The following is a 117,369-nucleotide window of genomic DNA, read 5'->3' on the forward strand; positions in this document are numbered from 1 at the left end:
CCACGTGTCATAAAAGGAGGGGAATGTCCATTTAAGTCATCACCATCGAATTCAATAGCTCGCGAGTTACGGAATCATTATCTCTATGATCCATGTGAGGTGGATAACATGACAACCACATCTTACTGCAATCATTACGGTTGGAAAATTTTGAGGGCAAATAAGTCATAGTACCTGGAAGAATCGTTTCACCTATTGAAGCGTAGGAGCCACCACTACCAAATTTATTAGTAAGTGGAATCAGAAAAAGAAAAGGTGTGGGCCCTCCTTCCTCCACAGCCGTCTGATTATCATTCGATGATGGTAAGAGGGTTGACCTTTGGTCCCTAAACAGTAATTGTAAAAGTAAAAAATAAAAATAAAAATAAAGACCAAGACAATGCTTCCATGACCCAAAATATCATAAATGTTAGGTCGTCTGTCTTACTGGACCCACACAAAGACCTTATTAATGAATTTAAACCTGATTAATTTTGAACCTAATTTTGAAAAACATAATGATGTTGAATTTTTTTTTGATTTTTTGATTTTAGTTGATCAAGAAATATTGGGTCAGAAAACTCATGAGACGAGTGGGCCCAATGGAATATGCCACGTGGCATCTTTTGGGATGTGGGTCATTTGAGACAGCATTGTCTTAAAAGGGTGATTCATTTTAATGTACAAGGAAACATGGAACATTGTGAACTTTTGATCTTAGGGTTTGAAGGGTAAAAGCTTTAAGGTATCTAATTAGCTTAATTTGTAGTCTCACTTTTGCCATCCAATTATATTGGGCCTTGTTTTTGTAGAAAAAGGAAAGAAAAAAAAAAAAAAACCCACTTATTTCAAGGAGGGGAAGAGAAAGTGGAGCCAAAAAAAAGCTGTAACTTTCTCAGGGTCAAATATAAAGCAATTGTTGGGCATGGTGGGTTAATGGGGTTGATTTCCTAAACTTAAAAAGGTAAAGAGAACTACCATTTTGTCTTGTTTTTTATTAGCAAAACAAAACTCTATATAGCTTTCTCAAGACCCTAAGTTTCTCTCTCTTAATCAACATAGCAACAATCATCTCATGTTCCACATCTATTATCATTTTGTATGGGTCCATGTTGGACCATAGTTAGCAATTTTGGATTCTCTCACTAAATCAACATAATATAATCTTCTCATGGTCACATTTATTATCATTCAATATGGGTCAATATATGACCGTATTTAGTTAGCAATTTTGTGTCTTCCTCTCTAAATCAAAATAAATACAACCATCTCATTTTTCACATTTATTATCATTTGGCATGGGTCAATAGAGAATAGTGCAGTCATGGATTATATTCAAACATTAGAAAATGGACAAAAAATAGGTCATTATCATGATCTTGATCAACGCCTAATAACAAGGAATTGGGGCCGACTAAACGAATCTTGTTCCTTCATTCGCATTTATCCACACCACACAAAAACAGATAATGACAACAACGTTGTATGAGAATAATTCATGATAATTTGGATTCACATTCAAAATGATTGCTCAAAAATTTAGATAATATTAAAAATGAAGAATTTTCTTTTGTAGAATTTGTTCCATAGGAATTTATGTTGTGTAAGATGTCTTGTATTTTTGTTTGGGCTTGAGCTTCAAGAGGCAAAATCAAAGAAGACATTTTCCGAAGTGGAGTGGGCTCAATCAAAGGGCTGAGAGGTTTTTTTCTTTGGAGTCATGATAATATGACTCACCAGGTGGCATACTCAATTGACTCCCTGACGTGGACAAGTTTGGGATCTATAGATCTGTATGCCTCAAGATACACTATTCCTTCAGGATACACTTTTTTATGAGGAAGTGCAATTGTGTATCCCAAGGCATACAGATCTACGGTTCTCGAACTTGTCCACGTCAGGGAGTTGATTGAGTATGCCACCTGGCGGGTCATATTATCACGGTTCTTCTTTTTTTCTTTTTGAGAGGGGGGGGGGGGGTTATTCTTTTGGGAAAGTCGTCTTAAGTTTCTTTTTTTGGAAATAAAGAAAAATTTTCTTTGTTCTCGTTTTGTTAGATCTCTAGGGCTATAATTTTGAAGGATATAATGTGATTAGGTTTTGATCTAATCTGTGGACATAGGCACATTTTCATACCACAAATAAATCCTTGAGTTTGTGCATGGCTTTGTTGCTTCATTTTTTTCACAGTTGGATATATTTTTTTTAAAGAATAAGTACATTTACTGAAACAATGAAGGGGAGGGAAGAATAGAGGATTCAAGTTCCTCCATTGAAGGACATTCTTTTGACTACTTGAGAATACTACCTGTAAATCATGACCTTTTAATAGTCTAATTTTGCTATACAAAAAATGGTGGTCTAATTTTATCAAGAATATATGACAATGCCAAAGAATATATAGACATGGATGAAAAGCAAAGCAAACGAAAGTGGCTTATCATTTTTTTTTTATATCTTGGTTGATAGATGAGAACTATACATAGTACTAGATTGTTAGATAATTAAGAAATATGATCAACAAATGAAAAGATGAGTCACAAGTCGAGGACTAGCATATCGATTTTAAAATTTAGGTGACAGACGAAGGATTGGTGTTAGATGGAAAAGAAAGAATGATACAAAGAAACAAAAACAAAGATATATCATTTTTTTTCTTTTTTGTTTGAGTCGTATTTTTTGACGCTCCCTGGACACATGCCCCCTAATGTGGTATGGGTTAGAATTATAGATTTTTTCCCTTCAGGATACACAATTGTACATTCTCATTATTCGGGGAGTTGTGTATCCCAAGGAAAATTATCTATGGTTCTAACACAAGCCACGTTAGGGGGGGGGGGGTTAGAAAATCATTATTCTTTTTGTGTAAATGCATTTTTTATAATAATTCAAAACTTAATATTTAATATTTGGATAAATAAATTTTAGAAATTGTGGAATTGATGGGTAAAATCGAATATTTTTCTTTTCATTTCTTATTTGGGGGGTTCGAGAAGCAAATTATTGGTGAATTTACCAACTCAACTATGGTTTTGTACAAAGGATATTCTTAGATGGGACCCATGTGTCCAAAGTCCAAGATGTGTGTACTCATCCATTCATTCAATCGTCTCTTGTAATTGTACTGCATATATGATATATCACATCTCATTTGAGAAAAAAAACTCTAGTGGTAAGATCTATTAACGTTTTGTCTCCTTTTTCTATTAAGAAAAGCTTTTGCACTTAAGTCGATATACCCATAGGCCATAAAGCTCTTTCCCAAACCCTACTCTTTACCACTGCCTATGTCTTTAACTCAACCCAAGAAAGCTTCCTCTCTCTCTCTCTCTCTCTTACTTGGACACATACTGACTTTTCTAATAAGAAATTCGTTTTCTTGGGGGCAGGTGCACGAAAAAGATAGTGTCATGGGTTTCATGATAATTCTCTCCATGTGGTGAGACATCAATACAGAGAGAGGGCACACATTACCTTGGATTTTCTACCTTCTTTCAACGCCAACACCCAAACAGCAATCATGTCTTCACACACCCTCTCATCATCCTCTCCATCGCCATCATTACGCCCTCAGAATCACCTCCTTTATCATTCCACACTGACCCCAACTTCAACAACAAAGATATCAAAGAGAAGAAGAAAAAAAAAGAAAAAAAAGGAGAGAAGATAATATGAAGATGGGTTCACTCAAGAAGAAAGACTACCTATCCATGATCTCTTTTGAGTGAAAGGGTGATCTTCTCCTTCAACACTTCTTTCTCTCTCTTGGGGAATCAAGCATCTCGGTCCGATTGTTTGCTAGATCAAGCAAACTACAGTATTTTACTAGCATATGAGTTTATCTAATATATTTTCACTAATAATACATAAGAGTTTGTGTTATTAAGTGTTTATGGTATTTGGGTTTTGGTCAGATTATGGAACAAGACATGATTATATGGTGTGATGTTTGTGTTTGAAGAGAACATGATCATGAACTTTCTCTCTATCTATGTTATGTTGAATAATATTAAATGATTGATGTTGATTCTCTTTGTTTCTGCCTTCAAAATTGTGTTAGTTGTCCTACAAGTTTATCTTAATATTTGGAGTTGGAAATCTAATCTAAAACTCTATGATCTTCTGATCTTTTGAATTAATCTATGAGAAGATAATAAAGGTATTCTTGGGAACCAGAAGAATTATATATAGTGGAAAGAAGTTTCTATTTGAATAGCTTAAGAGATTTTTAGTATCTTTCCATCATATTCACAACAAGGCCCTTCTCTTGAATTAGGGTTAGGGTTTTTTTTTTTGGAACTTAAGAAACATGTCTTATTTACATTTTATGGTTGTTCACGTAAGTTAATGTTCATGATGTATTCGATCTATTGAGTAGATCTCTATCAAATGATCTTAGGCTACAATAATTTCAGACTGATACCCCAACCCTAGCTATGAATAATACTTCAAGAGATTATCCTTCTCTCAACCACAACCAACAATACCCCATCCGCAAAATTCACATAATCTACATCACTACATGTACCATATAGGTTTGCTGTAGTGTGCATGTAGGTAGGAAAAAATATACATGAGGAGATGTATGCATGTGTGGAGGCATATATGTATGTGTATGTGTATATATGTAATTATGTATTGAAAATATGTCATCGGCCTATGGATTATTTATACATGTATGAAACATTGTACATGGACATGTATATAAAGCATATATGTATACCTACATGAGAAGAACATCTGTGGTGACTTACTGTATTAATTGTGGTACTGTACACCATTATTGGATTCTTCTCAATAGACCCAAACATAATTATGAAAGAATTACAATATTCGTTTTATGTCTGTCTCTTATGCCAAGTGCATAAGCAGATATAGCACCATGGTTTAAAGCTTTTTACTGTTTTGGAATGTTTCGTTTCGGCCAAGGACAGAATAATTATGACAGGTTTCAGTGAGACTATTTTGATTATTCTCCTGACTAAAACATTGTCTAGAGAGAGATTTTAAACCTTGGGTAGCACAATATTTTTTGTGGTATTATGCATTTGTTTGTTTGTAGTTCGATATTTATATGCGTATACATATATACGTTCATAACGACATATATGGTATATTCAGTCACACAAGGTACTTGTGCATTCGTTGCATGCTACATATTACATTTAGAAAATTGAACTATATGATATCTAACAAGGTGAGGGGAAGATTAAAAATTAGGTGAATTGAGGTAATAAGAGATGATATGGAGGCTCATAACTTGGGAGACGGTATAGCTCTTGATAGAGGTGAATGGGAATTTTATTTCTTCGAGAAAGTAGGGTAAATGAATTTTTTACCATGATGATGAAGTGAAATAGTAGGTACAAAATTAAGTACATACTTAGGATAAATGAGATAGAGAATGAACACAATCAATAGTTGGATGCATGTATTACATGAAACCTAATCAGGGGGTTTAATTATAGGGTAAATTACCATTTCGTGAGCTGAATATGATGAAATTTTGATTCTGGCTCACTGTTTGTTTAAATTCCCAAACCATGAAGTGTGAGATCGCAGGTTTTTCAAAGTGACTATCTCGCTGATGTAAAGCAGCGAGATCACTGATATATATGTATTTATCAAAGTGACAATCTCATTGGTTTATATAGTAGCGAACCTGTGAGATCGTCACCTTTTATAACCAGCAAGATTGTCACTTAGAAATATATATATCAGCAAGCTCGCTACTTTAGATAAGCAAGATCGTCACTTTGAAAAACCTGTGATCTCTCACTTCATGTTTTGGGAATTAAAATGAACAGTGAGCTGGAATGGGAATTTTGTCAAAATTTGATCACGTTTTGGGAGAATTCTCTTAATTATATGACTCCCACTCTAAAATAGGGTCTGGATAAACAGTCAAACTCGGCTCTTATCACCCGATGTGTCTCATATTTCAAGGTTACATGTATTGTTATCTTAGGGTAGCATTCATAAATGTAGATTTTCTGCTATAGTAGGTGACAAATTTGGTGAGATTCAAATCTTAGTGATGATCATGAACTTGATACCTTGGATAAGTTCATTGCCTAATTAAATTTCACTCTATTGTTTTGTTGTTTTAGCCATATTTTACATGTTGATGTTCTATTGCTTATGCTCATGATATTTCTGCTTAATTATTAAAGATTGTTTTGTGTGTATGCATTTGAAATAAGAATGTGATTATAGAAATGAATAAGGATAAGAGTTCTTCAAAATCAAGAAGCTTATCATGGCTTGAGAATTAGCTGGATGAACCATCTAAAATAATCCATATGCCTATAATATAGAAAACAGTGTGTAGAAGGGTACAATTATTCTTCCTTATTACTTGAATAAGTGGAAGGATGCAAGATTATACAAGCCAAGCAGTTTAAATGAAAAAAAAGAAAAAAAAACACGAGCAAATTATTTATCCTTCACGGTCGAATAAAGGTGGGGTTTGATGCAAGTTAAAATTTCTTAGAAAATAAGAAAATTACTAAAAATGACGTGGATGGAGATAGTAAGAAAATATCTTAATCAGCAAAGTTTGCTTAAAGATATGGATCTTGATAAGAGTACTTGATTGGTCAGTTTCATACCTCAATCATTTATATTTACAACATTCTAGGTGATAAATTGATAGAAAGTTTTTTTATTTGGTTGATGGTAATCAGGTGTTAGGCTAACCCCAAAACCAGAAGGATTGCATTAATTCTTAGATACATTCTACCTTCCATATCTTCCCTAACGACTCTTACAAGCCCAAAACTTGTCTCATTATATGCTATATACATGACCCTTCTATGCCTATTATGGCTTGCTAAAGCATAAAAGAAACTTGGCTGAGATGGTTTTAGGATATTTTTTTTAGTGAAGGTTGATTACAAAGCTAGTTACAAAAAAAATATTCTAGTAGAAAATCCTAAAAGATGAGAAGAAGATCCAATAGACTGTTGATATAAAACCCAGGGAAACAGATATGAATTCACTCTCAATAATGGGTTTGGAGAGAATGGAATGAAGGAATATGATACAATTAGCCTACCCTAAATCTCTAAGACGAGGCTTTGTAATTATTATTGTTGTTGTACAGTCTTTCCAATTATGATTTGATTTTGTGGAAGTAGAGCTAGTTTATCTAACGCCATTGCTTTTTCTAGTTGGATCATCGTTCTATTTATGAATTTTACCACCATTTTTTTTTATCAACTTCAACAAACTACGTTATGTTGAATTTGTTTTCCTACACAATGCTTCTACCATCTTGTAAAATTGTTGTCTTTGACTTTTGAGGCTCTCCATCAAACAGGCAGTTGAGATAAGAGAGAAAAAAAAAAGATTTTCTACAGATCAAATCAAATCTTTCAAAGATACATCTTTGTTGGACATCCGTAGCATCTCAACTGTCAGTTTATGGTATTTTTCTTACAAAAATAACTTGGCACCAGTGTCGTAAATAGTTTACTCTATATGAGATCTATAGAAATGAGGGACAAATTCAAGTGCTTAGAAATGACCACAATTTAGTCAACCCCAATTGGTGGACCTAATCATCATCTATGAAGATTCTCATTACTATGAACTAGATGGTGGCATGTGCAAATGCACATGTATCAGAAGAGCTTATTTGTAATTTAAAATGTTAATTAAAGATATTTTTGAAAATTACATAGTAAAAAATATAAATATTTTTGGAATTTTGAAAACTAATCAACATGGTGTCGGATTGCAATTTTCTTGATTTTTGATCAAAATGACCTAGATTATATTACGTTTAAATTTAAAAGGTGGGGGCATTTGTAAGATCCAAATTTTGGTGTCCAACCATTTCTACTATGCCTTCTCTCATTATAATAGTAAAAATAAGTGACCCGGTTCAATAACAATGGATCGGGTTTGGGCAATGTAAATTGACCCAAGTTAATTTGGGCTTGGGTCAAAAAATTTCTGTTTATTTAGAGGGGTGGATTGAGCTTGGGCTTGTGTTTAGACCTTCAAAGGATTGACTTGCACCACATGAAGACATTATTAATTCATGACTAAGATCATTAAATAAAATATAAATATAATTATTAGTGGAAATTACAATTTCTTGCTAAATTTACAAACTGCTTAATTTTGTTCACATTCATTTCTACATAATTAGCTTTATACACTCTTACAAAATTGAGATCCCAAAATCAATCCGCTTTCCCCTCTGATGCCTTAGCTTCAAAACCTTTTAAGAAGATATGAATGCTTGCATTGCAATCACCTTCAATACACATGGATGTTTGTACCCAGCCTTGGCAGCAAGCATGTCAACCCAATTAAGGTTCTCGACTTGAAGCACATAAGACTCTTGCCCTTCCTTCGCTGTCGTTGGGGGCACGAAGTCGATGTCTATCTCATGAACCACATCTGGAAGAAACTATGTATCAAACATTACGAAAAAGAAAAATTATGGGTGTACAAGTTTGTAAATATGCATCTTGTTTGAGGTGATTTGATATTGCTATTATTGCAAGGAGTCCTGATTCCATACGGTGTCCTGTTTCTATGGATACAAATGGTGTCTACGTGGCAAAATTTGATTAGGAAATAAACACATTGTGCTGCGTGAACTGCTTGATTAGGAGCCCAAAGTGTTTTAAACACCAAGGTTTGACACGTACACATCTAATCTATTTTATAGGAACGGAACACCGTATTGGATCATGAGTCTATTTCAAGTCCCTACGATTAGCCAAAAAAAATAAAAAATTAGGGGTGTAAATCACTGTAAATTTTTATTGGGTGCTCGGTTTCCCCATTGACCACAATTCTAGAAAAAGCTTGCAAAATGTTGCAATCCTAACTTCGTGATTTACAATCCCAAGCCTAATGGCAAGCCGAGTTTTGATAAGCTCCTCAAGAAGGGTAGGTCAAGTGTTGGAAACCCCACAAAGCAATGAATTCCTTGAAGCCACCCATTGAGGTCCAGTCGACCCTCGACTCAACCAGTTGCACGTAGGACTTTCCCAGGGGGCGGTGCGTTTCATTGTGGGATTAGTCTCACCCAAAATTTTGCAAAAAATTAGGGTTAATATTTAATTAGACATATTGGATGTACTAAAATGCCATGGAAACTTAGGACTGCATTGGACAAGGTATGGGTCAGGGCAAGGCCAGATCGATCCAAGATTTTGCTTAATTAAAACTTGCAAACCAGAACCCGAATTCAAACTGACCCAATCGACCATCTAGATAACATAAGAGTAGATTCATCATCAGGACAATAATCAAACTGAATGCAACTTAAGAGCTTAGTACCGCATTTACAATATCGTTTTCACCCGGATTATATGGTGCTTGGATGGCAAAGAAAAATAATTAAAAAAAAAAAAATTCATGAAATTGTCTATAATTGTCATTATAAACTAGTAAGAGTAAGTCTGAACATGAAAATACTTATAATAACAAATAAATATGGTTTTGTATAAATTATAATGGAAGAACAAGTTTCATCAGACCTTAATATTAATGCGGAGTAATATATTTTAGAGTTGTGATAATATGAGTCGCTAGGAGGCATACTCAATTGACTCCTTGACGTGACAAGTTTGGGAATCGTGGAAATGTATCCTAAGGGAGCTGTGTCTCCCGAGATGTACAAGTCTACGATTTCTGAACTTGTCCACATCAGGGATTCGATTTAGTATGCCACCTAACGAGTCATATTATTAGGACTCTATATTTTATTGACTCCAACTTTAGTCAATGGACAACCGAGTCAAATCCAATAATAAATCTTTGATATTGGTATAGAGAGTGGGGAGAGACTAGGGTAAGAGAGCCAACCTCTTGGATCATATGACTGTGAAATGCCAGGACCAATGATCTGTTGAGTGATCTACAACCACAACAACTTATACATTCTATGACTAAAATAACACCAAAGAAATAATAGGAGCAAGGATGTTCCATTTTCTAAGAAAGAAGAACAAAATTGTTTCATGATCCAATTTTGTTCTAGGTTTATATAGCTAACTTGATCAAGAAATTTTGTTAAATTTAGGGACGTGGCAAAGATTTGATAATTAATTTTAAAAGATTTTGTATTAATTTATAAGAGGAAATTTTGTAAAACTTAGATATGGCAAAGATTTAGTAATGAATGCCAAAAGATTTGTTTACCTGTCAAATCTATCCAAAGTCAACCTTTTTTTTAGCACATACTGCAATGAGGGGTAAATTTAGAGGTGGCAAAGATTTGATAATTCATGATTAAAGATTCTAATATAATAGTGACAACCTACCTACCTCACTTGCACAATGTGAAATGACCCAAATTTGACCGTCTTGGGCTGTCAAATTTCATAAAATTTGACGGACCAAAAGGTCAAATTGAAATCGAATTTTTCATTGTCAAATTTTTTTTTTTTCGATGGGTCAAATCTATCAAATTAATGAAAGATGAGAGAAATTCGACAGCTCTAAACCATCAAATCTGGGAACATAAAAAATTTCAATGGTCTTAGACCGTCAAAATTAGGTTTCTAAAATTCGTGGGCCTTGGCCCGTCAATTTTTTCTGTGAAAATTTCATTTTTCACATAGTGGTGGTACGCTCAATCGGCTCTCATACATGAAGACTTTGGGAAGCGTAGCATTTCCTCATAAAAAGTATATCCCGAAGGAATTTTGTACCCCAAAACATACAAATCTGCTATTCTTGAACTTGTCAAATCGAAAGAGTCGATTGAGTGTGCCACGTGGGCTAGTCAGATTATCACAACTCATTCTAATAAGATTTTGTAACTTGTCAAATCTCTCTGAAAGTCATCAATTTTTAAGTACATATTGTAGAAGAAATTAATTTTACAACATAACTTAATAAGCTCGACGATACAATGATATGAAATCGACATAATCAACTCAAATAATATGTTTACAATCACATAAAAAAAATCCAAGATATGAAATCAATATAATCAAACTCAAATAATATGTTTACAATCACATAAAAAAAATCCAATTCCTGGTACATATTTAGAAATCACATTACATGCAACAAATAGTCCCCACCTTAAGCCCAAGCTTCAATGTCAGGCTGAAAAGAATAAGCCAACACTAACCTCTTCACACGCTCATCGCAGCCTTCAAAACACTTGGGAAGCTCGACCCAACTGGCTACAGTGATGTTGTACATCACAACTTGATTCAAGTCAATTGTTTCAGAGGTCATACACACAAGGATATAATTCCGATAGCCAGCACAATTTATATTAACCTCTCCCATGGTAGTTTTGAGACATGTTAGGGGGGCATCATTGCAACAATCTTCCACTGAAAAACATCCTGATCGAATTCTTGTATTGTGAGTGTTGCCATCTCAGATTCTTCCACAAGGATTATCGCTAGAATACACCCGCCACACTCGACCAAGTCAATGGTATATTCCTTTTCCCAGGGCAAGACATGTGGGTACAACAATATTGTACCTTGGCTGATGTCACAGCACCCTAATCGTCCGGTATGACTATGATAGTACACTAATATCCGCCCATCATTATGGATTGTAGTCACTCCGGCCTTCTTCTTCATCGATACCCACCGGATAGGAATTTCATGCGATCCCCTTTCCTCTGGGATATAGTCTAAATCAGGATTGTTTTCAACATGAGCTGGGATATCTAATTTGGATTTCCCCCTCACTGGAAATTCTATCCAAGAATTATCCGGACTAAAATACCTTAATCCAAAGACTATATAATTTTTTTAAAAATCACAAAATTTTTATAAGATGATTCAAATGCCGACCCAGTTAATGGGTTGCACACAACCAACTTATCTTTTCTTGACTTGAAACACATAACACCCCCAGAAGATGCATGTCACTGGAAGTCTTGCCTTTCCTTTGTGGTCTTTAGGGATTGGGAGGCGGACATGTTGCCAACCTTGTACTTCCGTGTTGTAAACCACATGGGCTGGGGACTTTGTATCAAACATCAAGAACCATGGGCCGCGTTTGTTGAAGACTTTGTGAGAGGTGATTGGGAAGGTAGGAGAATGAACGAGTGTCCATCTTCGAGCGAGTTGGCCTTGGTCCCAAGGGTTGGAGGAATTGTCATTATTTGTGTCAATTTTCCTTCTTCTTGAGAGCTTTCTCCATTGTGCATACTTTTGGACATAGCTTGAGTGGCATCCATTGATGAATGGGAGAGAAGAAATAGCTATGGGGACTTTGTATTTGGAGATTTAATTAGCACTGCAGATTAAATTGTTTAACCAAGTTAGATGTCATAATGAAATAAAGGGTTCTCACTAAACTTTCAAAATCTAAGAGGTAACACTAATTGGACTTATATCTCAGGGACCACACTAAAATACCTGATCTAATTACAATCGGATTGGGTATGGATCTGACCAACCCGATTCGATGCACAAAATCTAAATAAACTTCGCATTTCAATAAATATATAATATAATTTATAAAATTTTAACATTTTATTGGATTGGGTCTTCATCGTATTAGGGTATGGTCAATCCAGATCCGATCCATTAAGATATTAGGTTGAAACCTTATCAGAATCTAAATCATCGATCTTGACATGAAGTTATCGGAGTAGAATAGATTGGATTTCGGGTCTGATCCGATCCAATGACAACTCTAACCTCCATCATAAAAAATAAAAAAATCCCAAACCTTTTTACAATAGTTCAAACAATGGAAAGGTGGATCTCAAGTCCTACCAAAATGCCCAAATCAAAACATATTGTACTCAAACGAATTTGATTTGTAGCGATTCCAATTTTGATACTAATTAAAGTAATTAGTCATACAATCAAGATAATCGATTTTGCTTCTAAACAGGTAAAGGTTGATCAAAGTAGGTAAATATGACTTTGAATCAGAATATATATAGAATGCTTAAAACCATTAAACATACATAAAAACTAGTTCACGACCATTAATGATTTATAGTAAAATTAAAAATACAATAGTATCCTTAAGGAATAATCCCCTAAGGAATAATCCTTTATGGAACAATAGAGTTGTAACTCACATATATTTACACGAGAATTGCAATTCATGAGAGTTTGAAACTAACCCTATATCATTATTAATAACAATTGAGTGACGAAAGTTGCAACTAAATCTTGGCCTTCCAAACTAACCCTATGTATCTTTTTAAAATTACCCTATATATAAACTAACACATTCCTGACTAACATAGTGAAGAAAAAGGCTTTACAAAGTCTCATCCATTGTTAAAAAGACCTTGAGATGCGTAAAACAAGACTTGATTTATTACAAATCTTGAGGACTTATTTTATGAATCTCAAGGTCTTATTGATGATGGATGAGGCTTAAGAAAGCCTTTTTTTGCCTCCCTACGTAGTAAGAATAGTCGGACTCATATATATATATATATATATATATATATATATATATATATATATATATATATATGGGGCAATGTTCAAGAGCCAACTATTAGGCCAATATGTTTTCCACCATGGGTTAGAAGTTTGCCCATTGAACATGTTATTGGTGGGAATGATCTGTATAAAGAGGATATCATCCTCACAAAAAATCAGCCCATTCCAAAACTTTTAACACCACGTTTACAAGTTGAAGAATCGTGGACCGTCCATTTTTGCAAACAATTTTTGATGGGGTTAAAAGTTTTAGAATGAGCTGAGTTTTAGTGAGCATGATCTCCTCACCATAGTGATTTTCCTCACCAAAACATTAGCCCATTCCAAAATTTCCAACTCATGTAGGACAAAACTCATTGGCCAAAATGTTGGAGGGGTGTTATTAAAAATTTGAAGGGACAGAGATAAGGGATGAAAAATAATAAAATGGGTTAAATAAGAAATATGAAAAAGTTAGAAGAGGTGAAGAAGAAATGAAATACAATGGGTCTCATACAACTATATCAAGTGGGCCCTATCATTGTATTTTATTTTATACTAGAGTTTGCCCTTGCCTACAACATGGACATCAAAAAAATAAATTTGAAAGGATATTATTAAAAAAATTTGAGGTTAAGAGGTAAAGAATGAAAAATAATAAAGTAGGTTAAAAATGATATATAATAAAATTAAGTTAAAGAATTAAAGAAGAAAGACAAAAAAAATGTGGTGTAGGTAAATAAAACATTTGTTCAATCACACAATCTATAGCTAAGGAGACATTTATCCTCGCATCAAAAAATACAAAATTATAGTTACTCATATGTGTTTTATAATATTTCTAGAATTCACCCATGCCTACAGCATGGACATCCTCTTTTGGTGGTTAAGGATGATATATATAATAAAGTAAGGGAGTGAAGAGGAAAAACAAAAAAGTGTGGTGTAGATAAATGGGACATTTGTTCAACCATAAAACTATAGTTGATGGGACATTTATCCTCACCTCAAAAAATACAAAATTGTAGTAATTCAACTATATTTTATAATATATTAAAGTTCATCCATACTTATGGCACAAGCATTCTCTCTGAGGGTTAAAAGGATAAAAGAGAAAATATAATAAAATAAAACTTTTTGGGATCATCCTCACCAAAAATCAGCCCATTCCAAAACCTCTAACCTATGTTTTGAAAAATGTTTTGCCAAAGAGTTTGCCCTTGAACACTACCCATATATATATATATATATATATATATATGTATGATTCATATTAATTATTTTTTTTCCTTGGGTAAAATATAGATTAGCTACTTTAAAATAAAAATAGATAAGGATGGTATGATTCCGTTTTTGTGCCACATCAGCTTAGTATGGATTGAGTGAAAACTTTCTAGTTAGAAAATCATTATTAAGTCTTGTTGATGTATCAAAAGATGAGAGAGAGATAGAGTGATCAACATGGATATTCACACTTACAAGTTATGACAATTGTCCCGGTGTTTGTATAACAAAATCCCTCAGCATTCCCCCCACATTCATCGGCACATTTAACATTGCACCATGCATCAATCTCTCAGCCATCCCAGGATTTTTTGCAACCATTCACCATCTTCATCGTTGTCATCTCATCTGTAATTACAATCATATTAACAAATAAATAAATATCGAAACCAATCAAATTAATTTAATAACAAAAGGAGTGACTCTAGACATATAAGAATAAATGTATCTTAGAATATGATTCGTTTAGTTGACTCCAAATCTTTGAAATAAGACTAACAATAAGTCAATAATGATATACATCTAATTTTCTTAATTAAAATTCAACATAATATATTCTCATATAGGTTTTGATGATTATTATTTGAAATACCCATGTTTTTAGATGAAATACCCCCTAGATTTTGGTTTTCTATGGGAGACTAATAAAAATATCTGAAATACCCTTGTTTTCAACCTTTGACAAAAATACTTCTAAAAAAAAAAGGAAAAAGAAAATTCCGTCTTAAACCTTGTGCTTTGGTGACAAGATCGCCTCCATTCTCTTGACGATTTGATAAATTTGATCAATTGTCTCTACTATTTAATTATATTTCATTTAAATCATTGCAAATAAATTAAATAAATTTTTTACCCTAGATAACTTTGCCAAATACATCAAGTATATAATTTGAAGGTGGAGACGATCTAATAAATTGCTCAATTACCTCCGCTATTTCTTCATTCAAATATATAAAAATGAAGTTTCTACCCTAGTTAACTTTGCCAAATTAATCACGGATTAAATTGGAGGGGCTATTGGTGAAAAAAAAAAAAAAGAAGAAGAGATTTTTGGAGGAACAAAAAAAAAAAAACATATGTTTTTTTGGTAAGAGATCTAAGATGGTATGTTGGTCATTTTCTTTGAATCTCTCATAGAAGACCATGGTAAGGGGTGTCATCAGTTAGAAGATGCAGGTGGTATCTGAAAATAATGACCAAAACCTGAAATCTTATACCTAAAATGCCCTTTCATTTAATTAACACTACATATATATATAATCTAAAGCAAGAAATTAATAGAGAAAATATGTATTAGTAACTAAAGAGGACAAAAATGGGTAGCAAAGAAGACCTGAGAAAAGAACAAGGTGGGCTAGGAAGAAACAGAAGATTTAGTAGTTCATAGCCATCTTTGTCAAGAGAACTCTTACTATTGATTTTAATTGATACATCTCTTGGTAGCTGTCAATGGATGCTTATCGGTTCGAATAAAATAATATTCAAATCTGAATCCAAAATTTTTATCTGATATCCAAATTCAAGTTCGAATCTGACGGATATTTTAAAATTCTATCCAAATTCGAATCCGATTATCTTATCAGATAATGGATAATATCCGATTCCAAGTTTGAACTTCAAAATTTTGGAGGAATCCTCTTCTTGACATGACACGTAGCCTTTGTGAATATTTCACGTCCTCTATTAAACGAGTTTTGAATCTTTTCGTCAAAAATTCTAGTTATATTTGATTTTGGATTACAAAAATCCGGTTAAAATTTTGATAAATGAAAAATATGCGGCATATGCTTCATACGTGTATTATCCATCTCAATTCAAAAAAAAAAAAAAAAAATCGATAATATGATAGTGATGGTGATGATAAAATTGGTGAAGGTAAAAATGAGGGTATTGAGGTTATTATTACATCAATTTATTAAAAAAAAAAATCAAAGTCAAGGGATAAATCATCAATTTAAAAAATTAAGGTGCAATCTCAAATGAATGTCGAGGGCTGTCATTATTTTTTTTGCCACATGCCGAAGATTATCACGACTCTTGTCTTTATAAACCAGTGATAGTGTAAGAGTGAACATGAAAATATTTTTAATAACAAATATATATATGGTTTTGTATGGATTATAAAGGAAGAACAAGTTTCATCGGACCTTAATATTAATGTCTGAGTAAAGTATTTTATTGACTCGAAGTCAAGTCAATGGACAACCAAGTCAAACACAGTAATAATGCATTGATACGGGTAGAGAGAGAGAGAGAGAGACAACCTCTTGGATCTTGCGACCATGACATGAAACGCACATGAAATGCCAGGACCAATGATCCGTTGAGTGATCTACAACCACAACAATTAATACATTCTACGACTAAAATAACACCAAAGAAATAATAGGAGCAAGGATGTACCATTTTCTAAGAAAAAAGATAAAATGCGTAAAAAATCCAATTTTGTTCTAGGTTTATATAGCTATCTTGATCATGAAAATTTGTTAAATTTAGGGACGTGGCAAAGATTTGGTAATTAATTTTAAAATATTTTTATTAATTTATAAAAGGATATTTTGTAAAACTTAGAGATATGGCAAAGATTTAGTAATGAATACCAAAAGATTTGGTTACTTGTCAAGTCTATCCAAAAGTCAACCTTTTTTTAGCACATATTGCAATGAGGGTTAAATTTAGAGGTGGCAAAGATTTGATAATTCATGAGTAAAGATTCTAATATAATCGTGATAATCTAACTACCTCACGTGTGACACTCAATTGACTCTCTTGACGTGATGACTTCGGAAAACTTATATTTGTATGCCTTGGGATACACAACTGTAATTTCTCATAAAAATTGTATCCCGAAAGAATTTTGTATCTCGAGACATATAGATCTAAGATTCTCAAACTTGTCAAATCAAGAGAGTCGATTGAGTGTGCCACGTGGTGTAATCAGATTATCAGGAATCATTATAATAAGGTTTTGTAACTTGTTAAATCTCTCTGAAAGTCATCCTTTTTTAAGTACATATTGTAAAAGAGATTAATTTTACAACATGATAAGCTTAACGCTACAATGATAAGAAATCGACATAATCAAACTCAAATGATACGTTTACAATCACATAAAAAAAATCCAAATTCTGGTACATATTAAGAGACCACATTACATGCAACAAATAGTCCCCACTTTAAGTATGGGCTTCAATGTCAGGCTGACAGAATAAACCAACGCTAACCTCTTCACATGCTCATCGCGGCCTTCAAAACACTTGGGAAGCTCAACCCAACTGGCTTCAGTGATGTTGTACATCACAACTTGGTTCAAGTCAATTGTTTCAGAGGTCATACACAATAGGATATAATTCCCATAGCCAGCACAATTTATATCAACCTCTCTCCCATAGTAGTTTCGAGACATGTTAGGGAGCATCATTGCAACAATCTTCCACTGAAAAACACCGTGATTGAATTCTTATATTGTGAGTGTTGCCATCTTAGACTCTTCCACAAGGATTACTGCTAGAATATGCCCGCCACACTTGACCAAGTCAATGGCATATTCCTTTTTCCGGGGCAAGACATGGAGGAACAACAATATTGTACCTTGGTTGATGTCACAACACGCTAATCGTCTGGTATGACTACGATAGTACACTAATATCTGCCCATCATTACGGGTTGTAGTCAATCCGGCCTTCTTCTTCATCGATACCCACCATATAGGAATGTCATGCGATCCCCTTTCCTCTGTAATATAGTCTAAATTAGGATTGTTTTCAACATGAGCTGGGACAGCTAATTTGGATTTCTCCCTCACTGGAAGTGCTATCCAAGAATTATCCTTGGACGAAAATACCTTATTCCAAAGACTATATAATTTCTTAAAAATCACAAAAATTTTATAAGATGATTCGAATGCTTGCATTGCAATCACCTTAATACGACAATCCTTATCTAACCTTGGCAAGGAGCGTGGACCCAGTTAATGGGTTGCACACAACCAACTTATCTTTTTTTGACTTAATACACATACGACCCCCAGAAGATGCCATTGGAAGTCTTGCCTTTGTTATCCGGTAGATACTCGAGAATCGAACAAAATTAGAATTGATCGAGGCTTGTGTTGAACACAATGTTCTTAAGACAATTTTGTTCCCGCAACTTGGTGCCCACAGATCAATGAACAATTGTCTCCCAGGATACAACGATTACACGTGTAGAGGCAGCACTTCAATCTACATGTCTAGCGAACCAAACGCTAATGTTTTACTCTTAAAGAATGCAGACGAGAAATCAGAATGCAAAAAATTTAAAACAGTAGAGAAGAAAAGAAAATTTTTTAATTAGAAAAACTAAGGTCGAAATGACCTATTTAGAGAATTTTAAGAGACAAGTTGTCTCTTGGGAAAAGGGAGGTTTAAGAGACATAATGTCTCTTGGAAAAGGAAATGTGTATCTCTTAAGAGACAACTCAAAACTAAAGGAGGTGTCTTTCTGGACGAACAAGCACCCATGAAAATCAAAAGGTGTGTCATCTCTGAATTAAGGGGTGTGCCCCTTCAAAATCAAGAGGTGTGTCATTCCTAAATTAAAGGGTGTGTCCCTTCAAAATCAAGATGTGTCATCTGAAAGGAATAAAGGGGTTGTTTGGAGTCGATTTCACATTCACCGAAAATAGATTTTTGATAATTAAATACATGAAACTATTCTTTTCAATGAGAATAATAAGTTTCCAAGTAGTCCCGCCTCAAATAAATTATGAAACCCACTTAAATCGTAGCTCAAATAGACCCACTTGATCACAAAAATCTGAAAAAATTATAGATTTTTCCAACAACCTTTCCTTTGTGGTCTTTAGGGATTGAGAGGCGGACATGTTGCCAACCTTGTACTTCCGTGTTGTAAACCACATTGGCGGGGGACTTTGTATTAAACATCAAGAACCATGGGCCACGTTTGTTGAAGACTTCGTGAGAGGTGATTGGGAAGGTAGGAGAATGAATGAGAGTGCTCCATCGTCGACCGAGTTGGTATTGGTCCCAAGGTTTGGAGTAATTGTCATCATTTGTGTCAATTTTCCTTCTGCTTGGGCTTTCTCCATTGTACATATTTTTGGACATAGCTTTGGTGGCATCCATTTTGATGAATGGGAGAGAAGAAATAGCTATAGAGACTTTGTATTTTGGAGATTTAATAAGCACTGCAGATTAAAATGTTTAACCAAGTTAGATGTCTTAATGAAATAAAGGGTTCTCACTAGAGGTAACACTAATTGTACTTATATCTCAGGGACCACACTAAAATACCTGATCTAATCACAATCGGATTGGGTATGGATCTGACCAACCCGATTTGATGCACAAATTCTAAATAAACTTCACATTTCAATAAATATATAATATAATTTATAAAATTTTAACATTTTATCAGATTGGGTCTTCATCGTAGTAGGGGTATGGTCAATCCACATCCGATCCATTAAGATATTAGATCGGAACCCTTTCAAAATCTAAATCATCGATCTAGACCTGAAGTTATCAGAGCAGAAGAGATTGGATTTCGGGTCTGATCCGATCCAATGACAACTCTAACCCCATCACAAAAAATAAAAAAAATCCCAATCCTTTTTACAATAGTTCAAATTCAAACAATGGAAAGGTGGATCTCGAGACCTAACAAAATGCCCAAATCAAAACATATTGTACTCAAACGAATTTGATTTGTAGCGATTCCAATTTTGATACTAATTAAAGTAATTAGTCATACAATCAAGATAATCGATTTTGCTTCTAAACAGGTAAAGGTTGATCAAAGTAGGTAAATATGACTTCAAATCAGAATAAATGTAGAATAATTAAAACCATTAAACATACATAAAAACTAGTTCACAATCACTTATAATCTATAACAAAAAAATAAAAAAAAAAAACAATAGTATCCTTAAGGACTAATCCCCTAAGGAATAAAAAAATACCTATTTTCAATAAGGGTTGGGATTCCTCAAGATATGACACAAGATCTTGACCGTGTAAATACAAAATCCAATGATTCAAAATTATCCTCGAGATAAGTATCATCGGGATATTTATTATTTGAGAGACACCATAAAATTCAACCATTGCATTCCGTGTTTACATTGTCAAGATCGTGTGTCATTTCTTGAGTCAATGGAACCCCCAACCTATCAGTAATAAAGAGAAATACCAAAGAAGAGATGCAAGTGAACCGATCAGAGAAAAATAATTTATTTTGAGTATGTTTAATACAAAGGGAAGAACAAGAACAAGAACAAGAAAAAAAAAAAAAACCATTTGAGTATACGAAGGAAAAGGTAGAAGAGGAAAGGGATAGATACACACCTCTTAGAAGATGTTGTTGGTAATACAAGCAATTATGCTAGGGTTTGGGTCAGTTATATAAGCAAGATAATTAATGACTTTCCTAATTGATCAGTTTTTGGATGATGGCAAGGATTTCGAATTTTAGAGAAAATCCTACCGACCGACATGCACGTGCGTCTATGATCATCTTTTCATGCGCGTGCGTAATGTCACATGCCAAATACTTACAGTGGTAGGTGGCATGTCCAAATGCACATGTATTGCAAAAGTTATAATTTATCAATGATTAGTTTTTTCTTTTGTAAATATTTTTAAAAAATTATTTCAAAATTTTCGTATAGATAACACATTTTATATCACGTTTTATCATTTAGTGAAATTATAAAGGCTTTTATTTGTTGTGGAAATATGAGGAAATACTGCTGGAAATTGCAGATTAGATCCAATTCTTTGATGAATGTTCTTTTGAATTTCATCACGGCAACTGATTATTTAGCAAAATTTGGGTCCTTCTCAGATGATTTTTATGTAATTGAAGATATGACGAGAATTGTAGAGGAAGATTTAACTTGTATTTACACTTGTTAGTAGTTTTTTTTTTTGGTGGGGGAGGGCCTCTTTAACCCCAGCTTATCAATTTAAAAAAAAAGAAAAAAAAAAGAAAGAAATTATAAGGACTTTTTATAATTCAAAATATTAAATAAACTGATTTTTGGAGATAACATAATAGAAGGATTATTATTTTTTTTTAAATTCTTAAAAACTTACTACAAAACTTGTAGAATTGAAATTTTGTATTGTAAGGACTCTTTTGTAATTTAAAAAGTTAAATAAACATGTTTTGAAGTTAACATAAAGAAATATAATTTTTTTAAATTAAAAAATCTAACTGGAATTAAAATTTATTTATTTTGATAAAAATAACATTGATAATTGTAGACACCCTATTTTGTTTGGACCTAGCCCGATAGCTTCCTAAACCTTGTAGAAGATGGACATAGCCCAAAGATCTGTCAAAAAGCCCAAAGGCCCATTATGAATAGACCCACCACTTCAAAAGCCTTTTGAAAAAATAATTTTAAGTCTGGCTGTGGGTTACCCTGGACCAATGTTTTTTTAACCTTCTCCTTAACCAACGGACAAGTATAAATTTTGCCTTGTCCCTAGTCACCCAAGGGCATATATAACTTTGCTTGGTCCCTCATTCACCCAAGGACATATACAATTAATTAATTATGATTGAAATCTATGCATTCGAGTGCTCCAAGGAATTTACATCTAAACCTTTCTTAATCTTTTATTTCCAAGAGAGCTCATGATGATTTTTCCATCTCTCCCTTCACATTAGAGCATGATTAGCATTTTCTATGGGATTTTCATGTAATAGTACAATTTCTACTACCTTTGATCCATGGTATATTCAATTGACAATACTTTCCTATCCTTAGTTTATTGAGATTTAATTTAGGGTAATTGACCATTAAGGTCACCCTTTTGTGCTTAATTCAAGGTTAATCTCAAGAATTCTTTGCAATTTAATCATGCTCAAGAGATCAAGACCATTTTTTTAATTACAGAGAGCTCTGTAGAACCTAAGAGCAATTGTCCTTTTACCCTCCAATTTGTTGGGATTCTGTTCAAGGTAACTGATTACAAACTCCCTGCATTCTTAAACTAATTACATGCCATTGCTCTGTTTTCATAGGTGTTTGACTACTTTTAAAGAGTATGGATACCTTCGCCCCTTAGAAAAAATTCTCTAGAACCTTTTGAGCATTTATTCTTCTATCTTTTGATAATCATGATTAGTAAGATTCAAAGAGATGAGAATGATCATTAAAGATACTTTGATTAAGAGTAAACATGATTATTTATTGAGGTGTATTTAAAGTTAAATTTACTCATGGAGTTTGAACTTTTATATTCCCAAAGGCCTATAAATAGAAGACTTTTCCAAGGAAAATGAAGAGAAACTAGCTCTCCCCAAAATTCTAACAAATTCTCTTCTTAAGACTTTCCTAAGCTCCAAAACTCTTTCTAAAATCACTCTCATACATCATTGAGGCTTAACAGGGGCGGATTTACATTGAGGGCAGTGAGAACACTTGTCCCTACAAGAATTTTAAAAGTCTATAGATTAATAAGCTATTACGACAAATATTAACGGTGGATAAAAAAAATCCGTCACTATTGCCTCCACAAAAAAAATTTACACTCTTAATTGCCCCCACAAAAAATTTTCTAGTCTTAATTTCCCCCACATGGGAAAAATCATGACTCTGCCCCTGAGACTTAGTTTTCAAGTTCTAAGAAGATAAATAAGAAGACCTAGGTGAGATGTTATATATTTATTTATTTTATACTTATTTGTATATTCTCCCAATCTGACTTCTACCCCTCTCATTCTACTCTCTTTACTTTTAAAGTTCCTTTGCATTTCAACTAATGTATTGTAGATTTGTACTTTCTTAAATGACAAAGGTTGTAGAGAGCAAACCCTTCATGTGAGGTGATCTCCCACTCTAAGTCCATAATAAATTTTCAAGGGAACATCAACATGCATTCACCATTGCACATCCTCACACATGCATCATACAAGGTGAATGTTTCAAAGATACTTTCCAATTAATGGAAGTCTTCTTAGAATCTCACCAACCAAAAAAACAAGTTTACTTTGAGTATATTTTTCATTTATCAAAATGCTTGAGCCATTAAAGAGTGAAATCTTTCTAGATTTATGATCAAACTCAAAGTAAACTGTGGAACATTTCATTTATATTTCATTATGCGCGCGCGCGCACACACACACACATTAAACTACCATGCAAACATTCATTCTCTTTGGCATTCTAAGTCAATTTTTTTTTCCAAAAAAAGTCATATTTTTTTCTCTTGACCAATATCATGGTAATTATCAACTTGGTGGGTAAGAAGGGGTGCCTGACATGTTCCCTTTCTTGCAACTGAACTTCTAGATTAAGACTAAATTTGAGTCACCAATTCCTTAAAATCTTGATTTTCAAAATTATTTTTATGGTATCTATTCAAACATTGAACTCTTTGAATGACAGCGATTCCCAAACCCAAATAGATGAGGTTTAGACTACTAAACTCTCACCACATATCTATATATTGGAGGCATTTTTGGTCTTCCAAATTTTGGTGTAATGAAATACCTATTCGGCATTCTCTCATTATGTTTTAAGACAATATCTCCTAAAATTGAAATAAGTTTCTTTAGACTCTACTGTTTTTATGTTATTTACAAATTCTCCTTCAACAAAATCTTTTATTTTTAGAAGGCATGATTGCCCCATTCTTTGCAATCTTAGAAATTACAAAGGATAATTATAGTTGGCTCAAGAACATGGCACTAACCCTCCTTTATTTTTGGATGGGCCGGGTAAGTAAGTGGGCCAACTTTAAGAAATTTTATGATTGAATTTGATTTTCTAAGAAATGCTTGAAGAGGTCAGGGTACCCCAACCATATTGTCTTGTTTTCCTTCTAAATGCCTGGGTTTTATTCCTGAGTGATTGCCCATTCTTTAATAGACTTTCTTTGAAAAGAAAAATAGTCAATCAATTTGATTGGTGATTTATAGCAATTCAATTTTATTGGCCTTGAAGATCACGAAGAAGAAAAAATACTCAAACCCGAACAATAGAAATCTCTAATCTGAACGGGTTCATCTGGGCTTTAATAACTATGATCAATCCTAGGTAATCAAGAGATGCATTTTTTTAAATACCGCTAATCTGTATGTTTCTCAACAGAAATTCCATCCAAGAATTATCAACGGACGAGAATACCTTAATCCAGAGACTATATACTTTCCTAAAATCACAAAAACCTCATAAGATGATCCAAATGCCTTTGGCAATTAGAGCGCCGACCCAGTAAATGGGTTGCATACAACTAGTTTATCGGTTCTTGACTTGAAGCACATGAGACCCTAAGAAACTAACATTGAAATTATTGTCTTTGGTGACAACTTCCCTGTCATACATTCGCTGGAGACTTTGTGTCAAACATCAAGAATAAGAAAAAAAAATTAGAACGAAAAATTAAAAAAGGTGGGTGTCAAAGTTTGTAAATATGCAAATAGTTTGAAGTGATTTGATATTTTTATTATTGCAAGTGTTGAAGTTTGGCTAAAAAATACTATTGGCCCGGGTCCAAGTATGTTTGGTCATGGGTGGAGCCAGGATTTTAGCCACCTAGGACAACGTAAGAGTGGAATATTTTTTGTGAGAGCAATTAATTAGAGTGTAATTTTTTTATTTTTATTTTGTGGGGGCAATGTAAGAGTGGAAAAGTTTTTATGGGGGCAACTAAGAGTTTAAAAAAAATATTGTAAGGGCAATAGTGATAGATTTCTTTATCCGTCGTTGTTATCTGTCGCAATAGCTCATTATTCCTTATAGATTTGAAAATTCTTATGGGGGCAAGTGCCCCCATTGCCCCCACTCTAAATCTACCTGTAACTCATGTAAGTGGCTCACTTTGTAGTGTTTTTTAAATGAGGGGTTTTATTTTCTTTTGTTGTAAGTCTAATGATCTGTTTGGAAAAGCTGTATGTAAAGTTGTTGATGCTGAATTATGTTGCTGAAGCTAAGAGAAAGTTGTTGTTGCTGTTGCGAAAGTAACTTGATGAATTGAGTATACTATTTGATAACATGCTGTCTAATTGCGTTGTTAAAATGTTGAACTGTTTGATAACCTATTGTCTAGAATTTACTGGATGAAATTAAAAATAGTATTAAAAAAGATAAAAGATCTAGGTCACGTAAAACTAACTAAATTCCTCCAAAATTGAAATTCGAAGCAAAAAAAAGAATAAATTGTTTAATTGACACTAATTTCTGCTCTGATCAATAAAAAAAATAAAATCACAACATCAAGCAAAAATGAATCATCAGGGATGAAATAAATCATCAAAACATAGAATTGAATTATAGAGAACATCATAAGAACAATAATAATTCCAAACAAATCTAACTACTTTAAAGCTAAACTGAACTTCACACTTGAATGAGTCAACTCGTTCTAATTTGATTTTAAGGTGATTCAACCCCAAAAATTGATGGGCCAACTCTAGAGTCGATTAAAAAATCAGCATGTCATAAAAGTACTTTTTTTTTTTTTGTCTTTTCGCACCTTCATCTACTTTCTTTTTGTCAAATCAAAGCTATAAAATTACTTTCCAGCAACATTTCCAAACCCAATCCTATTAAATTTAGAATTAGTTTCTCTAAGGAGTTGTCAGCCTTTTAAGTGCTTCAAATAGTTTATGGTGTGAATAACTCATTCGGACAGCCTTATCACCTACCCCGGCCCTCAATATTTCTTCAAAAAATTTCCTACCTTTGATTGTCACCTCTTTCTTCTGTTCTTCTATGTTTTTCTACCTCGAAGGTTAATGGCTGCCATAGCATCCTACCTTCCTCAGAGAACAGATAATGATATCAAGAATTACTGGAATATTGATTTGAAAAAAGAAGCTAGAGAAGCCTCAAATAGGTTTTAATAAAGACGGCTTTTCAGATTTGCAGTCAATCATTAAAGGTCAGTGGGAGAAGAGTCTTCAAATTGATATGAACATGGATGAAAAATTCATCGAAATCAACTCTAACAACCTCGACGACTACTAGTCAGCATTCCTTCAATAACCTTGTTGCCGTGTGGGTTTTGCAGAGCCTCATTCACTTATTGATGGTCGAGAGAATTAGATGAAATTTCTAAATGAATCGACTGTCGAAAAGAGTTTTAACTCTAACTAAACGACCAAGTTTAGAAATTAGGAACGTGCTCAACACGTTGAGGCCCTTCGCAATGCTTTTCCAAATAGAGTATAAGTCTTTTCTAATGGAGAGAGTAGAGAAAGAAAACTCAAGAGATGAAAGATTTGGGAAGATTGAGATCTAGAAGAAGGTGAGACGAAGTGTTAAGGGTGATTTCTTATATCGTTTTGCCCCCTTTTCTTCGTTGTAAAATCAAACTCCAACGCTCATACCTCCGTGGACGTAGTCTTCGGATGGACCTTGTAAAATCTTGTGTTGTGGGTTTTGTGCTCTTATTCTTTTTTTATGTGATTGTTTATCTTCTTTGCATTTGGTACTATTAGTTGGGTTTATCCTACATTGCCATTATCAAACAATTTCTAAGAAGGTGTGACAAGATGTTTGGGTGAAATACCCAATAGGTATTTGATCTAATTATTAAGTGAGTTTCACAAAGGTGGTCACATACTCAACAACAAATCCTTTCAAGTAGCCTAAAAAATTAAAATTACAGGTGTAAATCCCCGTGCTTGGTTGTCTTCGATTGACCACTTATCTAGAAAAAGTTATGGACAAGCAAGTCAAGTTTATTACGAAATTTTGTGAAATCTTGCCATTGCCACCCACAAAATTATAGCAAAAGATTGTAAAATTTTACAATTGGCCTAAAACTAAAAACTACTCATGCAAAATCCCTACAAACTTTTATTGGGTGCTTTTCATTGATTACAAGTTTAGAAAAAGAATTGCACAACCCCAAAAAGTTTATTAAGGAATCAGGCAAAACTTCGCTAGCGCCGCTCACAAGATCATAGAAAACGATTGTAAAATTTTGTAATCCTAATTTTGAGATTGCGATTTTTTTGGGGTATCAAAGCTTATGGGTAGAGAGAGGGAGAGGATTGAGCAAGAGAGAAAACCTCTTCGGTCAAGTGACCACAAAATACACATGAAATGCCAAGACCAACGATCCGACGAGTGACCTACAACCACAACAACTAATACATCGTATAATTGAAGTAACACCAAAGAAATAATATGAGCAAGGATGTTCCATTTTCTAAGAAAGAGGAATAAAATTCTTACACAATCCAACTCTGTTCTAGGTTTATTATATAGCTAACTTTATCAAGAAATTTTAATAAATTTAATTAGGGATGTGGCAAAGATTTGATAGTTAATTCTAAAAGATTTTACTAAGATTTTGTATTAATTTGTAAAATGAAATTTTGTTAAACTTAGAGAAATGGCAAAGATTTGGTAATAAATTCCAAAAGATTTCAATAAGATTTTGTTACTAGTCAAATCTCTCCAAAATTCATCCTTTTTAGCACATATTGCCCTACGGATTAAGATATGTGGCAAAGATTTGATAATTAATGCTAAAAGATTCTATTCCGAATTTTTTTTTTTTTTTTTCAATTCTCTCTAGAAGTCCTCCTATTCCTATTTTAGTCCATATTGTGGGAGAATTTACAATATAACTTAAGACGCTCAATGATCCAATAATATGAAATTGAGATAATCAAACATAAATCATTTTCAAATCTCTCTAGCTAGATTCCTCCCTTATTGGATTTCGGGTCTGATCCGAACCCCTATCATAAAAAATAAAACATTTCTTCTGTAAATAAAAGTTGTTTTCATCGTCAAACCTCAATGATTGTATGTTAATTAGAGATTAAACTATAATAGATAGTATTGTAGAGATTCGACAATAACTTTATAACAAAATATTACTGTAAATTAATAAAACTTTTGGAGCACCGAACATCAACAATTATATATTAAGTATAGGTTCGATGATAGTTATGTTATATTCTAATGTCGAGCTTCGACATTGCAAAAAAAATTATGATCTATGCCCTAAAAAATTTGTGAAATCATTTAGATTTTTCTACCATCTTCCATTTATATAACCATGAGGATAAAATTATACAAAGGGTTTTAAAAGAAATGAAAGAAAGAGAGAAGAGAGGGATAACATTTGATGAAGATGTCCAATAAATCATGGATGGAACATGAGATTCTCTAAGATCAACCAGATGTTGGTCGTTCCTCCCAGTTGGATCATTTTTTATGAATCCAATAGCTATTTGATGGGTTTTAGAGTGAGAATGGAAAATTCTCTCCTTCATAAAATCTGAAAATGGTTAGGAAGGAGGAAATTGTAATTTACAAAAGGTTTAATGATGAAGTAATTAAAGGGTATTTTTATCCAAAAATACGAGTTATTATAGCAAATGAAATGTTTTTGAGTATTAATTAAAAAAAGTCACCCTTTTTACCATCGTCATAAACCTATGAATTTTTTTGCTAAATGTCCTTAATACTATACTAAATTGCCATGTCCGATGACATTATGGAAAAGTAGAACTGAAATAACAGGAGCAAGGATGTTCTATTTTCTAAGAAAGAGGAATAAAATTGGTACACATTCCAATTCTGTTCTAGGTTTATATAGCTTACTTGATCATGAAATTTTAATAAATTTAGAGATGTGGCAAACAATTTGTAATTAATTCTAAAAGATTTTAGTAAGATTCTGAATTAATTTGTAAAAGAGTGCTGATTTTCTAATTAGAAAGTCTTCACTTGATCAATACTTGGCCAACATGGTACCATAGATGTTGATGTATGTGACTCATATTGAGTGAAACACATACATAAAGAATATAGGTAGATGCTGGCGTGAAGCCGGAGTGGAGAGAGGAGAGTTTTACATTTTGAGCGGAGCGAACGACAACATCTATTAAAAATATATGTTTGTCAGGGACAAATTTTGTAGGTTGGGGGTGCAGGGGCAACATCCCCGTAATATGGTACAGGGGTATTATTGAAATTTTTTAAAACCTATTGTACGATTAGGATTTATTATAAATTCTTATAATGTAACCCGAATTTGATATATAGTGAAAATTCAGTTTCTTGTTTTTGTGGATGTAGGTACATCACCAAACCCCGTTAAAATTTGTGTGTTTATCTTTATTTCTTTCTTGTTTTTCTCTTTTGTATTATTCATCAAAATTGCCGCACGTAGCACAACATTAGACCTATGGTATTCCGAGGAAAAAGATCTATGGTATCGTGTCCATACCACGTCAGCTAAGTATTGACTGAGTGAAGACTTTCTAGTTAGAAAATCAAGGTTATTTGTAAAATGAAATTTTGTTAAATTAGAGATGCAGCAAAGATTTGGTAACAATTGCCAAAAGATTTGGATAAGATTGTGTTACTTGTCAAATATTTCCCAAAGTCATTCATTTTTAGCACATATTGCAATAACGGGTTTATACAGAAAACTTAATCATGAAATTATGAGGCAAAGATTTGATAATTAATGCTACAAGATTCTAAAAAAATGTTTTAACTTGTCAAATCTCTTTTAGTGGGAAGTCAATTATTACAACATAATTTAAGAAGTTCAACGATCCGATTACATGAAATTGAGATAATCAAACATAAGTTATTTGTATACAATTACATGAATAAAGCCAATTTCTTATACAACATTATGAACCCAAACTACACACAACAATCTCTCCCCAACCTTAAGTCTTATTTTCAATATCAGGCTTAAGTTAAACACTAGCCTCTTCACATGCTCATCGGCAACCTTTGAAAAACTTGCGAAGCTCAGCTCTACCGACTTCAGTGATATTGTACATCACCACTTGGTTCAAGTTGACCATTGGAGAGGTCAAGTATGTGGTTCATGAGATAATCCCCGTAGCCCGCACAATTTATATCAACTTCTCCCCCTCCTGAAGTCACCACTGGAACTCTTGCCCTTCCTTCGTTGTCTTTGAGAATTGGGAGTAGTATGTCTCACCATTCATCAATTACATATCGAAGATGGCATTTGCCGGGGACTGTGTATCAAAAATTAAGAAAAAAAAGAAAAGAAATTAGAACGAAAATAAAAATTGTGGGGGTAGAAGTTTGTGAATATGCATCTTGCTTGAAATGATGATTTGATGTTGCTATTATTCCAAGTCCTTTCAACTGGCCTAAAACGAAAAAAAAAACTTGCGGGTTTAAATCCCTGCAAACTAGAGAAAGATTTGCAAACCCCTACAAGTTTATTAACAAATTAGGCAAAACTTTAACATTGCCTCCCACAAAATCACAGCAAATAATTGTAAAAATTTGTAATCGAAACTTCATGATTTACAGCTAGGGGCAGATTTACAATGGGGGCACTTGCCCCCACAAGAATTTTCAAACCCTATGGATTAATGAGTTATTGTGATAGATATTAGCAATGAACAGAAAAATCCGTCGCTATTGCCCTCATAAAAAATTTTCTCCTCTTAATTACCCCACATAGGAAAAATCAAGGCTCAACCCTGTTTACAGGGATTTTTTGAGGCATCAAGTTTATGGACAGAGAGAGAGAGGGAGAGGACAGAGTAGGAGAGAAAACCTTTTGGATCTTCTGACCAAATGCACATGAAATGCCATGACCAACGATCTTGTGAGTGATCTAAAATCAGCACAAATAATATATTGTACAATTGAAATAACACCAAAGAAATAATACAAGCAAGGTTGTTCCATTTTCTAAGAAAAATGAATAAATGTGTACACAATCCAACTCATTGTTGGTTTTATATAGTGAAGTTGATCATGAAATTTTCTAAAATTTAGGGATTTGGCAAAGATTTTGTAATTAATGCCAAGAGATTTTAAGAAGATTTGATCAGTATTACCTTCCAAATAAAAGATTTGATATTTATTGGAATAAGGGGTTTATATAGAAAATTTGATCCTTATATTATGTGGCAAAGATTTGATAATTACTATTAAAAGATTCTAATAAAATTTCCTTAACTTGTCATATCTTTCTCGAAATCTTTCTTTTTAAGTGAGGGGAATGATAACATCTAGGACTTTATGGTGATATTAGAATTCTTCAACATAATTTATTTTTTCATTAATACCCTTATTGGTTTTGTCTTTATGTGAAAAAGACAAGGGTATATTAGTCATTTTACATAATAAATACTATTTAGAATTGAATGCTAAGGATATTTAATCTTTAGAATTAAATTTCTTGCTTGTAATAAATAATTCGACAATCAGTACAAATAAACATTTAATATGTAAATAAGACCAACATACCCTATATTTTTCTCTAAAAGACAAATTAGGTTGGGGTATTATTAGAAAAACATGTTGGATAATACAAACATTCCCACGAGGGCTGGGTCATTAGCATGCTCCTTTAAGTAAATATTGTAGAATAATATAATGGGTAGTCAATTACGATATAACTTAAGAAGCACAATGATCCAATGATATGAAATTCAGATAATCAAACTCAAACAATTTATATAAAAACACATAAGAGATTCCGATTTCTTTTCCAGATCACAAAATCCAATATTTAGAAACGACATGACACACATAAACGGGGCGGAGCTAGTAAGGAGCCGGTGGGGGCAATTGCCCCATTTGTCCCCTCACCTCTCTCCCCATTTACCCCCACACTCACACTCTCACCTCCCCCCCCCCCCCCCCCCCCCAGATCACAAAATCCAATATTTAGAAACAACATGGCACACATAAACGGGCGGAGCTAGTAAGGAGCCGGTGGTGGCAATTGCCCCATTTGTCCCCTCACCTCTCTCCCAATTTACCCCCCCCCCCCCACCCACCAACCACCACAACAACATTTGTCCCCTCACCTCTCTCTCCATTTGCCCCCACTAAAAGAAAATCCTGTCTCCACCCCTGCACATAAATCAGTCCCGCTTTAAGCCTTAGCTTCAATGTCTGGCATAAATGAATATGCCAATGCTAACCTCTTCACACGCTCGTCCCCACCTTTATAACACCTGGGAAGCTCGACCCAACACTACGTGAAAATTTTCAAAATTCGACGGTCCAAAACCGTCGAATTATGAGATCATTCGACAGTCTTGACCGTCGAATTTGGCCATCGAATTATGCCTTGTCGAAAAAATATTCGACGGTTTAAAATCATAGAATTTAGGGATATAGCGACGGTCGCGCGACCGTCGCTATATAGCAAAATGCCGTCGCAAATAGATACAGCAACAGCTACGTGTATAGACTTATAGCGACAGCCGCTATTGGCCGTCACTATAGCGTATTTTATTAAACATATATGAAGCCTTTAGCTACGGTCTCCGACCGTCGCTATAGGGTATTCTTTTAAAAAAAAATATTGGGTCCCCAACTAGAACTCGCTGGAGTAATACATTTTCACATTTCAAATCCCTGTATATTATACCTGTATAAAAACAATGATTTTCCATGAAATACTCATGTTTGTTTGATGACATAAATGGGTTAATATGAACATGTTTTTAACAATCAACAAAATTGAAAATTGATTCTATCAATCACTAGTGAAATAACGAGATTGGGCTGGCATGGACCAAATCAGAACCCAAAAACAGTTTTCTTGCAAAATCATATCAGAAGGGAAAATATTTGAGTTTGGTCTATCAATAACTATTCAAATACAGATTTTTCCCGGGCAGGCCAAATATGCGGAGGTTTTGGTCCATCGACCCTACTGCCATATATTTGGCATCTGCGCCAAACTTCACACACGTTGCTTTGCCTGCATTCGGCACAAAATACAATACCCAAATCTTAGAAACTGCACCAATCTAAGATCATTAATAATTTCACAGCACTAATGATACATTTAAGCATATAAGGAAGGAATGTTTCCTGTACAATACCTGTGCCTGACAAATCGGGGAAAGTTTTGATACATTTCCATTCTGCTTTGACATTGGCAACTTGGTAAATTCTGCAGTAATTAAATTACTTTAATGAGATTGCGAGATTCCAAGTATTCTAAAAAATAGTGTGTTAAAATAACTACATTTGTAAGCATTTATACATCAAGTGTAGTCAAAGATTGGTGTGTACTACAATTCTAAATTGAATTCCGATTCTTTGGGATTTATTGGATTACCGACCTTATGTCTGAGCCCGCAGTTGCAAGATAACTTCCACTATGATCAAAGTCCACTGCAAATCCAGAAACAAGATCATGCATTATGTATTGTTCTTGTTGAACTAGCCTAATACCATACATTGAGGAAAAGAACAAAAATAAAGATTTACTCATGGCCATGAAAAAAATCAGTTGATGAAGAAAATTTAGATACCAGAATTAGTTGGTGTGTTTGAATCATAGGGAGTAAGGGTCTGGAAGTTCCTCAATTTACGTAGATCCCACAGCTTAACACCATCATGAGCTGCAATATGTTCAATTGAGATACAGAACATTAGAACGTGGCATGACATGCTCTTCTTTACAGTTTTTAGGGTTTAGATACATGTACCACGAGGAAGTAACCATTTTCCGAGAAAGATATAGCAGTTACTGGCCCAATATGCCCATCAAACTTGGCAACATTTGACTTCAAACCAAAATCATTAAATAAGCTTCAAAGCCAAAGATGAAGTAATATAAAAACAATGAAGTAAAAGAAATGCTGGAATAATGAACTGATCAGTATTCAGTTCCCAAAAAGAAATAACATTGATACCTGACTTTTTATATCCCAAATTTTAACAAGAGCCTCTGAAGTATCAGTTCCAAGAATAAGACCATCAGGATGAAAAGCAGCTGATGTATTGCCATCTACCCCTGAAGCATTCCCAACCTGCAAAGCAGTTAATTATTCAATTTGGAACACACAATGGAAAAAAAAAGAGGAAGGGGGGGGGGGGGAGAGAGAGAGAGAGAGAGAGAAATCTGAGTAAGGCACAACTAATAAGAAAGATCATAAAAGCACCAAGTATTGTCAAGTGAAGCAGACACCACTATTTACTCCACTCAACAACTCGGCCTTCTTTCAGCAGTCTTTGTATTGGAGACTGGAAACAACCCAAAACTTAAGAAGAGAAGAACCAAAGTACCAAAGCTTAACTTTACCTTCTAAGTCCAGTGACAAGTTAAGAGACAAAATTGTCATATAAAAGAAGAAGAACAAATATTGTATACAACAAATATGTTGAACGCATATTCACACGCAAAACCATCCAAGAAAGCTGCTATTCACACACCAAGCCATCCAAGGAGGCTGCCTCTGACCAATATTTGGGAGCCATGGTCTAATCTGACCAAGAAGTCTTCCCTTAGCATCTCAAGAAGATAAACCATGGCTTCTTCTAAACTCAACCATTCACACAAACCATTTATAAGACTCGCAACAAAGGTTAAAACAATTTGACCCCCACCACCCTCTTGAATAATTGGCGAATCCCAGTCCCAAGACAGCTAAGCTTGCACAAGCATGAAGAACATTAGAGTAGGTAACTTGGGTTCCCTGTACTTGGGCAACAAGCATTTGGGAACACTAGAGTAGGTAAAAACAAACACAACTATTATTGGCCTATGTCTATAATATTCTAACCTGCAACAATATATTTCAAATCTCAACCCCTATATTCTTTTGAGACCAAAGACCCCATCACTATTATTGATTTCAATGACCAAATACATGGTTCATGTATTCCTTATTTGAATTATTTTTTATAGTTTAAATTTCTATGAATTGATACACATACAACAATATGTGGTTCAAACTTTTATCAATATATTTTATAAAATACCATATTAATGTCAATGTAGGATGTAGGTTCAATACAAAGTACAAGGGAATAGTTATCGATTGGTATCAATCGAGGATTGCATTATAATTTTTTGAACTGCAGGACTATGAAAGTCTCCTAATGCATTCTAAAAATAATAATGATGGTGTCCAGGTATGTCCATTTGTCGATATGTGTTCGACACAACAAAAATACAAAAACTTTGAGAATGCCTTGGAGATGAAATTAAGCAATTATATTCAACAAAATTGCTCTTCAACCAGATATGATCATGACAATTTGAGTAAATTTAATAATTTCTATACCAAATGTTGAGAAAAAATTAAACAAAATCAATCAAACTATTTAAAAAAAACCCTAAAAACAAAGGAAAATTGATGAAAGATGAATAAGGAAAAGAAATATGAGACAACACTTACTAGAACTGAACCAAGCAAATGGCTATCTCAATTTGAGCTTCGAAAATAATTGGCTGAGAAGAGAAGATCAAGGATTTGAGCTCAAGTTCTTCGATTTGAGCTTCAGTTCTTGGAAGGTGCAGATGACAACGAGATCGAGAGGATTTGAACGACAAAAATAAACAAAGATGCTGAAATTTCAGACACCAAACTCTCTACAAAACATAATTTAACTCAATAAGATTATTCAATTGAAATAGCTACCGTTTTTCATTGAAAACTAGAGGGCAATGTATCAACTTAACAACAAAGAAACAAAATCAAAAGAAATTAACAGATTAATAACAAAGAAAAAAATCAGAAGGCAATGTATCAACTGATTAACAACAAAGAAACAAAATCAGAAGAAATTAAGCAATACCTCAGACTAAGAATAGAGATCTATAGTGATTTTTTTAGGGTTTGTTCGGTGGCACTGATGAGTGAACTTCAGTTCTTAGTGTTTCCGACTTGAACTTTGATTTACTCTTCAATTTGAGATCTAAGAGATCAAAAATCCATAGACGAAGTGAAAAGAACTAGGTCTTTTTCGATTTGAGGGACGTGAGCGATTGAAGACAAAGGTGCAGAGTGAGAATGAGAGATCTATCGTGAGTTTTCGATCGAAACAAGAGATCGAAACAGGGATTTGTGAGTTTTCGATGAAAGAAGAGATCGAATGTGAGTTTTCGACCGTGTTCTTCAATGGCTCCACTGAGTTTTCGATAAAAGAGGGGATCGAATGTGAGTTTTCGATGAAAGAGGAGATCGCATGTGAGTTTTCGATGAAAATTCGAATGTGAGTTCGTTCATCTTCTCCAAACTCCAATGGCTCCTGCTAGTTTCAGTTTTTTATTTTGTTATAAAAAAAACCAAAATCCGGTGGTTCGTTGGGCTTCGCCCGTCGAATTAATTTGTTGGGCTTATATGTGGGTTTTGGACCGCCCAAAATAAACGTGAGACTTGGGCTGCCGAATTTAACGCTATATTAATAACGAATTTTAGCTTTTTTGACGTAGTGCAACTGTCTTCAGTGATGTTGTGCATCACAACTTGGTTCAAGTCACCCACTTCCGAGGTCATACACATCAGGATATAATTTCCATAGCCAGCACAATTGACGTCAACCTCTCTCCCATAGTAGTTTCGAGACATGTTAGGGGGCATCGTTGCTACAATTGTCCACTGTAAAACTTTGTGATTAAATTCTCGTATTGTGAGTGTTGCAGTCTCGAACTCTTCCACGAGGACTACAGCTAGAACACGCCCGCCACACTCAACCAAGTCGATTGCATATTCCCTTTCCCGGGGCAAGAGATGTGGGTACAATAGTATTGCACGTTGGTCGATGTCACAGCACACTAATCGCCCGCTATGACTACGGTAGTATACTAATACCCGCCCATCGTCATTGATTGTCGTCAATCCTGCCCTCTTCTTCATCGATATCCACCATATAGTATTGCCTTGCAATCCTATTTCCTCTGGAATATTGTCCAAATTAGGATTGTTTTCGACATCAGCTTGGTTAGCTACTTTGGATTTCTCTCTAACTGGAAATTCTATCCATGAATTATCCTCGGACGAGAACACCTTAATCCACAAACTATAAAACTTCTTAAAAACCACAAAAACTTTATAAGATGATTCAAATGTATGCATTGCAATCACCTTAACATGACAATCGGTACCTAGTCTTGGCAATGCACGTGTCGAACCCGTTAATGGGTTGCACACAACAAGTTTATTGCTTCTTGACTTGAAACACATAAGACCCCCAGAAGCTGCCACTGGAGTTCTTAGCCTTCCTTTGTTGTCTTTGGGGATTGGGAGGTGAACATGTCGCCAACCTTCTACTTCCATGTCATAAACCACGTCAGCCGGGGACTTTCTATCAAACATTAAGAACCACGGGCCGCGTTGGTTGAGCACTTCACGGGAGGAGATTGGGAAGGTAGGAGAATGAATGAGATTGTACCATCTCTTACACACGAATTGGGAGCGGAAGAAGTCAGCCACTGGAAGTCGAGCAAGTAGTCTCTCCGCGATTACATCATCGAGTTGGTCCCAAGGGTTGTCATTATTTTTGTCAATTTTCATTCTCTTTGAGCTTTCTCCTTGAGTTGTTTTGTCTGTGGCATCCATTGATGAATGGGAGAGAAAAAATAGCTATAGAGAAACAAAAAAACAATAGAATTCACATGGGATAAGCACTAAGGAAGCAAAATATCTATTATCAATAATAAAGAGAAACCTTAAAGGAGAGACTAACGTGAACCCGATTAGAGAAACATAATCTATTTTGATTATGTCTATTGGTTACGGAAGAAGAAAATGAACAAGCAAAAAACCATTGAAATACATGAAGGAATGGGCACAAGAGGTGGGGGATTGATACAAACCTCTTCTAAGAAGATGATGTGGGTTATACAACTATCTAGGCAAGGGTTTGGGTCAGTTATATAAGCAATATTATTAATCTCTTTCCCTACAGATAATCTATTTTTGGATGATTGTTAGGATTTAAAAATGGGTACTCCTAAGAATGGCTCATGAACGAAATACATGACTCAACCCTTTAAATGCAAAATCCAATGGTTGAGATTTTCCCTCGGAAATTATCTCCGAGATTTGTGTTAGCAAGATACTCCTAAATCTAAACCATTGGATTTTGTGTTTAAAGGGTTTAGAACATATGATTTTTTTTCATGAGTCATTCTTAGGAGTCAACGGATCCTGACTCTTTAAAAATTTAGAGAAAATCTTACCGACCACCATGCGTGTGCATACATTATCATGCTGTCATGTGCGTGCGTAATGTCACGTACCAAATACTATTTACACTAGTGCGTGGCATGCGCAAAAGCACATGTATTGCGAAAACTATGGTATATGAATGGTGCTCTAAAAAGCCAATCTAGACACCTCCATTAGGGTTGTCAATGGATCGGATCAAGGTCAATTTGTACCAATCTGATATGGATCAAAATCGAAACTGATCCAATTCCTATCCGATCAGACTCTTAATGGATTGGATTTTTGTCAGATCTCGGTATTAAGTTCCAACCCCCCAATCCAAGTGTCATTGGATCAGGTATGGATCGGATCAACCCAATTTAAAGCTCAAAATCTAAATAAACTTCATATATTTAAATAAATATATAACATAACTTACATAATTTTAACATTTTATTGGATCGGGTTGTTATCGAACCAGGATATGTTCAATCCAATAAGATATCAGATCGTATCCTTATCGGAATCTAAATCATAGATCCAAACCCAAAGTTATCGATTGGAATAGATCGGGTTCAGATCTAATTTGATCCATTGATAGCCTTAACTCCCATCATAAATAAAATAAAATATAAGATCCCAATCATTTTTACAATATTTCAAATTCTAACAATAGAAAGGCGGATCTCGAGACCTATATATATATATATATATATATAGGGAAATGTTCAACACCCTACACTTTACCAAACGTGTTTTGTCCTACATGGGTTAGAAGTTTTGGAATGGGCCGATTTTTGGTGAGAAGGATCTTCAGTGAGGATGATCTCTACGATTAGAAGATCCTCCTCACCAAAAATCAGCCCATTTCGAAATTTCTAGCCCCATGTTTACAAGTTGAAAAATCATGGACCATCCGTTTTTTGTAAGCCATTTTTATAGGACTAGAAGTTTTGGAATGGGCTGATTTTTGGTGAAGAGAGAGATCATCATCACCAAAAATCAGCATATTCCAAAACTTCTAACCCATGTAGGACAAAACACATTTGGTAAAACGTAGGGTGGTGAACGAGACCCATATATATATATATATATATAGAGAGAGAGAGAGAGAGAGAGAGAGAGAGAGAGAAACATAATCTATTTTAATTATGTTTACTAGACAGATCGAGAAGAAGAAGAAGAAGAAAACGAAGAAGCAGAGAACCATTAGAGTATACGAATGAAAAGGTAGAAGAGGAAAAGAAATAGATACACACCTCTTAGAAGACGTTGTGGGTAATACAAGCAATTAGGCAAGGACTTGGGTCGGTTATATAGTAAGATCATTAATGACTTTCCTAATCAATCTGTTTTTGGATAACGACAAGGATTTCAAAATCTAGAGAAAATCTTACCGACCGCCATGCACGTGCGGACATAATCTTATCATCATGTATGTGCAAGGCATCACGTGCTAAATACTTACACTATTAGGTGGCATGTGCAAATGCACGTGTATTGTAAAAAGAGTCATGTTGAAGTGACCTCAAGATTGGACCTTACATTAGGGTCTAATGTGAGGTCCAATCTTGAGGTCACTTCACCATTATTCCTATAAAAAAATATAATTTATGCATGATTAACTTCTTTAGAAATATTTTCAAAATTTCAAGTAGATAATCATATTTTATTGTTTAATATATTATAAGGGCCTTTTATAATTTAAAATATTAAATTAATATATTACAAACATATGTTTTTAATTTTATGCTACCAAGTTGTAGGCTTGTAATTTTATATTACAACCATTTTTATTTTTATTTTGTAATTTAAAAAATTAAATAAGTGGTTTAGAATTGTGGGCCGTCGATTTTTTACCCTTAATTTGTAAATTACTTTTGACGGGGTTAGAAGTTTCAAAATTAATCCATTTTAAAACTTCTAACCCATATAGGATAAAACATGTTGGCCCTTGATCACACACATATAATATATTAAACCATTGGATATAAGGATATCCACAGTGTAAAAATTGAGTGAACATAATAGTTCGTTTTGATGAGTTTACGGATCCCAATCCTATATATATATATAGGTGTTCATAGGCCTATATATATATATAAGCATTCATAGGCCTTAAAGATAGCCAAATATTTTTCAGTATATGAGTTAAAAGCTTCGGAATGAATTGATTTTTTGTGACATAATTTCCATAGCCAGCACAATTGACGTCAACCTCTCTCCCATAGTAGTTTTGAAACATGTTAGGGGGCATCCACTACCTCAAAAAAGGTAAAATTCGTTATTTTTACAGCATTAAACTCGGCAGCCCAAGTCTCATGTTTATTTGGGCCGGCCCAATAAACTTAAGAAAAAAATTCGACAGCCCAAGCCCAACGAACCACCGAAATTTTTATTTAAAAAAACAAGCAAACCAACAAACCAGTCGACCTTCTTCACCATTTTCATTCTTAGCCTTCTCAGCCATCTCAGCGAAGATGAAACCAGCAGATCGAAATCTCTCATCGAAGAAGCTTTTTGTTTATGTCGCCTTTGGGAAGAAACGAAACCTCACATTCAATCGAAGAAGTTTTCTTCTCAGCCATTTTTACCGATTTTTGAGTTTGAAGAAGTTTCTTCCATTTCAATCGAAATAAAAAATCCCTCTTGATTTGATTCGATCACTTTCACAATCAGGATTTGCGATTTCAATCACGATCTCTCAATCGCACATTTCGGATCAATAACTCATTCGACAATGGATTTGTAATCTCTCAGAGCTCAAATCGAAGAACAAATCAGAGTTCAAGTTGAAAACCCTAAGAACTGATGCTCACTTATCAGTGCCACCGATCAAATCACTCCAAATCTCATCTGTAAGTCTATTTCTCTCAAAAACCCTAAAAAAACTCCTAAAAAATCACTTTAGAATGCTAAATTGAACTTTAATGATCATGCTATTTGTTCCTCTGTTCATCTTTGTTCCTTTCTTCATATGTTGTTTCTTACTATGCTTGCTTGAAAGGTTCATGCATGAATCATGAAAATTCATAGAATTTGGCTAAGTAATGTCTCTTTTTGCTGAAAACAAATCCATTATAGAACCTACAGGTTTTTAGATAACTAAGCTTTGACATTGAACTCAATTAGATTTGTGATGAAGTATGAATTTTTAAACTTAGTATGTTACTGTTAATTTAATTTGTCTGAGTCTACATAAGAAGGAACAATGAAGTATGAACATTACCAGAATTTTGATAAAAACATAAAGGGTTGCTTTTAGTAGACAACAATTTAAGGGTTTGGCAACCAAAAACTTTGGAGTGCAGTCTAATTCAACACTAAGAAGAATTAAGATGTTTAAAACAATAAAAATTTAGGACAAATAGTTGAAAAAATGTCCACATATTTGATAAGGAAATCTTTTCTATGTTCTGATGGTCTACATCACGATATAGATTGCGCTATCGAGGGTAGTAACCAATGGTTAATATGGTAGGAGCTCATGGCCCTTAAATTCAACCAAAACAATTAGAAGCATGCTTATCAAAGCTTGTTTAAATTGTAATAGTAAGCCTTTCTAAAGTTGAATTATTTATTTTTTATTAATAAAGTTATCTGGGGTTTGTTAAGATCATGGTTCAAACTCATCATTTGTGGAGATGAGTTTTGCGCCCATGCTTCAGATATTTAAAACAATTTTGGTGCCAATTGAAGTTCAATGACTTGTTATGCTTCATATTGGCCACTAAGCAAATCCTAGACCATCTGTTTGGTCTTTACCAAATAAACACATTTTCCCTTCAAGTGAAATTTGTAAGATCCTCATCTTCTAGTGTGTAAATGTATGCTGCTTCAAATGTTTGCCTGCCTATCTAGAGGTTCCCAATCATGCTATAGATAGATAATTTGTTGTGTTCAAAACCTACCAGTCTCTTATTTTCCCTTCATTTCTTCACTTTTACATGAAACAATGGGTTGCCTCGTCGTCTTCACAGGTTTTGGACATGATTAATAACTCGCACTATCTTTACCGGATGACAATTTTACATGTGATTTCTCTTCTTGCACCTGTTATGGGATCGGAACTCACATGTTCACAACTGCTCCACCACCACTACCAAAATCTCCTAGGTTTGTGCACCATCATCATCTCTATGTCTTCCATCCATCATCATAACATTTAAATAACTTGGGTCATCTCATCACTTGAAACTAGTTTCACAGTTGTAATACCCATTAAATTTGTTGATAAACACAATGATATTGGCAAGTGGGGTTGATATTGACACAAAGCCTTATCTTTAGGCTTTAGAGAACAAGACATAATTAACATGCTAGGCTGAAGCTTTTATCTTTGGGAAATGGTCCATAAGTGGACTGTTCTCTATTAACCATGCCATAATTCTTCAACACTTATATAATCATGCAAGACATTGAGCCACTGCTGTCCTTGTTTAGATTAGCTTGATGCTGTGACTGAGAATCATTCCTCATACTGATTGTGGTGGAATGTTCAAGGTAGCCTTGAAGGTGCGTTTTGGTTTTATTATTTATATGGTTGTTTTGTATTTGTATGGGGAAAACAATTGTTTACATAGAACAGTATTCTTGGGTTTCTCTCTTGTTAATTGTTTGTTTCTGTTGTTTATTTAGGAAAGTTTAGGTTAAAAATTATAAAGAAATACCATCTTGATTTATGTGAAGAGTCATTTACAGTTTTGTGTGTGTGGTGTTCATGCAGATGTATAGAACAATGAAGAGCACTGGCACGCTTGAATGCAGAAGAAGTCTCCAAGGTTGCTACTAAGGCAAGGAAGAAGTCTAAAGTCCTTCAGCTTGTGGTAAGGCGGGACGTGCCTTTGGAGTTAGAAACAGACAGCAGTGGCTGATGGTACCAAGACATAGTAAGTGTGTCCGTCTCCCAAACTGGAGTAGCCTTTTCAGCTCTATGGGATCATCTTCATGGAGTCAAACAACATAAAACTTTGAGTTGGCCAACTAGAACCAATGAACTTTGGGTGTTTTTCGATCTCCAAAAGTTGAAAGTGAAGATCTAAAATTCTTTCATTTGTGGTACAAGGGGTTCCATTCTTTCATTTCGATGGCGAGAGGTCTTTCAAGTTACTGTGGAATCTGAATTCAACGAAGAAAACACTCATTGTACAAGATTGAACTTGGTTGTTTTAGGTCCATGCCATCAAGAGTGGATAGTAAAACCTTGTTTTAGGTTTTAGACTTCATTACATTGATGTATGTGAACATGATCTCAAGAATTCTTACAATATGTGAGATTAAAATTTTGATTTATATAAGTAATTTTTTTTTTAATCTTATTATTCTTTGATACTATGAATTGAATGCTTGAATGCAAATTGGTGTGGATGGGATGTGAATGTCGATATGAATATAAATGTGTGATTTTTTTCGCAAGTATGGGTTGAAGACAAATGCATAAAAAAGAGATTTCATTAGGCTTAGTCGAAAATATAGTATTCTGTTAAAAAATTCGAAATTTGACAGTTTTGGCCCGTCGAATTTTATAAAATTCTATGGTTCTCAACTGTCGAATTTTTTTTTGACAAGGCCCAATTCGACAGATCAATTCGACGGTCAAGGCTGACGAATAGTTACATAATTCAACGGTTTTGAGCCGTCGAATTTTGTGTATTTTCACGTAGTGATCGTTGCGACAATTGTCCACTGTAAAACTTTGTGATTAAATTCTCGTATTGTGAGTGTTGTAGTCTCGAACTCTTCCACGAGAACTACAGCTAGAACAGGCCCTCCACACTCAACCAAGTCAGTTGCATATTCATTTTCCAGGGGTGAGACATGTGGGTACAATAGAAGTGTACCTTGGTCAATGTCACAGCACACTAATCGCCCGCTATGACTACGGTAATATACTAATACCCGCCCATCGTCATGGATTGTCGTCAATCCTGCCCTCTTCTTCATCGATATCCACCATATAGGAATGCCTTGCAATCTTATTTCCTCTGGAATATTGTCCAAATTAGGATTGTTTTCGACATCAGCTTGGTTAGCTACTTTGGATTTTTCTCTAACTGGAAATTCTATCCAAGAATTATCCTCGGACGAGATCACCTTAATCCACAAACTATAAAACTTCTTAAAAACCACAAAAACTTTATAAGATGATTCAAATGTATGCATTGCAATCACCTTAACATGACAATCGATACCTAGCCTTGGCAACGAGCGTGTCGAACCCGTTAATGGATTGCACACAACAAGTTTATCACTTATTGACTTAAAACAAGTAAGACCCCCAGAAGCTGCCACTGGAGTTCTTAGCCTTCTTTTGTTGTCTTTGGGGATTGGGAGGTGGGCATGTCTCCAACCGTCTACTTTCATGTCATAAACCATGTCAGCCGAGGACTTTTTATCAAACATTAAGAACCATGGGCCGCATTGGTTGAGCACTTCGTGGGATGAGATTGGGAAGGTAGGAGAATGAATGAGATTGTACCATCTTTTACACACGAATTGAGAGCGGAAGACACAATGTGAAAAAAGCCCAAATTTGACGGCCTTGGACCATCAAATTTCTTAAAATTCGACGGACCAGGTAGTCCGATTGGCGTCGAATTTTTCATTGTCAAATTTTATCTTTCGATAGGCCAAAACTGTCAAATTAATGAAGGGTGAGAGAAATTCGACTGCTCTAAGCCGTCAAATCTGGGAACATCAAGAATTTCGACAGTCCTAGACCGTCAAAATTCAGTTTCTAACATTCGTGGGCCATGGCCCGTCAATTTTTTTCTGTAGAATTTTCCAATTTTCACGTAGTGAGAAGTCGACCAAGTAGTCTCTTCGTGATTACATCGTCAAGTTGGTCCCAAGGGTTAGAGGAATTGTCATTATTTGTGTCAATTTTCGTTCTCTTTGAGCTTTCTCCATTGTCCATACACAATGTGAAAAAAGCCCAAATTTGAGGGTCTTGGGCCGTTAAATTTCATAAAATTTGACAGACTCAGAGGTCGAATTGGCGTCTAATTTTTCATTGTCAAATTTTTTTTTCGACAAACAGAAATTGTCAAATTAATGAAGGATGAGAGAAATTCGACAGCTCTAAGCTGTCAAATTTGGGAACATCAAGAATTTCGACGGTCCTAGACCATCAAAATTTAGTTTCTAAAATTCGTGGGCCTTGGCTAGTCAATTTTTTATGTCGAATTTTCCAGTTTAACGTAGTGATATTTGTCAACATAGCTTGAGTTGTTTTGTCTGTGGCATCCATTGATGAATGGGAGATTAAAAATAGCTATAGAGAAACAAAAAACAATAGAGTTCTCCTGGGATAAGCCCTAAGGAAGCAATAAAATATCTATTATCGATAATAAAGAGAAACCTTAAAGGAGAGACTAACGTGAACCCGATTAGAGAAACATAATCTATTTTGATTATGTCTATTGGTTACAGAAGAAGAAAATGAACAAGCAAAACACCATTGAAATACATGAAGGAATGGGCACAAGAGGCAGGGGATTGGGTAAGTTATATACGCAATGTTGTGGTTAATACAAGTAGCTAGGCAAGGGTTTGGGTAAGTTATATACGCAATGTTACTAATCTCTTTCCCTACAGATCATCTATTTTTGGATGATTGTTAGGATTTAAAAATGGGTCAGGATTCCTTAACTCCTAAGAATGATTCATGAAAAAAATACATGACTCAACCCTTTAAATGCAAAATCCAATGGTTGAGATTTACCTCGGAAATTATCTCCGAGATTTGTGTTATCAAGATACTCCTAATAAATCTAAACCATTGGATTTTTTGTTTAAAGGGTTGAGATCATGTGATTTTTTTCATGAGTCATTCTTAAGAGTTAATAGATCCTAATCCTTTAAAATTTAGATAAAATCTTACCAACCACCATGCGTATGCATACATTATCATGTTGTCATGCCCGTGCGTAATGTCACATGCCAAATACTATTTACACGAGTGTGTGGCATGTGCAAAAGCACATGTATTGCAAATATTATGATTTATGAATGGTTATTTTTGTATAAACAATTAAAAAAACATTTCAAAATATATCCATAGATAATTTTATTTTATCTCATACTGGAGTTTGCATGTATGGGCATCCTCTTTGTGGTTAGGGGTAGAAGGAGAAATGCAATTTAAGTTTGACGGGTATTATTGGAAAATGGTAGTGAAGTTGGTGGGGGTATTAATTGAAAGAGGGGTGATACATAAAACACAATAAAGTTGGATGGATATTCTTGAAGAGTAAAGTAGAAAAGGAAAGAAAATGAAGTTGGAAGAGTATTTTGGAAAGTAAAGTAGAAAAGGAAAGACATTGAATTTGGAATAGTATTTTTGGAATGTAAGGTAGAAAAGGAAAGAAAATAAAGTTGGAAGAGTATTTTTAAAAAGTAAAGTAGAAAAGGAAAGAAAATGAAGTTGGAAAAGTATTTTTGGAAGGTAAAGTAGAAAATGAAAGAAAATGAAGTTAGAAAAGTATTTTTGGAAAATAACAAAAGAGGAAAGGCAATAAAGTTGAAAGTTATCCTCGAGATTCATATAGAAATTAAATCCAAACACCTATTTATGAGGGGATAAAGAGAGTACGGTTCTCCGTTGTGTTTTTTTATATATATTTTATCATTTAATATATTCCAATGGTATTTTGTACTTTAAAATATTAGTAATGTGATTTTTGAGATAACATAACTAGGGGTGTCAATGGATACCCATTTAATTGAAACCATGGTTCCGGTTCCGGAACCCTTTTTATTGTAACTGATTAGAGTCGGGTCTCAAATGGAACCAAATTGATGGGAACTAGAACCGTTAAGTTCTACCCAATGGGTTCCCGGAACCGATTTATTTTGTCATTTGATTTTATACTATAGATGATTTAAGATAAGATTTTATTTCAAAATTGATGCATGGTATATAAAGTTCTTCAATTTTTCAAACAAATTATCTATTGGAGCTTAAAATGAGGCATCTCTTCTAAAAAATTATTATTTTAAATAAGATAAATTTTCATTTTTGGAAACAATCATTAACTTATATCTTTAATATAACAAATTATAACTAAGTTAATAATTTTGTAGATAATATGCTAATTTGTTTAAAGGAAAAAACGTTTTATAATGTGCATGGAATGTACCATTGAACAAAGAAAGGACATCGATTTTGTTCATTCAATCATGAGGGCATCTTTACTAAGAAATGAGCCCTTGTTGATGTGTTGCCTTGTAATGGTATGGATGCATAGATGTTTTCTTGAGACAGAGATTGTAATGTTTCCATAGAGATGAATATAGAATGCATGGAAATACATATGAGACTGCATCATATCAATTAGAACAAGGCTAGAAACATGGTTTCCCAACCATAGTGGAGGACCCCTTTCTCATCATTTTCATGTGTACGAATGCTTAAAAAATTTGCATGAAATATTGACCAAAGGTTAGGGGAAAGAATCTCATGCAAAGAGACCTTCCCATTTTTCTTTGCACTTTTAAATAAAATGAACGCATGTGTGTGCAAAGTGTAAATGTCATGACAAAATACTAGCAAGGAAACAAAAATGATCTCATTCCCTAAGGAATAAAAAGCATCCAACTTATGACATCTTGTTATCGGGTTCTTGAGTGCTTCAATTCTCACTCTGTCAACTAAGCGTTCTCACATGTATTGCATGAGGTTGAACCCAATCTATCAAGTGTCAAAAAGGGTTATTCATTACATCCTAGGACCTTCTTTGAAAAGAAAATGAAGAGCTTGGGAGATAAAATAGAGATAAGGGTGCAAAAAAGAGTAAAACCTAGCCTAAACCCACCTTGTCCTTCTTCTTTGTAGGTCTTCAATGGAGGTTACTTGGAACAAGTAAGTAAGACAAAAAGGGAAGAGTAGAATAGAGGATGGCTTGGGAGAGCTTTGAGCCGTGAGCCCCCCCCCCCCCCCCCCCCCCCAAATAGAGTTTGAGTGAACTTTTGAGAATAAAATGGTTAAAACCTAGGAATAATGGAAAAAAGACATGGAATTTGCATAGAATTTCTTTGGATTTTCTATTTTTTGAATGAGTAAAGAATGGTAATTGACATGGACCTATAATATTATGCCATTTGGCCAAACCCATGTGGGCAATGCCATATGACATGATCTTGATTGTGTTAGAAAAAGGTTGGTGGTAGGTAAAAAGTGATTTTTGGAGAATGATTGGGAGAGAGACATATGTAAAAATTGGTCTTGATTGTAAATACCTTAAAATGCATGGGCAAGTTAAGAGAGGTAAATGTTAGTTGAAAGAGATTTTGAGAGAATGAACTGGAGATAGACGTGTGTAAAGGTAGAATGGTAGGCGAAGAGAAATTTTTGTGAAGACAAATGAATGAGAAACATATGGAGAAGTAATATTTAATTCTTATATAAATATCTCAAAAAATCTAGGCAAATGCATATTTTCAAAATAGCCCTCTTAGAGAGTGACATGTGGCAAAATGACCAAGTAGATGTATTTTGGTGTTTTTGGCTTTTTGAAGGTAAAATGGTAATACACATGAGTTTTACATATTTAAAAAAAGTCCCCAGCATTTGTCTTGTTGATTTTATTGTCAATAGAAGGCATTGTTAGAATTTCTCAACTAATGAGATTTTAGCATGAGCCCACCGATAAAAGGATTTCCTTGGATTTTGAGACATATGGAAATTTGTCAACTGACAATTCAATCGAGTGTGAAAAATGAATTCTTGGGACCTCTTTCACATTTATGTCATGTCGAGGAAAGAAATAATTGCAAAATCCGATCCAATTTATCATAATCAATTAGTTATGGGAAGAGGCCAAGTAGCTCTTTTTGGGAAAGATAAAAGATCTTAACTAGTTTTGGACTTTGGTTTTGAACATCTATGATTAGGAATTCCCTAAGTTTCAACCTCGAGCTTTTTATCGTAACCAATTTTTCGAAACCTTTTTCTTGAATGGGCTTGTGTAACTTGGGGTATCTACCAATAATTAAATTGTTATTTTATCTATTTGAAAAAATGACCTTGATAATATTTAGATCAAATCGAAATATGGGGACACTTTTGTTCTTTCAAATTTACTTTACTCTAATAGTGAAAATAAAGATATTTTCCCTTAAAGTTGAAATAAGTTTCTTCAAAATCCATTAGGTTGGTGAGATGGCCAAGATCACCCCTCTGGAAGGAGGGGTCTTAAGTTCGAATCCCCATTAGGGGTTATATCAGGGATTTATCCTAGAAATTACTTGGTGCGTGTGGGGAGAGGGAATTGCACATGCCTGAGGATTTGTTGGTGACTTAAAAAAGTGTCTTTATACCCTACTTTTTTAAGTTAGTTACAAATTCTCAATCCAAAAATCATTTATCTTTTTAAAGGCATGATTGCACCCTTTTTTGCCAATCTTACTTTTAAATTTTTAAAAAAATAATGATCAAAATAAATGTTAATGTTATTATTACTGAAAATCTGAAATTTTCTAAATTCACTTTCAAACACACTTCTGCTTAGTTTTGTTTACATTCATTTTGACTAATTAGCTTTATACATTCTTAAAAAAATTGATCGAAAACAAACAACATCCCCCCCTTATTAGTGAGCAAATTGACCCTTGGTTGCACACAATGTCTTGGTTCTCGACCTAAAGCACGTATTCCATTCTCTATGATAGAGGAATAAAATTCTCACTCAATCCAATCCATTTTACAATAATGGGGTTTATATAGTAAAGTTGATCATGGAATTTTGTTAAATTTAGGGATGTGGCAAAGATTTGATAATTAATTAATACCAACATATTGTGTAACTTGTCAAATCTCTCTCGAAGCCCTTTTTTTAGCACATAAAACAACACCCCTTCAACCTCTTGCTTGCGTCCCCCAACTCATATGGTATATCTTCAACCTCTAAGAGTAAAAATATTGTACAGTTCTCACCTCTACCAACGGTTGAGACTCTCCATCAAACAAAAGTAATAAAATAAAATAAAAAAATAAAAAAATTTCACAAAACCCCATAGGGGTACCATTAAGAAACTGAGATTACTCAATTTTGTGGAGTCATGAAATACCGGGATTGACACGGGTCTTCCATGAGAGGCTAAGGAAAATGATGAAAATACCCTCTCTTTTAATATGTATATTGCAAGAAAAAAAACCCTTTTGGGAAAAATAGAGATCCCATCAGATGTGCCTGTAATAATTCAACAGTATTCACAAACAGTCTAGTACCCAGGTTTGCTTAGATTCATTTCTATTTTTTTTAACCTTCCTTTCAATTACAAAATAGAGATCCCATCCCACATTACAGACAACAAGACCTCCCTACCTCAACCCAAGCGTTCCCAGTGATGTGATGTTGTACATCACTACTTCGTTCAAGTCAACCGTTTCAGAGGTCATACACATGAGGAAGACATGTTAGGCAGCATGGTTGCAACAATCATCCACCTTAAACCATTGATCGAATTCGTGTACTGTGAGTGTTGCAGTTTGTAACTCTTCCAAAAACGACTACAGGAAGAACACGTTCACCACACTCGACCAAGTCAATTGCATACTCCATCTCCTACGGAAGGAACAATGGCTACACAACAATAGCATACGTCACATGAAATGCCAGGACCAATGATCTAGTGAGTGATCTACACAACAACATGTAATGTATGGCATATCTGAACTAAGACCAAAGAAATAACATAGGTAGGATGTTTCAATTTCTAAGAAAGATGAATAAAATTCTTGCCCAATACCCTTTGTGCTAAAATGAAAGGGTTTATATAGAAATTTGGTCATTAAATTTCATTTCATTTAGAGATTTGATAATTAATGCCAAAAGATTTTGTAACTTAATTGTAAAATGAAATTTTATCTGAGTTGTGATAATCTGACTCCCCCACGTGGCATACTCAAAATGCTCTCTTGACGTGGCACGTGCTATAACCATAGATCTTCTTGCCTCGGGATTCACATTGACACATCCCGAGGCAAGGAGATCTATGGTTATAGCACGTGCCACGTCAAGAGAGAATTCTGAGGGGGAGTCAAAAAATCATTACTCGTTTTGTTTGTATTGAGAGATTGGCAAAGATTTGGTACTAAATGCAAAAAAAAAATTAATAAGCTCATCAAATCTCACTTGGAAATCATCTATTTTTTCTTAGTACATATTGAATTGCGAAAAAAATTATTGTATATAACAAACTACACATAACTTAAGAAGCTCAACAATCCAATGATATAAAATTAAGATAATTGAACTTCGAAATATATAGGAATATGGCTCGATGTTACAAGTCAGATGAACTAACGGAAATGAAGCAACCAAAAAGTCATCAAATTTACTTTATTTTAAATTGACCTTGAAAATTGTTGATGTGTAATGAGAGAATCAAACCTTATAATCATAGAAAATTAAGCAGTAGAATTATGACATGTCACTTATAATGTAACTTAAGAAGTTCAACAATTTGATTGACCTAAATCAAATTGTAATTTTATATTTAGCGTGTAGTGAAATTGATGTGGCTCCATGACCATACCTCAATCTTGGAGGAACCACATAAATCTTTGTGACGTGTGCTTTCTTCAAAATGTTTTATTTCTTTTCTTGAACTATTGTTGTGGTTAATTTTTTAGATCATTTGGTTACACTAACAATGTGAGATCAAGAGAGTTGAGTCTAGAAAATTATGAAAAGTATAAATAATGATATCCTTAAAGGTTTATCATTTGACAAGGAAATAAAATGATCTATTATCAATAATAAAGAGAATAACATGAACCGATTAAACAAGCATAAAATATTTTGATCATTTCAAATTGTTGTGTGGAAGCTTAACAAGAGCAAAAACAAAGAAGAAAATAAACATACAAAGAACACAAGATTTACATGGTTCAACAAATGCTTACGTCGACAGAGGAGAGGGAGAAAATCCACTATCAACAATAAAGATTACAATCTCGAACTCACTCAATCGCTAGAAAATAGGGCCGGCTTGTTATAAGTTGAGGCCTAAGGCAAAAATTCTAAATGAGTCATTTTTAATATTTAATATATTAATATAAATAATATTAATTAATTAACTGTATAATAGAAAATTTATTTTCTTGTTTCCTGAGATGCAAAACTACTAATTAGTTTTGGTATTCAAATTTTGCAAACACATCCATTGTAACAGATAATAATTAAATTAAAATACTAATAAAAAATCAAACTAAATCCAAAATAGGATTTAAAAAAACTTCTTTTATCGATTAAAAAATGTTACCAAAAAATTAAATAAATTGATTGTGTGAGGTTTGAATGAAGATATATAAATTAAAAAATAATGATAAAGAGAAATAGATCGATTGAAAAAAAATTTAATCAATTCAAACATTTAATTTGTCTATGAAAGAATGCCCTCTTGCATCTCGATGTTCTAAATCAAGTTGAATCTCTTGGTAGCTCTTTAAGTTGTTTGTAAAGAAATGTAGAATATGTGTGTTTGAGTGTATATATATATATATAGGAGATCATCCTCACCAAAAATCAGCCCATTCCGAAACTTCTAACCCCATCAAAAGTGGTTTACAAAAAGAGGACGGTCCATGATTCTTCAACTTGTAAACTAGGGTTAGAAGTTTCAAAATGAGCTGAGTTTTGGTAAGGATGATCTATTCACCATAGATATCATCCTCACAAAAAATCTACCCATTCCAAAACTTCTAACCCCTATTTTGAAATATGTTTGGCTCTCTTTAGGGCTTTTGAACACACACACACACACACACACACACACACACACAACACACACACAAAACACACACACACATATATATATATATATATATATATATATATAACGACGGAAAAAATCCAAAAGTTTCCAATATATATATGAGAGATAAGATGGAGGTTTGTGTTTGAGACTTAAAGATGAAGGTTCTAGTAAACTTTAATGGAAGAAATAATAACGGATGTTTAATGGTGATTTCTTTCATATATATATAACAACAGAAAAAATCTAAAAATTTCCAATTTTTTTCCTTGATCTTATATATTTTCATTAGTTTGGAATGAAAATTAATAACATATCAAAAAATAAGACACAAGATGGCAATCTAGTCATCAAGCTAAGAAGGGTTGATAAAAGAAAAATAAACCCACCAACTAAATCAATGATCTAAATAGTATAAGATTAGATAATAAAAACCTTTATTTGATGATTTGAGGAAAAGGGGGGTCGGAAACTTTCGACATGGGTGATTTGGGAAAAATGAAATACAAGAAAGACTCCTCGTCTTTCCCCTACACCCATACCTAAAGCTCCCAAATGATAAACCTTCTTTGCTACTCTCATCATTGTCACTTCATCAAATCCCTAACTCTTTTTATTGTACAGAAGATGAGAATATAAAAGAAAGGGAAGAATCGATGGAAACCATAGGAATGAGTGGGACTGGAAAGGTAATTTTAGATTTGATTAAGAACCTTTCCGACCCACTCATTCTTAAAGCTCTGCCCCCTTTCCAATACCTTCAACCAAACCTAATAGCTTTCCCTAATTTGTAATCTCTTGTCTTTAAATAAACAAAAAGAGAGTCATCCCACCATCCAAATTAATCTAGGGTTTGCAAATCTAAAACATCATGATCGTTCATTTTATTGCCTTATTTAGCTTCTATAGTAAGTAACGTGATTTCCCTTTGAACCCAACTTTTCTAACGTCCTTCGATGATGGATGCACGGGTGTCTATTGACCACCGTGCGTGTACATACATTATCTTGTTGTCATGCGCCTGGGTAATGTCACGTACCAAATACTATTCCACTAATGTGAGGCATGTGCAGAAGCACAATAGCATATGTATTGCAAAAAATATGATTTATGTATGGTTATTTTTTATTATAAACAATTAAAAAAATATTTCCAAAATTTTTTGCTGATAATTTAATTTCGTATCATACTAGAGTTTGCATGTTTCAAGCACCCTCTTCATGGTTAGTGGTAGAAGGAGTAGGGCTTAAGATGAATGAATTTTATCTGAAATCCAAGTCCATCGAATCCAAATTTAGTGGGTTTGATCTTATCAAGTATATCTAAATTAAAATATTGTTCGGACATGGGTTGATGTCCCTTAATCTGAATCAGATCCGGTTCGAATACGGATCCATTCCTATATCTGCCAAGATTCGAATGATATATTACTTTGCAAATTATTTTTATATTTTTTAAGCTATCTTCCATCAACCAATAATAGTTGGGTGTAGTGGTCAAGACATCTCTTCAAAATGAAAAGGTCTTGAATTTAAATCACCATTTGACCACATTTTAGTAATTTTATTTGAAATAATCTTAAATGATTTGATATTATCAGGCTTTCAGATCCAAATATGGATTTGATAAAATTAAAATTGTTCGGATATGGTTTTAGTTATTAGGATCCGAGTATGATCTGGATCCGGGTATGAATCCGCGTAAAAAAATTTGGATATGGATATGGACATACTCATACCCGGATCGTATCCGACTCATTTTAAACCCGAAAAAGGAGAAATGCAATTTAATTTTGATAGGTATTATCTGAAAAGGGTCGTAAATTTGGAGGGGTATTAATCGAAAGAGGGCTGGTAGAGGAAACACAATAAAGTTAGATGGATAACCTTGAAAAATGAGGTAGAAAAAGAAAGAAAATAAAGTTGGAAGAGTACTTTTAGAAAGCGACATGATAGGAAAGGCAATAAAAGTGAAAGTTTTCCTTAAGATTCATATGGAAAGTAACATAATAGGAAAGGCATACAGGTATTATCTAACAAGTTATCCTTGTTATATATATTTTATCATTTTATACATATCTTATCATTTAATATAGTATAATGATATTTTGTAATTTAAATATTAAGTAAAGCGAATTTTTAGATAATATAACAAAATGATATTTTTGTAACTAAAAAAAAAAAAAGTAAATACGTAATATTATAGAATTGTAATTTTATATTGTAAGGGCATTTTCAGAATTTAAAAAAAATTAAACAAGCAGATTTTGAAGATAATATTATGAAAGGTTATTTTTGTAATGTTAAACAACTAACTAGATTATTGAAGTCATGAGATTGAAATTTTATTCCTTTTGACTAAAATGACCTTGAATGTAGGATGGATACAATTTTTTTTAAGGGTCCTTCAATTTAAAATTTTAATTAAGATAATTTTGAAGATTACGTAATGAAAGGATAGTTTTCTAATTTTTGAAAACCAAGGTGGTTATAGGGATAGTATTGCTATGTGATTTTCCATTAAGGCTGTGTTTGAATAGAGAGAAATGGAGAGAAGAGAAATTCATTAAGAGAAAAGGCGAGAAGGGAAGAAAAGAGAAGAGAAACTCAATTTATCTCCACCATGTTTGTATTGACAGGAGAGAACTTGGGATAATTTTGAAATTTTAAAATATCTTAAAAGAGATCTAGGTGCAGAGTTGACATTATAAAATATTGTAAAAGGATTTCTCTCTATTTCTCTCCTCTTCTCTCCACTTTTGGAGAGAAAGAAAACCCACATTTTTTCTCTCTAATTCTTTTCTCTTCTCTCCCCCTACACAAACCAAACAAGAGAAATGGAGAGAAACTCATTTATTTTTTTTCTTCTCTTCTCTCCATTTCTCTCAATCCAAACACAGCCTAAGGAAAATCTTGTTACCACTTTTTTTTGGAAAATGGGTACAAGAAAAATATTTTGAAAGAAAAAAAAAAAAAAAAAGATAGTGACTCATTAATGGTTACACATTAAACAAAGAATGGACATTGATTTTGTTCATTAAGTTAGGAGGGCATCTTTACTTAGAAATGAGCCCATGTTCATGTGTTGCCTTGTAATTGTATGGATGCATGGATGTTTATGTAGCAAAGTTAGCCACGTATTTTGTTAAATCTAGAGATATAGTAAAGATTTGATAATTAATGCTAAGAAGATTTTAACTTGTTAAATATCTCTTGAAGTCATTTTTTTAGCACATAAAATTATCCAAAACTCCTTTCAACCTCTTGTTTGCCTCCCCCAACTCATACTGTCTTCAACGGAAAAGGTAAAAATCTCAGACATATCTAACCTTAACCAACATTTGAGATTCTCCATAGACAAAAATTTTAAAAATATAATAATAATAAATAAAAAAAAAAGAGATAAATACCGATCTAAAAAAACAAAAAACACTTATTTATTGATGGAAAAAAAAAAACCTAAAGGGGCACTACACACTCGTTTTTAATATTGGTTGATTCATCAGTTGTAATATCAAAATAGAATTAACAAACAGTCCAGTGCCCAAGTTTTCTAAGATTCATTCCAACTTTTTTTTCAAACATTTTTTAGTTACAAAATTGAGATCCCATCCCCCACATTACACACAAGAAGCACTCCTCACATTACTTGGTTCAAGTCGACAGTCCCATCCCATAGCCAGCACAATTGACATCAACTTCTTTCTCATAGTAGCCATGAGACATGTTAGGGGGCATGGTTGCAACAATCATCCATTGTAAGCTTTCGTGATCAAATTCACGTATCGTGGGTGTGCAATCCTTATCTCACCCAAGAAGTTTGTAATCTGGAATATATGGACCCAGGGTCCACCAAGTAGATTGCAAACTACTCTAATTCCTTGGTCAAGAGCAGTGGATACGACAACAGCATACTCTACATGAAATGCCAGGACCAACAATCTAGTGAGTGATCTACAATCACAACAAGAAGTAATATATGCCATACATGAAGTAACACCAAAGAAATAACATAGGCAAGGATGTTTCATTTTCTAAGAAAAATTTATGAAATTCTTACACAATCCCCTATGTGCTAAAATGACATGGTTTATATAGAAAGTTGGTCATTAAATTTTATTTAATTTAGAGATTTGATAATTAATGCCAAAAGATTTTATTAAGATTTTGTAACTTGTAAAATGAAATTTTATTTATACTGAGAGATTTTGGCAAAGATTTGGTAATTAATGTCAAAAGATTTTATTAAGATTTTGGAATTTGTAAAATAAAATTTTCTTTATATAGAGAGATTGGTGAATATTTGGTAATTAATGTCAAAAGATTTTGTAACTTGTAAAATCTCATCGAAAATCATTCATATTTAGTAAATATTGAATTGCTAAAGAAATTATTGTATGTAGCTAAGTACAACATAACTTAAGAAGCTCAACAATCCAACGATATAAAATTAAGATAATTGAACTTTGAAATATTTAGGAATATCGCTCGATCGTACAAATCAGGTGAACTAATGGAAATGAAACAACAAATAATTCATCATATTTACTTCATTTTAAATTGATATTAAAAATCGTCGATGTATAATGAGAGAATCAAACCTCACAATTGAAGAAAATTAAGCAATAGAATTATGACATGTCAATTATAATGTAACTAAAGAAGTTCGAGGATTTGATTGATCTAACTGGTGGAGACCAGTGGTGTTGATCAACAAGGAGTTACTCACAATGTGAAAAAAGCCCAAATTTGACAAACAACGTCGAATGTTTCATTGTCAAATTTTTATTTTCTACGGGATAAAACTATCAAATTAATGAAGGATGGGAGAAATTCAACAACTCTAAGCCATCAAATCTGAGAACATCAAGAATTTTGACAGTCCTAGATCGTCAAAATTTAGTTTCTAAAATCCATGGGCCTTGACCTGTCAATTTTTCTTGTCAAATTTTCCAGTTTTCACATAATGACTATATTTTTCTATGAGAAAATTTTAATTTTATATTTAGTGTGTAGTGAAATATGGAAGTACGTGAATCTTGGAGGAATCATATAAATCTTTTTGACGTGTGCTTTCTTTGAAACCTTTTATTTCTTTTCTTCGACTATCATTGTTGTTAATTTTTTAGATCATTTTGTTACACTAATGATGTGAGATCAAGAGAGTTAAGCCTAGAAAATTAAGAAAAGTATAAATAATGATATCCTTAAGGGATTGTCCTTTGACGAGGAAATAAAATGATCTATTATCAATGATAAAGAGAAAATTATGAACCGATTAAAGAAGTATAAAATATTTTGATCATCTCTAATTGTTGTGTGGAAGCTTAACAAGAGCAAAAATTCAAAGACGAAAACAAACACACAAAGAACAAAAGATTTACAGGGTTCGACAAAACATCGACGGAGAAGAAGGAGAAAATCCACCATCAACGATAAAGATTACAATCTCACTCACTGCAAGGAATCAGGGCTAGCTCAATCCAAGTTGAGGCCTAAGGCAAAAATTCTAAATGAAGCATTTTTAATATTTAATATATTAATATAAATAATATTATTTATTTATTTATATAATAGAAAAAAATTTAAAACTTATTTTCTCTTTTCTTAAGATGCAAAATTGCTTATTAAGTTTTGGTATTCAATTTTGCAAACACATCCATTTTGATAGATAATATGACTAATTAAATTAAAACACTAATAAAAAACAAAACCAAATCCAAAATACGATTAAAAAAATTATTTAAATGAGGATAAATAGATTAAAAAATAACGATGAAGAGAAAAAGACCAATTGAAATTATTTTTAATTAACTGAAAATTTTAAATTGCCTCTATAAAAATGCCCTCTTGCATCTTGATATCCCAAACTAAGTCAAATCTCTTGCTATCTCTTTAAGTTGTTTGTAAAAAAAAAGATTTGTTTGCATGTATATGAGACATATATAATTAAGAGAGAAGATGAAGGTTTGTGTCTAAGTCTTAAAGATGACAGTTCTAGTAAAACTTTAATGGAAAAAAATAATAATAGATGTTTAATGGTAATTCCTTTCATATATATAACAACGGGAAAAACCCTAAAATTTCCAATTTGTTCATTGACTTTATATATTTCCATTAGTTTGGAATAAAAATTAACAACATATCGAAAAATAAAAATAAAGAATAAGATGGCAATCCAATAAATCAAGCTAAGAATGGCTAATGAAAGAAAAATAAACCTACCAATCAAATCAATGACCTGAACTGTATAAGATCGGAGAAAAGTATTTATTTGATGATTCGAGTAAAAGGGGAAACAATTAGAAACCTTCGGAGAAGGAGATTTGGGAAAAAGGAAATACGAGAAAGACTCATCATCTTTCCCCTACACCTACACCCAAAACTCCCAAAAGCTAAACCCCTTTTCCTATTCTCATTGTCATCACTTCCTCAAAATCCTAACTATTTTTATTATATAGAAGATGAGAATATAAAGGAAAAAAGAGAAACCAATGGAAACCCTAGAAATGAGTGGGATAGGAAAGGTAATTTCAGATTTGATTAGGAACCTTTCCGCCACTCATTCCTAAAGCTCCCCAAAGCTCTACCCCATTTCCAATACCCTCAACCAAACCTAATCACTTTTCCCAACTTGTAATCTCGTCTTTAAATAAAAAAAATAAGAGAGTCATCCCACCATCCAAACTAATCTAAGGTTTGCAAATCTGAAACATCCTGATCGTTCATTTTATTGCCTTATTTGTCTTCTAAAGTAAGTAACACATTTTCTCTCTAAGCCCAGTTTTTCTAACGTCCTTCAATGTTGGACACACAGGCATCTATTGAACCACTTAGATTGATAGAGATACATAGTCTTTGTCTTTGTTTATTAGGTATCAATTTCCAAAGAGGATCTCTAGGAATGATTTACATCTTAGCCGTCATCGTTACACAGTAAATCTGCTTCTTCTCTTTTTTTTAGTAAAATATTTTTATTATTTTGCAAAAAATTAACGTTCCAACCACACTTTTTGATATCTTGAAACATCCAATTGCACAAATATTTTTGAAGTACTACAGATTTGTAGATTCAATGTAAAGAATTTCATGGATAAAGAAAAAAATGTATAAACAACTATTTCAAGTAGATTACATTGAGATTTGAGTAGGGCCGGCTTGATACAAGTTGAGGCCTTAGGAAAATATTCTAAACGAGGCCTTTTTAATAGATGAATTTTAATTTTTGAAAAAAAAAAGTCATTAAATCATATTTTTAGTAAAATAAATTATAATTAATATATTATGTTTTAGTAGGAAAAATATTTTTATAATAATTTTAAAATAGTTTTTCCCATTCAATCTTGAGAATTGGAACAACAGGTACTCGTGATTTTTGAAGTTCTAATTTCGGTTCCACTTATTTTAGAACCGATACTGTAATCGATTTAGAAGCTAAAAAAATATAGTGGTCATGATTCTAATTTTGAATTGAAGCGAAACAGACCATCACAACCCTACCAAGAATCACATTGTTAGTTTTTTTAAATTACAAAAATGTCATTTTAATGTATAATAGATTAAAAATCTTTTAATTAATGTTTTAGTTACATATAAACCCTTAGATTTTTAATTAATGTTTTAGTTACATATAAACCCTTAATGTTTTAGTTACATATAAACCCTTAGATTTTTAATTAATGTTTTAGTTACATATAAAACCTTAGCTACATGTGTGTTTAGGGGTGTCAATGGGTCGGTTCCAGTTCAATAGGCCAAAACTGTCAAATTAATGAAGGGTGAGAGAAATTCGACTGCTCTAAGCCGTCAAATCTGGGAACATCAAGAATTTCGACAGTCCTAGACCGTCAAAATTCAGTTTCTAACATTCGTGGGCCATGGCCCGTCAATTTTTTTCTGTAGAATTTTCCAATTTTCACGTAGTGAGAAGTCGGCCACTGGAAGTCGACCAAGTAGTCTCTTCATGATTACATCGTCAAGTTGGTCCCAAGGGTTAGAGGAATTATCATTATTTGTGTCAATTTTCGTTCTCTTTGAGCTTTCTCCATTGTCCATACACAATGTGAAAAAAGCCCAAATTTGAGGGTCTTGGGCCGTTAAATTTCATAAAATTTGACAGACTAAGAGGTCGAATTGGCGTCGAATTTTTCATTGTCAAATTTTTTTTCGACAAACAGAAATTGTCAAATTAATGAAGGATGAGAGAAATTCGACAGCTCTAAGCTGTCAAATTTGGGAACATCAAGAATTTCGACGGTCCTAGACCATCAAAATTTAGTTTCTAAAATTCGTGGGCCTTGGCTAGTCAATTTTTTATGTCGAATTTTCCAGTTTAACGTAGTGATATTTGTCAACATAGCTTGAGTTGTTTTGTCTGTGGCATCCATTGATGAATGGGAGATTAAAAATAGCTATAGAGAAACAAAAAACAATAGAGTTCTCCTGGGATAAGCCCTAAGGAAGCAATAAAATATCTATTATCGATAATAAAGAGAAACCTTAAAGGAGAGACTAACGTGAACCCGATTAGAGAAACATAATCTATTTTGATTATGTCTATTGGTTACAGAAGAAGAAAATGAACAAGCAAAACACCATTGAAATACATGAAGGAATGGGCACAAGAGGCAGGGGATTGATTCAAACCTCTTATTAGAAGATGTTGTGGTTAATACAAGTAGCTAGGCAAGGGTTTGGGTAAGTTATATACGCAATGTTACTAATCTCTTTCCCTACAGATCATCTATTTTTGGATGATTGTTAGGATTTAAAAATGGGTCAGGATTCCTTAACTCCTAAGAATGATTCATGAAAAAAATACATGACTCAACCCTTTAAATGCAAAATCCAATGGTTGAGATTTACCTCAGAAATTATCTCCGAGATTTGTGTTATCAAGATACTCCTAATAAATCTAAACCATTGGATTTTTTGTTTAAAGGGTTGAGATCATGTGATTTTTTTCATGAGTCATTCTTAAGAGTTAATAGATCCTAATCCTTTAAAATTTAGATAAAATCTTACCAACCACCATGCGTATGCATACATTATCATGTTGTCATGCCCGTGCGTAATGTCACATGCCAAATACTATTTACACGAGTGTGTGGCATGTGCAAAAGCACATGTATTGCAAATATTATGATTTATGAATGGTTATTTTTGTATAAACAATTAAAAAAACATTTCAAAATATATCCATAGATAATTTTATTTTATCTCATACTGGAGTTTGCACGTATGGGCATCCTCTTTGTGGTTAGGGGTAGAAGGAGAAATGCAATTTAAGTTTGACGGGTATTATTGGAAAACGGTAGTAAAGTTGGTGGGGGTATTAATTGAAAGAGGGGTGATACATAAAACACAATAAAGTTGGATGGATATTCTTGAAGAGTAAAGTAGAAAAGGAAAGAAAATAAAGTTGGAAGAGTATTTTTGGAAAGTAAAGTAGAAAAGGAAAGACATTGAATTTGGAATAGTATTTTTGGAATGTAAGGTAGAAAAGGAAAGAAAATAAAGTTGGAAGAGTATTTTTAAAAAGTAAAGTAGAAAAGGAAAGAAAATGAAGTTGGAAAAGTATTTTTGGAAGGTAAAGTAGAAAATGAAAGAAAATGAAGTTAGAAGAGTATTTTTGGAAAGTAACAAAAGAGGAAAGGCAATAAAGTTGAAAGTTATCCTCGAGATTCATATGGAAATTAAATCCAAACACCTATTTATGAGGGGATAAAGAGAGTACGGTTCTCCATTGTGTTTTTTTATATATATTTTATCATATATTCCAATGGTATTTTGTACTTTAAAATATTAAGTAATGTGATTTTTGAGATAACATAACTAGGGGTGTCAATGGATACCCATTTAATTGAAACCATGGTTCCGGTTCCGGAACCCTTTTTATTGTAACTGATTAGAGTCGGGTCTCAAATGGAATCAAATTGATGGGAACTAGAACCGTTAAGCTCTACCCAATGGGTTCCCGGAACCGATTTATTTTGTCATTTGATTTTATACTATAGATGATTTAAGATAAGATTTTATTTCAAAATTGATGCATGGTATATAAAGTTCTTCAATTTTTCAAACAAATTATCTATTGAAGCTTAAAATGAGGCATCTCTTCAAAAAAATTATTATTTTAAATAAGATAAATTTTCATTTTTGGAAACAATCATTAACTTATATCTTTAATATAACAAATTATAACTAAGTTAATAATTTTGTAGATAATATGCTAATTTGTTTAAAGGAAAAAACGTTTTATAATGTGCATGGAATGTACCATTGAACAAAGAAAGGACATCGATTTTGTTCATTCAATCATGAGGGCATCTTTACTAAGAAATGAGCCCTTGTTGATGTGTTGCCTTGTAATGGTATGGATGCATAGATGTTTTCTTGAGACAGAGATTGTAATGTTTCCATAGAGATGAATATAGTCATCTCATTGGAAGATGGATTCCGTCACCATTGCCTTAAGAATGCATGGAAATGCATATGAGACTGCATCATATCAATTAGAACAAGGCTAGAAACATGGTTTCCCAACCATAGTGGAGGACCCCTTTCTCATCATTTTCATGTGTACGAATGCTTAAAAAATTTGCATGAAATATTGACCAAAGGTTAGGGGAAAGAATCTCATGCAAAGAGACCTTCCCATTTTTCTTTGCACTTTTAAATAAAATGAACGCATGTGTGTGCAAAGTGTAAATGTCATGACAAAATACTAGCAAGGAAACAAAAATGATCTCATTCCCTAAGGAATAAAAAGCATCCAACTTATGACATCTTGTTATCGGGTTCTTGAGTGCTTCAATTCTCACTCTGTCAACTAAGCGTTCTCACACGTATTGCATGAGGGTTGAACCCAATCTATCGAGTGTCAAAAAGGGTAATTCATTACATCCTAGGACCTTCTTTGAAAAGAAAATGAAGAGCTTGGGAGATAAAATAGAGATAAGGGTGCAAAAAAGAGTAAAACCTAGCCTAAACCCACCTTGTCCTTCTTCTTTGTAGGTCTTCAATGGAGGTTACTTGGAACAAGTAAGTAAGACAAAAAGGGAAGAGTAGAATAGAGGATGGCTTGGGAGAGTTTGGGGAGAGCTTTGAGCCACAGAACATGTGCCCCCCCCCCAATAGAGTTTGAGTGAACTTTTGAGAATAAAATGGTTAAAACCTAGGAATAATGGAAAAAAAGACATGGAATTTGCATAGAATTTCTTTGGATTTTCTATTTTTTGAATGAGTAAAGAATGGTAATTGACATGGACCTATAATATTATGCCATTTGGCCAAACCCATGTGGGCAATGCCATATGACATGATCTTGATTGTGTTAGAAAAAGGTTGGTGGTAGGTAAAAAGTGATTTTTGGAGAATGATTAGGAGAGAGACATATGTAAAAATTGGTCTTGATTGTAAATACCTTAAAATGCATGGGCAAGTTAAGAGAGGTAACTGTTAGTTGAAAGAGATTTTGAGAGAATGAACTGGAGATAGACGTGTGTAAAGGTAGAATGGTAGGTGAAGAGAAATTTTTGTGAGGACAAATGAATGAGAAACATATGGAGAAGTAATATTTAATTCTTATATAAATATCTCAAAAAATCTAGGCAAATGCATATTTTCAAAATAACCCTCTTAGAGAGTGACATGTGGCAAAATGACCAAGTAGATGTATTTTGGTGTTTTTGGCTTTTTTAAGGTAAAATGGTAATACACATGAGTTTTACATATTTAAAAAAAGTCCCAAGCATTTGTCTTGTTGATTTTATTGTCAATAGAAGCATTGTTAGAATTTCTCAACTAATGAGATTTTAGCATGAGCTCACCGATAAAAGGATTTCCTTGGATTTTGAGACATATGGAAATTTGTCAACTGACAATTCAATCGAGTGTGAAAAATGAATTCTTGGGACCTCTTTCACATTTATGTCATGTCGAGGAAAGAAATAATTGCAAAATCCGATCCAATTTATCATAATCAATTAGTTATGGGAAGAGGCCAAGTAGCTCTTTTTGGGAAAGATAAAAGATCTTAACTAGTTTTGGACTTTGGTTTTGAACATCTATGATTAGGAATTCCCTAAGTTTCAACCTCGAGCTTTTTATCGTAACCAATTTTTCGAAACCTTTTTCTTGAATGGGCTTGTGTAACTTGGGGTATCTACCAATAATTAAATTGTTATTTTATCTATTTGAAAAAATGACCTTGATAATATTTAGATCAAATCGAAATATGGGGACACTTTTGTTCTTTCAAATTTACTTTACTCTAATAGTGAAAATAAAGATATTTTCCCTTAAAGTTGAAATAAGTTTCTTCAAAATCCATTAGGTTGGTGAGATGGCCAAGATCACCCCTCTGGAAGGAGGGGTCTTAAGTTCGAATCCCCATTAGGGGTTATATCAGGGATTTATCCTAGAAATTACTTGGTGCGTGTGGGGAGAGGGGATTGCACATGCCTGAGGATTTGTTGGTGACTTAAAAAAGTGTCTTTATACCCTACTTTTTTAAGTTAGTTACAAATTCTCAATCCAAAAAATCATTTATCTTTTTAAAGGCATGATTGCACCCTTTTTTGCCAATCTTACTTTTAAATTTTTAAAAAGATAATGATCAAAATAAATGTTAATGTTAATGTTATTATTACTGAAAATCTGAAATTTTCTAAATTCACTTTCAAACACACTTCTGCTTAGTTTTGTTTACATTCATTTCGACTAATTAGCTTTATACATTCTTAAAAAAATTGATCGAAAACAAACAACATCCCCCCCTTATTAGTGAGCAAATTGACCCTTGGTTGCACACAATGTCTTGGTTCTCGACCTAAAGCACGTATTCCATTCTCTATGATAGAGGAATAAAATTCTCACTCAATCCAATCCATTTTACAATAGTGGGGTTTATATAGTAAAGTTGATCATGGAATTTTGTTAAATTTAGGGATGTGGCAAAGATTTGATAATTAATTAATACCAACATATTGTGTAACTTGTCAAATCTCTCTCGAAGCCCTTTTTTTGGCACATAAAACAACACCCCTTCAACCTCTTGCTTGCGTCCCCCAACTCATATGGTATATCTTCAACCTCTAAGGGTAAAAATATTGTACAGTTCTCACCTCTACCAACGGTTGAGACTCTCCATCAAACAAAAGTAATAAAATAAAATAAAAAAATAAAAAAATTTCACAAAACCCCATAGGGGTACCATTAAGAAACTGAGATTACTCAATTTTGTGGAGTCATGAAATACCCGGATTGACTCGGGTCTTCCATGAGAGGCTAAGGAAAATGATGAAAATACCCTTTCTTTTAATATGTATGTTGCAAAAAAAAAAAAACCCTTTTGGGAAAAATAGAGATCCCATCAGATGTGCCTGTAATAATACAACAGTATTCACAAACAGTCTAGTACCCAGGTTTGCTTAGATTCATTTCTATTTTTTTTTTAACCTTCCTTTCAATTACAAAATGGAGATCCCATCCCACATTACAGACAACAAGACCTCCCTACCTCAACCCAAGCAAGCGTTCCCAGTGATGTGATGTTGTACATCACTACTTCGTTCAAGTCAACCGTTTCAGAGGTCATACAGATGAGGAAGACATGTTAGGCAGCATGGTTGCAACAATCATCCACCTTAAACCATTGATTGAATTCGTGTACTGTGAGTGTTGCAGTTTGTAACTCTTCCAAAAACGACTACAGGAAGAACACGTTCACCACACTCGACCAAGTCAATTGCATACTCCATCTCCTACGGAAGGAACAATGGCTACACAACAATAGCATACGTCACATGAAATGCCAGGACCAATGATCTAGTGAGTGATCTACACAACAACATGTAATGTATGGCATATCTGAACTAAGACCAAAGAAATAACATAGGTAGGATGTTTCAATTTCTAAGAAAGATGAATAAAATTCTTGCCCAATACCCTTTGTGCTAAAATGAAAGGGTTTATATAGAAATTTGGTCATTAAATTTCATTTCATTTAGAGATTTGATAATTAATGCCAAAAGATTTTGTAACTTAATTGTAAAATGAAATTTTATCTGAGTTGTGATAATCTGACTCCCCCACGTGGCATACTCAAAATGCTCTCTTGACGTGGCACGTGCTATAACCATAGATCTTCTTGCCTCGGGATTCACATTGACACATCCCGAGGCAAGGAGATCTATGGTTATAGCACGTGCCACGTCAAGAGAGAATTCTGAGGGGGAGTCAAAAAATCATTACTCGTTTTGTTTGTATTGGGAGATTGGCAAAGATTTGGTACTAAATGCAAAAAAAAAATTAATAAGCTCATCAAATCTCACTTGGAAATCATCTATTTTTTCTTAGTACATATTGAATTGCGAAAAAAATTATTGTATATAACAAACTACACATAACTTAAGAAGCTCAACAATCCAATGATATAAAATTAAGATAATTGAACTTCGAAATATATAGGAATATGGCTCGATGTTACAAGTCAGATGAACTAACGGAAATGAAGCAACCAAAAAGTCATCAAATTTACTTTATTTTAAATTGACCTTGAAAATTGTTGATGTGTAATGAGAGAATCAAACCTTATAATCATAGAAAATTAAGCAGTAGAATTATGACATGTCACTTATAATGTAACTTAAGAAGTTCAACAATTTGATTGACCTAAATCAAATTGTAATTTTATATTTAGCGTGTAGTGAAATTGATGTGGCTCCATGACCATACCTCAATCTTGGAGGAACCACATAAATCTTTGTGACGTGTGCTTTCTTCAAAATGTTTTATTTCTTTTCTTGAACTATTGTTGTGGTTAATTTTTTAGATCATTTGGTTACACTAACAATGTGAGATCAAGAGAGTTGAGTCTAGAAAATTATGAAAAGTATAAATAATGATATCCTTAAAGGTTTATCATTTGACAAGGAAATAAAATGATCTATTATCAATAATAAAGAGAATAACATGAACCGATTAAACAAGCATAAAATATTTTGATCATTTCAAATTGTTGTGTGGAACCTTAACAAGAGCAAAAACAAAGAAGAAAATAAACATACAAAGAACACAAGATTTACATGGTTCAACAAATGCTTACGTCGACAGAGGAGAGGGAGAAAATCCACTATCAACAATAAAGATTACAATCTCGAACTCACTCAACCGCTACAAAATAGGGCCGGCTTGTTATAACTTGAGGCCTAAGGCAAAAATTCTAAATGAGTCATTTTTAATATTTAATATATTAATAATATTAATTAATTAACTGTATAATAGAAAATTTATTTTCCTGTTTCCTGAGATGCAAAACTACTAATTAGTTTTGGTATTCAAATTTTGCAAACACATCCATTGTAACAGATAATAATTAAATTAAAATACTAATAAAAAATCAAACTAAATCCAAAATAGGATTTAAAAAAACTTCTTTTATCGATTAAAAAATGTTACCAAAAAATTAAATAAATTGATTGTGTGAGGTTTAAATGAAGATATATAAATTAAAAAATAATGATAAAGAGAAATAGATCGATTGAAAAAAAATTTAATCAATTCAAACATTTTATTTGTCTATGAAAGAATGCCCTCTTGCATCTCAATGTTCTAAATCAAGTTGAATCTCTTGGTAGCTCTTTAAGTTGTTTGTAAAGAAATGTAGAATATGTGTGTTTGAGTGTATGTATATATGTATATATATATAAGAGATCATCCTCACCAAAAATCAGCCCATTCCAAAACTTCTAACCCCATCAAAAGTGGTTTACAAAAAGAGGACGGTCCATGATTCTTCAACTTGTAAACTAGGGTTAGAAGTTTCAAAATGAGCTGAGTTTTGGTAAGGATGATCTATTCACCATAGATATCATCCTCATAAAAAATCTACTCATTCCAAAACTTCTAACCCCTATTTTGAAATATGTTTGGCTCTCTTTAGGGCTTTTGAACACACACACACACACACACACACACACACACACACACACACATATATATATATATAGGGGGGCGTTCAAGGGCCAACTTTTTAGCAAACTTTTTGGCAAAACATTTTTCAAAACATGGGTTAGAGGTGAGGAGATCAACATCACCAAAAATCAGCCCATTTCAAAACTTCTAACCCCATCAAAAACAGTTTATAAAAAATGGACGGTCCACGATTTTTCAACTTGTAAACATGGGTTAGAAGTTTTGTAATGGGCTGATTTTTGGTGAGGATGATCTCCTCGCCGTAGAGATCATTCTCACCAAAAATCAGCCCATTCCAAAACCTCTAACTTATGTTTTGAAAAATGTTTTGCCAAAAAGTTTGCTAAAAAGTTGGCCCTTGAACGCCACCCATATATATATATATGTATGAGAGATGGAGGTTTTTGTTTGAGACTTATAGATGGTGGTTCTAGTAAACTTTAATGGAAGAAATAATAGCAGATGTTTAATGGTGATTCCTTTCATATATATATATATATATATATATATATATATATATATATATATATATATATATATGTATATATAACAACGGAAAAAATCTAAAACTTTCCAATTTTTTTCCTTGATCTTATATATTTTCATTAGTTTGGAATGAAAATTAATAACATATCACAAAATAAGACACAAGTTGGCAATCTAGTCATCAAGCTAAGAAGGGTTGATAAAAGAAAAATAAACCCACCAACTAAATCAATGATCTGAATAGTATAAGATCAGATAATAAAAACCTTTATTTGATGATTTGAGGAAAAGGGGGGTCAATCGGAAACTTTCGACATGGGTGATTTGGGAAAAATGAAATACAAGAAAGACTCCTCGTCTTTCCCCTACACCCATACCTAAAGCTCCCAAAAGATAAACCTTCTTTGCTACTCTCATCATTGTCACTTCATCCAATCCTTAACTTTTTTTATTGTACAGAAGATGTGAATATAAAAGAAAGGGAGGAATCGATGGAAACCATAGGAATGAGTGGGACTGGAAAGGTAATTTTAGATTTGATTAAGAACCTTTCCAACCCACTCATTCTTAAAGCTCCCCAAAGCTCTGCCCCCTTTCCAATACCTTCAACCAAACCTAATAGCTTTCCCTAATTTGTAATCTCTTGTCTTTAAATAAACAAAAAGAGAGTCATCCCACCATCCAAATTAATCTAGGGTTTGCAAATCTAAAACATCATGATCGTTCATTTTATTGCCTTATTTAGCTTCTATAGTAAGTAACGTGATTTCCCTTTGAACCCAACTTTTCTAACGTCCTTCGATGATGGATGCACGAGTGTCTATCGACCACCGTGCGTGTACATACATTATCTTGTTGTCATGCGCCTGGGTAATGTCATGTACCAAATACTATTCCACTAATGTGAGGCATGTGCAGAAGCACAATAGCATATGTATTGCAAAAAATATGATTTATGTATGGTTATTTTTTAGGGTCAGGTTCAAATGACAACCATTTCAACACACATATAGACAATGCGTTTTGTCTTATATGGGCAAAAATGTTTGGAATGGGCTGATTTTTTGTGAGGATGATCTCTGTGGTGAGGAGATCATCCTTGCCAAAAATCAGCTCATTATGAAACTTCTAGACCGTCCAATTTTTGTTGAAAAATTTTAGACCGTCTAATTTTTGTAAATCAATTTTGATGGGGTTAGAAGTTTTGGAATGGGATGATTTTTTTTTCCAGGATGATCCCCTCATCACAGAGATCATCCTCACAAAAAATCAGCCCATTCCAAACATTTTTGCCCATATAAGACAAACACGTTGTCTATATGTTTGTCGCAATGTGTGTTGCAGGAACCCGACCCTATTTTTTATTATAAACAATTAAAAAAACATTTCCAAAATTTTTTGCTGATAATTTAATTTCATATCATACTAGAGTTTGCATGTTTCAGGCACCCTCTTCATGGTTAGTGGTAGAAGGAGTAGGGCTTAAGATGGAATGAATTTTATCTGAAATCCAAGTCCATCGAATCCAAATTTAGTAGGTTTGATCTCATCAAGTATATCTAAATTAAAATATTGTTCAGACATGGGTTGATGTCCCTTAATCTGAATCAGATCCGGTTCGAATACGGATCCATTCCTATATCTGCCAAGATTCGAATGATATATTACTTTGCAAATTATTTTTATATTTTTTAAGTTATCTTCCATCAACCAATAATAATTGTGTGTAGTGGTCAAGACATCTCTTCAAAATGGAAAGGTCTTGAGTTTAAATCACCATTTGACCACATTTTAGTAATTTTATTTGAAATAATCTTAAATGATTTGATATTATCAGGCTTTCAGATCCAAATATGGATTTGATAAAATTAAAATTGTTCGGATATGGTTTTAGTTATTAGGATCCGAGTATGATCTGGATCCGGGTATGAATCCGAGTAAAAAAATTTGGATATGGATATGGACATACTCATACCCGGATCGTATCCGACTCATTTTAAGCCCTAAAAAGGAGAAATGCAATTTAATTTTGATAGGTATTATCTGAAAAGGGTCGTAAATTTGGAGGGGTATTAATCGAAAGAGGGCTAGTAGAGGAAACACAATAAAGTTAGATGGATAATCTTGAAAAATGAGGTAGAAAAAGAAAGAAAATAAAGTTGGAAGAGTACTTTTAGAAAGTGACATGATAGGAAAGGCAATAAAAGTGAAAGTTTTCCTTAAGATTCATATGGAAAGTAACATAATAGGAAAGGCATACAGGTATTATCTAACAAGTTATCCTTGTTATATATATATTTTATCATTTTATATCATATCTTATCATTTAATATGGTTAATGATATTTTGTAATTTAAAATATTAAGTAAAGCGAATTTTTAGATAATATAACAAAATGATATTTTTGTAACTAAAAAAAAAAAGCAAATACGTAATATTATAGAATTGTAATTTTATATTGTAAGGGCATTTTCAGAATTTAAAAAAATTAAACAAGCAGATTTTGAAGATAATATTATGAAAGGTTATTTTTGTAATGTTAAACAACTAACTAGATTATTGAAGTCATGAGATTGAAATTTTATTCCTTTTGACTAAAATGACCTTGAATGTAGGATGGATACAATTTTTTTTAAGGGTCCTTCAATTTAAAATTTTAATTAAGATAATTTTGAAGATTACGTAATGAAAGGATAGTTTTCTAATTTTTGAAAACCAAGGTGGTTATAAGGATAGTATTGCTATGTGATTTTCCATTAAGGCTGTGTTTGAATAGAGAGAAATGGAGAGAAGAGAAACTCATTAAGAGAAAAGGCGAGAAGGGAAGAAAAGAGAAGAGAAACTCAATTTATCTCCACCATGTTTGTATTGACAGGAGAGAACTTGGGATAATTTTGGAATTTTAAAATATCTTAAAAGAGATCTAAGTGCAGAGTTGACATTATAAAATATTGTAAAAGGGTTTCTCTCTATTTCTCTCCTCTTCTCTCCACTTTTGGAGAGAAAGAAAACCCACATTTTTTCTCTCCAATTCTTTTCTCTTCTCTCCCACTACACAATCCAAACAAGAGAAATGGAGAGAAACTCATTTATTTTTTCTTCTCTTCTGTCCATTTCTCTCAATCCAAACACAGCCTAAGGAAAATCTTGTTATCACTTTTTTTTGGAAAATGGGTACAAGAAAAATATTTTGAAAGAAAAAAAAAAAAATAGTGACTCATTAATGGTTACACATTAAACAAAGAATGGACATTGATTTTGTTCATTAAGTTAGGAGGGCATCTTTACTTAGAAATGAGCCCATGTTCATGTGTTGCCTTGTAATTGTATGGATGCATGGATGTTTATGTAGCAAAGTTAGCCATGTATTTTGTTAAATCTAGAGATATGGTAAAGATTTGATAATTAATGCTAAAAGATTTTAACTTGTTAAATATCTCTTGAAGTCCTTTTTTTTTTTTAGCAGATAAAATTATCCAAAACTCCTTTCAACCTCTTGTTTGCCTCCCCCAACTCATACTGTCTTCAACCGATAAGGGTAAAAATCTCAGACATTTCTAACCTTAACCAACATTTGAGATTCTCCATCAGACAAAATTTTTTAAAATATAATAATAATTAAAAAAAAAATAGAGATAAATAGCAATCTATAAAAACAAAAAACACTTATTTATTGATGGAAAAAAAAACCTAAAGGGGCACTACACACTCGTTTATAATATTGGTTGATTCATCAGTTGTAATATCAAAATAGAATTAACAAACATTCCAGTGCCCAAGTTTTCTAAGATTCATTCCTACTTTTTTTCAAACATATTTTAGTTACAAAATTGAGATCCCATCCCCCACATTACACACAAGAAATAGAGAGTCATCCCACCATCCAAACTAATTTAAGGTTTGCAAATCTGAAACATCTTGATCGTTCATTTTATTGCCTTATTTTTCTTCTAAAGTAAGTAACGTGTTTTCTCTCTGAGCCCAACTTTTCTAACGTCCTTCAATGTTGGACACACGGGCATTTATTGAACCACTTAGATTGATAGAGATACACAGTCTTTGTCTTTGTTTATTAGGTATCAATTTCCAAAGAGGATCTCTCAGGAATGATTTACATCTTAGCCGTAATCATTACACAGTAAATCTGCTTCTTCTCTTTTTTTTAGCAAAATATCTTTATTATTTTGTAAAAAATTAACGTTCCAACCACACTTTTTGATATCTTGAAACATCCAATTGCACAAATATTTTTGAAGTACTACAAATTTGTAGATTCAATGAAAAGAATTTCATGGATAAAGAAAAAAATGTATAAACAACTATTTCAAGTAGATTACATTGAGATTTAAGTAGGGCCGGCTTGATACAAGTTGAGGCCTCAGGAAAATATTCTAAACGAGGCCTTTTTAATAGATGAATTTTAATTTTTGAAAAAAAAAGTCATTAAATCATATTTTTAGTAAAATAAATTATAATTAATATATTGTGTTTTAGTAGCAAAAATATTTTTATAATAATTTTAAAATAGTTTTTCCCATTCAATCTTGAGAATTGGAACAACGGGTACTCATGATTTTTGAAGTTCTAGTTTTGGTTCCACTTATTTTAGAATCGATACTGTAATCGATTTAGAAGCTGAAAAAATATAGTGGTCATGATTCTAATTTTGAATTGAAGCGAAACAGACCGTCACAACCCTACTAAGAATCACATTGTTAGTTTTTTTAAATACAAAAATGTCATTTTTAATGTATAATAGATTAAAAATCTTTTAATTAATGTTTTAGTTACATATAAAACCTTAGCTACATGTGTGTTTAGGGGTGTCAATGGGTCGGTTCCAGTTCAGTTCCTATAATATTTAAAACCATAACCTTTATATTTTATTGGTTTTGATTCCGATTTTAAAATAAGTGGAACCAGAATCAGAACCATTAAAAATCACGGGTACCCGTTAGCTCCGATTCTCAAGAATCGAATGAGAAAAATAATTTCAAAATCATTATAATAAAAAATTCCTTTTAAAAAATAACATATTATTTGTAAAGTATCAACATAATAATAATTTGTTCCACTAAAAGGATTATTTAATGACTTTCATTTTCAAATATTAAATTGTATTTCCTTTACAAGTAATAAATTTAAAAAGAAATAACTCATCTTAAACTCAAATATTTAGTTTACATGAAATTTGAAGAATTTTATATCATATATATTAATTTTAAAATATAGGATTACCTTGAATCATATATAATATATAAATAAATGATAAAATAAATCGGTTTTCGAGTACTCGTGGGTAACCATCGGATAGAATCTAATGATTCCGGTTTCTATCGGTTCGATTTCATATTAGACCCGATTCTAATCGATTTCAATAAAAAGGGAACCGGAACCGAAATCGGAACCAGGGTTTTCGGTTTCAGTTCCGGGTAAATGGGTACCCATTAACACCCGCGTTTGCATATGCCCCTTCTAAGTAAAGATCTTTGTGTTAGTAAAGCTTTCTAGCGATTTAGAAGCCCAGACACGACGTCAGTGGGACATTTTCGTGCCCTTTTCCCTCTACTTTGTATCGAAAGACGAAAGACCCCACGAAAATACCCTCTAGTTTTCCTCTAGGGTTTGATTGGTTGATTGATTTTTCTAGGGTTTCGGAGCTTTGGAAGAAACTCTGTTGATTAGGGCATTAGGCTGAGAGAACAAAATCATATATATTGAGCTCTCGTATTCTCTCTTGTACGATTTGATACGATTGTTGTTTGGTATCTTGATTGATCGATTGATTTTCTAGGGTTTTGGTGCTTCTGAAACTTGTTTGATTAAAGCTGATAGAACAAATGTCGAGGCCCCAGGTCACGATTACCTTGGGGCGTAGTGGTCAGGTGATCGATCTTTCCTCCCAAATCATTCTAATTGAATAAATAGGACTGTTTTTTTTTTTAAGTTAGGTTATGGGATATTGGGATTTTTTTTCTACCCTTCAATAGTTGACTCTGAATTGGTTAGGTTTTGGGTTTGTTTGATAATTTTTTATTGATCTTAGTCTCTGAAGAAGGACTTTTTCCTTATTATTTGTAGGTTGTGAAGAGACGGAGTACCGTTTCAGATAATTCTCGTTCAGATTACACGCCGTTATCTGGAAATAAGAGATCTATAAGAGAAAGATTGGGAAGCAATGGGGACAAACCCTCATCGAATAGGAGCCAATCCAGAAAGAAACGGTATATAAATGAAATATTTTCCTGTTAAAGTTTTGATTTTTGATGGTTTGTTTGTGTTTCTAGGTGCCACTCTTGTTCGGATTTCTGAGGTTTCAAATGTGAATTCATGTTATTTGAGGCATTAATGGTGTATTTTGGTTGTGGGCTTCATTGGTGCCGCTCCAATTTGTAGTTTTTTTGGTTTTGGTGCCAACTTCATTTTAATGAATTTAAATAATATGTAATTACACCTGCATGGGACGTCATTTTGAGCGAAACTCAACGGCCAGATTGGTACAAAAAAGTTGGTTTTAATTTGCTACACTTAATGTGGAAACGTTGGGTTTCATAAAAATTTGAAATTCCTCAGCACAGATTTAAGGAAATTTGTGGATTTGTAATTTGGGTGGGACCTATTTAAGTTCTTAGGATTTCTTCTGTTTTTGTTTGTTTGTTTGTTTGGTTATCATTCTTTTTTGTCCTACTTGATCTTTTAGTTTCGTTTTCTTCCTGCTGGATGCCTCTTTGACATTGTTTTTGTATCTTCACTTTTCTCTTTTAATGAAATTCCTTTACCTATTCAGGAAAGAAAAATTGAAACAGACGCAAAAAGACGTTTGGGCAAAATTCTTGGAACGAAGTCATAATGTGTCACTAGGCATACTTTAGTTTTCCAAAATCAATAATTGTTGTGTAATTTTGGTGATGGCTTGCCTTGTGATTTTTAAGTATTTGTATTTAATTAGACTTGGACCCGTAGCTTAGATGGTTGACATATAGCATTGCAACTTTGAGGTCGTGGGTTCCAACTCCAGCCTTACCCATATGATAAAATATTTGCATTTATTTGCTGTCATAAGTTCCGAAAGCATTTGATTAGATTTCAATACTGATGGTTTACAATGCAGCCAAAGGAGAGAGGGTAACAAAAGGAGTTCTGGTGATGATGGTATGAATCGTAACAAGTAATGCAATCTCATCATCCATTTAGCAACCATTGCTTTTATTTCTGAACACTCATCCTCCATTCTGAATTTTGATGCAATCAAATCACTATAGCTGTTCGTGTTAATCGAAATGACCTGCGATACAAACTCATGCGCAAAAATATGCCTCGAAGAACTTGGAGTGGTGGTGACGAACGACAAAACAAAACGGACCTCCGTGAAAAGTTAGCGAGAACAGCTCAGCCTTCAAGGAGAGTTGATACACGACAACGCATACCTGAGCCAAAGGCTACTGGTCTTTTGAGGCGAATTCCTCCCACAAGAAGTGCAGATGATTTGCTCCAAATGGACTCATTGAGAAAATCTTACTCTGCATGGAGTTTGGATGGACCGGGACGTGGATCCCCAGATAGAATTGTAGGAACTTCTAGGGGTCTCTCCCCTCCAAGGAATATGGATATGCTGCGACAAATGCCATCTAGTAGGCCTATTGATGCTTCAAGACCCACTGCTTTTACCAGCAAAGATGTTTTGAATGCTTCAAGGCCTTCATCTTACATGTCAAAATCTACTGTATCTTTTGAAGGTGCAAAGCCAGCTGTGCGACTTCCTCCACCAAGTGCCCCTATAATCATGCAGAAGGGCTCATATATGGTACAACTTGCTCCCCTTTTGTTTTCATTTATTGATTTTCTCTTGCCTTGGCACTAAAACTGTTTATTACCTGTATATAGATGGCCACCATTTGCATAGTTTAATGAGTTGGGTGTAGTACTCATACTTTTCTCTTGCCTTGGCACTAAAACTGTTTATTACCTGTACATAGATGGCCACCATTTGCATAGTTTAATGAGTTTGGTGTAGTACTCATATTGTTTTCTGGTATATTCCATAGGTCAGACAATTAATTATACTTTTCATAATAATCTTTTGGAAATATGTTGTCAAAGTAATAACAGTGGGATGCTGATTGTTGCAAGAGACTCCTTGTGTGGAAGTCAGGAAGACATTCCATGGGAATCAAGTTCTTTGTTTTTGGCAGGTCATCTCTTTTGTGCGAGGATTGGGCTATGCATTTTTAGCTATGCAACAAAGACTTGGAAATGTGTCAGTTTTAGCCAGTAGTTAAGAGTAACCCTAAAAAATCCTTTAAGCCAACACATTCATAAAGTTATTCCATGCATTGAGAAGTATATCTTTTGGAAAAATCTTGTTTATGCCAAGTACATAACATGGATAGATTGTAGTAAAATAAGCTGTTATACGTCTAACACAGAAAGATTGTAATCAAATAAGCTGATATGTGCATAAACAACTTAATAGTTATAAATAAAAAAATTAAAATTTATTGGTTAAGTGTGTCGTCCTTTGTCTTTAGGATGGCAACATGGCAGCATCCCATATGTCACCTAGATTTTTTGTCTAGACGAAATGTATGTAATTTGGTGTTGGATACTTTTTGGGGCGTTTTTGGAGAGGTATGCCTCTTCTTCTCTTGTACTCTTTTTGCTGGTTATCTCAACCGGCTCTTTTATAACTTTTATTTCTTTTGCCTAGCAAAAATAAATTAAAAAAATTATAACCTAAAGAAAACCGGATGAACTTACACAATTAGGAGCATGATGCCATATCTTGCTTGAATGTGGTTCAATATTATCAAGCTTTGGAAACTCAATATTGGTATAGAATGGGTTTTGGATTTGAATCAATGCTATTGTGCCGATGCCATGATTCTTAAATTGTGACACTCTAGGTTCTTAAAAACTCAGTTTCCATGCATGACTCAGCCAACCAATTGATTCAATGCTAAAGCTTGGTCTATTCTGGTACAGTTTGACCTAGCTTTTGGTTCTGCATAGAATCTGGTACAGTTCCATATTGGCATGGATATGCTGCCTGTTTTGGTACTGCTGAATCCATTACGACTAGACCAGTATTTGAGATTTAAACTGTTTCTCTGGCTTTTGATCATTATATGTTCTGCTATTCAAAAAGCTGAAATGCTGGTATTTCAAATTCAATTGCATTGTTTGATGGGATATAACTATTGTGATTATATTATATTTATATATTTATCTTTGAACATTGGATTTTGACATAATGACATGCCTTTCTTGTCATTCTTTTTGTTGGCTTGTCTGTAGGGTGAGGAACCACTTACTGTTGCTAGTCTGTTGCATACTCTTGGTCTGGGGAAATATGCAATTCTCTTTCAGGCTGAAGAAGTGAGTAATCTGCTCTTTATCTAAGATCTGATGTATTTCATATATAGTTTGTAGTGGATTTGTGTTCATCATATTAATAAAACTTATTAAAAAGTTTAGAGGAAAACTTACAATTTATTATGGAGTTTAGAAGGAAAACTCAAGGTGGGTAAGTTTCAAAATGTGGCTGATTTGAGCATATGCATATCAGTATGAAATTGAGTCTTCAAAAGTTGATGGACAACAATTATTGAAGATATCAAGCCCAAAGTAAGGGGCACGCCCATTTGAAGAGACTAGGGAAAGAAATATTGAAGAATATATGTGCAAATCCCAAAGGATGATATCCAGTCCACTATGATGCCTGTAAAACACCATTAACAGACATTGATGAGGGAAAACGGGGTTCAACTCTTCGTCTCTTGAAATTTAGGAGAAACCTATATTTTGATACTGATATCTAGTTTTTCTCAGTCTGGGTATTGTTTTTTGTGTTTTATGTTACGCAAAATATATATATATGGGTTAGGTTATTTTGACAAAATCCCAGACAACATTCTAGACAAAGTTTTGTCTCATATGGCTAAAAAGTTTCGGAATGGGCTGATTTTTTGTGAGGACGGTCTCTATTGTCAGTAGATCATCTTCACAAAAAATCAACCAATTCTGAAACTTCTAAGTCCGTGAAAGGTGGTTACAAACTAACGGTAAAAAATTGATGGTTCACGATTCTTCAACTTATAAACTAGGGTTAGAAATTTTAGAATTGGCTGATTTTTTGAGGGGATTACTTATGATGACTTTGTTTTTAGATGGAACTCCCATTGATACTGTAGTTTTATTTTTTGCTTTTTTTGTTGCTTTGTGTGAGGGTTTTTTGGCCTCCTTGTAATTTGTTTACCCACATATCAATATATTGTACTTATCAGGAAAAAAAAAATCATCCCATTCCAAGAACTTTTAGCCCATATAAGACAAAATGCTTTATCTAGAATGTTGTCTAGGATTTTGTCAAAATAACGCTACCCTATATATATATATATATAAATCATTGCCATATGTTGATAAAATTAATAATGAAATTGTTTGAAATTGATAGAATGAGCTGTAGGACAACTAAGAGAAGTAAGAAAAGTGCAAATTAGAAGTATCCATACAATATCCAGTATCGGCATCACACTATGTGGACACGGGTGTCCGGGTAACCATATACAGGACTGCAACTATAAATTCGTGGAACATCGGTTGTGCAGAAAATAGTAGTGGAAATTTCACATACTTTTGGAATTTTGTGGGTGTTTTGATAATTTTCAGTAAAGAAAGTGAACTTTTGTAGTTTCTTTGTCTTAGCTGTAGTTGATATCTGACATATTACAATCTAATTTATAGGTGGACATGACTGCACTGAAGCAGATGGGGGACAATGACCTCAAAGAGTTGGGGATACCAATGGTATTTTCAGTTCATGATGTTTTTCTCTGGTTGTTTGCTTAGTTCGGACTGCACATATTGAATCCCGATGTTTTTGCTATTTGTGTAGTTTTTAATTAGAAAAAACAATATTTTATTGCAAAAGGCAATGCACAGAAAATACTGGGAAACTGGCTAGTGAAGGAGGTGATCACTGGGCCCCGGAAAAATAAAAATAAAAAACTAGCAAACCAAGTGACCAACAAAAGTTAAGGTAACATATTGTTGATAATGTCTTTCCATCTGAAGTCACAATCATTGAGATAATTTTGACATATAAGGGTTCTAGGCAAAGAAAACCACTTTAGAGAGAATAGAGGTTTTCACAAGATTCTCATGTGGGAAAGACTGACTATTGGGCTTTGGGTAAAATCTAGAAGGATCTGACCCGTTTAACTCCCCGTTACAGTTCCAATGTCCTCTACAGAATAATGGATTGATATTTCTTTTCTTCTTTTTTCCCTCCCATTTGGTGTTAAGTATGAAGGTGGAGTTTTGATCTCTACCACACGCAGAAGTTACCACCTCATCTAGGTAGAACCTTCAGGATCTATTGTTACTCAAGCTTGCTCACTACAGCAGCCGAAATGTCAAATTCGTAGACATTTAAATTATTCATCAATAGAGCCTTTATTGTAGGTTTTCTTACCTGTAGATATTTAAATTCTTCCTCATCAATAGAGCCTTTATAGTAGTTTTTTTTATCTGTATTTTTAGCTCAAAAAATGCTATCGAGGAAGTTTAACACATTAGGACCTATCACCAAAAATACATCTTTGAGTGACCATTTGAATGAATGTTATAATTAAAGAAACATAATTTATGCAATTTACCTATGTTTGCCTGGAAATGAAATGAAGGGTTCCTCATGAAGGGTTTGATTTGATTGTAGGGACCGAGGAAAAAAATTCTCCTTGCTATTCTGCCTCGTTCCAAACGGCAACCATGATGATGAGTACCCTTGGGAAAATTCATATACTGTGAACCATTCCTATTTGTTTCATCTCGCATTTTCAAGAATCTTGTATATGAAATTAGTTTTCAGTTTTTCTATTTTGCTGTGCCACCCCTTGTTGTATACTTGTATGATACATATTAGTGGTATCCTGTCTTTTCATTCTTCTGATCTTGCATGACTAAAGCTTCCTTAACACCCACAAATGAGGAGATTGATTATTGCCTTTGTTTTACCTCATATCCTTAAAATAAACTACCAAAATAAAATGCGCTTATTACGAATGCAGTCTTCACCACGCCACAATGGATTCGACGTTGCTTTGTAACAACAGCAATCTTACAATCCCGACTGGTTAGACAAGTTATCGAGCCCCTATGGAAATCTCGCCCCGAGTGTGAGAAGTGGTCAATCAAGGTTGGTCCTGAAGAGGTTTGGTGTGAAATAAAGGGAGCTCGGATTATCTGTTCCAGCTTTAGACCAGATTTTTTTTGTTGGATCGGTAAACCTGTTTTTAACAAGCGGGATTTGAACCCAGGTCTCTAGTATTATCACCCAAAGACTTTACCGACTAAGTTTAGTTGACACCTATGGAAACTTATTATGTTCAGAGGTTATTTAAGTTCCGTTGTCAAATTAGATAGTACCTGTGCCCTTACCTCCTAAGAAAAAAAATTGCAGGGTGTTCTTGCTTCATGAGCTTCAACGTTAGAAATCAAACTGATAAGTGATTTTTAGACTAGAGTTGCTATTAACGCTCCAACATTTACTGGTAGAATAATGCTGACGTTAGGATGTGCGATAGGAGGTACATTCTTGAGGTCACCGCAGCACAACTTTTACACGTAACGCACCAAACTACATGTAGACGGCTGTTTACTTTCAAAAGGGTGCGTTTTAAGTAACAGTTGGTGTGCCAATAGAATCTCTCTTTTCAGACACCTATTTGAATTATTCCAGAAAATAAAAAAATAAATAAAAATTGATAAGTTCATTTACTTTTAAAGCAATCAAAGCATGGAGGGTTTACCAAGAATGGGTCAAATGCTCAAAATATGGCATTATTTTAGAAGTTTACAAATTATTGGGTAATTTATTTTAGATAAGGGCTGAGACAGGCTTTTAAAAAAATAATAAATAAATAAATCAATGATGAGTAGCCTCAATCGTGGTGACCAATTATTTTTTAGGAAAATAATCCAGAGTTCATCTTCCTGCAAGAGTGTGAAGAAAAGGATATTTGTGTCATTTTATTAATTTATGTTAGAAGACCACAGTCAAAGGGGTATGTCATCATCATTTTTTGAAAACAGGAGGGTATCTCATATTCACCATAAAACATGGAGGGTTCCAAGTAAATAACCCTAGATTTCTCCCGGTCAAAACTCGAAACCTTAGTTTAATAACGAGCGCGAAAGGAATGAGAGAGACGGAGAGAGAGGCCTCGCATTTTAATAACTCACTCTCTTCAAACTTGAAAGTTGAATCTCTCCCTCTCTTCAACTAACACTATAAAATGCAAAGAAACCGAAAAAGAAAGAATCTTGACAGCATCTCTAAACCCCAAATCAAAAACCCTAACCCTAATGATGAACCCTATCCAAATTACCCTCGCCCAACCTCCCAAGAATGCCAATCCGTTAGAGACAGTTTGCTAACCCTACACGGTTTCCCTCAAGAATTCGCCAAGTACAGACGTACAGACCCTCCCAATCCGGATTCTTCCTCCAACGGTTCCGAACCGTCTCAGCTCGTCAAATCAGAACCATCATCAACATCACAAGAACCTCAAAAGGAGAGTGTGTTGGATGGTTTGATTAGCATTCTTTTGTCACAAAACACCACAGATGCGAATTCAACAAGAGCCTTCGCTTCTCTCAAATCCAATTTCCCAACTTGGGAAGATGTGAGTAATTTCTATTCTTTCTTCTTAAATTATTGCATTTATTGTAATGGGTATCTTTGAAATTTAGAAATTCAAGGTTTCGATTGGAGTAAATTTTGATTTTTTTTCTTTTTAATTTGTTTATTGAAAGGTTCTTGCTGCGGAGTCGAAATTTGTGGAGAATTCTATAAAATGTGGTGGTTTGGCCGTTACCAAAGCTTCATGTATTAAGAATTTACTTTCTCGTTTGCTTGAGAAGAAAGGGAAACTATGTTTAGAGTACTTACGAGGAATGTCGGCCGATGAAATCAAGGCAGAGCTTCTTGGGTTCAAAGGAATTGGGCCGAAAACGGTTAGTTTTGTTTTCTTTCAAATGGGTTCATGAGTATAACATTGGGAAGTATTATTAGTTCTTTAGAGCATATTCTTTATGATAGAATTGCTCTACCACTTTATATAGTTTATGATAATTAGAATCCGAAAAGAAATGTAAAATACATGAATATACAAAACTAGTGGCGTTAACAGTGTATCTGGCATTGTAAGAACAATTCCGACCCATGTCTCTAAATTTAGAGAAGATGCTCACCTCTGGACCAATTTGAACTGCAACCAGCCCCTTCTCTCAAACACTATTCATTTACTTGAAAATTTTGAAAAGTGAAGGGGACAAAAATGGTATTTAAAACATGTTTCATGATAAGAGAAGGTCAAAAATGACATTTATGAAAAAATGGGACAAAATAAATATTTTTTTAAAAAAAGGTGAAAAGTGATTTAGAGGCCCTCTAAAATTACTCAAGATCTCTATATTTGGAGATGTGAACAATGATTTAGAGGGGTTTTCCCTAAAATAGAGACTGGTTGGAGTTAGGTTCTGACGTCTCTTTCTCTAAATTTAGAGTTTTAGAGACTGGTTGGAGTTAATCTAATGGAAGCAATGGATGATGGCAGTAGGTATTGCCGAGGTATAAAATATCGTCTTGAGGAAATGTTTTGATCAAAACATTCATAATGTGATGAATTTGTTATAATTTCTTGTGTTTGGCATTTTCCAAATTGCCTTGAAATGTGATTGTTGTCAAATTTGATTACAGGTGGCATGTGTTCTGATGTTTCATCTTCAACAAGACGACTTTCCAGTGGACACTCACGTGAGTATTCAAGTGGTTAGAGCTAATTTTATGCAAGAAAATTTCGTCAGCTTTACTAACTAGTGGTGGAGTTCTGCAATGTTTGAATATTTATATAGGTATTTCGGATTACAAAGGCCATGGGTTGGGTACCTGCCAGCTCAGACAGGGAAAAATCATACCTTCATCTCAACAAACGGATCCCGAACAAATTGAAATTTGATCTAAATTGTCTACTCGTTACACATGGGAAGCTTTGCCAGCGATGCACCAAGAAATGGGGTAACCAGCAAAACAAAGTCTCCGATGCCCACCCCTGCCCTCTATCAGATTACTGTTTCAGCACTGATTTAAAAGAAATACATTGGTAATGGGTTCCGATCTCATAGCCTATTAAGTCAATGTTAGCATATTTTTTTAATTACACTAGTTGGCTTAGAATTTGATTTTATGGTGAATCATGAGTAGGGATCACCTCTTGGTCCTCTGCCATCACCAAAATAAACGAAATTACATGAAATCAATTAATCAACCAACCCACCTAACCCAACTATCCACCGTAATCCAATTATCCCCTTATGGATTTTTTGTTTAATTCAATATGTCAAGTAAGACGGTGATTGCTTGAAAGATGTAGCATGCCCACTTCAAATTCTTCTCCTAAATCAACAAATAAAGTTAGATATAGATTTGAAGGGAAAGAAAAAAGATCAGGGATTTATGGGAATGAGATAGAGCTATTGTATTGGTGGAAGAAATCAACCATTGGGATATCTAGAATGAAACAAATGGAATAACAACACAAGCCAGCAGTTTTCAACTTGTTTCCAAAGCTATAAAAAGTAAGACCAATAAGAACAAGTATCCAACAAAAATACTGTTTTATATTAAATAATTCAATTATAGAAGCTGATGACTTCATTAAGCTGTTAACTTGTGCTTTCAGTTGTAAATATAGGGTTGGCCTGCTTTAAGAAGATATGCCCAGATCTTTCTGAAGACCCTTTTTAGTATATATGCTTACATCATTACCCACTTTTCATATTACATAGTTAAGCAACTTCTACTATTATTATTTTAAAGGGCATCCCTAAACATAGTCAAATTGATATTTTATGTTTGTTTAGATGCATTTGGTTGGAGGATAGATGGAAAGAAAAACTTCATTTAGTGCCAGATAACCACAATACTACGGAATCCATTATAGTCAAGTAATGTCAGTGCCCTATTGGACCCCATTGTGGATGAGACCGGGTACTCAAAAGCAATTGTATTTATATGTTATATTGTAAGATAAGCCAAGGTAGATGACCATACATAAATCCACCAACTCATCAGTTGGTCAAGCAAAATAATTTTTTAAATTTAATTGAGTACTATGGATTTGCCATTTTGATCACCGATGATTGGTTGGAACCCCCGATTATGTCTTAGTCTTCATTAAATAGATTTTTGCGAAATCTTAAAATAACCACCTCATCCATTGAGAGTTGCATTTTTTTTTCTTTGATCTTTTTCGTATCCATTGGATTCTTCCTTGATCTCTGCTTTCCCTTCTCCAGAGTTGGCACACCTAGACCTTTGTCTCCAGAAGTAATCTATCATGGAGAATAATCTCGTTCACAATCTGTTGGAGTCCTTGGAACGAGAAGAATGGGAGAACCTCTGATGAGGAGGAGAACTCGATTCCCAATGTCATTTTGCATTAAAGGTCTATTATTTTGGTGGGTGAAGATTCAGAAGGAATTTTGGGGTCTGTTTTTCGAGTTTATCTAGTTGTTTGATGATAGCTAAAGTTGCTGTCCTTATCTAATTCATCTCTATCTGATTTATCTGTTAGACTCATTTTGTAGGTTTGTCTTCTCAACTACCTTCTTTTGCATTTCTTTCTTTTAATATATTCTTGCACTTGTTAAAAGAAGAAAAGGAAGATATGTTGCAAAAGTTGAGTGCCTGCCTTCCAGGGGATTGCATTCCCCATTCTTAAAAATAAAAAAATAAAAAAGATCTGTTGCAAAGTTGAGTGCCTTCCTTCATGGAGATTGCATCCCCAAGTCGTTTCTTGACTTTTATGGTTACAGTAGATCTAATATAATGCTCTTCCCTTTAAGCAGGGGCAGATTTAGAGTGGGGGCACTTGCCCCACAAGAATTTTCAAAGTCTGGATTAGTGAGCTATTGTAACAGATTTTAGTGGTAGATAAAAAAATCTGCCACTATTGCCCCCACACCAAAAAAAAATTCCACTCTTAGTTACCCCTGCAACAATTTTTTTTTTCACTCTAATTTGTCCCCACAAAAAAATTTCTACTATTGTTTGCCCCCCACATGGGCAAAATCCTGGCTCCGCCCCCTGCCTTCAATGGAATATGTTTTTTAAATGTCTACAACTAATTGCATGTAAACGTGAATTGTTAAAGTGCTTATAGACCTTGGATTCCTCCTTACATAAATAAAAAAACAGAATGAATTCTTCTTTATTGAAGAAGGTTCGAGGTGTATCTAGTATAATATGCAAAATTATAAGCCAGTAAGCATTATTGCTCCTTTGATTATATGTTTTGTATCCTTTTAGTGACTCCTCCAGTATGTGCTGTTTATGATTAATATAACAATAATGCTGAAGTGACCTCAGCCTGGAACCTCATATCACACAAGATATGAAAGTGTATGGGAGCCATAGATGCTTTTCATTGAGATACGAGTGAAAAACATCTATGGTTCCTACACACTTTCACCTCAAGAAGTGAGATATGAGGTTCCAGCTCGAGGTCACTCCAGCACGACTCTTAATATAATAACCTTGATTGGGGTGCATTGCATTGTCAGACCCAAATGACTTTGCTATAAAAGGAAGAGAGCTCGACCAACTAATCAGTGTATTGGCCCTACTGACTCATCTTAATCTTCCCGTTTCAAAAGATGGAAAAGGATTACAGGTACCATGGAGAGAAGGACTTCTGCAGTAAACTCGGTGTTGAAGACAAGAAGATCAGATTGTTCGGCTTTGAGGTGGATCCTTTTATCAAAGACAGGAAGAGTTTGAGAGGGGCCGAGGGAGGAGATGAAAATCTAAAATTCTCAAACACCGTCTTGTCTCGGAGTGAGAAACTTGTAAAAGAGAAAAGCCCAGCCAGCGATCTTGAAGGAAAGAAGTACAGATGTCAATTTTGTTTCAAGGAGTTTGCAAATTCGCAGGCATTGGGGGGTCATCAAAATGCCCATAAAAAGGAGAGACTGAAAAAGAGAAGATTGCTTTGGGAACGGAACGTGGGTTCCAATGGTTACCTTCAACCTTTCAAGAGCTCTCATGGTTTTAGTTGTTCTTTTGCCTCCCATCCCTGGTTTCACGAACAATCTTCGTATGTTCCAGAATTTTCACTGTTTGAAGAGACTCAGAAGGGTTTCAACCTCGTTCGAAACCCAGACCCAAACAGATCCCTTGTCTCAATGCCAGCCTCCGTACCCTCTCGTTTTACAGTCCAGCAAAATACCTGCAAAACTAGCTTTGTGCACATCGACACATCCTGTGACCATGGACCTATTGTTATTAAGTCTTCTCCCTTACTTATTCCCAAGCAAGGCTGTAAAAGTTTGGATCTCCATTTAGGTCTTACCATGCAATGAAGTATATCTGCAATTCCTCCATTAGAATCCAATCTACAATCATTATTATCATCGCAAAGATTTGAGTGGGTAAACAGTTACTGTTCCCCCATTCAGTTCCGTCCATAGTCACGTCTTCTATTATTGAAAGTAGATTACAGTCTAGAAATATAAAATTCATCTTCAACGGTTAGTTGGTGTCTGGGATTTAGTCATCGTTACACATGGGTCACGTCGACTCATTTCTATCATGTATAAACAGGAACGGACCTTAATGATATAAATCGTTTTGATCGTTTTTTTTTTTTGTTTTTTTTCAAAAGCAAGCTTTGATGGTGTCATTATTTAGAACAGAATATGGAGCGTGGCAAAGTGCACAATTATGAAAACTATATTTGTGGATCATAAATAAAATTGGGTCTTGTTTAGACATCAAAATCCATATGAATTGAGTATGATTCACGCACATAAAATATATTTTCAATGAACTTATCTATTCCATTTTAGTATCCCTAAAGAATGTCCTCTGATCTCAGCCATTCGTTTGGATGTTAAAAGTAGCAATTTTCCTTGGAATCTATTCTTTTGGTTATCCCTTGAAAATATCTTCCCATCTCAGCCATTAATTTAATTGAGACCTAAACCTCGTTTGAGGCTAATAGTTCTTTACCATAAAGGATTTTTCTAACCTCTTAGAGAAAAACAAAAGTTAATGGATCCTCCATGTCAGGTGTATCACATTTCATTTGATATTAGAAAAAAGTCAAAAAAATAAAAATAATGCAGTACAAAATCAATATATATTTACTGTTAGATCATTGGCACCAGCTGAGAATCGACGGATGAGATCTTCTCTCTTCTAGATCATTTCATATTTTATTTGTATATTTTTAATTTTAAGTGCTAATATGATTGTTGAACAAATCACATTTGCGACGGACCTCACCCTTCCGTCCAGTTTTCACACCATGAACACTTAGTTTCTCCATCGCACGAGAAAATGCATAGAAGAAAGTAGACTGGTTTGCTGCGTAGGTTTCCACGTAAGCCTTCGTTCTTGGATCACTAACCATGATTTGATCAGACGACAGCAAACCTAATCCTTTCTGCAAATTCTGATAATACATGTTGTCGAATTTTCCAGGTGTCATCACGTCGTTGAATGCCGACATACTCGAATCTGATTTGTAATTCGCACAGGTTTTTCTCAATCCCTCTGCATATTTAGGGTACAATGTTGGATCAATCTTCGAAGAATTGTTGTAATTGAAGATCCTGTTCGCAAACTCCTTACAATGAGAGAATCCAATGGTGTGTGCGCCCATTAGAGCCACCATCTCTTGAACAGAAAACCCCTTCGATTGAAAAATCGAGATGATTTGGCTAAGATTCATCGTAGGTCTAGGTAGATTTCCTTCCACACGAGAAGCTTTAGAGATGAACCCATCTTTACGACCTAATCGAACTTTATAAAAAGGACCTCCAACCATGGTGACGAGATCGCGAGTGGAGAGAGCAAGAATGTCTGAGCAGGAAACAATGCCTGGACAAGCGAGTTCGAGAGCAACTTTGGCGCGTACAATGAGATCAAAGGCGTCACCAGAGAGGGAGAGGTTGATGTCCGCATCTCGTTCGGCTTTGTTGAAGGAGTTGGAGGAGATGAGGATGGAAGCATCGCAGCCTTCGACCATGCAGTCGTGGAAGAAGAGACGGAGAGTGGCAGCGGCAGTTATAGGGTTGGTGATTTGCTTGGATGTGATGGTGTCTTGGATGATTTGTTCCATTCTTGGGCATGATTTGGCGTAGTAATTTGTGTTGAGTTTTGATTGTGAAGGAATGAAAGTGAGAGAGGAAGTGAAGAAGAGAATGAGAAGAAAAGGTAAGGCCATGGTGTATGGAGAGAGAGAGATCTGCTCCCGCAGAAGGTAAGAGAGGAAGCAGATGTTTCTATTAGTTAAAGAGGGGGAGATTGAAATGAGAGGGAAACACAATGAGGGTAGAGAGTAACATGTTTGTGGAGGGGAGAGATTTTAGGAGAGAAGGTTTATGTTGGCTTTGACCAACGTATATGTGACAACAAACTGCTGATATGGGAAAAATAAAGGATAACCGGTGATCTAGGTTTGAATTAAAACAATTATTATTTTTTTAACTTAAATATTTATTATCTAAATAAAATAAGTTTTTTTTTTTTTTAAAGCTAAACATCTTCAAATGAATCTACCTTATTTTCTATATAAAAAAAAAATTATTATATATATATATGAATAAATAAGAGAGCTGCTATTGCCACACTAGCTTTTGCTAACGTAACACCAATGTTTGTGTATTCTTTGGTGATTTACATAACAATTGGTGTGGCACTGGCAAAAGTTGGTGTGGTAATAGCAGCAATCATAAATAATTGTGAAACAAGTTAAATCATTTAACTCAGACGAGATGACCAATACAACTCAGTCTCGTCCATTAAGTTTTAAAACCATGACCACTCGTTAAAAAAAAGACATTCTATTGCCACACCAACTTTTACTAAGAGTGCCCAGTCATTTGATATCAAAGAAGAATTTAACACACATCAAGGGGTGCTCTTAGTTTTAAAAAAATTGGTGTGGCAAGACAAAAAAAAATATCTCCTCCAATTTTCACCAAAACCCAGAAGAGTACCTCAAAATAACCCTAGTTCTAATAACTCTTCATTTGAAGAGTAAAATATATACACCAGCAAGGAAGAAATCAAAGGGGAGGGTAACCAGCAAGAATGCATATATACATATAGTGCTTGCATAGTTCATAAATATATATATCCCTATAACATTATTAACTTGATCAACGATGGTTATACAAACGCAGACTGCATCAGAAATCCGTACTTCGTGAACCATTAAAAATATAAACTTTAAACTTAAGAGCTTGAGCTCAGATTCAACAACTTACAGGCCTTTCATATGTTGGAGGTAATGAGGGGCAATTCTCGTTCATGTTAGCGTATGGTTCAATCGTATTATACTGAGGCAACTCCATTCGATACTCTCCAAGAATTTGGCAGAATGGGAGTTTACCGTCCTCGTCATTACACCAAGTAGGCAAGCGTGTTCGGTTATTCTCAAATATTTTAAGAATGTATGCGTCACGAATCTGTGAGAAGTAATGCAACCATGTCAAATATAGTAACCTTGAGATTGGAAATTAGTGTCCAAGTCCAAGACACGTCGTGAGAACCATGAGATTTCTATACTTACGGTGAACTCAGTGACTTGAATAGAACTGGAAACTGGACCGAAAATGCCAGCCTCTTTATACATTTCGAGGATGAAGGCAACACAAGTCGTTGATTTCCCATCACTGTACACCCATTCGTCTTGTTCTGGGATGGTAAGTAAATGATCAAAGGTGAAACCACGCTTTTCAGTCTCTGCAAGAATTCCATGCAAGTCCAAATCCTGAAACAAACGGGAGTTTGATGTTACATCCCATCGATGATACAGAATAAAGCATCAAAGAAATTAAGGTAGCTGTCTAACACTAAGTTGTACAATGAGAGAGCGAGTGCTGGATCAGGGAAAGAGATGTTCCAAATCCTTCCAAGGAAGTGAGTGTGGGACCAAGATTGGGGAGCAAGATAACAAGCCAGAGCAGTACCTAGAGGGAATGATTCTGCAACTAAGGTCTAAAATAAGAGGCGATATAGTAATTCATGGAAACATTGATCAAGTTTAAGTATAGTTTTTTTTTTTTTTTAATTATTGGTGCACACACACACATAGGGTTTATTAAATCAAATTCATTCTACATCTCTAATTTTTATCCCTCCTACCCTCCCCATTTCTCTCTTTAGGAGCTCTTAAATTTTTCTAAGAAATCTTAGAAGATGATTGGTGTCTCTTTTGTCCATGGTTTTAAAAACAGTCCGAGACCGAGATGACTTGCCCACGAAATGCCAGAGACGAGATCCCCTTCTCATTCTTCTACTGCTGCTTTGGTTCTTCTTCTTCATTTTCATCTTCACACATCTGTTAAAAATAGATCATCTCGTCCACGAATGATACCGAGACGAAAATCTGAGATTGAAAACCATGCTTTGATCTTATTTGGTGTGCAACTGTAATTCCATTAATGGGTGTGTTATTAGTAAGAGATTCTGTTAATTAACCAAATAGGTAAATGAAAAATGGCCTACCAACAAGTTAAAAGTTCTATCACTTCTTTTCTTCTTTTTTTCGATGACCAATCACTGTCATTCTTATGGTTCCAAAAACTAATGCAAATTATAGTCTGAAAGCGCTCCTATGACTGTTGTAGGTCTAACTTTCTACAAGTTTATTTTCGAGGACATAAACAAGGAATAAGTCAACTGCAAGGGAAAATTTAAGATGCAATCCAACCCTGAACCAACAACTTCATATCCATTTCAACGGTTAATAATCTCAACACTTGCTTAAACTGAATGATAGAAGACACAGTGTACTACTTATTTTTTTTTAAAAAGAAAAAAAGGGAGTCCTACAACACTAAATACTAATGACCTTAATACTTTGAGTGAAAGCAGACATACCTCAGTCCCCAAACGCTTGTTTAGAGCTTCATTCCACATATTGGCAGCATATGCCGGCTGCAATCTGGTCCACATTGACATAACGGAAATAACCTGTGACACGGTATGTAAGTAAACAACTAGGACAGAAGTCAGGTCTCAATGCATTCAAGTAGAAATTAAGTAGGAAGAAACACAGAAACTGAGAAATAGCACCTCTCTATCCCCAAGAGATATTCTGGGAAATCTGGTAGAAATGACTTGAAATAATCAACTTTTGTGAAGATACATACCAAGTGAGCATCAAGAGGAGGCGGATAGTTGTCAGTTATGGTATCAATCCAACTGAATATCATATTGTGGTAGCCATATGGCTTGCCTGACATGCTTCGAGCATATGCCCATGCTGCAGTGGCATTAAACTTTGCACGCAAATCAGGGTGTAATGGAAGTAAGGCTATTTGTGGGTTAGAATTATCCTTAAGTGCCAGTTCCCACCATTCCTCCCATGGAATTGTCACTATAATTTCCTCTCCCTGCAAGGCAACCAGAGCACAATGAAACTTCTATTTACAGATATTATATTAACCTACAAGATGCTATAAAGAGCTAAAGGAATCATAGCTAAGCCTCTACCAAGTAAGTAACTTTCTTCCCAAACTACATTTATACTTACCAATACAATATCTCCATTAAGGAAAAAAAAAGGGGGATCCTCTAGCAATTGAACAATTTATATAATAAAACATAATGGTGGGTCTCACTCCATTGTGTGGGGGTATAAACAACCCACTCCAACTACGGTGTAGTGAGGTCCACACTACACCACTTTATTGCCTTCCCTCTTCACACCCTTCAACTTTATTGTCTTTCCCCTCCGACCCCCCAACCCCCCTTTTCAACAACATCCCTATAATTTTACTATCTTTCCTCTTATACCCCCTTTGTCAATAATACCATCTAACTTTACTATATTTCTTGCTTTAACCCCAAAGAGGATGTCCGTGCCGTAAGCATGGACAAACGCTAGTATTAATAGAAGGAATAAAACCAGCCCTCACCTACAAGCATCAACCGCATGCAAGAATATGACTTTACTAGGGAATTGAGATAAGTAACACATTCTATTTTTATGATCAGCAATTCATAAATTACCATTGACACACCTTTTCATTCTCATGCCCGGACTCACCAACCCAGAGCTTCCCCATCTCATCCTTTAAACAAACAGCAGTATGACCAGCAAATGCACCTGTTACCCATTTCTCTAATGTCTCAAATCCACCCCACCGACCACGGATCTTTGACACTGCTAAGAAATCACCAGAATGAACATCCTCAGGATTGATTGTTGCACTCCAGGGCTTAGCACGTCTTTCAAATGTTGCTCCCATGTGCTTCTGTAAAAAGGCTAAGTTCGAGCTCTGACCCCAACCAGAGTTTGAAAAGAGAGGCAAAACATCTATCATAGACAGCAAGGTTCCCAGCATTCCTGATGGCATGAGAAACACGGATATTCCATGCTGCTTTACCTGATCAATAGTAATAGAAAATGCCATCTTAATGAGATAGGATTATCCAACGTAAAGTACATATGAATACATAAGAACAAGAACATACATATTCCAACTCAGCAGGCTCTTCCCATGACTCAAACTCCAATGTATGCTCCCGAGCAGAGAAGTAGTAATCCCAAGTTACCCTATAGGGTGTTGCAAATACATAAAGATCCATGCAAGTCCAGCTGTGAGCTGCACTGGTCTGTTAAAAAAAAAAACATGAAACCGTATAATACAAATAAAGAAAATAGCGGAAAAAAGTAAACAGAGGCTCTTTCAATCATACAGACTTGAAGTTTTGTTAGGAGGTAGCCAAATTTTTAAACCGGATCCCAACCTGATGTAGCCCTTCCTCATCCGGGCTTGGGAACAACAATGTAGAGTAAAACAAAAACTACGCAGGAGGAGCCATACAAAAACTCGTGTGATATCTTTACTATTAAAATGAGAGAAGGTGGAGTAGAAGCGGTTCGACACCAAAATTTGAGTCGCCATAAAGGCCCCCACTTTTATATTTAAATTTAATATAATCAGAGTTATTTGCGTAAAAAACCAAAAATCACATTGCTTAATTTTCAAAATTACAAAAGTACCCTTTTTTACCAATCTTCAAAATCCCTTTAGTCAATATTTTAAATTACAAATAAGCCCTTTCGATACATGTGAGTTTGCACATGCCATCTTCTAGTACTAAATAAAAGGAATTGTAACCAATAACTAAGTGAGAGTAAATAGGTTCCTCAAGTATATTAACACCTTTGCTACTGGTACAAATGTAAGAGAAGAAACCCATTTTGTTTTATTTTGATTGATAGAAGAAAACCATAATTTCTCCACACTGAATACGTTCTGTGACATATGGAGATTGATAACAGTAGAACGTACACATAACCTACAGATCTATTGCAAATTTACAATATTGGATCATATTGGGTGATTGGAACATTTACAAATTTGGATCTTATATATGTTCTCGATCATACTAAGGAGACTAGAAGAAGTTCAAACATGTTGTACATGTATATATATCCAAAGAAGTGTAAACAAGGAAACTAGCATGTAAACATGTTGTACATACCAGTTGAATTCATCCAATTGTACGTGACTTCATTACGGGTTCTACTGAAAGATAAATAATTTTTGTGATTGAGGTATAATTGCAAATTATGCAAACCCGTCTTAAATTTATGAGGAGGAAACCACTTCCCAATCATATCTTAGGTATATCTTGACCTGTAAAGCGTGCAAGTTTGGTCGATTCCAAAGTCTCAGACTAAACTTGAATCCCATAGAGTGACCATTAATCATCAAAATTAGCTTTATTTTAAAACTAAAGCTCCACAACATATCAAAATATACATGAAAAATTGAAATTAAACTACAAATTAAAGAGAAGGACCGTTACTCATCAAAATTAGCTCTATTTTATAATTAAAGCTCCACAACATATCAAAATATCCATGAAAATTTGAAATTAAACTAGAAATTAAAGAACAAAGTGAAGAACAAACCGTGAGATGGATAACACCACCTCCCAAACCCTTTTCATCATCATCTACACCGGTAAACTCAAATCGAGCCCCGTTACCGTAAAAGCAAGCTCCTTTCCACTCAATTGACCCATTATTGGGAGCAACTGATCCAACAAAATAGGGCAACAGATCAACAGCATTGTGAAAATTATTAAGAACGGGCCATGAAACCTGTCGAGGGAGAATCGGAAGTACGTCTTTAACCCTAAAGGGAACTTTCAAAGCAAAACCAAAATCCAAACCAAATCCTAACCCTAGAAAACATAAGAATCCCAAAATGTAGCGATCGAACAAGGATTTTGATAACGCCATGGATTAAATTCTCGAGGTGGATTACGTTTTCTTTGCTGAAACTCCTGAAATTGAGCGGAGTTGCGGAGAAACCCTAGTTTTTTTAGGGGTCAAGTATGTAGAAGACTTTGATCAGCCATGTGAGGTGAGAGACAGAGGCGGAGGAGAAATTGAGGGTTTCAGTGGGGTAGTTAATTACATTGGTTGAATCTTCATTTTTAATATTTAATTTTTTTTAAATCTTTTTTATTACTTTTGAGATTGTTATGTCGTGTCGTCATTTGGTTGGATTAGGAGTTAGAAAATCAAATTCGCCGCTTTGTGCAGGTGTCGTTGTAGCGTGGGAATCTTACAAGTGGACATTAAACCACGTGTAAATTTGTAAATTGGGTAAGAGAAAAATTGAGAAGGTATCCAGAACGGTGTCCCGTACCTAAGTAAGGTCAGGTGACACCCATTTATGACACGTGGCATTTCGGGGGGGGGGACCCACTGAACATAGGGATATGTGATTTCTAATCTTGGATTTAAACTCTTTTTAAAGAACCTAGATTTAGTAAAAGCTATCAAACACTATGATTTTTTATAAGAAGATTCATCGAGGATGGATCACATAATGATAGAGTCAATGGGTCCCAAAAAATTCCACGTGGCATAAAATGGGGTGCCACCTGACTTTGGTTACGTACGAGACATCGTTCTAGATCCCTACTCAAGAGAAAAGTAGGGTGTTTTGGTGTCAAACAGATGACATATACCACATATCCCTATGTTCAGTGGGTCCCGAAAATTTTCACGTGGCATAAAACGGGGTGCCACCTGACTTTGGTTATGTACGAGACATCGTTCTAGATCCCTACTCAAGAGAAAAATAGGGTGCTTTGGTGTCGAACAGATGACATATACGTCGATTTAAATAAGAGAAGATTTATGGAACAGGTATCTTCTAGTCTACGTAATCAAGAGTCCAACTAGCCTTCAAGGGCAGAGCTAGGATTTTCTTGTAGTGAGGGTAAACTGTATGTAGTTAATGATAAAATTAAAGAACTTGAAGATGAATAGCTTTGAAAAGAAATTTTGGGGATTGGTTAGAAGTTGAAGAAAAGGATATTTAGGTTATTTTTATTTGAGAGTTGCCGGAAAGATTCAAGGAAAAGTTTTCCGATTAATGTATGAGAGAAGGCAAGTCAAGAGGCAATGTCATCAAATCGACAAAAAAAAAAAAAAAATTTGAAGAAGGTAATAATTGAAGGGAAGTGAGCGGGCAAGGCATATGGTGAGGGAGTGAAGGCAAATGGGACATGTAATTAGTTGAAAATACAGGGGTCTCTCAAAGTTTTGTGGGGGGCAATAGACCCCACTGCCTCCTTACTAGCTCTGCCCCTTCACCAATATGATCAGATGCTTTCTTGTAGATGACAAAATTTTATGAACTTTGAAAATGAAAATACAAAAAAATGTTACTTTTCACGGTTGAATTTTTATTTAAAGTTTTGGAGTTACGTGAAAGTTTGGTAGCTGTCCATTTTCAAAACCTTACATCAAACCCAAAAAAATCATTTTTTATTATTTTTTTAATCTGAGGTTTTCATTGGAATTTAAAGGGCTGTGGCATTTTATCGCTAATATGGTAATCCATTTGAGCAAAACCACTCTTAGAGAATGCCCATGCCCAAACTCTCATCTTCAATCCTTTTGGGAAAAGAAAATATTTGATTTTTCTCCTCAAATCCCATCTTCAAACTCTTCAATCTTTAAATTAAACTACATTTAGAGATAAACTAGTATCAATTTGCTTAAAAATTCATCCTTGCATTTACATTGTCATGATTACACTTCTAAAAAAAACTCTTTTTTTAAAGCTCAAATCAGTCTAAAAAATTATACTTTGAAAGAAACTCAAATGTTCTTATTTGTTCCTTGAAATTGGTGCAACTAGAGGGAAAATCTCTCCGTCGAAACCCCATTTCTGAACGATGGAACAGTCTAAGAAGACTTAAGAGAACAGATTATGGATTATTGCTCAGTAGTAAAGGTTAATTTTTAATCTAATCACTCATTACAGTACAACATTCGTCATGTCGCCAAGAAAAAAAAAACTGAAATGTAGGCTAATGAGAAATATGTCTGATGGTACAAAACTAAATATCAATAGATTGCTCCTTCAGAAACAGAGTAGTGGTCACCAAACATCCAAAACTTGTCATACAAAGCATGATATCATATACACCTACGACGTAATCATGCTCAAACATGAACTAGACTCAATCTAACGGGTCACTTTGGCTTTTGTGCAAGAATGAAGCATTATTTTCAGCAAGATTTGAACCGAGGTTGTGGGATGAACACTCCCAACACACCTTCAATAACTTAGCTAAGTTGGCACCGTTCACCGGTATCAGAACTTGATCTGAAGGAGATTGCTGTTTTGCAATTAGTCAAGGAGCGTGAAAGAAAGGTGCATTACGGCTGGCTTGCTATTTTTCTTGATTAAGATTGCCTTACTGATCTCCTTGCGTGATTTCTCTTAGCCATCCTTTCGAGTTCATGTCACATCCCAAAAATAAAGCAATTTGAGTAGCAAGGGAGGAACAAAGCACAATCTTCGACTGCTATTGGCTGCCTGAATGGATTTAATTGAATCTGCAAGACAAGACACGACAGTGGATTGCAACCCAGTTAGTTAATTCAGTTCGGGTATCTTCCTTTGAGAAATCTACAAAATGGGGAATTGAGAGAAAAAGTACATACAGGATGCGAGAGAGGATGACCAGTTAAACTACTTATACAAGTAGCTGCCAGATGTGCAGCTTCTTCACAGTAATCGGAGAATATTGCGGGCACATCCATCTCCTTTATTGTCTCCTGAGAACAGTGTGTTCATACTGGTTATAAATTTCAATGCGTGGAAAATATTTTAATTTTATTTGAAGGAAAAAAAAAAGAAGGTACAAGACTTAGTCTCCTTAAAATTAGCAAAACCCATGTTGAGGAAGCTTTATAGCAGACTTGGTTCAAAATAGATCGACAGGAAGAAAAATAATATTTTTTTATGATGCATCATGGTCGATAAACCATATGTATAACTCAGTTCGGAGGCTTTTAAAAGTGGGTTTGGTAATGAGTATCGGTGTTTTTGGAGGAATGTCAGGCTTACGTCTATAGGTGCGCCTCAAGATGAGGCTCATTAAAAACATCCTGAAGCTGAAGATTGAAACCTTAAAGCAGTTAATAAGGCTCAACCCTCAAACCACAAGGCACCTAAAAGGCATATGCTTCTATGTGAGGCATACGTCTTTTGGCCGAGGCATACGCCTCCATTACTTTATTTTTTACAAATAATGTCATTTCTTCCTCATTCTTCTTCTTCTTTTCTTGCTAATTTATATTTTTTATTATCTAAGTACGATGTCATAAGTTTCTCTTTTTGTTTATTTTTATTTCCTTGTTACTTCTAGTACACAATTTAATTGAAACATTTAGAAATGAATTCAAATATAAATAATAATATATACAAAGAAAATCGTTGACTAAGATGTTTTATAAATAATTTTTGTAATATTTAGTATTATACAGATGAAGTTTATGAAAAAATAATATTAATTGTATTTTTGTAATGAAATTTAATTGTATTTTTCTAATGAATATAAAATAATTAGTTATTACAAATATTTTTGTTTAGCTAAGATATAAGGTAACAATATTTTATATTATTATTTATTGTGAATTAAAACTTGAAATTCGATCGTGTGAATTTGAAATATATAAAAATGCAATGGCTATCCTAATTTTGAGTATTTTACATCATATTTTTTATTTAAAAATATCATGCATGTGAGGCTTTCACACCTTAGTGTCTGAAAACATAGATGATTATTATTTTCTCGTACTTGAGGGGAGCTAATGATGTAATTGATTCTTTGGTCAAGGAAGGTTAAATGTACACTTCTTGTATCATCTTAAGTTTTTCCTTATTTCAGTGCGTTTATAAAATTCCGTTGCCCATCCAAAAAACAAAAAAATAAAAATAAAATAAAATATATAAATAAAGTTCAGTTTGCCAGTGTAAAGAAGACATACAATAGTTGGTAACCAACTGGAATAAGCAGCAATACCAGCATTTGACGCAACAATAAGATGAGGGAAGGACTCCTGCCATAGAACAGAAATCGTAGAATGTTTTAGGAGAGAAGCACGACATAGAAAACCTAAGTGTGTGCACATCATCATCAGCATCTATGGCATATTCCAAAGATTGTGCGTGTATCGTCAAACCCTTATCCCAAAAATCAGGATTAGGCACACACACACGCAAGCAGAGAGAGAGAGAGAGAACCTTCACTATATCTCTAATCCGATCATGATAAAAACCTTTATGAAGCCGCAAAGTCACACCAGAAGTTTTGTCATTAGATAACCCCAAGCTGACCTTCTCACTTCCAGATTTGCATGTGCAACCTATCTCAAGGCAAAGACCATAACCACAGAGATTGATCCTCTCACCATCCCTACCCATCCAAATTCAGGACGACACATGATAAGCAGCAAAGAAAATAACCATATATTATAAATGGTTGACATGGCCAATGAACTCAAGTACAGAATCCAAAGATAATAGAGTTTCTTTATTAGCTAGGTTGAAGACAATAGTATTAAACAAATGTCCATATAATATCTCTAACAAAAGAGATTGGTACAAAACAGGGTCAAAATACTCCAAACTACTCTTCAAGTAGTCAAGATTTCTCCAAGGTGAAAGGTGTTACACAGGCGGAGCCAGGATTTTGCTCACATGGGGGCATCCAAGAGTAGAAAAAAATGGTGGGGACAACTAAGAGTGAAAAAAAAAAAAAAATAGTTGTGGGGGCAACTAAGAGTGGAAAAAAAAAATTGGGGGCAATATTGGCAGAGTTTTTAATCCCCCACTAAAATCTCTCACAATAGCTCACTAATCCATAGACTTCGAAAATTCTTGTGGGGGCAAGTACCCCCACTGTTAATCCGCCCCTGGTGTTACGGTATCCTTTTGTCTTCCTTTTGAATTGCAACTACTCCATCTTGTATCCGGATTCAGACCTTTGTCGAAGTGACTTGATTTCCCAATAAGGGTCGTCCATCTTAATTAGGGATAATTATCCCTAATACCATTTAAATCTTAGCGATTAATGCATCTTTATTAATGCTTTATGGACTTGTACAACATGGTGACCTGGCTATATATGGTTAATCACTTTATGTCTGGATTTAAAGTAAATCAAACAATGTATTTTATATGGGCACACTATAATTGAAACCAAAAGACTTGAAGGACCCAATATGAAGTTAATGCCTGGAACCAACCTAAATAGTGGAACAGCCGGTCCAACAAGTTCTATATGCACCTGAAGACCAGGAAAGAGTGCAAGAAGCTCCCCAAAGACGGCAAGTTGAAGAAGCTCTTTATCAGGTCCTTAGAAAATTGGTTCATGATGAAAATATAAAAATTAGAGATACCAAAATAATTTTTGAGTTAAGTGAAACCACAATAATGTTTCAAATATCAACAAACACCACTTTCAGCTTTTAAACACAGTGCTACAATATGAGTAGTGAAGAAATGCTTGAACATGACAAAAATATCAACTCGCAATTACCAAAAATGCAAGGAGAAAGCCTACTAACAAAGAGAAAATTAAGGGAGAGAATCCTCATAGTGAGGATTTTGATCAAAAACATGCGGCTAAGATATCAAGGTACTAAAAGTTTGCTGCAAATGGTATAAAAGTCACTATGATCGAAAGAAAAAAAAATTCTGAAAGACATTTTGAACCGGAAGCCCCAACATACCTAGGTAGTGAATGTGCAGTTTATTGCTAATTTCAGAAATTGGTCTTCTTGAAGCAGTGAGCTGAGCAGCTTGATATATTGTAAGTGGCTGAAAAATAAATAAATAAATAAGCAAAACAGAAGTTACACTGCAATGCTTCAATAAAAACAGAAGTAAAATTAGGCTTAAAAGATGATCATGACAGTGTAATTCATTTCACAAGGCAAAAGTTGCAGTTAATTTGTGACTTACCTTATACCCCGATGTTTACTTTGCCACTCCTTCCCCAAAGAAAAAGATGGATTGCAGTGATAGAATGTCCAAAAAATTTATGAACTCTTTAATACAGATATTTTAATTATTGTATAAAGGGAAAAACTTCATAGAACTCAAGAAAATTAGTTCTAGCACATGGTGGTTCCACCACCATGTGTCAGGCTGATACGCTTAGGGGTGTCAATGGGTCGTGCTAGACTAGAGACCCATTGGCCTGAGCCACAATGGGTGGGCTACAGCGAGGAAAGTAAGCCCAATTATATATGTGAGTTAAGGGATCAACTACTTGTACATGTGTACATCTAAACATCTCTGTGCATGAACGTTTCACACTTGTAGAGAAAGGTAGCATATGCAAGGTTTTGTATTCTGTGTGAAGAAGAAAAAAACCAAAGCTACAAGCATTTATTTAATCCATCATCTTTCCTACAACAAAACATCAGATCCAAAACTGATTCTTTAATTCAATGAAGTAATAAATAGTGGCATGTGAAAACCAGTACACTGAACCCCAACTTTTAATTAGCAAAACATAAAGATCATACCCAATGAAGTAGCAAAGCAGCAGGAGAATCAAGTGAGAGACATCTCCATTCATAGTAGTCCTTCCAACTACTCAAACGGGCTGTCATTGGAGTTGGTGGCTCTGCATGTTTATTTAAAATAAATATTTAAAACATTAATTGTCACCGAAAATGAAGGACAATGGATAGCAAAAAAAGGATACCATGGCATGGGCACCAGACACTTGGAAGATTCCAACCATCATTTATTCTGCCAATAAATAAAAGATGTGAATACAAAATTATTTAAAAAGAAAAAAACTAAAGAATTAATGGCCCAATTCAATATTTATCAGGTATCTGCTTTTTCTTTCTTTCTTTTTGCTTATCGTGGGTATCCCCACCCTTCGGATGAGATTAATCCCACGGTCACACGCACCGCCCCCTCGGAAAGTCCTATGTGCAACTGGTTGAGTCGAGGGTTAACCGGACCTTGGAGGGTGACCCCAAGGAATTCATAGCTTTGTGGGGTTTTGAACACTTGACCTACCCTTCTTGAGGGGCTTATCAATGCTCGGCTTGCCACTAGGCCAATCCCTTGGGGTTAGGTATATGCTTTGATTACCACAATTATTATCATTTTCTAACAGACTTCATGCGTGAAATAAACAACTGGAAAAATGACAGGTGCAACACCTAAGATCCTATCATCGACGTCTATACACATAGACAAGCACATGATGTAGGTTTTCTTAAACCAATGTTCCATGCCAACAGAAAGATAAGAAGCAACCTTGAATTGTCAGAAGAAGCAACTGATGTTCCGCAACTACACTCACATTTCCACATTCCTACTCGGTGGAGGTTCCTTTTCATCAGGAAGGAACACCGAGTTACCTGCTTTTCACACACCTACTAAAACAAAGAATGAAGCATATAAACAAAAGAATCAGAACACATATAGAAAGAATAGTTTCGAAATCCATCACAAAATCGCATGGAGAAAAAAATGTACCAAGAGTAGCATAAATTAAGGTCCTTGTATTTAAAACTGAAGCGTAGTAATTCAAAACAGGAGTGGCATTAAAGATGCTTGCCTAATTGAGAAAATTGGATGGCTAGCCATGTTGCATGGACTTCTAAAAGGGTGAAGTATCTGTGTTGGGACAGTTGTTTGATTCCGATACGGTGGACTAGTGAAACCCAAATAGTTTGATATAAGTGCAATATATCTTTTCTTTCTTTTTTTTTTGTCAACAATGGAACTGATGGTTAAATTAACCAAGTCGTTTTTCCCAAGTAAGTAAACCAACAAAAGGACATATTAGATGAGATCCATTGCTTTAAATCATTATTGGATCCCACCCTAAGGGGGTGTTTGGTTCGGATTCTAGAATCTGATTCTGGCTCATAATCGGAATCTAGAATCCGAGGCATCGTTTGGTTCAGATAATCGATCTGATTTTTCATCATCAGAAACCAAAATCATGGAGAAACAGTTCTCAGGTCGTTTCTCTTGATTCTCACAAATTATCCACTTAATACAATCTTGAAATACATCTTGCAACAACAACAACAAAAATAATAATAATAATAAAATTATTATTAATATTATTTTAACAATAATGATATTAATAACTAATGATAATAATATCAATATAATTATAATTACACTTATAATTAATAACAATAATAGTTGTAATAATTATAAAGAAACAATCATAATAATAACTAATATTAATATATAATTATATAAATAATTATAGTTATTAATAACAATAACATAAACAACAACAACAATAATAATAGTTTTTAAAATCAAAATACAAAATCATCAATAATTTTTTGGGTAATCTTGGTCTTAACATGCTCCTCAGCATTCAATTCACTTGAAAACTACTAGAAAATGACCTAAATGTTATCTTTTTCAACTCTTTCAAAAAATCTTTGATTTTTTCTCTCAAAAATCCATCATCCTCAATCTCTGGGACATATATGTTTACTCACATTTTCAATCTCAAGAAATGTAATTGGGTAATTTTTTTCCACAAGATCAACTTTCAGAAACAATGTTAACCAAACGAGATTTTGGATTCTGGAAATCAGTTTCTATAATCTGATTTTGACAATCCATAATCAAAATCAAGAATCAGGATCTACAATCCGAACCAAACGCCACCTAAGTATGTGTGCCCATCGGTAAGCTCCCAAGAAGAGTGTGAATGGAAACATTTTCCCCACGAAAGGCCAACTTATATGGGGATAAAGGCTTTCCTAGTAACGTTTGCTATAGTAATCCTAATGTATCAATTCTAGTGCAAAGTGAAAATTCTGGTCAGACCCAATCCTTTAAGTGTATGCCAATAGGGTGTATGCCGAAAAAAAAGCTTCTTCTACACCAAAAATAGAACTAGCAACAGTCATTTGCAAGGAGATTAGACATTACAAGCAAGACTACCACATCATTCACACAGAGAGCAATAAAATGAAAATTATTTTCCTACAACAAATGACTTACCTGGACCGTAGCTTCCATGGAGAACGTAAATGGGAAATCATGCAAGACCTCAACATGCCTCATTTGTTTTTCTAATCTCTCGCATTCTTCTTTATGATCACTCCAATGTGAAAGCTGAAGAAAACAGAATAAAAGCAAAAAAAAACAAAATGAACTTACTGTAATTTAAAATTACGTATTAAAGAGTCAGACAACAAACCCTTTGCCATTTTTTACCAATACAAACTAGACTCAAGATCCAATACTGTGTCCCGTTCCTATAAAATATGATAGGTGTCTACGTGGCACGCTTTAGTCGGTGTTTAAAATACATTGGGCTCCTAATCAAGCCATTCACACAACCCAATGTATTTCTTTTCTAATCAAATTGTGCCACGTAGACACTGTTCCTATCTATAGAAACGGGACACCGTATGGGGTCTCGACTCTACAAACTAAACTAAGAACTGATATCACTCTAGAAGTACTCATTTTAAAATAGAGATTCTGGCCCTGCTTGGTAACATACAAATCATTTGCAAATGCAAAAGTTTTGCACCACAAATGATTTGTAATGCAAATAATTTGCAGCACTTTTTGGGGCTGCAAACTATTTGCTGAAATTTGTGAGGGGTTTAAGAGGTTCATGCAAATAATTTGCAATGTAAAAAATTTTCAGAATGTAACCAAGCATCAGTAAATTAGATTCCAACGAATCATTTGCATTTGCAAACGATTTGCTTCCTACCAATTTGCTAACGCCACCCCAATTCATATTTAAATCACCAAAGATTAGCACACATCTTGGGGTTGCATTGGCAAAAGTTGGTGTGGCAATAGCAGCTCTCTTTAAAATAATATTTAATTGGGGAGAGGTGAGAAACAACTGTTAGGGTTTCGATCTACAAACATAAAATTGAATTTTATTTTTTCTAATTGGACTGCATCAATTACAGATAGAAACAAGAACAGATATTAGTCCAATTTCTATACCTCAAAAATACAAACAAAGAACAGATACACACACACACACAGATTAGGAGGACCTGATGAGAGATGGAGCAATAAGCAACGGCTCCGCAGCGACCACACCGTCTTGTTGGTGATACTGTGGTGCATCGAGATCCGCGTCCCTTCGCTGCGCACTCCATAGTTTCGCGCCCCCTCCAATTACCGCCTAAAATGCTCATATGCCCTTGTAGTTTGTATTTAAGGTAAATTACACTTTGACCCCTGTAGGTTTACATAATTCCATTTTAGCCCCCTGACATTTTGATAATTACACTTTCATTATTTTTTCCGTTAAATGTTATTTTACTATTTTACCCTCTTATTTTTTATTATTTTTTATTGGAAAAATAAATTGTAAAACAATAATTAAAATGCCCTGCTTAACATGGTTTTAAATCTCATTCGAGACCTGACGACTCGCTCAATACATCTTGGTATCATCCACTAACGAGACGGATAGACAAGTCAAGTGTATTGGACAAGATTTAAAATCATGGTTCATTTTTCTAATTGTTGAACGAGACAACTCAAATATTTTGGAAAACTCGTCTGAGACAACTCGATCTCGTTGATGGATGAGAATCAAGACGATACATCAAAATGAGTTTTAAAACCTTGCCCGCCTAAGCATTCATTGAACTCATTTTTTTCACATGCATATTTTTGTTTATAAAAAAGGTAAAATGGTTTTTTTTTTTTTTTTTTTTAAGGGAATTTAACTATTAGGTTGACGACAATTTGATAGAGTGTCGAAGGCGTAAGTCGTAAGTGAACCCCTTAGATAACTATAAGCGAGGTAAGTGCAATTATCAAAATGATAGGGGTTTAAAATGGAATTATGTCAAACTATAGGGTTAGGAATATTTAAGATAACCCCTATGTTTTCAAATTTTTTAACATGTCCACTTGACTTTGGTCTTCTCTTAAAGACAAATGAAACTGACCTAAATACGCTCATTTTTCAATTTTTGACAAAACCCTTTTTTTATATCTTTCCAAAATCAGTCATCTTCAACTTCTTCAACCTCACCTTTATCAATCCTCTTATGGAAAATCCTTCATATTCTATCCAAATTTTCATTATTTTTTCCTTCTCAAGAAATACATATATTGTTCTTGAAATAAATTAAACATATAGATTTTGTAGATCACTGAGTTACAAAGTTATATGATGCTGCAGATTCTACCAGTCATCCAATAAGCATCATGTGCAAATATTGCAACTAAGGACTATCTTCAAATATAGAGACCATTTTGCAAAACCCAACTCTAACTGGTCTTCAATTTGTAAGTGGGGCTCTCTATCTCACTTCATCAAATATAGTGGGTGGGGAGAATTTAGAAAAGACCCTCTACATCGTTCTCTATTCCCCAACAGTAATTTGAAGATATTTTCTAAAAGGACTGCTTGGAGTTCAACACTACGCAGAGAGGACCTCCCCCCTTCAAATTTGAAGAAAATATTGTTCCGAAGGAATTTTTTGAAGGGCCGGATGGAGATGTGCTAAACGATTGATTCATATTAGCGTCCAATACATTTGAAACATCTCATGAGACAAATCAAAAAATTGAACATGAGTCCTAAATCTCGATCAAAAAATGACTTTGTGAGTTGGTCTCGTTATGCTCTTATACCGAGTTAACTCAGGCGATACGTCTCGGACGAGTTTTAAAACCATGTGTTAGCCTTGACATGTTTTCAATATATTTATCAAAGTGTAATGTTCGACAACCAACACTTAAAGAGCTAACATTTTGTCCAATATGAGTTAAAAGTTTCAGATTTGACTGATTTTTTGTGAAGATGATTTCTATGGTGAGGAGATCATCCTCATAAAAAATCAACCTATTCTAAAACTTCCAACCCCATTAACAGTAAAAATCGACAATCCACAACTCGTCAACTTATAAACTACTTTTGATGGGGTTAGGAAGTTTCAGATTGGGTAGAATTTTTATTATTATTTTTTTGGATGATTTCTCACAAAATATTCGCCCAATCCAAAACTTTTAACTCATATAGGACAAACTTTGACTCCTATAGTTGGCTGCCGAACAGGATAAAATAAAGGTTATATTTGAATTTTCCTGTCTACACTTATTTTGATTTACATACAAATTCACAACGGGGTATAAATATAATCATCAAAGTGATTGAATATATTTAAAAAAATAATAATAATAATAATAAGTAAATACCAAAATAGGTATCTACCCTTCATGACAATTGATAAATAATCAAGTGTATCTCAACAAATAATTTCAGCAAAATACTCTCCAATTAAAACCCAAAGAGTTACTAAAACAAAAATAGAAGATTAAATAAACTCCCAAGGTCACAGGAATTCCGACATGAGATTAATTCCAAGACAAGAAAAAGATACGAGGATTCGTGGTGAGGATACAAAAATCATTCCATGAGTACAAAGTCTACAAATGAAGGACATGGCTTGTTATGTTAAATATCATGGGTGTTGAAAATGGAGGATAGCCATTGTAGTCGGTGTATCGAGAACATACAACACAACCCAACGCCGTCACTTTTTTGTCAACGAAAATGAAGAAACCTAAACAAAAGAAACAATGGTGTTTCCTTCTTGTACATGTGTGTACTAAGTTATTCATAGAAAGCGAGGAAAATCAGGATTGTTGTTGTATAGGTTGCTTCCCAGCTACTTCAAGGTACCATGTCTTCCAAGCCTCCATGTAATGTGCAAAAAGATCGCTTAATGCTGCCGCATCATCAGAAAAAATTTTGCTGTTAGTTACTGCCTTGCATGTTCAATCACTAATAAGTGTTTCTAAATGATAATCTATGCTAATCTCCTCACATAAGCGTTCACCATGAAGTGTTTATGAAATATATTTTTAAGTATTTGAGCATTGTGACCTATATAAAGCATGGTTTATCAACATTATAATTAAAAATATATGTATATTACCCCCAAAAAATTGGGTTAAGTTCAAAGGCATGCTTGAAAACAACAAAAATAAAAATGTAAGTGGTAGATCTTGATAGTTACTGTTAATCTGTTATGATAGTTGTTTTGTTTACTCTTTCTTTGAGCCTTACAGCAATACTGATCATAACAGAATAACAGCTATCATAACGAGAATAGCAGTTAATTGCCATTATTAGAGGGGTTATTTACATAAACTATGTAATGAGATATGAGAAATAACCCAAGACCACTAAAAAACAACTAGCAGTATAACAAGGGTGAAAAACTCTTTAAAAGTACAACACACCCTAGCCTCGCATCAATCCAAGGATTCCCTTGGTGGGGTACCTAGACAATGCAAGGCCCCAAACATGAAATCACATGGATGGTAAGCTCTCAACCATCTAATCTATAACTTTAAAGGCTACGTAGTAAGGATGATGGCCCATTTAGTGGTGACCGACTAAGGAATGATATAACCCAATATTTCGATAGTTCAGATTCTAAGGAAGATTTACAATATCCTAAATTTAAGAATCTATTGAATCCATTGAAGGAACAAGACCAAAGGATGAAGAAAGTGGTGCGTGGTGCGCTAGGTTTCAAACAAGGGTTTGTGGCTGCTTGTTAATGTAGATTAAAAGATGTCGCAGTTAAGAAAGTGCTTTTATAGAGCTTGAGAACATGAACCAATCTAATAGAGTACACATAGCAGCAGTGTTTGGCCCTAGGTAGATCACACATTTTGCAATGCAGTGGCTTCAAAATACAGTAGCAGTGCAAGCCAAATGAACATTTTCCGTTATGTAAAATCAAATGGAAAAAAAAAAAAAAAAAACTACCTTGGTTGTGATATTGCGGTCGATAAGAAGAGGCTAAGCTCTCCCAGTCCTGAACACTTCTTTCATTGGTCTTCTCAGTCTCATCAACTTGAGTCAAACCAACAGGACTGAAAGGACCAAAAACAACACCCATGGAGCTCTGCTTTGACTGCTGTTGCTGTTGTTGCATCCGCTCAAGATCGATACCATTTCTAAAATCCACACATTTCATTTGCATCTTTGGATTAGTTTTTCCGTCAATCAAAGAAACCACCTTATTCCTCTTAAAATTGTTGTTTGAAATTTCCATCCCAAATACCCTTTTCTTTGACTCGAGAGTCCTGGGAGATTTTTTCTCGGATTTTCCATTAATTCCCAACCATCTGAAAGCAGGTTTCCTATTCAGTGTGTGATGGGTCTGCAAACCAAACCAAGAAAAAAAAAATAACAAATTGAGGATCACCTAAGCCTTTTTTGTTGTTTCTGTTAATTAAAAAATCAGGTTTTGAAAGTTTCTTACCTTCTCAATGAGGTTCAAAGAAGATAACACATTCCCAATGTCATATAATCGTCTCACTTTTGCTGCAGAGTTATCTTATGAAGATGGGTATCAGTCATGCAATCGTGGGTTCTTTTTATTTGCATAAATAAATAAAGATAAATATGAAAATTGGAAAAGTTCATTACTTCGCATCTGGGATGAATTGTGTGCATCACCAAGCAAGATCTTTGCAGCTTCATCTAGGGAGACAAGATCAGACTACACAGGAGGCGAAAATGGTAGAAATTAAATTAAATAATTGATGAAGTAGTAATAAATAATCTTATAATATCAGAAGCGTACTTTACTGCAGAGGAAGAGCTTGACAAAATTCTCTGTAAGAAGTCCAAGTGATTTATCCCTTCTGTTGTCTGCACAATAAGCATCCAAATCAAATAATAAAATTTTCTAAATTCAATTAATAGATCTGCCTGTGCAGCTAATACTCATTTTTCTCCGCTTTTTTCCTAGAATTAATGTTTGACAAATCAAAATGTGCATGTAGTCTTATTTGTCAAATCAAAATAATAGGGAAAAGAGGAAAATTACCAATTTTGGAGGATGAAGAGGGTTTAGGGAGACCAAAACTAGTGTTTGATTTATCTTGATTAGTAGAACCATTTGGGTTGAAAGATCTTTCGTCGTCCTCACTATCTAAAACCTAAAATTAAAAACAGTGTTAGTGTCACTTAAAAATTAGAATAACAAAGAAAGAAGCTGAACAACCCTTGATTAACCTACTTTGGCTTTGGCATGGTTTCTGGCATCAAAGATATTGAAGCTGCTATCTTTCAAAGCCTCTTCCTACAGATTAGATCAGAATTAGGGCAAAAGGTTCGAAGCTTTTAATACAAAAATCGCTAAAAAGTAAGAGAAAATCACAAAGATTTGATCACCTTTAGGTCATTTAAAGCCTTAGGAATACCACCAAAACCTATCCAAGAGTACTGATTCTTCGCTTTTCTTGCAAGAACCTGAAGGAATCAAATCAAAGACCTAAAAAAGGTAAGATTTTTGCTAATTTTGAAAATAGAAATTGAACGAAAGTGGATCAGTGATCTTACACCAACGCTTTCCAATACGTTGACAATATCGTAGATCCGTCGTCGCTCAACTCCTGCAAACTCAGTTATTGTTAAAAAGGCACAATTTACTAGCCAAAATATGGATGAAATTTTAAAAAAAATTAAAGTTCGGAAATAAAAACCTAATCGGCTCGCAGCATCATCCAATCCAATCGATTTAACTCCGTCTCGATTGTACAAGCTCAAGAAACTAAACCATCAAAAGTTAATCAAAAACTGAATGAGAGAGGGAAAGATAGATCTAAAGAAGGTGAAATAAAGAAAAAAATAAAAATAAAATTTGATTACTTAGTGCACAAGAGCCCGAGAGACTTCTGCTTTCTGCTATAGGAATGGTGCCTAATTACAGATCCTGAAATCGAATCCTTCAACAAAGTCATATTTTCGATCGATCCATCCATCAGGCTCATAGATTTCTACTCTATTATTCCTAGATCTTGAACTGTAGATCCAAATCGAATACCCAGAGAGTTTCTTTGCTTCTTCTCAGATCTACTACAAAGATTCTTCAATTGTAGATCCAACAATCGATTTCTCTTGCGAGAGAGAGAGAGAGAGGGATAAGGAGATATAGAGAGAGAAAATGATGACCGTTAAAACTGTGAGAGAGGGAGAAATTTGGAAACTTGGCGGGTTTAAAATTTCAAATATCAGTTCGAGTGCGAGCCTTTTAAGCTTTCGGATTCTTACTTGGCCGCGGGAATTCAAATTCAGATCTAGGGAGCGCGTGGACTGAAATTACTGAATTGTCCTCGCAGATTCGCCCGTTTTGGCGTAATTTAGTAATATAGTAGTCCGAAAGTACCCCTAAAATGATAGGCTTTTTACAGATCTTCTATTATCAGTTTTTCGAGGGAATCTGGTCCCACCAAATCATGTGGTTAAAGATCATCAAAGGCCAAGCTCCAAAAAGATGGTTCCATCAAGTCAATATCTTTACTTTGATATTGACTTTGATCGATCGATAAATGATTGGGTTCTTCTATTCTAACACCTTGTACAAATTCTTGAATGAACATCGAAATCATGGCACTTTATCATAGATTGAGCCCTTGAAAATTAATCAAGAACGTTAGTCACTAGGACAAGTTAAGCGTTATTTCACGAGACATAATCTCTCCTCGTGTGCCATTGGTGTGGCACTCAAGCTAATTTCTTCGATATAGTTTAAGTCAATCTATTCCATTGTCTCTTGAGGGTTTCTCAACTCTCTAAGACATCCACCATCACAAAACAAGCAATATTTAATAGCGAACCTGTAGTGGTTTTTTTTAAAAATCACTTCTAATTAACAGTGTTTTAACTATAATTTCTCAAAAATCGCCAAATTTTTTTTTTTTTTTTGGCATAGAAATTTGACACCAAAATAAAATAAAATAAAATTTGAAATTGCGGTAACTCCTCTATCTAATCTATACTCTCTCTCTCTCTCTTTGATTGAGAACCAAGGGCAATAATGCTTAAATGAAAGCATAATCGTCTCTGAGTGTGGGGCGTAGGGACCAGTCTGGTGCGCGCAAGCTTGCCCGGATACCCTTCGTTATTAAAAAAAAAAAAAAAAAACATAATCGTCTCCAAAATTGGTTTGAAGTGAGTTTTTTATGCTAAACGCTTACATGAAGATGAAGTAGTTGCAAAAGAAGGGGAGTCTTCAACATCCATCTCCATTTCTTCTCTCTATGTTTTATTCTTTGAAACACACCTCTGATTAGAATTTTTTTTGAGAATTTAACTAATTTCTGACGACTGTGTGTGAGTTGTGTAAGAAAGTCGATACGCTTTTAGGACTCATTTGGAAGGTTGGCTTGTGCAAGAATGCTAGATCGCATGATTTAGCTTTTGTGTCATAGAGGCACTATATGACGATTGTCGACCGACTAGGTTTGTGCCAACTATTTCTAGTATTCAGGTTTACCTCAACTATTTTAGCTCAACAATATGAAAATCCAATTTCATTCAAAGTCCTTATTGTTAATGGTCTCAAAGTTGTTTTACGAGTTTAGGCACAAGTTGATGGAAAATTTTCATTTTTTGTCATTAACATCAAATTACCATCTCTATTAATTTTTGTGTCATTGAAGATGCATGCTTTAATGGAAGATAGGGTCAAAGAGCCCGATTCATGGAAAATAAGGTCCCGATGGTTAGGAGACTACATTTTTTTTTTTAAAGCATGAATTACCATTTAGTGAGTTGAAAATGCATTATCTTCCATGATGACATACCCCACTTGGCTTCGGTCTTCTACGATAGGCTATTGAAAATGACAAAATGAAGCCTCCTAATTAAAACTTTTTAGTCTCATCTTCAACTTCAAGATTTTATCCTCTTCAATCTTCAAATCTCAAGTTTCGAGAGGTTGAAGATAATGGACTTTTGGAAAGAAAAATCAAAGATTTTTTTAAAGATATTAGGGATTGGTTGAAAAGACTAAAATAAAATTGTCGTAGAGGATGAAAGATAGATACTAGATATGAGAAAAAAAAAATCAAGGGATTTCGACAAGAAATTAAAAACGATGGCATTTTGTCCATCGTAGAAGACCACTTTCAATGGTGATATTATATCTCTAAACTTTGTTAAAAAATGGTGGGGGGGGGGGGGGGGGGGGGGGCTACAAGTTTGCCTCAAAATTATCCTAAAAACTAAGACGAGTTGGCATGCACGTTCATGCATCTTTGAAAAAAGAAAAGTTTACTCACCCAAATGTTTACTGATAACTTGGGAGATTTCATTGATGAATAATTCGATGAAGGTTTTTTTAGTTATCTACTTCGAGCATCTCCAAGCAAATCGTTAGGTGTTAGACTCTCTTTATAATAAAGAGTGAAACACACTTTTTCACATCCAATAGATTCACTAGATGTCAGAATTAAAGTAACAAGCTCAAAAATCAATGAGATGACACGTTACATGTAACGAAGGCCTTTGGCTGGTTATAATATAAAAATGTTTTTCTTACTAACTTAGTAAGATTTCAAAAATTACTAAGGGTCGTTGGGCCCACATAAATTATCACATTGACAATCAAATACAAGATCCTTCTAGATTTTATGAAAAAACAAATTAAAAAAATAAATATTTTGAATTTGATCCAAGTTATTGAAATTGACGACCATTGAACTACCAAATTTAAAATAAATATCCAACTGTGAAAAAAAAAAAAATATATATATATATATATATGGGTCTCATTCAACAACAAACATTTTGACAAACATTTTGGCAAAACATTTTTCAAAACATAGGTTAGAGGTTTTGGAATGGGCTGATTAGAGATCATTCTCACCAAAAATCAGCCTATTCCAAAACTTTTAGCCCTAGTTTACAAATTGAAAAATCATGGACCGTCCATTTTTTGTAAACCATTTTTGATGAGGTTAGAAGTTTTGGAATGGGCTGATTTTTGGTGATAATGATCTCCTCACCGTAGAGATCATCCTCACCAAAAATCAGCCCATTCCAAAACCTCTAACCCATGTTTTGAAAAATGTTTTGCCAAAATGTTTGTTGCTGAACATTTCCCTATATATATATATATATATATATATATATATATATATATATATATATATATATATTGGTTCTCAAAATTTTTAGAATTTCGTTCTCTAGAAGTCTGTGGCATCAGATCATGTTTTTGGATTCCAAAATGTGAGGTCACAACTTTTATTAGGATTTGAGTTAATTTTCAACAAATGAAAATTTTGTTGAGTCTATTAGAGCACATAAGAAATTTTAGGGTAGTTAAAAACAACATTTGTCAATTTTTGACAAAATATGCTTTTTATTTCAAAAAGTATTGTTGGAGATACTCTTAGATTCTACTTACAAGTTAGGAGATTTATTCACAAGGTATCTAATGAAGAATGCGAGTGGAAAAACTTGGACTAGACAACAATGACACAATAATTTCACTTCTTTGTATTAAGGACTTAGAGTACATGCTGCCAAAATACAATAATGTCTTCTAACTCTTATTTCTGTAAAACAATCATGATTATAGGGCTACTTAAGTCTTATAATCATTAAATAATCGATCCCACGATCAATTTATAATATAAAAAAAAAGGTATCTCCCATTCCCCCTATGAATCCTTTTTTATCTCATTGTGTACATAAATTTCATTTCACTCATTATTCTTTGAATCATTTTAGCATTGAATTTGTTTGTTATTTTTTCCTTGAATATTTTTTGAAAAATTATTCATTAATTAATAATTGAGATTGCAAATAAAACTTACTATAATACATCATATCTAATTACTCCAATAGTGGTTAACAGATAATAATTCTTTGTCCAAAGATGTAGTATTTGTATTTATGACTAAAATCAATAATAAATATTTGTGTTTCAATCATTCACTCTTATCATGTACCATTTTATCTTTCTTGTGATTGATGGGTACGCGATTAATTGTTTCCACCCGCAAAGATTATCTCTCGGAGAAAATCTCAAAAGAACTCATAATGTCCAAAACTTTCTCTCACGATTACTATAAGGTTAATGATTTTCTGATGCCCCCCCCTCTTACATATACCCCCTACGCCCCATCACATAAACCATAAATCTTTTTCGAGTGTATCCCGACGCAAATGATCTACAGTTCTGTGATGGGGGCGTATGTCGTAGTGGGGGTGTTAGATTATCACAACTCTTACCATAATCCTTACTTTATCTTTGGTATCGCCCTCTAGATTTCCTCTGGACATCATTGTCGATTGGGGCTCACTCTTATATTTTATATATCACAAATGTTTATTTAATCGACCATTTGATGAACCAACAACAGAGATTGACACGATTGAATGTTATCTTGTTGGACTTTAATTGATTGATTTCTAATTCTAATATGATTTAATTATTTTATGTTTATTTAGAAAAATATTAGTGTACGACGTCATTTGGAAACCATGAACGGCTAGGAAACTTGTAATGAGGTAATGGGAATTTGCACTTATCTATCCATCTCAATCGCTAATTGTTATTGTACCCTAAAGGAAGTGGATCCTCTGTGGCACACGGTTCCTGTAATACTACGTAACACAATTTCAACGGTTGAAAGAGTGCCATATCAGCTATACAATTAGACCCCACACTTAAAATATTAAGAGTTCCTTAGCCGTTCATTTTTAAAGACATGGATTTGAAGATAAAAAGTATTTGTTTTTTGGTTTTTTTGTTTTTTTTTCAAAACAGATCTAAGCATGATCACAAGAGGATCTGCTTTAGGCCCAAAAGATTCACAAATTTAGGAAATTTTATTAATAAGCCTTATTATAGGAAAGTTTTTTTAAACACACCTTAAAATTTTGGGATGTATCATAATAACCCATTAGTAAAATATTTCTTTCTTAATGCCCCCCATACCCATAAAACTTCTGACTCAAACCATTGACATTGATGGTTTAAATCATTGAAATCAACCATTCAAATCCTTAATTGTTGTTCTCAATACTTCATGTTCAAAAGTCAAGATTTACAATGGTAAAATGGTAAATCTTAACAATTTGAATCATTAATCTCGGTGATTCAAGTTCAAACGTTATGATCATCGATTATGAATCATTGAGAGCACGATAGTTGTAAAATGTTGATCTCAACAATTGGATCAAAGGTTGATGATCTCTATGATTGGATTTGTTGATCATGATATTTTGACTCGTTGATCTCGCTAGTTGAGAGTATGAAGAAAGGACTCTTTTTATTAAATGGGTTATTAAATTATTACTTAAAAGTTAGGGGTTGTTCAGAAAGAGATCTCTTCACAAGGTTCATTAAATAATTTCTCATTCAAAG

At 34.1% G+C, this 117,369-nt stretch overlaps 8 protein-coding genes, 1 long non-coding RNA gene and 2 pseudogenes across 10 annotated transcripts; 3 read left to right on the forward strand and 8 right to left on the reverse strand.

Annotated features, from left to right (window-relative positions):
• Positions 1-17,808: 17,808 nt before the first annotated feature.
• LOC147394889 (F-box only protein 13-like) lies at positions 17,809-20,092 on the reverse strand (annotated as a pseudogene).
• Positions 20,093-33,215: 13,123 nt separating this feature from the next.
• Positions 33,216-34,463, reverse strand: LOC147394890 (uncharacterized). The gene is made up of 6 exons (XR_015181604.1): positions 34,308-34,463; positions 34,101-34,178; positions 33,924-34,013; positions 33,732-33,783; positions 33,489-33,559; positions 33,216-33,364 (listed from the first exon to the last, which is right to left on the reverse strand). It is a non-coding gene; the product is annotated as an uncharacterized LOC147394890 (long non-coding RNA).
• A 133-nt stretch (positions 34,464-34,596) lies between these two features.
• LOC147394891 (F-box only protein 13-like) lies at positions 34,597-38,538 on the reverse strand. Its single transcript, XM_086453105.1, has 2 exons — positions 36,196-38,538; positions 34,597-35,989 (listed from the first exon to the last, which is right to left on the reverse strand). Exon 1 carries the CDS (start codon positions 37,956-37,958, stop codon positions 36,723-36,725), a length of 1,236 nt encoding a protein of 411 aa, XP_086309231.1. The 5' UTR covers positions 37,959-38,538; the 3' UTR covers positions 34,597-35,989; positions 36,196-36,722.
• Positions 38,539-44,204: 5,666 nt separating this feature from the next.
• LOC147394892 (F-box only protein 13-like) lies at positions 44,205-44,924 on the reverse strand. The gene has a single exon (XM_086453336.1). It carries the CDS (start codon positions 44,922-44,924, stop codon positions 44,205-44,207), a length of 720 nt encoding a protein of 239 aa, XP_086309462.1.
• Positions 44,925-75,261: 30,337 nt separating this feature from the next.
• On the forward strand, positions 75,262-81,722 carry LOC147394893 (uncharacterized). Its single transcript, XM_086453527.1, has 7 exons — positions 75,262-75,657; positions 75,854-75,996; positions 76,884-76,924; positions 77,035-77,576; positions 79,067-79,147; positions 80,516-80,578; positions 81,489-81,722. The coding sequence occupies exons 1-7, from the start codon at positions 75,613-75,615 to the stop codon at positions 81,543-81,545; spliced, it is 972 nt and encodes a 323-aa protein (XP_086309653.1). The 5' UTR covers positions 75,262-75,612; the 3' UTR covers positions 81,546-81,722.
• Positions 81,723-82,827: 1,105 nt separating this feature from the next.
• Positions 82,828-86,626, forward strand: LOC147394894 (DNA glycosylase superfamily protein). Its single transcript, XM_086453528.1, has 5 exons — positions 82,828-83,457; positions 83,588-83,788; positions 84,534-84,590; positions 84,689-84,936; positions 86,132-86,626. Coding segments are annotated over exons 1-5 (897 nt in total). The 5' UTR covers positions 82,828-83,067; the 3' UTR covers positions 86,133-86,626.
• Positions 86,627-87,490: 864 nt separating this feature from the next.
• On the forward strand, positions 87,491-88,195 carry LOC147394895 (uncharacterized). Its single transcript, XM_086453337.1, has one exon. It carries the CDS (start codon positions 87,491-87,493, stop codon positions 88,193-88,195), a length of 705 nt encoding a protein of 234 aa, XP_086309463.1.
• Positions 88,196-88,883: 688 nt separating this feature from the next.
• Positions 88,884-90,762, reverse strand: LOC147394896 (peroxidase 31 pseudogene; annotated as a pseudogene).
• A 153-nt stretch (positions 90,763-90,915) lies between these two features.
• LOC147394897 (zinc finger MYND domain protein) lies at positions 90,916-96,290 on the reverse strand. The gene is made up of 7 exons (XM_086453526.1): positions 95,776-96,290; positions 94,326-94,466; positions 93,872-94,237; positions 92,999-93,241; positions 92,727-92,819; positions 91,414-91,614; positions 90,916-91,309 (listed from the first exon to the last, which is right to left on the reverse strand). Exons 1-7 carry the CDS (start codon positions 96,106-96,108, stop codon positions 91,097-91,099), a joined length of 1,590 nt encoding a protein of 529 aa, XP_086309652.1. The 5' UTR covers positions 96,109-96,290; the 3' UTR covers positions 90,916-91,096.
• Positions 96,291-98,215: 1,925 nt separating this feature from the next.
• LOC147394898 (zinc ion binding protein) lies at positions 98,216-106,349 on the reverse strand. The gene is made up of 11 exons (XM_086454278.1): positions 106,216-106,349; positions 105,191-105,304; positions 103,466-103,584; positions 102,897-102,943; positions 102,715-102,815; positions 101,914-102,001; positions 101,428-101,536; positions 100,424-100,595; positions 100,168-100,239; positions 98,839-98,952; positions 98,216-98,730 (listed from the first exon to the last, which is right to left on the reverse strand). Exons 1-11 carry the CDS (start codon positions 106,318-106,320, stop codon positions 98,638-98,640), a joined length of 1,134 nt encoding a protein of 377 aa, XP_086310404.1. The 5' UTR covers positions 106,321-106,349; the 3' UTR covers positions 98,216-98,637.
• Positions 106,350-108,356: 2,007 nt separating this feature from the next.
• Positions 108,357-112,206, reverse strand: LOC147394899 (E2F transcription factor-like E2FE). Of its 2 annotated transcripts, none has more exons than XM_086454858.1 (11): positions 111,858-112,206; positions 111,692-111,759; positions 111,549-111,601; positions 111,381-111,458; positions 111,226-111,288; positions 111,034-111,145; positions 110,788-110,855; positions 110,631-110,703; positions 110,464-110,525; positions 109,965-110,361; positions 108,357-108,912 (listed from the first exon to the last, which is right to left on the reverse strand). In XM_086454858.1, the coding sequence occupies exons 1-11, from the start codon at positions 111,977-111,979 to the stop codon at positions 108,821-108,823; spliced, it is 1,188 nt and encodes a 395-aa protein (XP_086310984.1). In that variant the 5' UTR covers positions 111,980-112,206; the 3' UTR covers positions 108,357-108,820. The 2 variants fall into 2 exon arrangements, with proteins under 2 accessions (XP_086310984.1, XP_086310983.1); XM_086454857.1 differs by having other exon boundaries at positions 110,464-110,537.
• Between the last annotated feature and the right edge of the window lie 5,163 nt (positions 112,207-117,369).

Source organism: Akebia trifoliata, chromosome 9 (assembly GCF_017979445.1).
Source record: "Akebia trifoliata isolate Shusen 1 chromosome 9, ASM1797944v1, whole genome shotgun sequence".
Lineage (NCBI taxonomy): Eukaryota > Viridiplantae > Streptophyta > Magnoliopsida > Ranunculales > Lardizabalaceae > Akebia > Akebia trifoliata.

Excerpts from the sequence above, each read along its gene's own strand:
- LOC147394891 (XM_086453105.1), bottom strand. The coding sequence starts at position 37,958 with ATGGATGCCACAGACAAAACAACTCAAGGAGAAAGCTCAAAGAGAATG.
- LOC147394892 (XM_086453336.1), bottom strand. The coding sequence starts at position 44,924 with ATGGTTTATGACATGAAAGTAGACGGTTGGAGACATGCCCACCTCCCA.
- LOC147394893 (XM_086453527.1), top strand. The coding sequence starts at position 75,613 with ATGTCGAGGCCCCAGGTCACGATTACCTTGGGGCGTAGTGGTCAG. Across the intron at positions 76,925-77,034 it reads AAGGAGTTCTGGTGATGATG|CTGTTCGTGTTAATCGAAAT; the intron begins GTATGAATCGTA and ends AAATCACTATAG. Across the intron at positions 80,579-81,488 it reads AAGAGTTGGGGATACCAATG|GGACCGAGGAAAAAAATTCT; the intron begins GTATTTTCAGTT and ends ATTTGATTGTAG.
- LOC147394894 (XM_086453528.1), top strand. The coding sequence starts at position 83,068 with ATGCAAAGAAACCGAAAAAGAAAGAATCTTGACAGCATCTCTAAACCC. Across the intron at positions 83,458-83,587 it reads ATTTCCCAACTTGGGAAGAT|GTTCTTGCTGCGGAGTCGAA; the intron begins GTGAGTAATTTC and ends GTTTATTGAAAG. Across the intron at positions 84,591-84,688 it reads ACTTTCCAGTGGACACTCAC|GTATTTCGGATTACAAAGGC; the intron begins GTGAGTATTCAA and ends ATATTTATATAG.
- LOC147394895 (XM_086453337.1), top strand. The coding sequence starts at position 87,491 with ATGGAAAAGGATTACAGGTACCATGGAGAGAAGGACTTCTGCAGTAAA.
- LOC147394897 (XM_086453526.1), bottom strand. The coding sequence starts at position 96,108 with ATGGCGTTATCAAAATCCTTGTTCGATCGCTACATTTTGGGATTCTTA. Across the intron at positions 92,820-92,998 it reads CTCCTCTTGATGCTCACTTG|GTTATTTCCGTTATGTCAAT; the intron begins GTATGTATCTTC and ends ACCGTGTCACAG. Across the intron at positions 91,310-91,413 it reads TTCAAGTCACTGAGTTCACC|ATTCGTGACGCATACATTCT; the intron begins GTAAGTATAGAA and ends TACTTCTCACAG.
- LOC147394898 (XM_086454278.1), bottom strand. The coding sequence starts at position 106,320 with ATGGAGTGCGCAGCGAAGGGACGCGGATCTCGATGCACCACAGTATCA. Across the intron at positions 105,305-106,215 it reads ATTGCTCCATCTCTCATCAG|CTTTCACATTGGAGTGATCA; the intron begins GTCCTCCTAATC and ends TGTTTTCTTCAG. Across the intron at positions 98,731-98,838 it reads GTCATCCTCTCTCGCATCCT|ATTCAATTAAATCCATTCAG; the intron begins GTATGTACTTTT and ends CTTGTCTTGCAG.
- LOC147394899 (XM_086454857.1), bottom strand. The coding sequence starts at position 111,979 with ATGAGCCTGATGGATGGATCGATCGAAAATATGACTTTGTTGAAGGAT. Across the intron at positions 110,362-110,463 it reads CTTTGAACCTCATTGAGAAG|ACCCATCACACACTGAATAG; the intron begins GTAAGAAACTTT and ends TTTGGTTTGCAG. Across the intron at positions 108,913-109,964 it reads ACCGCAATATCACAACCAAG|CATTAAGCGATCTTTTTGCA; the intron begins GTAGTTTTTTTT and ends ATGATGCGGCAG.